The sequence below is a fragment of the Diospyros lotus genome, chromosome 6, assembly GCF_014633365.1.
Source record: "Diospyros lotus cultivar Yz01 chromosome 6, ASM1463336v1, whole genome shotgun sequence".
Taxonomy (NCBI): domain Eukaryota; kingdom Viridiplantae; phylum Streptophyta; class Magnoliopsida; order Ericales; family Ebenaceae; genus Diospyros; species Diospyros lotus.
In genome coordinates this window covers 5,853,916-5,965,659 of record NC_068343.1, presented here as the reverse complement: position 1 = coordinate 5,965,659, position 111,744 = coordinate 5,853,916, and the positions used below count along the sequence as shown (strand labels likewise).

At 37.2% G+C, this 111,744-nt stretch overlaps 5 protein-coding genes across 9 annotated transcripts; 1 reads left to right on the top strand and 4 right to left on the bottom strand.

Annotated features, from left to right (window-relative positions):
- Window positions 1–1,374: 1,374 nt before the first annotated feature.
- Window positions 1,375–58,286, bottom strand: LOC127803719 (probable starch synthase 4, chloroplastic/amyloplastic). Its single transcript, XM_052340155.1, has 31 exons — window positions 58,014–58,286; window positions 56,966–57,031; window positions 56,636–56,853; window positions 56,310–56,427; window positions 55,278–55,355; window positions 55,063–55,186; window positions 54,506–54,960; window positions 54,160–54,302; window positions 50,899–50,988; window positions 50,071–50,170; window positions 49,593–49,718; window positions 48,650–48,858; window positions 47,474–47,521; window positions 47,363–47,396; window positions 47,216–47,285; window positions 46,975–47,103; window positions 45,010–45,214; window positions 44,350–44,484; window positions 36,782–36,886; window positions 36,522–36,620; window positions 16,392–16,521; window positions 15,024–15,074; window positions 14,800–14,910; window positions 12,234–12,343; window positions 11,852–12,020; window positions 10,176–10,262; window positions 9,854–9,925; window positions 2,818–2,931; window positions 2,041–2,102; window positions 1,844–1,940; window positions 1,375–1,708 (listed from the first exon to the last, which is right to left on the bottom strand). The coding sequence occupies exons 2-31, from the start codon at window positions 56,984–56,986 to the stop codon at window positions 1,571–1,573; spliced, it is 3,648 nt and encodes a 1,215-aa protein (XP_052196115.1). The 5' UTR covers window positions 56,987–57,031; window positions 58,014–58,286; the 3' UTR covers window positions 1,375–1,570.
- Window positions 58,287–60,921: 2,635 nt separating this feature from the next.
- LOC127804317 (phosphoenolpyruvate carboxykinase (ATP) 1) lies at window positions 60,922–66,567 on the bottom strand. Its single transcript, XM_052341173.1, has 13 exons — window positions 66,413–66,567; window positions 65,992–66,273; window positions 64,828–65,006; window positions 64,361–64,514; window positions 64,176–64,260; window positions 63,598–63,698; window positions 63,051–63,349; window positions 62,654–62,827; window positions 62,480–62,545; window positions 61,968–62,146; window positions 61,669–61,838; window positions 61,413–61,581; window positions 60,922–61,329 (listed from the first exon to the last, which is right to left on the bottom strand). The coding sequence occupies exons 2-13, from the start codon at window positions 66,264–66,266 to the stop codon at window positions 61,186–61,188; spliced, it is 1,995 nt and encodes a 664-aa protein (XP_052197133.1). The 5' UTR covers window positions 66,267–66,273; window positions 66,413–66,567; the 3' UTR covers window positions 60,922–61,185.
- A 7,104-nt stretch (window positions 66,568–73,671) lies between these two features.
- LOC127804949 (uncharacterized) lies at window positions 73,672–86,544 on the top strand. Its single transcript, XM_052342067.1, has 9 exons — window positions 73,672–73,837; window positions 74,040–74,145; window positions 76,475–76,613; window positions 80,298–80,406; window positions 80,503–80,639; window positions 82,899–83,035; window positions 84,892–84,998; window positions 85,206–85,333; window positions 86,024–86,544. The coding sequence occupies exons 1-9, from the start codon at window positions 73,781–73,783 to the stop codon at window positions 86,091–86,093; spliced, it is 990 nt and encodes a 329-aa protein (XP_052198027.1). The 5' UTR covers window positions 73,672–73,780; the 3' UTR covers window positions 86,094–86,544.
- A 2,836-nt stretch (window positions 86,545–89,380) lies between these two features.
- Window positions 89,381–92,160, bottom strand: LOC127804745 (E3 ubiquitin-protein ligase WAV3-like). The gene is made up of 2 exons (XM_052341720.1): window positions 91,375–92,160; window positions 89,381–91,232 (listed from the first exon to the last, which is right to left on the bottom strand). The coding sequence occupies exons 1-2, from the start codon at window positions 91,732–91,734 to the stop codon at window positions 89,415–89,417; spliced, it is 2,178 nt and encodes a 725-aa protein (XP_052197680.1). The 5' UTR covers window positions 91,735–92,160; the 3' UTR covers window positions 89,381–89,414.
- Window positions 92,161–103,093: 10,933 nt separating this feature from the next.
- On the bottom strand, window positions 103,094–109,463 carry LOC127803958 (auxin-responsive protein IAA9). Of its 5 annotated transcripts, none has more exons than XM_052340638.1 (8): window positions 109,163–109,463; window positions 108,755–108,818; window positions 108,514–108,667; window positions 106,968–107,674; window positions 106,623–106,849; window positions 106,328–106,469; window positions 104,160–104,221; window positions 103,094–103,468 (listed from the first exon to the last, which is right to left on the bottom strand). In XM_052340638.1, exons 4-8 carry the CDS (start codon window positions 107,639–107,641, stop codon window positions 103,431–103,433), a joined length of 1,143 nt encoding a protein of 380 aa, XP_052196598.1. In that variant the 5' UTR covers window positions 107,642–107,674; window positions 108,514–108,667; window positions 108,755–108,818; window positions 109,163–109,463; the 3' UTR covers window positions 103,094–103,430. The 5 variants fall into 5 exon arrangements, with proteins under 5 accessions (XP_052196598.1, XP_052196596.1, XP_052196600.1 ...); XM_052340636.1 differs by having other exon boundaries at window positions 108,519–108,667; window positions 109,163–109,462; XM_052340640.1 differs by lacking the exon at window positions 108,514–108,667.
- Between the last annotated feature and the right edge of the window lie 2,281 nt (window positions 109,464–111,744).

The window sequence follows — 111,744 nt, the reverse complement described above, 5'->3', positions numbered from 1 at the left end:
AGACCATCGGAACGATCGAGCGGTGGAATTTACAGGTGGGAGGGCCCAATCTGCATTTGGTATTTACGCTCACCCATCAGTCACCCATGACTCAACTGACAGGCAAATTGAAGGGTAGTTCCATCCATGGGATTGGGGCCACTTCCCTAGGCACAGAGTCTATAAATGAGCATTTTTATGATTTGTATTGGAGGGCATCAACGTTGACCCCCCTGAAGGGCATGTATTTGATTCGTCTCTCGTGGGGTCATCACATAAGCTATCAGGACCTTGATAGACCACTCCAGCGTTAAACCTTTGTGTCTGCTCATTGATATTAATTATACAATCTTAGGCCTGGTTGGAGGTCACGGGTAAGAGCTCTTGACAATAAATATAAATATAAATTTCTCTTTTATTATTAAAAAGATATGAATTTAAATTATAACGATAATTCTTATAAAAATATAAAAAATTAGAACGGAGATTATAATTTATAAAATTATAAATATAATTTTTATAATTTAGAACTGAGATTATTTATTTTAAAAAATAAATAAATAAAATTTATGATTTCTTATAAACACATATAAAAACACAATTAAGGGTCCCCTTAAATAGATTAATTTGACCTTTTTTATTTGTTATTTTGAATTTAAATTATATAGTTTTTATTTGAACATATTGTTATTGAAAACATTGAATTTGTACTCTAAAAATAAAAACAAAAAAATTAGATTTCAAACGATTTCCTTTGTAATTGGGCATCAAAATAATTACCAACACTTATAAAGTAGTTACTATTTTATTATTTTGAAAGTTTAAAAAAATCTGTAAAAATATCATTTTCCTTTTGGAGGAAAATAAGTTTTAAGAGTTGCTATTTATCTCATTCAGAAAAGAAAAAAAAAAAAAAAGTAACAATCCATTTGCAAAGGAGAATTAGGCATTTATCTCTCCTGCATCTCTTCCCCTCATGCACTTCTTTACGGGTTTGAAAATTTGCACTTTCCTGCAGTAAACACAGCGCAAGTCTCCGCCGACGGCCAACAGTCCATTACGGCCCAACGAATTCGGACCTATAACTATACAAGCAGCAGTTTTAATAATCAGATCAACTATTATTTATAATACTTGCATGTTGTTGCCTCAATAAAACCAAGTTGAACATCCATAATTTATAATAGTTTCAGCTAAAAATGATGTCCGTACACACCTTATTCAAATAACCAACACGGAATAATATTATCAGTAATATTTTGTAATTGCAACTAATAGGGTAGCCAAAGTGTCAAACCTTGTCATATTTGCAGCCCGGGTACATCACCTGAGCCATGTCATGGATGCTTTCTAAAGTTCATGTTCATTTATCTTTTCATTTCAATTTCCCAGTGATTTTACGAATATGGTCGAGTCCTTCAAGTGGTAACACGATAGTTAAGTACAGATTTGTTGGACTCATTAACAATAACTTTAAAGAGAATAATCTTAGGCACTATCATTTCATCATAGACAGATGCATGTGCACAGTGCACACATTAGTCATACAAGTATACAACAGTACATGAGAAATTGAAAACTCAAACCTGCTTCACAAATTCTTTATCGACGTGTAAGCACTAACATGTATGTCACAACACTCTGCATCCCACGAGAAGTCTTTTGTCATAGCATCCATTATCTTCCTATTCCACTTGGCCGGATTGTTCTTCTGCAATTGGACAAGGCACTGAAGACCTCAAAAATGTAGATTGTTTCTTGAAAATTGTCCTATCAGGTAAGACACACACACTCCCAAGTACATGCAAACATCTTGAAAAGGACAAACAAATGCAACTTCACAGATGCATAGAGGAATGCTCACAATTTCGTCAATTGCTTGGCTTAAAGATACATGACCAAAGGTGTTGGCAATGTACCGTGAGAACTGGCTGCTATCATGGTCATGATCTATGACCTGCCTGTAGAGACGGAATGCACTCGTATTTATCCTTTCAATATGCCAAACAAAGGAAAGTACAGATACTTATTTTAATTACTTTGAATTCTTTTTCAACTAACCTGAAGTGCTTATCAATCAGAGTTGCTGCAACTGGAGCAGCTCCATATCTTACAGCCTTCAGCTACAATTTATGAGTTTGGCAAAAGATTATATACATAAATAAGTAGACAACAAATGTGAAAAAATATTTAGGTGTAACTGAGAAAACTAAATATTATATGATATTTCAAGTAAACAGAACATTCATTTGTGTGTGTGAGAATGGATCAAACGGAGGGCAGTTATACGGGGCTGTTACCAAAGATGGCTTAAAAATATACAACAAATGCTGCCTGGCATGCTATTGGAAGAAGCAATTCAGTTTAAGCTAAAATTCATGAAAAAGATCTAAAATATACAGTAGTAAACATAACAAGAAAGTAGAAAAGGGAAAAGAATAAAATGTCCGGAACCAAATTCTATCCCTTCCAAATTGTTCCTGGCTGGACTGCATGGTATTATTACAAAATTACAGTAGCACGTTAATATCTTTATGGAATGTATTATACCAAGTGTTTTGCCAGTGTAGGAGGAACACAGAAAGTAACATTAATCGAGATAGAAAGGAACAATGAACAGGCTTTGCAGCTCAACTGATTATGAAAAAGGCCTTTTTGGCACTTGCAGAGCCATGCATGCTATAATATGTGTACACATACAAATATGCATCTATCCTAAGGTAAGTACATGCATGTTAATATATATGTACAGAGTTTACTTTTTAGAACAGCCAAACACATTGGTTCTAAAAGAAATTTATTAGAATTGTTATAGGATTTATTTTAGCCAATGCATACCGGCACTTGGAGCAATGGGTCATGAAAAGATTGGCATAATACAATATCAGATCCGGCGAAGATTAGATGAGATAAGGCTTCATCATATTCATTTAAAAATCTTACACAGTCATCCTGCAAAAGGAGGAAAGTAACAAAGATATTGAGTATCAGTTGAGGACAAGGTAAAACAAGCACCATAAACACATTTGTTTCTCCAATTGAATAGTAAATAAGTAGCCTATATGTTGTGGGTTGCAAGTTCAATCTGAGGGCACGAGTACCGGAGGCCGCGCAAGAGCGGTCATCCCAAGTAGCTTATATGTTTCAAGTCTGAATATGAAACAAGGGTAATTGTTCTGAAACAACTAACTTGTATATTTCTGGCAGTGTTGAAGAAAAAGCAACATAAAATAAAACAAAGCTACGTTTATGCAAAAGGGGCATAACATCCACTTTTTATAGTTTTGCACCTAGAGCGGTCTCTATCTTAAAGAAATATACAGCAGCAACTTCTATCATGAAAAGAGAAAGACACAAATGAAAAAATATCATATGTATTTCACATGGTGAAAAAAGGTATGGTATGGTTTTCATAATGAAGTGCACTTTCACCTTACATTTCACTCTAGCCCCATTATGCCCCCTAATTTAATCAATGTTTCACTCATGCATTTAATATTAAATGCATGTGAGCTGCAAGTTAATATTTTCCCCATTAGATTATTCAACTAAGTTTCATATCTTGGCTGATGTGGTCCAAGAAATGTAATTGTCAGGACTTAACTGTGCAGTTGACTAAATTAGGAAGTAATGTAGGATTCAAGTGAAAAGTGTAAAGGGTGTAGAACAAGCAGGGTTAGGTGAGGAGATAAAAACAAAATTCGGGGAGGACCTAGAGGGACTCATACAAATGATATCAAGAGCAGAGAAAGTGATTATAGGAGGTGACTTAAATGGTCACGTGGGTAGAGATGGAAACGGCCATAGAGAGGTACATGGAGGGTATAGATTTGAGAAAATTAATAATGAGGATACGTCTATTCTAGATTTTGCTATGGCATATGGGCTTATCATAAAACTTCGCCTGGGTATGTTATCCACTGCCGGTCCCAAGCCTGGATAAAGGAGGATGGTTGTGTTAGGTAGCCGACAGCCAACGTAAAACTTAGTCGGATCCAAAACATGAACTCTAGACAAATTATGAAAAATCGTTTGGGCGTGGGCGTAACCCTTCATAGCGACACGCTACACTGCCCCCGTGTAGTGACAAGTGAGCTAGGACCGCTGCATCGGCGCCCGGATGTAGTGATAAATGAGCAAGGGTTCCTGCATTTGCTTGGACGGATATGGGTAAAGAAACTAGTCCAAAATCAAAATCAAAATCAAAACCAAAATCAAAATCAAAAACAAAATCAAATTCAAAGTCAAGGCCAAAAACAAAATCAAATCCAAAGTTAAGGCTAAAAACAAAATCATAGATTAAGGATTGGGTCATGGAACATAGGAACATTAACAGGCAAAGCTATGGAAGTGGTGGATGTGATGATTAGGAGAAAAATTAATATTATGTGCCTTCAAGAGACGAGATGGGTAGGGAAAAAAGCAAAAACTTTATCAGAAGCTGGATATAAAATATGGTACACAGGAACTGATCGAGCGAAAAATGGAGTGGGGATTATTATGGATAAAAGCTTAATAGATGAGGTAGTGGATGTAAAGAGAATAGGGGATAGGATTATTATGGTGAAGATTAGTCTAGGAAGAATGACTATGAATATTTTTAGTACATATGCACCACAAGCGAGGTTAGGTGATGAGATAAAAGCAAAATTCTGGGAGGACCTAGAGGGACTCATACAAATGATACCAAGAGGAGAGAAAGTGATTATAGGAGGTGACTTAAATGGGCACGTGGGTAGAGACGGAAACGGATATAGAGAGGTACACGGAGGGTATGGATTCGGGAAAATTAATAATGAGGGTAAATCTATCCTAGATTTTGCTATGGCATATGGGCTCATTATAACCAATACTAGGTTCAAAAAACGGGACAAACACTTAATCACATATAAAAATATCACCTCAAGCACCCAAATAGATTACTTCCTCATGAGACAAGAGGATCGGTTATGTTGTAGGAATTGTAAGGTGATACTGGAAGAGTGTTTGACTACTCAACATAGACTTCTAGTACTTGACGTCCAAGTAAGAAATTGGAAGAGAAAAAATCACATAAAACAAAATCCAAGAATCAGGTGGTGGAATTTAAAAGGGGAGAAACAACTAATCTTCAAAGAAAAATTAAGGGGTAGAAGGGAATGGAATGGAGAAAGACAGACAAACCAAATGTAGAAAAAAATGGCTAATGCTCTGAGAAGCACGGCAAAGGTAGTCCTTGGAGAGACAAATGGTAGAGCCCCTAACCTCAAGGAGTCTTGGTGGTGGAATGAAGAGGTATAATTGAAAATTAAAAATAAGAAAACTTGCTATAAGGCAGTATATCAATGCAACAACGAAGAAAATCAAAAAAATTATAAAGAAGCAAAAATAGCTGTTAGTGAAGCAAGGTCAAAAGCATATGAGAATCTATATAAACGACTTGATGCAAAAGATGGAGAAAGAGATATATATAAATTAGCTAAAGCAAGAGAAAGAAAAACACGGGATTTAAATCAAGTGAAATGCATAAAAGATGACAATCAAAATGTTTTAGTAAATGAGGGAGCGATTAAGGAGAGATGGAAGGAGTATTTCACAAAATTATTCAATGATGGTGGTGACACAAGAGTTAGGTTGGGACATCTTAGTAACCCTGAAGGGAATGTGAGCTACACATTCTATCGACGTATAAGTTCAAATGAAATAAGACAAGTATTAAAAAAGATGAAAAATCACAAGGCAGTGGGACCAGATAATATACCAATAGAAGCATGGAAATGCATGGGAGAAGATGGCATCTCCTGGCTAACGCAACTATTTAACGCCATCCTTAAATCAAAAAAGATGCCAGATGAGTGGAGGAAGAGTACTTTGGTTCCTATATACAAGAACAAAGGAGATGTTCAAAACTGTGAAAATTATAGAGGAATTAAGTTAATGAGTCATACCATGAAACTCTGGGAGAGAGTAACAGAGCAGAGGCTCAGAAAGGAAACAAAGGTGTCAGAAAATCAGTTTGGTTTCATGCCTGGTAGGTCAACAATGGAAGCTATACATTTACTGAGGCGTTTAATGGAAAGGTATCGAGATCATCAGAAGGACCTACATATGGTGTTTATAGATCTAGAAAAGGCCTATGATAGGATCCCTAGAGAAGTATTATGGAGGGTTTTAGAGAAGAAAAGAGTCAAAACAGCCTATATACAAGCCCTTAAGGACATGTATCATGGTGTAGAGACAAGGGTCAGAACATGCGGAGGGAATACTGAACCATTTACAACTACAATAGGACTGCATCAAGGTTCTGCACTAAGTCCATACTTATTTGCCCTAGTAATGGATGAACTCACTAAAGATATTCAGACAGATGTGCCATGGTGTATGCTATTTGCAGACGACATAGTGTTGGTGGATGAAACAAAAGAAGGAGTGAACACTAAGCTTGAGTTGTAGAGAAACAATTTAGAATCGAAGGGATTTAAATTAAGTAGAAAGAAAACATAATATATGGAATGCAAATTTAGTAAAAATGCAAGAGTGGATGATGTTATAATAAAATTAGAAGACCAAATCTTACAAAGAAAAGACCATTTTCGATATTTGGGATCAGTGATTCAAAAAAATGGAGAAATCCACGAGGATGTCGCACATAGAATTAAGGCAGGTTGGCTAAAATGGAGAAATGCATCGGGGGTGTTATGTGATGGTAAAATCCCATTAAAATTGAAAGGAAAATTTTATAGGACAGCTATAAGACCAGTCTTGTTGTATGGCTCAGAATGTTGGGCAGTCAAATACCAGCATGAGCAAAAGACAAGTGTAGCGGAGATGAGGATGTTAAGATGGATGTGCGGACATACAAGAAAGGATAAAATTAGAAATGAAGTTATTCGTAATAAGGTAGGAGTAGTGCCAATCGAGGAGAAGATGAGAGAGACTAGACTAAGATGGTTTGGTCATGTGAGAAGGAGACTAAGAGACGCTCCTGTGAGAGAGTTGATGAAATGGAACAATTAGTCACAAAAAGAGGTAGAGGTAGACCCAAGAAGACTTTGGGAGAGACATTAAAATTTGATATGAAATATATGGATCTAAATGAGGATATGACAAAAGACAGAAATACATGGAAGTCTAGAATTCATGTAGCTGACCCCACATAGTGGGATAAAGGCTGGATATGTTGTTGTTGTTGTATATGGGCTTATCATAACCAATATTACGTTCAAAAAACGGGACGAACACTTAATCACGTATAAAAATGTCACATTAAACACCCAAATAGATTACTTCCTCATGAGACAAGAGGATCGGTTATGTTATAGGGATTGTAAGGTGATACCGGGGGAGTGTTTGACTATTCAACATAGACTTTTGATACTTGACGTCCAAGTAAGAAATTGGAAGAGAAAAAATCACATAAAACAAAATTCAAGAATTAGGTGGTAGGATTTAAAAGGGGAGAAACAACTAATCTTCAAAGAAAAATTAAGGGGGAGAAGGGAATGGAATGGAGAAGGACAGGCAAACCAAATGTGGAGGGAAATAGCTACTACCCTGAAAAGCACAGCAAAGGTAGTCCTTGAAGGGAGAAATGGTAGAGCCCCAAACCTTAAGGAGTCTTTCGTGGTGGAATAAAGAGGTACAATTGAAAATTAGAAATAAGAAAACTTGCTATAAGGCTATATATCAGTGTAACAATGAAAAAAATCTAAAAAATTATAAAGAAGCAAAAAGGCAGTAAAAAGAGCTGTTAGTGAAGCAAGATCAAAAGCATATGAGAATCTATATAAACGACTTGATACAAAAAACGGAGAAATGAATATATATAAATTAGCTAAAGCAAGGGAAAGAAAAATAAGGGATCTAAACTAAATGAAATGCATAAAAGATGAAAACCAAAATGTATTAGTGAATGAGGGAGTGATTAAGGAGAGATGGAAAGAGTAAAAAACAACAACAACATATCCAGCCTTGAGAGATGGAAAGAGTATTTCACAAAATTATTCAATGATGGTGAGGCACAAGAGTTAGGTTGGAACATCTTAGTAACTCCGAAGGGAACGTGAGCTATACATTTTATAGATGCATAAGTTCAAATGAAATAATTCAAGCATTAAAAAAAATGAAAAATTATAAGGCGGTGGGACCGAATAATATACCAATAGAAGCATGGAAATGCATGGGAGAAGATGGCATCTCTTGGCTAACAAAATTATTTAACGCGATCCTTAAATCAAAAAATATGCTAGATGAGTGGAGGAATAGTACTTTGGTTTCTATATACAAGAACAAGGGAGATGTTCAAAACTGTGAAAATTATAGAAGAATTAAGTTAATGAGCCATACCCTGAAACTTTGGGAGAAAGTAATAGAGCAAAGGCTCAGAAAAGAAACAGATGTCTCGGAAAATCAATTTGGTTTCATGTCTGGTAGGTCAATAATAAAGCTATATACCTACTGAGACGCCTAATGGAAATGTATCGGGATCAGCAGAAGGACATGCATATGGTGTTTATAGATCTAGAAAAGGTCTATGATAGAGTCCCTAGAGAAATATTATGGAGGGTTTTAGAGAAGAAAGGAGTCTGAATAGTCTATATACAAGCCCTTAAGGACATGTATCACGATGCAGAGACACGAGTCAGAACATGCGAAGGGGATACTGAACCATTTAAAATTACAATGAGACTGCACCAAGGTTCTGCATTAAATCCATACTTATTTGCTTTAGTAATGAATGAACTCACTAAACACATTCAGACAGAGGTGTCATGGTGTATGCTATTTGCAGATGACATAGTGTTGGTGGATGAAACAAAAGAGAGAGTGAACACTAAGCTTGAGTTGTGGAGAAACAATTTAGAATCTAAGGGATTTAAATTAAGTAGAAGGAAAACAAAGTATATGGAATGTAAATTTAGTAAGAATGCAAGAGTGGAGGATGTTATAATAAAATTGGAAGACCAAATCTTACAAAGAAAAGACTATTTTCGATATTTAGGATCAGTGATTCAAAAAGATGGAGAAATTCACGAGGATTTCACGCATAGAATTAAGGCAGGTTGGCTAAAATGGAGAAATGCATCGGGGGTGTTATGTGATGGTAAAATCCCATTAAAATTGAAAAGAAAATTCTATAGGACAAGCTATAAGACCAATCTTGTTATATGGCTCCAAATGTTGGGCAGTCAAATACCAGCATGAACAAAAGACGAATGTAACGGAGATGAGGATGCTAAGATGGATGTGCGACCATACAAGAAAAGATAAAATTAGAAATGACATTATTTGTAATAAGGTAGAAGTAGTGCCAATTAAGGAGAAGATGAGAGAGACTAGACTAAGATGGTTTGGTTATGTGAGAAGGAGACCAAAAGCTGCTCATGTGAGAAGAGTTGATGAAATGGAACAATTAGTCAAAAAAAGAGATAGAGCCAGACTCAAGAAGACTTTGGGAGAGACATTAAAGTTTGATATGCAGTGTATGAGCCTAAATGAAGATATGACAAAAGACAGAAATACATGGAAGTTTAGAATTCATGTAGCCGACCCCACATAGTGGGATAAAGTCTGGATATGTATATATGATGTATTTAATTCAAAATATTGACAGCCTATAAGGCTATAGTTCTTCTAAAAAAATCAGTCGTATCAGACAAGTCACAATTCAGTCCTAGACCATCCACACGAACATTTGTAAGCAGCACAGTTACAGAAAAAGATAAATTTCCATTAGTAGCATATACAGATACAGGCTAATATTTTAGCTACATAACAGCTCTTCTTTCTCATGTTACTATAGTATACTCTTTTTACACTTCCATGTCCGACCCTGAGTGCACAGAAGACAAATGTAGCCATAAAGCACAATAAACTTAAGGAAGCAATATGGTACCTGGAGTTCTTCCTGAAAGGTTTCCAGTGCCCAGTTTATCCCTGGAACTTTGCCCGTCCCCATAAAGACGAACTGCAGAAAAAGACCAGACAAATCAACTTAATGGAAAAATGATATGATAATAATAGAAGAATTATTGTACAAATATGAAGCTTCAAAAGAAAATTTCCGAGATGAAAGCTAATCCTTTTTGTTCAGAATTGTTTATCATTATCCCATTGCTTTGAGGCATACCCTTACCATAACAATGGTTGGGTTATAAGGGATGTTGGTCAGTCAAGCCATCCTTTCCTTGAAAAGGGAAACCTAAGCAGTGACAAACCTGGACACCTTTTCTGGAAGCTGCCAATACAAGTGCCTTGAAATTCTCTAGGTCAATGTCCAATACTCCTGAAAAAATGCAGCCAACCTGCAACATATTAATTCTTTAAAATCTGGTAAAAACATGTAGGTAAAATTAGAGAAAACAGAATATATGCATAACACAAACCATGCAACTTGAAGAATTTTGAAAAAAAAAATTGAAGAATAAAAATAAAATGAAGTATTGAACAACATAACACACTCATCAGGCTGCGCACTGCATTTTACATGTCAAAAGAAATAACCACTCATTCTAGCCTCTATGTCTACATAAAGAAGATATTATCTCTCATATATTTTACAAATGAAATTCCAGCCAATTAGATTTTGAGTCATTGTTCAGCTCAAAAGTGGGGTACCACTCAGAATAAGTACAATATCCATATGTCAGCAGATCTTAAAGAGCCAGAAACAATGCCGTGGCCTTGTAAATTTCACGTGTTAATTGTCATAGGTCAAGTGTGAAGCTTTATGTATGTCGGTATTTTAAGATCTCATAAATGAATCTAATGTCCAACACATCCATAGCACCTCATAATACAGGTCACAGGAACTAATGTCTTGAAACCCAAGGTTATTGATCCAAAATCTACTAGGACTTTTTTCCTTCAAATTAAATTCACTGTTTTTATTATGTGCAGTAAAAAGAGTTTAGTGATCGCTAGTAACAGGTCTGATGTCCTCATCTCAAAGAGAAGTGTATTCTCCATTTCTAGCTGTTAAACATTGCTCACATCTTTTCTCTTGCCATAGTACCAGTGCTGTATTTTATTATGGCCACCTAAAGTTTCGATCAGAATAGATACTGGATACCATTACCATAGCAGTTCATTCATAAATTTTTCTGTATATATTTTTCAATGTAATAGAAATTTTTCAGCCCATGCATGTTTGAGATTTTTTGTCTATCTTATATTCTGGAGTTATTCTGAATCCAGAATCACATGCTTACAATTGAGATGAGCTTCTTCAATCGTTTTCTGAATCCGAAGTTACATACTAACATGCAAACACGACATCCTGTGATGCATGCTAGCACACAGAGTCAGGATAGCAATGATGAAATCTCTTCCAATCTGCTCATGGTCACCACCCAATAACAAGTTTCCAAAGATATGGTGACAAACATGAAATGATACCCATATTCCAATTCATGAGGACAGAGGAGCAGCAAGAGGAGCTCTTTTAGACTACAAAATGATGATAAACCAACAGTTTATTTGTCCAAACAGAAAAGTCAGAAACTTGTTTATTAATTTGAAATGAGGACAGTGAAATTCACCTCTTAGAGCAAGATACTAACAGCCAATTCACATAACTGGCCATGTCTTGAAACTTACATCAATATCGGAGTGGAACCAGAACTTAATTAGCAATTGACCTATCAAATCCTTTCCAGTATATGCAACTCGTTTCTTTATTTCAAATACACATACTGGTGTTCCCCCCCCCCAGCACCTATACGCCATGAAATGAGTATCCTTAGAATTATTTTGCAATATATCAGCTTTCCTGGAAAAGGAATGTAATTTATCATGCAATATTACCAAACTATTTCCAAGCTGATCAAATAGACCAAAAGACAAAAAAGTGGGATAAAGAAAAGAAGTGGAAAATCATCCATTCACCACTCACAAGAACAGTAGAAGCATTCTCAGATAATCGCAATTGCTGCTGTAGTTCAACTTTGCAAACAGCTTTCCCCTTCACGTCATCTGCACTATAGGTCTGTGGAAGATATTTATCCACAGAAGGATTCCAGGTGGCATTGTCAAATCCATAGGGAGCAAGAAGCAACTTATCCCTGTGTCAAACAAGAAAAACTTTAAGGATTAATAGTTAAATTTCCTATATATGATACACCATAGTGCATGACAGAAAGAAAAGGTCAATAAACTTAATTTTTTATTCAAGAATATTTTCTCTCACTTAAATTTGCAGCAAGGTAAATGCATGAGAAAAGACATAATACAACAGTTACACATAAATTCAGGAATGACTTGAAAACACAACTTACTTGTGAATGGCTAATGTGGATTCCAACCCCTGGCTCAAGCAAGAAATAATCGTATCTTTTGAATGCACAGAGGACATTATTATAACCTTATTGGAGTAAACAATTCCGCCCTGCAAATTTGTTAAAGTAACCCAAACAGAAAGTCAAAGTGATTGTAGTCACAAAAAATGAAGCAGCTCCTTTATAGTGAAGACATTCACTGTAGAGATAAAAATAGCAAGAATATGGCTTTATAGCAATCCCTTCCACAGAAACTGGGCAGTTGGTGCAAGGATGCATTATGTAAATGAACAGAGCAACTGGGAACCACATCTTCTATTAAGATTAGTAATTCTACCACTGAGACCACCGAGTCAGTACCAGCTCAAGGCATAGGCCACTAAGGCCTATGCCTAGGGCCCCCAAAAGGGTGGGGCCTCCTAAAAATGAGAAGAGCAGGCAAGCAAGGAAAAATTAGTTTAATTTGGTAGAAGCTGTATCAAATAATGTATTTCTCACATCGGTAAAAACTGTATCAAATAGTATATTTCTCACATTAATTTGATTTAATGCAAAAGACGCCCTATCTAATCTCGAACAATATAAAAATTGAAAATGGGAGTGGATAGCCGTGATCATTGGTGGTGTGAACAATCTAAATTAATAAATAAATCTGGAGTTATAATTAGAAAAAAAAACCATTATGTTACATTTATAAGTTAATTTATTATAATCTATTTTCTCTCCCCAAAGACTAGATGAGATAAGATATCCATTTTTTAACAAATTCCAATTTATATATTACATCCATCAGATGACAAGTCTAATTTGACTTATGGTGCAAATAAATCTAATCTATTTATAGACCTGAATTTATTGTCCATGTAACACCCAATCTAGTTAAGTGTTTCCATAATTTGAAGAAAAATTGTTTAAATCTTGAAAATTTTCTAAAATATGACATGGTCTCTGATATTGATGGTTTAGATTTATTTTCAAAATTAAAAGTTTTAAAAGAAATTATAACCATATAAATAAAAACACAACTTGCGAAACTGAATTTTATAACAAAGGTAAATTTTTTTCCAAATGCATGGATAGCTTATAAAATACTATTAATTATTCGTGTTACTGTAGATTCAGCAGAAAAAAGTTTTCAAAATTAAAATTAATAAAATCTTATTTACGTTCAACTACATCACAAAAAAAATTTAAGTAATTTGGCTATATTGTCAATTGAAAAAGATTTGCTTCCTAAACTTGAATACAAAAATTTAATTAATGATTTTGCATCTCAATAAACAAGAAAAATAACTTTTCAATAATTTTTATTATTTATTTATATTAGTAAAGGCCACTAAAATAATTGTCGCCTATGGCCCGTCCTAGTCTTAAGCTGATCCTGCACCGAGTAGCAACTTAATGCTAAAATATGATTCAAGCTATGTTACATGGACCCAAATACGGGTGTCGGATACAGAGATATATATTCGAATGTAGGACACAAATAATGGGATACAACATAGAAAATAATAAATCTTACTACCTTACCCCTACACATGCAAATCTTTTTTATCTTTTAGTTCTATAACTAAAAATTAAGGGTATGTTACCATAGATATTAGATAAAATGGTCACTAGTAGGCAAGCAATTTGGGTGATCTCATACACATATATTTTAAAAGGCTAAAAGCAGATTAACAGAAATAATAAATCAAAATATGTTGTTAATTTTTATTATTTTAAATTAAAAATAAATTAAATACAGAAAAAACAAAAATTAACACGAACTTGAAAAATGAAGAGTCAAGAAATGAAGGGGTTGTTCTCTTCGTGTTTCAGTTTTCAATTTTGAGTTTTGAATTTATTTTCAGTTGTGTTTTGAATGTCTATTTTGATATTGCTGAAAACACGTTCTTTTTGTTTGTACCGTTTTTGACGTTTTGAAAATTTTGAGCGTATTTGTGATGAAAACAACCAAAATGAATTTTTGTTGTTTTAAGTTTTCTTTATAAAAAATTTTCTTGTTTTCTAAAATATATTTTTGAAAATATGAAAGTAAACACGTTTTCATTGTTTTTGAAAACTAAAAACTAAAAACAATAAAGAAAACAGGCTTGAAGAGTTGACACATACCCCATATACCAGTGACATGTCATGTCGACACCAGTACAATGCTTGAAAATGCATAATTCATGTAACATAGGATACAAGTTGAGTCATAAACTAATACTAATACAGTATTGATCTTAGTTCTATATAAATATAAATATATGTGATGAAAGTTATTTTGACTACAGAAGAAGGATTATGGATATGTAAAGAACATTTTCTCAGGGCCCTTCTTATTGGAAATTTTCTATTGAACGTCTCATTTAAGATGGGCAATATATGTCATCCAATGCAGTCCATTCACTTGGTCATTTAATGCAACAATTTTTTCCTTTTCATAAGTTTCTAAATAGCAAAATACCTCCACAAAGTCACCAAGACACGTCCTAATGTTAAGAAAGACAATAACACACCTGGAAAACTTAAGCTGAATACGCATTTAAACTAAATAAGCATAAGTTGGAAGAAAAGTTACCTTTAAAATGTTGGCAAGATGTGTCTTAGAGTTATCTTGCAAGCGATCAGGACGGTGTAGTCTAGACGGATCAAGTCCACACAATGCTAGCTTGTTAGGTTGCTCAAGACACTAATGTAACACATGTAAAGAGTAACAATAATTGATAATGTCAAAATTTGCAAGGATCCATCCAAAATCTGTCAAGAAGTCCAGAAAAATGAAAAATAGCTCAAGAAATGCACCTGAGAATCAAAACCATGACATGTCAGCAATATCCTTGTACCTCCAAGACCCTATATATTCAAATTAGAACAATGTCATGAGAATATATTTCACAAGTAGCATTTATTTACTCTACTATTAGCATAGAAATGAATAGAGAAGCAACAATGGGGAGCACAATACATTTGACAAAAAAAAAAAAAAAATTATGTGCTCAAGGGCAACTCCAATTTAATGAAAATACTAGAGGAAGACCAAGAAAACTTGGCGGGAGAAATTAACATATGTCAAGACCCTAGGATGTATAAGAGCTTACGGTGGGGTTGAGTATAGCAGAATGTCCCTCAGGAGGAGTAGCTAATTCTGTTGAAGTTCTTAGGATAATTATTTTACTTCTTGTATTTTTTGTCAAGCTGTTGAAGTAGGTATATAAAGCTACTAGGACTGTTGTAAAGGGATATCCAGAAATATCAATTGAACATTTGTTTTCTCTCTCCAAACTCTCTCTCCCTCTCAGACCTGTCCATTTCTTTCCCTCAGCTTCTCTTCCTTTTTTTCTCCCTTCTGATTCTCTCTAATTCTCCCTCTATTCTCTCTCTCGATCTCCCTGTTTCTTCCGCCTCTTTCTGTTTTCCCCTCTCTTTCACAAATTCTTCCCTAATTCTTCCTGAAATTGGCCCTAATTCTCTACTGAAACCCTAGGGTCATGACAACATATAAAATAGGTTCCTCTTTCTTATTCTTAAGCAAGTCCCTGAGAGGGCTTAGTTGATCCATGATTTATCTTTCATCTTTCGTTTCCTTTTCGTTTTTTTCGAGAAATATATCGATCAATTTCGATTCTTTCTTTTTCTCTTGATTCTGTGGATCTATGTATCTATTCCATGGATCTATGTGTCTATATATAGATCTTGTTTATGGATTAATGAAAATGTGCAAAAGCTCTATTTGCATCTACCATTGAGTCTCTTCCTTTTTGCATATGGCCTCCCCACTCCCTTTAGCAGCATCCACTAATTTAGAACTTAATTTGAAAGCCATATTTCGACCCAGGTGAAAAAAAACTCAAAAGGCAAAATAGTGAGTGATATTGAAGACAAGAAAAAGGGGGGGAAAAATTAAGTAGAGAAGCTGGTTTGAAACCAGAACACATGGACACTTTTTGCATGGTAAAGATTGACATGTATAGTAAATGTACATGTCCCCAAGGTTAGTCATAATACATGATAAGTTGCAAACACCCCGATGCAAAAATTAAATAAATAAGAAGTGCCAAAATATATTATACTCATCAGTAAAACAGAATTTTGATATTAAAAGGTAATCAGCAGGCATATCATATCATTCAATATGATGGAAAAGAGAAGAACAATAGTTACAAGTTGCACCTGTTTAACAAAAACATCCCAGAAAAGTGGCCCAATGACAGCAGTTTGCCAGTTATGTATGTGTAAAACATCAGGTTGCTTTCCTGATTTTACTATATAATCCAATGAAGCTCGGGAGAAATAAGAGAATCTGACATAATCAAGTAACTAATCAGTTCAAAGGGGAAAAAGGGATAGTTATTGTAAAAATAGCAGCAACTAGGCTTTGAAAGTGTACGCAAAAGACTCCTTGCCTCTTCGGATTATCATCTATTTATAATCTCAGAATTTACAGTTTAGGAATTTAAAAAAGGAAAGAATATGTAAAAAAACTGAATACTTCCTTGATTAATCTACATATGTACAAGGCAGTCCCCTTATTGAGGAGAAATAATACAACAAAGGAAACAAATAATGCCAAGGAAAGGAAAGATACATATGTACAACATTTAAGAAACTTTCCTAAATCTGGATTAGGAAAGTATCCTATTCCAATTATAGAAACTACTAAAATAAGAAACATGAACAACAAATCTTCAAATCTTCCTTTGATAATCCTTACGCGATCCAACACTCCCCCTCAAGTTGGAGAATAAATGTTTTTCATTCCCAGCTTGCATATTAGGTCTTCAAACTGTTTTACTGTCAGCCCCTTAGTGAACAAATCAGCCACTTGTTCCTCAAATGGAACATGAGGAATATGAATTAGACCTGCATCCAACTTTTCTCTTTTGAAGTGCCGATCTATTTCTATATGTTTTGTCTTGTCATGATGGACAGGATTGTGTGCAATACTTATGGCTGATTGGTTGTCACAGAATAGTCCAATTGAACCTTGAATCTTGATCCTCAAGTCTTCTAGGATGATTCTTAGCCGCACAAGTACCATTGCTCTAAACTCTGCCTCCGCACTTGATCTAGCCACAACACTCTGTTTCTTGCTCCTCTAAGATACAAGATTTCTACCTAGGAACACACAATACCCTGTGATTGATCTCCTATCAGTGAGAGATCCTGCATAGTCAACATTGGTGAAACCTTTAACATCCAACTCAGCCCCTGTTTTGAACAATATCCCCCGTCCTGGAGTAGCTTTTAGATAGCTTAGAATCTTCCTTACAGCCTGCTTATGTTCCTTAGTTGGGTTGTGCATGAATTGGCTTACAAGGCTAATAGCATAAGCAATATCTAGCCTAGAATGGGAGAGATATATCAATGCTAACCAACTATTGATATCTTCCCTTATCAACTGGGTGATTGCCAGGATTTTGCCCAAGGTCTTTAATTTCAAACTCTTGGGCTAAATTTTCCTTGAGCACCTTCTATTCTTCTTCATCATTCCTGATGACAATTATGTCATCCACATATACTAGTAGAGCTGTGACTTTCTCTTCCCTTGAGTGCTTTATGAAAAGGGTGTGATCACCCCTGCTTTGATTGTAACCCATAGCTTTCACGGCCTTAGAGAATCGACCAAACTAGGCCCTTGGGGACTGCTTGAGTCCATAGAGGGCCGGCCTTCTTGAGCTCGCACACTTTCCTGGTATCTCCTTCTTGGAATCCCGGAGGCAAATCCATGCATACTTCCTCTTCCAAATCTCCATGTAGGAAGACATTCTTTATATCCAACTACTGTAATTTCCATCCAAAATAGGCTGCTAATGAAATGAGAATTTTTACTGTTGTCATCTTTGTCGTGGGGGCAAATGTTTCAAAATAATCTATGCCATAGGACTGAGTAGAGCCCTTGGCCACCAACCTGGCTTTATATCTCTCCAAGGTTCCATCAACCTTGTATTTCACATTGAAAACCCACTTGCAACCTACTGGTATGACTCCCTTTGGCTGAGAGACCACTTCCCATGTCTAATTCTTCTTTAGTGCTCTCATTTCCTCCAGCATAGCTTGTTTCCAGTTCTGATCATTTAGGATCACATCTACTAATTTAGGAATGACAATAGAATCCAAAGATGCTAGGAAGCTTTTGTGGTTTTGAGAAAGATGATGGTAGGACAGAAAATTAGTCAAGGTGCGTTGTGTACAGCTTCTGACCCCCTTTCTAATAGCAATAGGTAGATCCAAATCATCAGAAATAGGCTTAGGTTGAACTGAAATTGAAGGCTGTATGAATTCTTTACATGGACTGGGGTCGAATGTTGGTACATGCTGAGACTATAGAACAGGCTGCCTTTTGTTGAATACATAAGGTAATCCTTTAAACCTAACTGGAGACCTCAGTTGTTGAGAAGCAGCTTGCCCAGTAGCTTGTTCACTGCTGTTTGAGGAGTGAATAGGAGGCTGGGATTGAGGGGATGAAACAGATGGAATAGATGTGGATTGTTGATCAGTATTGGAGCATGCAAGTGCTAATTCTAGAGTAGGAAAAACATCCCCACAGCCAATGGTCACCATAAACCAAATTCTCCCCTTGGTGACCATCTTGAGGGGAACCAAAGAAAGGAGTGGATTCAACAAATGTTACATCTTTGGAGATAAAAATTTCCGTGTAGAGAGATGATAGCATTTATATCTCTTTTGGGTGTGAGAGTAACCTAGGAAGACACACCTAATAGCTCTAGGATCAAGCTTGTCTCGATGATGTTTGGGAATGTGAACAAAGGAGACACAGCCAAATACTTTTAAAGGAAGAGGAGAATGTAAACTAAGGTAAGGGAAATAAGTAGATAAACATTGAAAAGGGCTCTGATGGTTTAGGATTTTAGAAGGCACTCGATTAATCAAGTAAGCTACTGTAAGCACAGCTTTTCCCCAGAAATTCTTAGGAACATGGTGATGGTGGAGAAGGGTTCTAGCAACATTTAGAAGATGTCTCATCTACCGTTCAGCCACTCAATTTTGTTGTGGAGTGTCTACACAAGAAGACTCAAGGACAATCCCCTATTTTGGGAAAAAAACTGCTGCAAGTGACTATTAAAGTAGTCTTTTGCATTATCAGTACGAATGTTCTGTATAGAGGAGTCAAATTGAGTTGAAATCATTTTACAAAAATAGGGTAGAATAGTGCCAACAACAGCTTTATCTTTTAATAAGAAAATCCATGTCATTCGAGTACAATCATTAATAAAAGAAATAAACCACTGAGCCCTAGACCAGTTAGGAGAGCCCTGTAGGTCCAACACTCCTATATAGGGCTAGGTTTCAACACTATATTTTACCAAACAGCTAAGTGAACCAAAGCAAAAGGTTTAGAAGACATTTTATTACTAATTGGATAAGACACAGGGTGATATTTAGATATTACACACACATCACATTGAAAAGTACTTGGATCTAGATTCCTAAATAATGAAGGAAACATGCTTTTTAGGAGAGTGAAAGGAGGGTGACCAAGTCTGTAGTGATGTAACTGTTGGAGAGTCCTAAGACTCTAAGGAGTCTTTCTGTGAAAAAGAGTATGAAACAAAAGAGGAGTCTAATGAAGATATGGGACTTGGTTATGAAGATATGGGTTGTTGCATCAAGATAGAGAAGAAGAACAAAAGGGATAAACTGCCTAAAAATCAGGAGAAATTGTAGGAATAGGATTTTGTACATTATCTCTTTATCTTGTAAATAACTTTAAATAATTGTGTATTCTATCTGCTAGATGATAGGAAGAGATAACATTATCCGCTAGAATTTAGGAGAAGATAGATAGTAATGCTGTATATATTTTTCCTTTCTCGGAAATTCAAGTAAGGAGTTTGATTTTCCACAAACTCAATTGTTGGTTTTAGGTTCCATTCCATAGGAATCGATTCTGTTCATGGTATCAGAGACAGGTTCTGTCTAACCTAAAGATCCAAGGCAGATGGATCCTCAAGGCCATGGGAATGCAGCTCCAACAGAAGCGGAAACTTCCATCAGTTCGGCTTCTCAACAACCGGCAGTTCCAACGGCTGTAGCATCTAACAACATCCTTTCATTAGATAGCCATACTTTGCAGATCACTCAACATAGGTTGAACGGTAGAAACTTTAGAGAATGGTTTCAATCTGTAACCTTGGTGATCAAAGGCAAAGGGAAATATGGCTACCTAACTGGTGCAATTCCAACTCCACCAGAAAGTTCAGGAGATTATCAAAGATGGGAGGTAGAGAACTCAATCCTAATGGCTTGGATTATCAATTCAATGGAACCTAAGATAGGCCGACCCTATCTATTTTACAAGACAGCAAATGAAGTTTGGGATGCTGTCCAGGAGATTTATTCCGACCTAGAAAATACAGCTCAGTGTTTTGAAATTAGAGCTGCAATTCAAACTACCAAGCAAGGCAGTTTTGGAGTAACAGAATACTACAACAACTTAATGGAGCTATGGCAAGAGAAGGATCTATTTTATGATCCTAATTGGAAGTGTGCAGAGGACAGCCAAAAATATAGCAAGATGCTGGAAAAGGAGAGGATTTTTGACTTCCTCCAAGGACTCAATCCAGATTTAGATGAGGTGAGAGGAAGACTTTTAGGTACCAAGCCCTTACCATCTCTCCGAGAGGTATTTGCAAAGGTAAGGAGGGAGGAAAGTCGAAAGAGAGTCATGCTGTCAACACCAACTGAACCTAATTCAGGATCGGCTCTCACTGCTGCAAAAAGGGAAGACAACCCAAGGGAGAAGCAATGGTGTGAACATTGCAACCGACCCTACCACACAAAGAGTACCTGCTGGAAATTACATGGGAAACCTCCAAACTGGAAGCCTAGACCTAAGAAGGAGAAAGAAAGATCTGCATATGCAGCAACAAGCGTTCCCACGAGTGAAACTGCTGCAAAAGGACAAGGTATGGGTTTAACTAATGATCAAATTGAGTTCCTACAGAAACTACTGCAAAGCTCTCATATTGCAAAAGAATTAGAGGATGCAGCACCGAGTTATTCAGCTTCTATGGCACAAAAAGGTAATCAGTGTTTTTCCTTAACTGCTAGGAGAATGAATAAAAATTATTGGGTGATAGATACCGGGGCATCCAATCATATGACCGGATCTACTACAACACTTGATAATTTTCAGATGGGAGATAAGGATCTAAATGTACTGATGGCTGATGGAACTCAATCACTGGTAAAAGGAAATGGGAGTGTTTGTGTGGCTGGTTTATTACTCAAATCAGTGTAATATGTGCCAAACCTAAGTTATAGTTTGTTATCAATAAGCAAACTAACAAAGGACTTGGATTGTATTGTGACTTTCTTTTCTTCCCATTGTGTTTTTCAGGACCGATCCTCGGGGAAGACGATTGGCAGTGCTAAGGAGAAGGATGGACTCTATTGGCTTTCCGATAACAAGAAATCCCTTAGTCAAGTACCACATAGGTTTTCTCTTACTGTTAGTTTGAATTCTGAAATTTTATTATGGCATAGACGTCTTGGTCATCCTAGTTTTTCATACTTGAAACACTTGTACCCAAACTTATTTATGAATAAAGAAAAGTTGGTACTTAAGTGTGATCATTGTATTCTTGCCAAGCAAACCCATAGTAATCATCAACCTAGACCATATATCCCTTCTAAACCTTTTCATTTGATTCATAGTGATATATGGGGACCGGCTAGAGTACCTAACTTAAATGGTGCAAGATGGTTTATAACCTTCATTGACGACCACACAAGAGTGTGTTGGGTATATCTAATGAAAGAAAAATCTGAGGCATGTACAATTTTTCAGAATTTCCATAAACTCATTTTAAATGTCTTTCAGTCCTCTATTTATATCCTTAGGACTGACAATGGCCAGGAATACTTTTCTCACTCATTCACCCAGTATCTTACAACCAATGGGATCTTCCATCAAAGTACTTGTCCCTATACTCCTCAACAAAATGGGATAGCTGAAAGAAAAAATCGCCACTTGCTTGAGGTGGCTAGATCTCTTATGTTCACTAGTTCTATTCCTAACAGATATTGGGGGGAGGCAGTCCTAACAGCCTCTTATCTAATCAATAGGCTGCCTTCCAAAGTTCTAAAATACCGAACCCCTTTGTACAACCTTACATCCATCTTTCCCAATGTTCGGATTTTAAACACTCTTCCTCCCAAAGTATTTGGATGTGTGGTATATGTTTATCAAACCAGTCCAAATCGAAATAAACTTGAACCAAGGGCATCAAAGTGTATATTCATTGGGTATTCTCCTACCCAAAAAAGGTATAAATGCTTTTGCCCTACATCACAAAAATTCTTAATCTCTTGTGATGTAACATTTGTGGAGAATGAGTCCTATTACTCAAATATTCCATCTCAAATGGAAGACAATCATTGGGATCCTACCGTGTCTATGCCCATTCCATTACCGATCCCTCATTCTATTTCTAATGATAATTCTATTCAAAAAACTGCAGCTGATTATTCTCAACCAGCAATTGTTGAGCCTAATTATCCAAATTTATCATCCTTTCAAGAACCCCAAATTCCAGCAGAACCTATGGAAACTGACTTAGGGGAGGACTTGGGCTCGGAAAAGCAAATGAAAGTTTACTCAAGGAGAGGTAAACATCCAGCTCCTCAACTCGGCCAATTGTTAGAACTTAGGGAAAGTCCAGCAAATGAAGAAGGAAACAATGCAGTTGACAGTGATTTGAATCTTCCTATTGCTATTAGGACCGATCATGTGTGAAGCATCCAATATCAAATTACTTGACATATTCCAAGTTATCTCCTCAATTCAGGGCTTTCACCACTGCTTTAGATGAAACAGCTATACCTCGAAATATTCAAGAAGCATTGATCGATTCCAAGTGGAAGGAGGCAGTAATGGAGGAAATGAGGGCACTAAAAGAAAATCACACATGGGAAGTGGTTGATATTCTGGAAAACAAGAAGATTATAGGATGTAAATGGGTATTCACAATCAAATACAAATCAGATGGGAGTGTGGATAGTTATAAGGCAAGGTTGGTTGCCCAAGGTTTCACTCAAACCTATGGGATAGATTATGAGGAGACTTTTGCACCAGTTGCAAAACTAAATTCAATAAGAGTACTGCTATCTATTGCTGTAAATATGGACTGGGAATTGTTCTAATTTGATATAAAAAATGCATTCCTAAATGGGGAATTAGAAGAAGAGGTATATATGAGGGTTCCACCCGGATTTGAGAAAGAAGAGGGAAATGGAAAAGTGTGCAAACTACATAGATCTCTCTATGGATTAAAACAGTCTCCAAGGGCATGGTTCAAGAAATTCAGCTCTACTCTCACTAAGTTTGGTTATAAATAAGGTGAGGCTAATCATACCCTCTTTATTAAACATGCTACTAATGGGAAGAAGTGTGTTTTGATTGTGTATGTAGACGATATAATTATTACAGGAGATGATACTCTTGAGATTGCATCCCTAAAACAGAAGTTGAAGGATGAATTTGAAGTCAAAGAATTGGGAACAATGAAGTACTTCCTTGGAATGGAAGTGGCAAGGAGCAAACTAGGTATTATGATCTCCCAACGAAAATATACTCTTGATCTTTTAAAGGAAACAGGAATGTTGGGTTGTAAACCGAGATATACACCTCTAGAAAGAAATTGGAAATATGTGAAAAAGGATGATGATTTATTGGTAGATAAAGAGAGGTATCAAAGGCTAGTTGGGAAGTTGATTTATCTCTCTCTAACCCGGCCAGATATAGCCTATTCAGTTAGCATTTTGAGCCAATTTATGCATGCTCCTACTCAACAACATATGGCAGCAGTATACCATGTTTTGAGATATTTAAAAGGAACTCCTGATAAGGGACTATTATTTCAAAAGAGTGATGAAAGAGGGGCTGAAGGATTCTCCGATGCAGACTGAGCTAGATCAGTTATGGATAGTCAGTCAACATCTAGGTTTTGTACTAAATTATGGGGAAACCTAGTCGCATGGAGAAGCAAAAAACAATCAGTGATGGCAAGAAGCAGTGCAGAAGCAGAATTCAGGGCAATAGCCCAAGGTATATACAAGCTTATTTGGTTGGTAAGGTTAATAGAGGACCTACAAATGCCTCTAACTCAACCAACAAGGCTGTACAGTGAGAGTAAATCAGCCATATGCATTGTTAATAACCCGGTACAGCATGATAGAATGAAGCATGTCAGGATTGATCGAAATTTCATCCAAAGGGAAATTGGGGAAGGAGGTATAAAGCTGATTTATATTCCTACAACAGAGCAGATGGCAGATGTACTAACAAAAGCCATGTCAAGACCTGGTTTTGAGACTTTGATTAGCAAGCTAGGAATGAGAGATATCGATTCCTTAGCTTGAGAGGGGGTGTTGGAGAGTCCTAAGACTCTAAGGAGTCTTTCTGTGAAAAAGAGTATGAAACAAAAGAGGAGTCTAATGAAGATATGGGACTCGGTTATGAAGATATGGGTTGTTGCATCAAGATAGAGAAGAAGAACAAAAGGGATAAACTGCCTAAAAATCAGGAGAAATTGTAGGAATAGGATTTTGTACATTATCTCTTTATCTTGTAAATAACTTTAAATAATTGTGTATTCTATTTGCTAGATGATAGGAAGAGATAACATTATCAGCTAGAATTTAGGAGAAGATAGATAGTAATGCTGTATATATTTTTCCTTTCTCAGAAATTCAAGTAAGGAGTTTGATTTTCCACAAACTCAATTGTTGGTTTTAGGTTCCATTCCATAGGAACCGATTCTATTCAGTAACCAAATGTGAGCAACAGGATTTGAGGTAGACTGAGATGAGCAAGCAACCCTTAGTTGGTTTCCACTAGGACAATCACCCTTTCGCACCAAAACATACAGTCCATTCTGTTCTCTAGCAACACCAATCATCTTCTTTGTCTTCATGGCTTGAAATTCACACATGTGAGGAGAGAAAATAACATGGTAGTTCAAATCTTTAGTTAATTGATGAATAGACACAAGATTGGTGGACTAATTCGGTACATAAAGTACCTGTTTGATGGGAAGGTTTAGGTTAAGGGTGACCTTGCCATGTCCTTTAATGGGAACTGAGGTTCCATTGGTTATTGTGATCTGTTTAGAGGTTACAATAGGCTCATAAGTGTCAAAAACATTAGGATCAGGGGTCATATGGTCAGTGGCTCCTAAATCTAAGATCCAAATGTCATTCTTATCAGTTTTTTAAGCAAAAAAAGAAGTAGAATGTAGACAATTACCTTGTTGAGCAAACAAGCAGGCCCTATCCTGAATAGATTTGAGGAAGACCTTGAGTTTATTGATTTCTTTAGTATTCAACTAAGTAAGATCAAAACCAGGGATAGGTTATGTCTTATCAGTTTTTCCTCCCTCCTCTTGCTCCTTGCTAGATAGATAAGCCTGATTCTTTGATGCCACACTTTTAAAGCCTCCAATTCTACTTAGGACAACCTCTTTTCCATGAAGCTTGAAGCACGTTTCTCAAGTGTGCCTAGGCTTCTTACAGTAGGTGCATATTAGCCCTTCACGATTGGTGGTTTTAGCTTTTAACTTTCCTGTTCTAGGTCTTGTTCCTTCCCCCTTATTTGTCACCATGGCCGAACCCTCTGTCCTTGGTTCATTAAGCATGGCTCCTCTCCAGTTCTCTTCACTTCTAACAATGGAAAAAACTTCATTAAGAGAAGGTAATCTCTCTCTACCAAGAATTTGTATCCTCACCTAATCAAACTCTGTGTTAAGACCAACTAAGAATTCCACAATCCTATCCCTTTCAAATATCCGGTTAAGGGTGGCAGCATCCGCACTGCACATCATTTTTATATCTTGGTAATGATCTAGTTCTAACCACAAACCACTCATCTTATTATAATACTCTGTTACAGTCAAAGTAGTTTGCCTAGTACCACTAATCTTTGTCTTAATTTCAAAGATTGCCAAGGCATCTTAGACTTTAGAGTAAGTTTGTTTTACTATGTCCCAGATCTCCTTTGCAAAATCCAAAAACATGTAATTTTTACTCATCTCGAGTTGCATGGCATTCCATAACCATGACATGATGAGAGTCTTCAATGTCCCATGTCGGAAAAGCAGGATCAGTGGCCTTTGGAGAAGGAGCAGTTAGGTGGTTGATCTTCCTTGACCCTTGAGAAAGGTTTTGACTAGCTGGGCCCATTGCAGGTAGTTCCTATCGTCAAGGCGGTAGGAATGATGCATTCCATGCAATTTTCCGACACCAACACCGGTTATCTGGTCAATCGGTGTTGATTCTCCAATTATTACATATGGAGTAACTTTTGAGATTTCTAACACGCTCACCTTGGCAATCAGGTGAACCGAAGGATAGCAATGAAGGCTTAGTAAAACGAAGGCAGGGAGAACCAAGACGTGTAATGAAGGCACACTAGGGTTTAGGAGCAATAGAAAGGCTCTAATACCATGTAAAAAACTAAATACTTCCTTGATTAATCAACATATGTACACGACAATCCTCTTATAGAGGAGAAATAATACAACAAAGGAAAAAATCATGCCTAGGAAAGGACAAATACATACGTACAACATTTAGGAAACTTTCCTAAATCTAGATTAGGAAAGTATCCTATTTCAATTATAAAAACTTCTAAAATAAGAAACAACAACAACAAATCTTCAAATCTTCTTTTGATAATCCTTACGCGATCCAACATAATACATAAGGAAAGTATATATAAGAAACATCCTAATTACAACTTAAAAACATTCATGATTATTTTAGATTAATTGCCTTGTTGTCTTCCTTGATTACTGCCATTTATAGCCTTGCACCATTATGGTCAACATTTCCATAATAACTATATATTTTCAGTTGTAATAGCTGTCTTGCCTACCTTCTTTACCCGAGATTCCAACACTCCCCTCAAGATGATGCATGAATATCCTCCATACCTATCTTGGATACCATAGTCATGAAGTCCTTGTTGTGTAAAGCCTTGGCGAAGCATCTGCCAGTTGATGCCTTGACTGAACAAATGGAATGCACAGTTGTCCATTGACTAGTTTATCCTTTATAAAGTGTCTATTGATCTCAATGTGTTTAGTCTTGTCATGTTGAACAGGATTATCAGTAATGTTGATTGCAACTTTGTTGTCCCTATATGGTAAGAGTGGCTCCTTTTTAGGCAATCCTAGCTTTGTCATAACCTTATTCACCCATAACAGTTTATATACTACTAGGACCCTTACCCTATACTTAGCTTCAGTACTAGACCTGGCCACAACTGATTGTTTCTTACTCCTCCATATAACTAGGTTACCTCAACAAGAGTGCAATATCCTGAGGTTGATCTTCTATCATCTAGGGATCTAGCCCAATCTGCATCTGTGTATCCCTCTACATTCAGATGGTTATGGTTAGAAAATAGTAAACCTTTCCCCGGAGTTGTTTTTAGATACCTTAAAATCCTATAGATAGCCTCCATATGAATTGACTTAGGATTTTACATGAATTGGCTTACAACCCTTACTGCATAGGCAATATCCGGTCTTGCATGGGACAAGTATATTAGCTTCCTGACCAACCTTTGATACTTGCCTTTATCATCCCTTTCACCTTCATCAACTCTAAGTATGTGATTTACTTCAATGGGTGAATCTACAAGCTTATATCCCAACACACTTGTCTCAATCAATAAAACTAGAACATATTTTCTTTGGGAAATAAAAATGCCCTCATCAAATTTGGCTACTTCAATTCCCAAGTACCAGCTGCCCAAGATCCTTGATCTCAAATTCTTTCCCCAAGTATTCCTTTAACTGACATATTCCTTCATGGTCATTTCCTATCATCAACATAAACAATACAAATAGTTAGCTTGTGTTCCTTTCTTTTAAAGAACACGGTGTGATCAGCATTACTTCGTTGATAACCAAGCCTTATTACAACCCTACTAAACCTGAAAAACCAAGCTTTGGGGAATTGTTTTAGACCATATAGGGCCTTCTTTAACCTACAAACTTTCCCTTGCTCCTCTGAATTGTTGAAACCTAGTGGGATCTCCATGTATACTTCTTCTTCCAGCTCTCCATGTAGAAATGCATTCTTTACATCCAATTGATGTAAGCCCCAGTTTAGAATAGTTGCACATGATATAAGAATATTAGTGCTATGTTCATTTTTGCTACCGAGGCAAAAGTCTCTTCAAAGTTCACTCTATAGGTTTAAGTATACCTCTTAGCCACCAGCCTTGTCTTATATCTTTCAACTATTCCACTTACCTTGTATTTAATAGTGAAAACTCATTTATAGCCAACTGGTTTCATATCAAGTGATAGTTAAATGAGTTTCCATGTATTATTCTTCATTAGGGCTTTCATCTCCTCCACCATAGCATGTTTCCAGCGTGGCCTACTGATAGCATGCTTCCAATCTATGGGTACCGTTACTAATTCTAAAGAGGATAGAAAATTTTTGTAGGAGGCTGATAGTGAATTATAAGTAATAGATTTGGAGATAGGATGTTGTGTACACTAACTCATTTTCTGATGGCTATAGGAATATACAAATCAGAGAGTTTAAATGAAGAATCAAAAGCAGGTTTAGCTTCAAGAATTGTAGCATCAAGATCAGGGTTAGTTGTTGGAAATTGACTAGAAGCTGGAAGTTGTTCAGATTTAGTAAAGTTTACCTGGATCAGTGAGGTTCTAGGAATTTTCTTAGCTAGGTAGACTTTGTTGATGGGCTTGTTTCTTTCAAAAATAAGTCAAAAACTCCCCATTACCAAGTTTGTTTGGTCTTTGATGTTGATTAGTATTTCCTTAATTCTTCCTCCTACCTGGGTTTGTCAATATTAGCTGAATTATAAAAATCAATAGCAGTCTCTCCACCTTTTACCCTCAAATCAACAACAGTCTATCCACCTTCTACTCTCAAATCAACAGTAGTCTCTCCACCTTCTTCCCTCAAATCCAACACAGTACCCAATAGTATCAATAGTATCAGTCCACTGCACTGACATCTCTTCCTATACCTTGGTACTGATATTCTCCCCTTTAAGAGGTGAGTGGTTGGACTGAAAATAACTATCATCCTCTCTAAATGTGAAATGTGTACTTACAAAAAACTTCAGGGTAGGTGGATAGTAGCACTTATACCCTTTGTATGTAGCAGGATACCCATTGAATATACATTTGAGAGCTCAAGGGTCTAATTCATTGATTGTAGGAGAGTGGTTTTGAACATAGCAAGTGCAGCCAAACACCTTGGGAGGGATAGTATAGGAAGAGACTCCTATTAGGAGCTCCAAAAGTGTTCTGAAATTGAGAGTTGTGAGTGGCATTCTATTGATTAAATAGGCAGCAGTAAGAAACACATCACACCCATAAACTTTGGGAACATGCATAGAAAAGAGCATTAACCTAGTGAGCTCCAAGAGATGTCTGTTTTCCTTTCTGCTACACCATTTTGAGCAGGGATATTAACACAGCTGGTTTGATAAATGGTCCCTTGCTCCTGGAGATAGTCTTGGAAAGTAGCATCCTTATATTCTAAGCCTTTATAACTTCTAAGGACTAGAATTTTTGTATTAAATTGAGTAGTTACCATCTTGTGAAAGGACTTGAAACAATGACCAGCTTCACTTTTTCTTTTTTTCCTGTAAATAAATAATTCATTGAACAAGAAAAGCACATAGGCATCTACAATAACAAGCAAGGGCATACCCCGCTCAAAAACAAAGAGTAAGACAACCTTACACAACTAAGAGAGAACAAATCCAAAGGAGAATTACTACAAGACCATCCTCAACAGGCTAGGTAGAAACCACTGACGATGGAATGCACCATTGAAGTAAGCAGCAGCAAACATCCCATAGACTAGCTTCATGTGCAATAAGATAAACCCAAGTTGTTCAACTAAAGCAATCTATAAAGGTAATAAGCCACCTATATCCAGTGAGTGTTTTAACCCTACTAGGTCCCCGAACATCTGAATGGACAATCATGAAAGGCTTAGTACTCCTTTTATTAATTACAAAGTAAGTACTTCTTGTGTGTTTACCAAACTCGCAAGCTTCACAAAATACATTGGTATTACTGAATTGTTTACTCAAACTAGGAATAATCTTTCCTATCACTGAAAAAGAAGGATGACCTAATCTTTAATGCCACTGCATTAGCTCCTTCTCAGCTGGTTAACCTTTAGGGCTTGGTCTTCAGGCTAAGAGAAGGATTTATTATCCAGCAAGTACAAGCCATCAACCAATCAACCAGAGCCAATCATTTTCCTTGTGTTCACCTCCTAGAAAACACAATGGGTGGGGAAAAAAGTAATTTTACAATTTAAGGAATTTGTTATAGAACTTACAGATAGCAAGTTATTTGCAAAATTAGGAACATGAAGAACATATGGCAGCTTGAGGTTTTTGTTGCAGTTAATAGTCCCTTTTTCTAGAAAAAGGAGAAAGGGTACCATCTGCAATTCTAACATTTTCCCTGCCAAAACATGGGGTATAGGACAAGTAGGAATTAGATAATCCATTCATATGGGCTGAAGCCCTAGAATCTATGATCCAGGTTGGTTGTTCTACAAATTTGGAGGAATAGAATGTTGTAACAGTACCTTGAGTAGGAGCGCTACCAGCTATACCTGCTTGGGCATGGTGTGATGTAGAAGTGATGCTTGAGTCCATCTTCATCTTGGTTATCAGCTGCTGTATGAAAACTATTTCTTCCCTTAAGAGACTAGTTTTTTCAGGTTCTGATTGTGGCTCCCATTCAGTTTGGACAGTTTCTAATAGATGAACTTGATGACATCCCTCCTACTTTTTTTCCTTTCCCTTAGTAAGTCCACCATGTAAAGACTAGCAAGTCTCCTTTATATGCCTAGGTTTTCCACAATATTCACACCTTAGCAGATTCTTACTGATACTCCTGTGGTTGGTAGAGGTTATGTCAAGTGACGGTTTCACCATCATAGCTTATATGTTTGTTGCATCAAGCTGGAGCATAGCACTCCTCCTACTTTCTTCTTGGTGAACATAGAAATAAGCCTGCTTCAAGGTGGGAAAAGGCTCTCTACCTAAGATCTGAACCCTTATTTGGTCAAATTCTACATTCAACCCAGCCAAAAAATCAAATACTCTTTCGTTATTAATCATTTTTTGGATCTTAGAAGCGTCATTAGGACATTCCGCCTGAAAATCTTGATAATAATCTAACTCTAGCCATAGACTATTTAATTCAGCATAGTATTGAAAAATTGACCACTCACCTTATTTAGTTTCATGTACCTTTTTTCGAATCTCGTAAATTTGTGCATCATGTCCTACTTGAGAGTAGGTCTAGGATGCAGCATTCTGGATCTTCCCTGCTATATCCAATAGTAGATATCCCTTGGCAATGTTTGGCTACATTGAGTTAATCAGCCGAGACATCACAAGGGAGTTCTCTATCTCCCATTATCGAGCTTGTACATCTCTAGCAACAGGTTTTTAACTTTTCATGCCAGTGATGTAGTCTTCCAATCCTCGAGCTTTAATGAACAATTTGCAGGAACAAGACCAAGCTAGATAGTTACTTCTATCTAGTTTCACTGGACTAATCAGGAAGGATGGATTTTCAGAAGGTACTACTGCAGTTTTAGGACCCTCACTAGGCACTACAATCCTTATATCACTGGATGATCTTACCTTCTCATGGGACATTTTCGCTCAAACTATTGCCTTTTCTGCACCCATCCTAATTGTGGCTCTGATACCATGAAAAAATAGCAACAACTAGGCTTTGAAAGTGTAGGCAAAAGACTCCTTACCTCTTCGGATTATCCTTTATTTATAATCTCGGAATTTACAGTTTAGGAATCTAAAAAAGGAAAGTATATACAAGAAACATCCCAATTATAGATTACATACATTCATGATTATTTTAGATTGATACCTGTGTTCTCGTCCTTGATTACTACCATAGAATCAGCCATTTATAGCCTTGCACCACTATGGTCAACCTTTCCATAATAACCATATATTTACAGTTGTAACAGCTGTCTTGCCTGCCTTCTTTATCCAAGCTTCCAATAGTTATCAACTAATAGCAACAGAAATCAAAAAATCATTCTCATTTCTTGGTTAAAGTTAACTGTGGCTGGATAGCAAACCCAAACCTTGCCCACGATACACCATGCCTAGCTCTACAAAGGCCAAACTTGATCTAAAGTACTAGGATAGTACCTGAAGAAAATGAACAATAAAAAAATCTAAACTAGCAGCATATCTGACCTGAAGAAAAATGAACAATGAAAAGAATCTAAACTAGCAGCATATCTGACTAACTATTCCATTTTCTGAATTAAGAATTAAGATCTAGACTTGCTAAGAAATCCAGTCTCATAAAGTTAGAATTTGATCTGTATCTGACTAACTACTCTATTTTCTGAATAAAGAATTAAGATGTAGTACTTGCTAAGAAATCCAGTCTCATAAATTTAGAATTTCATCTACAAAGAAATTCCCCCTATAATACCAACTCTATATGTTTACTAAAGGTTTGTAGTAATAGGTCTTCTGAACCATAGAAATAGGACAAAGCATTGATCCTAAAACCTCTTCAGACTTGAGCGCCTCCAGTATCATTTCTCTCCTCCTTTCATCCCTTGAAAAACAAGACAAAATGAGGGGGTTCTACAAGAAAAGGCAATAAATTTTCTTGAACACCAGTAATATGTTTTGGAAATATTTGTAATTAACTGCAAGCAAATTTAGCTAAAACAAGGTTTCATATGTGCCCCACAAAATTCCCTGCAAAGCAAAAAGTCCCCTTATGCCAGTAGGTGCACACTCAGTTTAAGTGACTTCCATTTAATGTACCAAATGGAAAAAATAAATCATGTAAAAGTAAAGCAAACAAATAAAAAGGCAGGAAAAGCAGAACATCAGTTTCCAAAAACCTTAAAACTCTCCAGTAAATAACTAAAAATTCATACAAAGTAAATCAATCTATAAATATAACTCCAATCATACTTTACACTCTCATATTCTACAACTAGCCTGACTTTAGGATGTCTATTTTTAATTGTAACCATCATGCCTTTGCACCTTCTGTTTGTATAACAACAGAATACCATAAGCAACATGTTGCAAATTTTTAAGAGTAAAACAGAAATTCACCAACACATCTCTCCCCAACTTCTTCTCACCCACATATGATGGATGAACACAACCCTCTTTTCTCAATACACATGTGTCAGGAACAAGAGCTTGATTTGTGGTTTTCTTGAAAACAGAATTGAGAGAATAGGAGAAATAGAGAGATTTGGGGAAAGATCAGACAGAATGAGGGAGGAAAACAGAGAAAGATGAAGGAGAAATAGGCAGGAAGTAGGGAGAAATAGAGAGAAACCGAGAAGGGGGGGGGGGGGAAGAAATAGAGAGATTCGAGAGAGAGGGGAGAATTGCAAAGAGAAGGTATACTTTTTAATTCAACCAAAAAACATAAAATTGGCCAAGAGGTGTACAGCTTTATATATAAGCTATCCACACCTTTTACAGGGAAGGTTTCACTCCTCCACTAGAGGTAACTGCTCCTAAACACTACACAACTGTCAATAATCTATAAATAACTAACTCCTCTGCATGCTAATATAATTTGCAAAAATAAAAAATGACTAGCCTAAATCATGACAATGTGTACATATAGATGCTCAAATCAGACCCATTCAGTGCTGCGATTTGGTAATAAGTGTTGTGCCAAGTGGCTGCAGTGGCAAAGGGATGAGGTGGAGGAGGGCTACAAATGTCTCTCAAGGGGAAGGATGGCTGTATAAGGTGAGGTGTTGGAGAATTTTAAATTAATTCATGTTTCAAAATATTCTTTATCTTGAAAAGAACTATGGTAATAATAATTTCAGTAAGAGACATGTCTTTTCACAAAAAGGCATATCTTTTGATCTTTTAAGCCTATACATATAATGAAAAATCCTCTATCCTCTTTATACAAAACCCTCCTCTTCCCTCACGTTGTGCATCCATATTTTCACTTGTGCATTTAGAATGATTACAGAAGTCCATCCTACCTTTGGTGAGCATGACCATGGAGGGATCTGTTCTGAGCAATTGGATTGTATCTTTAGGTATTGCTTCCTGCATAACCTTATGGTTGAAAAACACTCCTCTCAGTCTCCTAGGCTTGTTTTTGAAACTCTAGATTTTGTAGATATTTGTTACACACAGCTATTTGAATATTCTATCAATTATGATTAATGAAATGAGACAAGTGAGGTTTAACTAAAAGAGACCATCTGAATTTGTTGTACCATTTTGCTAACAAGTCCTGTAGTAGCAAGGTGGAGATGGAGCACGAGGAGGAGCCAGGTTGTCATGCAAAAGGAGAGAGAATTAAGTAATGTGCTGATAAGGGACTCTTGATTGTGCATGGTCTGAAGGTGGTTGGCAGGGTGGGGAATGACAAGTCAGACTGATGGAGGGATAGATGTAGGGCCGGCTCAAGGGTCAGTGGGGCCCTAATCAATAATTAGTTTAGTGGCCTTCTAAAACATAATAAAAATTATTGAAATTTTTTTTTTCTTTTGCTTTTTGAGATGCAAAATCACTAATTAAATTTTTGTATTCTAGTTTAGAAAGTAAATCTTTTTCAATTGACAATATAGCCAAATTACTTAATCTTTCTTGTGACATAGTTGAACATAAATAAGATTTTATTAATTTTAATTTTGAAAAACTTCTTTCGGCCAAAGCTATAGTAACATAAATAGTTAATATTATTCTATAAGCTATCAATGCATTTGGAAAAGAATTCATCTTTTTTTATAAAATTTAGTATCACAAGTGGTGTTTTAATTTCTTTTAAAACTTTTAATTCTGAAAATAAATCTAAACCATCAATATCAGATAACATATCATATTTTAGAAAATTTTCAAGATTTAAACAATTTTTCTTTAAATTATCATCATCAAGCAATTTTAACTTTTCTACATTATAAAGGAAACCAAAATTATCTTCATAAATTTTAAATTGTTCAAATCTATTTTGAAGAGAGGAAATAGCATGATCAACTAAATATGTAAAATAATTAATTCTAAAAGATTCTTCAATAGATAATTTCATCTCCTCATTTTCATTCTCATCAAATTGTTTCTTTCTCTTTATTGTACGTTTTTCACGAAACTTTGATTCTATATTCATTTGCTCTGCAATCTCTTTTGCAGAAATCAAAGAAGATTTAAAGCTATTTTCTCTATAGTTTTTAAAAAAAGAAATAAGATATTTCAAGTGATCTATTGCAATAGCAATGTCCATATCTTTACATTGTAAATATTTACAAACCATGTGCATCTAATATCTTTTAAGTTCACGTAACCCATTATACTAGGACACAAGGTAATATGAAAGCCAAACAGTCCTAAGCATGGACACTGTTGCTGAAAACCGGCCCAACCTTCCAAGAATCAAAGCAAATCTGTACCTTTCTTCTTCCCTTGGCTGTCCATTTCTTTACTTTCTGGCCAGGGCATTTGCTCTTTCATATGTATAATATAGATATACATTCCCCCCCCCCCCCCCCCCCCAAATTTTTGGGGGCTCTAGGCATAGGCCTTAGTGGCCTATGCCTTAAGCCGGCCCTGGATAGATGACGGGGGAGCATGTGAGCCTTTGCACAGGGATGGTTGAGGTTCATGGGAGAGGGTGGGGCGGCATGTGGGGAGGAGGTGTTGGTGATAAGAGGATGAGATGAGCAAGTGTGGGTAGCAGTAGCATGGAGGGACAAGTTATGGATTGATGGATCTAAAGTAGAGACAAGTTGAGGTTGATTCATAGGAGATAAGTATTCAAATTTATTCTATGAATGTAAATGTAGAGTATGATTGGAAGTTCTTATATTTACATGTAAAAGTGGAGAAAATCTAAATTCAATTATTTTGATTACCTTTCACCCCCAAAAAGCTGGCTGTGTGACAATCAGCTCCTGTTTTTGTCTATTTATGACAATAATTAACAAGGTTCATGTTGCAAAAATTAAAAATTACAAGAGATTTAAAGTGTAACTAACACAAAATATCAAAGCTAATCAAGAAAACAAGGGTTTCAATGGAAATATGAAACTTTTGAAGGACTGGGAGATAATAAACAGCAAGAGAATACAAAATAAAAATTGACAAAAATTATCAAGAAAAAATAACTAAAAAATGTTAAAAAAGAATTTGACAATAACCTTTACAATAATAGAGGGAAAAGGTCCAATCAGGTTAAAAGAAAAAAACGAAAGAAAGAAAATGGAACTTACCGTTCAAAGTCATTTGAGTAGCCATATACCCTCTCACCATTGAAGAATGATGAATAGTAAATAGGTTGTATGAATGTAATTCCAATGCCATATAAAACACTGTATAATAAGAGCAAAAAGGCAATATAGAGAAGTGAATAGTTTGATCATTATGCAAATTGGAGTTTCTATGACTTCACTAATTTTATTTTCTACTTCCAAGACCAACAAAATAAACAGTTAATTTAGACAAAGTACCCCCATAACTTTACATAACTCACCCTGTCCAAATTCTGTTTACATGCAATTGACCATTGAAATATGAATAGAACTCTGCCTCAATTTCTCTCAACCCTTGTACCTCATCCAGGTTTAAGCTCGAGTACCTATTCAAAAGGTGGATTCCTTTCAAAGTCGAGCAATTTAGAAATTTCAGGTCCGAATCAAACAAGATAATAGTTAAGAAAAAAATAACGAGAACAGCAAACAAAATCAAAAAGACTAGTCCATTCATTGCAAAAATTCATGAACCAATAGATACATCACGGAAGGGTCATCAAATTCAAGTTACACAACACTACAGGAATTAAATCATCTTTAACCCCTCATCCAACAAAGGAAAGCTCAGAGCAAAGTATATAGAAATATAGAACAAGCAAAAACAAAACAAAAAAGAAGAAGAAGAAGAAGAAACAAAGGTCACAGGTCCAACTTGGCTATAGCCTAACACTCAGAACCTCCCTACCGAGAGTAATCATAGGGCTTTGTTACTTTTTATTCTATCACGAGACATTGTCAGGACCCTGGCCCTAACTTCTGATTTTCTAGACAATAGAATTGCAAGAATAGGAGAAATAGAGAGGGATGGGGGAGGATCAAACAGAATAGGGGGAAAACTAAGTGTGTTGTGCCATGAAAAATTGGTATGAGGAAAAATAAGGGATTTTCTCAAAAATAAAAAATGAAGGTGCGGCTGGAAGATAGCCGCGAGAACCAACCTCGTGGCAAGGTGCTGGCCGCGAGGCCCAACTCGCGGCGACTTCGTGGCTATTCCCCCATTTTTGTTAAATTTGACCCCATTCAGTAATTGACACGTGTCAGCGCTAGCCATCCTTGAGAATCGTACCTTATAAATACCCAGCTACAGGACATTGAAGGGGACGGCCAATTTCGGTAAAATTTAGACTTGACTGCATCTTTACTGTTTTCATGAATAGTCATTGGGATCCGAGACTGACTTTGGCATCGGAGAGTCATTGCGAGCGAAGATTCCCGCGAGCCTTCTAACCTATTTTTTAAGTGTCAACAGGACAAAATCATGCAACGGGACCTTGTGGCGAAGGCAAATTGGCAAAGGAAAATCCTTGCGGCGAGACCTAGTGACAAAGGCAAAATCTTGCGGCAAGACCTTATGGCGAAGTCCAAACCTTGTGACGAAGCCTTGTGGCGAGAGAGCTTGTGGCGAAGACCTTGTGGCGAGAGAGCTTGTGGCGAAGACCTTGTGGCGAGAGAGCTTGTGGCGAGAGACCTTGTGGCGAAGCCTTGTGGCGAAAGAGCTTGTAGTGAAAGCTCGAGGCGAAGCCTTGTGGTGAAGGAAGATCTTTGTGGCAAAGGAGCTTGTGGAGAAATCCTTGCGGTGAACTCCCTTGAGACAGCTTCTCTAACAGCAACCTAACTTCACCCGACACCAAGCTCGAGTGGACCCCACATCATAAATTTTAATTGTTGTATTTTTTGCAACAACAATTTGGCACCGTCTGTGGGAAACACAACAAAAAACCAATCTTAACACAAGATGCTGAGAAGGACAAGATCATCCGGTTTGGCGAACCCGCCTAACCCCAACCAAAGGAGTGCTCGTACCAGGACGGGAGCCACAAAAAGCCCCAATCAAATGCACCCTACAGTACCAGAATTTTTAGAAGATCACCCTGACAACAAAGTGTGTTCAGGGAACTTTCCTATGCTCGAAGGCAACCAGACCGCCGGACTGGGGGGCATGGAGCGTTCAAAACAGGGAGAAGTACACGTAATTGGATTAAGGAGACATGCGCCAAGACGAGGGAAACAAGTCCCACATGCAGCGCCCGCTAGTCAGGAACAACACTCCTCTGGACAGTCTTCAATTCCAAATGGAAACCTCGTGGTGACTTCAGGGATAGCTCCACCCACAGTCTTATTCTTAGATTATGAACTATTACAGAAGAATTTTGAGGAGCTGAAACAATAGAATAATGAACTCAGGATAAACAATGAGGAGAATATGAGAAGACTACAGGGAGTCACTACTTTGTTACGTGAACTAATGCCAAACATTAACATTCCCCACATTGGATAGACCGATACAGGGGGAGAACACCGAAAATCCCAAGACAACCCTCCAAGGGACCACACGGCAGGGGATGAGAATCGAAACTCTAGGGCTGAATAACCAAGTCCTAGAAATAACAGACTCGAAAAAGAAACATGACAAGAGGGCAAGGAAAGCTCCCATGAATAAAGAGACAACAGAAAGCACCTACTCAAGAGTTCCTTATAACCCATCTCTTTGCAAAAATAAAGCAGAACAGGAAACACTCAAGGGATCTAACATCAAACACCTCATAGAATAGGTGTTAGAACAGAAGCAGGTAATGATGGTATCAAAGGAAACTTCCCCGAAGGGGTTTCCTCTATCTGAGGAACTCCAAAGGCAACCAGTGCAACCAGGGTTCAAACTGCCGCAACTTTCGATATACTCGGGAAGGGAGAACCCAGAGAAGCACCTACAACACTTTGTCGCAGTGGTCGTGTTACATGGATAGAATGGGGTCACTAGGCGCAGGGCTTTCCCGCTATCCCTGGCAAGACAGGCTCAGCAGTGGTTCACTGAATTACCAGCATGACATATACGGTCATTCGAACAGTTGAAGAAAGAATTTCTAAATGCATTCTCCGTCTATCTCCCGAAGAGGAAGAGTGCTATATATCTAATGAGCTTGCAGCAGAAGCCGAACGAATCCCTAAAGCAATATATAGAGCGATTCAGAGCCGCGACACAGGAAGTAAGGGATCTCCCAGTCGGATTGGCGGCATCAGCCCTGCTTAACGGAACTGCATACGCCCCGCTTAGAAGATCCCTAGCCTTCTCCAAGCCGAATTCTATGACTGAATTATTCAACAAAGTAGAACAGTTTATCGTCCAAATGGAAATTTTGGATGCAGGGAAAGGTAATAAAAGAGGAAAGGAAACCCAGCCCGAATTGCGAAGGACCCTACAAAATTTAGAAGATGTTAGGCCCCAACATGTGCATATTACAGACGCTACAAGGCGAGGCAATAGGAAAGCTTGCAACACCGTGCACCTCAAGAGGTACTTCCCATCTTCACCAATCATTATCCCCATGGAATGGGACAAAGAATGAGACGCAGAGCCGAGCCTATCATCAGAAGCGTTACTCGATCCCGCTGGGAGCCGGGATTGTCTTTAATTTTCCATTGTAATAAAATCCCCCAATGAATAAAAGAATATACCCCCTGTATTCCTGTGGAGTAAGAAAAACTATAAGACAAACCACGTAAAATCTCCATGGGCCCAGATTATTTGTATGTGTCATAGAATGTGATGCAGGTTCGGTGGCTCAAGCACAGCCCGCTCCCAAAGGTCAAGTCGCCTAGTGGCAATCTGATGTCGATGACCACAAGCTGGCCCGGGATCACCAAAACATCCGATGCCTATGCCCGCAAACTCACCTAGATCCCTCGTTTGAGTTTGGTGTTATGCCTTTTTGGCTAGACCCAACTCCTTAGTTGATCTAGCACCTAGGTCTCCGGTAAACTCAGATATCTGGTAAGAATCCTGCGCTAGACCATTGGTCAAACCCAGATTTCCTAAAGTAAACTGGCCTTAAGAAGGCGGAAAAGAGGTTAAGCAATCACATGACAGCTCTAACATGAGCCCGCTCTCGAAGGTCAAGTCGCCTAGTGGCAATCTGGTGCCGATAACCACGAGCCGGCCCGGGATCACTAGAACATCCGATGCCTATGCCCGCAGACTCACCCAGATCCCTCGTTTGAATTCGGTGCTATGCCTTTTTGGCTAGACCCAACTCTTTGGTTGATCTGGCGCCTGAGTCTCTCGACAAACTCGGATGTATGGTAGGAATCCTGCGCCGAACCACTAGCCAAACCCAGATCCCCTGAGGTAGACTGACCCAAGGAAGGCATAAAGAGAGATGGAACAACCATGTGATAGTTCTACCATGATCCCGCTTATTGAAGTTGAGTCACCCAGTTGCAATCTGGTGCCGATAACCACAAGTTGGCCTGGGATCACCAGAACATCTGATGTCTATGCTGGCAGACTCACTCAGATCTCTCATTTGAGTTAGGTGTTATGCCTTTTTGGCTAGACCCAACTCCTTGGTTGATTTGGCGCCTAGGTCTTCCGGCAAACTCAGATGTCTGGTAGGAATCCAGCGCCAAACCATTGGCCAACCCAAATTCCTGAGGAAGACTAACCCCGAAAGACGGACATGGAGGACACAATAGCCAGTGCGCTATGATCCGTCCTAGGATTACTGGATGCACCGAAGCCTGTGCCCGTAGGATCACCGGGATCCCTTGATTGAGTCCAGCGCTATGCTCCCAAGCTAGACCCGACTCCTTGGCTGATCCGGCGCCTAAGCCTCCCGGCAAGCTCGCGCACCCGACAAGAATCCCACAACGGAACCTATCTCTCGAGGGCCTGGTTGCCTAGAGATAATCTGGTACCTAAGCCCCCAGCAGACGTAAGATCTTCGGGTATCCTAGAACCTTTGATTGAGTTCAGGTGCTAGACCCGGCTCCTTGGCTGACATTTTACTCTTCAATTTTGTCTAAAGACAAAACAGAAGAGTGGGGGGCAATTGTTGTGCCATGAAAAATTGGTATGAGGAAAAATAAGGGATTTTCTCAAAAATAAAAAATGAAGGCGCGGCTAGAAGATAGTTGCGAGAACCAACCTCACGACAAGGTGCTGGCCGCAAGGGCCGACCTTGCAGCAGCGTCTGGATTGGTCGCGAGGCCCAACTCACGGCAGTCTTGCCGCGAGCTGCCTCATGGCGGCTTCGTGGCTATTCCCCCTTTTTTGTTAAATTTGACCCCATTCAGTAATCGACACGTGCCAGCACTAGCCATCCTTGAGAATCGTGCCCTATAAATACCCAGCTACAAGACATTGAAGGGGACGGCCAATTTCGGTAAAATTTAGACATTTTGACTGCATCTTTACTGTTTTCATGAATAGTCATTGGGATTCGAGACTGACTTTGGCATCGGAGGGTCATTCGCGACCGAAGATTCTCGCGAGCCTTCTAACCCATTTTCAAGTGTCAACAGGACAAAATCTTGCATCGAGACCTTGTGGTGAAGGCAAATCCTTGCGGGGAGACCTAGCGACAAAGGCAAATCTTTGCGGCAAGACCTAGCGACAAAGGCGAAACCTTGTGGCGAGACCTAGCGGCGAAGGCAAAATCTTACGGCGTGACGTTGTGGCAAAGACCAAACCTTGGGGCAAAAACCTTGTGGCAAGAGAGCTTGTGGTGAAGCCTTGTGGCGAAGGTCTTGTGGCGAGAGAGCTTGTGGTGAAGACCTTGTGGCGAAAGAGCTTGTAGTGAAATCTCGAGGCGAAGCCTTGTGGTGAAGGAAGATCTTTGTGGCGAAGGAGCTTGCGGCGAACTCCCTTGAGGCAACTTCTCTTACAGCAACCTAACTTCACCCGACACCAAGCTCGAGTGGACCCCACATCATAAATTCGAATTGTTATATTTTTGGCAACAACAAAGAGATATGAAGGAGAAATAAACAGCAAATAGAGAGAAGCTGAGAGAAAGCAAGGGAGAATTGCAGAGAAAAGGAAGATCTTTAATTCACAACAATCATAATGATCAGCCATGTGATTATGGCTTTATATATAAGCTATCCACAATTTCTACAAGACAGATACCACTCCTCCACTACAAGTAGTTGCTCCCTTAAATCACTCCATAACCGAGAATAATCAGATAATAAAAGCAATAACTAACTCTCCTGCAAAATAACATAATCTGCAAGAAATAAAAATAAAAATAACTAGCTAAGTCATGACATTCCCTCCCCCTTAAAAGGATTTCTTGTCCCCAAGAAATCTCAGCATCTGGCCTCACTTGTCATCCAATCCTTGCTCTCATTATCTGATTCATCCTTCTTAGATTGTAGGGTGTCGAATCCTTGACCTTCATGTAGTAATCACACCAGTTAGTTTTGGCAGTAAGTATTTCGGCAGCCACATGATCTTCCATCATCTTCCAAAACACATCAAGGTTCTCTTGTTCAATCCGCTTCAATTGTTCCTTCTGCATCCTCCTTGGCTCCTAGGTTCAGTTGGATTCAACCTTTATAGACTCCAACCATGCTTTAAAAGCATCCTTTACGTCCTGTTTGCTGGCATACACCAAAGGTTCATCTTCCACAGATTTCTACTCCAACGGTATCGCAATGATTTTTCCTACAACACCCATTCCTTTTTTGGCATCTTGAATTGCTTGATCCATTGTAGGTAATTCATCAACTTCTTGTAGATCGGAGGTCTTAGGTAAGATTCCAGCTCCTGCTAGAATTGGTTCTATAGTGGATCTTGAATTAAGCTCCACTGGTATACTATTCCGAAACTTTTTTGAATAAAGCTCCACTAGTATACTGACCTGAAACTTCTTTGAAATCTGAATCAGAATTTTTTCCAGCTTTAGGTGTATGTTAGCAAAACCTTCCTCGAATGTTTTCTCCAATGACTGTACACTTACACAAGTCCCTTCTGCCATTTCCTTAGTCAAATTCTTCTAAATTCACTCTGAACAGCAACTGTAACTGCTTCCAATAATCAATAACTGTCTCTGAGACTGCTTCCAGAAACCATCTTGTATTGCTCGCCTTCAGTTTCAGTCAGAAACACCTAGATCCAGCTAAGAACCGGTCTGCTCTGATACCAATTTTTCAAGACCCTAGCCCTAACTTCTGATTTTCTTAAAGATAGAACTGCAAAAATAGAAGAAATATAGAGAAATGGGGGAGGATCTGATAGAATAAGGGGAAAACCTAAAAGACATGAAGGAAAAACAGATAAAAAATAGGGAGAAACAGAGAGAGAGAATCGAGAGAAAGTAGGAGAGAATATCAGAGAAAAGGAAGATCGTTAATTCACAACAATCATAATGATCTGCCATGTGGTTATACCTTTTCATATAAGCTATCCACAGTTTCTACAAGACAGTTACCACTCCTCCACTACAAGTAATTGCTCCTTTAATCACTCTATAACCTCCTAAATCACTCCATAACCGAGAATAATAAGATAATAAAAGCAATAACTAACTCTCCTGCAAAATAACATAATCTACAAGAAATAAAAATAAAAATAACTAGCTAAGTCATGACAGACATGTTGTGTCAAATGCCACATTTTAAAGCTTCCAAACTTCTATAATCAACACAATGCTAAGAACTAGTAATCCAGGCAAATATAGCAAAACAGCTCATGCAGATGACTATTTAATTACAGAGTGGAAAATCAATAACACGCCCAATGTAGAGATGTGAAGTGGTTGCTAGGCTGTACCCAGAACACACCAGAAGTCAGCTACTCATACCAGAACATGCTATACAGTGTTTATACTTTCATGATAAAATGGTTTTCTGTATGCATTGACTGAGGACAATTTACCAAAGCGGGCCAATAGAAGGGAGTAGTGACAATATCTGATGTTACGGATTATAAAAAGGCACAAGATTGGATAAATTTGTTACAGAGCATATTGGAAAGGAATGAAAGTGAAATATTAGGTCGCTGGATTACTTTGGTAAAATAACCTCCACCAAATGACCCTTTCTCAGTAGTGCACAGGATAGCCCTGTTACATATGATGCCAAGGATCCAATGGAGATAATAGGTGCCATTTCAGTACAAATATGGACAATGTGAAAACCTTTCCTGAAAAGATGATAAAGATATGTTAGAACAGAAAATTAATAAACAAATAAAGAACAAAACAACATTGAGCAAGAAAATAATATAACATTGTATATAAGCATGAAATCTCAATAGAGAATCAAAGTCTAGCAATCCAAAAGAAAAATAAATACCTATCCAGAAAAAGTTCATGCATATAAAACATTGCTTCTGAGCAATACTACATTTAGATATATGTCAAGGACATTATAAGCATTCCTATTACTTTTAATACTTGCACCATCAATCGTACACAAAAACTTATATGTTCACCTTATTCTAATCAATAGAACTATTATTATCTGACAATCTGTATTTTACACAGCATGCATCCATAGAGACAGAGAAATGATTCCTGGATCATAGAGTTATAGAATTCAATTCTTACCAAAAAAATTATACAATAGTATAAAAATATATGTGATATTCTTTAAAGACTAGATATGTATACTAGAACATGATATTTGAATATTTTTAATTAGTTATATTACATAGCAGAAATATTACATTCTGCTTTTGTCTGAGAAGTGGCGGAGTGCTGCTAGAAGTTCAACATCTCTTCTATGCAGGATTTCAAACAACTCATTGGCTATACTAAATTTTGAGTCCACGATCATCCTTCTCAAATCAGATGCCTCCCCAGCACCAATCATGCCTGTAAGGACCATCGAGTCTACTCTAAGCAGCAGTTCCGAGCTGATTGACAATTTATCTGTTGAGGGTGAGAACCCAATAAAAGTAGATTTGTTAGAAAATGTTTCTCATCTTGGAATATATATGGAATTGGAAAATTCAAAAATTATCCAACATGAATTGCCCAAGCAAAGATTTCAGTCAAATCTAGTAATTAAGTAGAACGAATGTTCACGAAGTCCTAGATTTGGTAATAGATCAATCAAACTATAGTTGGAGCTAAAACACGAGACAAGATTAAGTGGAAAGCGTTCAAAGAATGAGGGAAGGCCACAAGTCTGCACAGCAGACTAGAGAATCAAACACTATCACAATTGATGGTTATGTTAAATTAAATTTCACAATTGAAATCCCTTCAGAATGGACTCTTGAGTATGCTTTTTTGCCACCACCCATATTATAACACCTCTTGTGCTCAATATACCATTTCAATGATCCAGAGCAAAATCAACCATCTCCATTGCCTTAGATATGAAAACCCATGAACATCCAGAGATGAACCATCAAACAAGATCAAGAACACACTTTGAGAGCTTGTGAAAGCCTCTGCACATGAGAAGTCAGGAAAAATATCTTCTCCAAGCTGAACAGTCCTGGATGCTTGGCTATGGTATTTGATGCCTACTCTTGTTCATCATTTTAAGAAAAAGGGGTGCATGACTTTGCAGCTCAAGCCAACAAGATACTGTCTGGACTTACTACCAGTAGAAACAAGAAAAATACCAGAAAGGTCTCCATCTAGGGCCATCTGATCAGAAGAAGCCAACAGAAACATGACAGCTCCAATATTAAACTGTGTTACCTCCAAAAAAGATTATCATAGCTCCCCCATTAGACTATGTTCCCCCCTAGATTCAACAATTTTAAGCAATCCCTTGCTTATTACTACCTGGAAGCGAGATTTTTCCTAGCCACAGAGAATTGTTGGAGATAAAAGACAATTTTGTGCTTATCATGGGAGGAATTAATGATAAGGGCACAAGAAGTCCAAAAATATTAGAAATTTTTATAATTTGTAAAGATTTCTAGAATTTTAATTTCATTAGGAATTCAGTTGTCTTTGAACTCCTATTTCTTTTATTGTAATTGGATTATATCATCTCTTATGTGTAAAGAAGAGCAACCCAGTAATTAAACTTATGTTGTTGTTAAATCTATATAAAGAGAGAACATTGCTGCTCGGCACCCTCTCTCTTCTTCTTCTCGTAATCTTCCTATCCTTTTTTTGCCTTTCCCTTCTAGTAATCCACCTCTCTCCTTTGTGTTTCCCTTCTTCCTTCTTTTCTTCTTATCTTCTCAATCCTTCTGCTTTGCGCTTCATCAAGTGGGGAGAACAAGAAAGAAAGAGAACAAGTAGCATGAGAGATGACATGTTTTATAATGGCCTTTTATGATGACGTGGGAAACTTATACATCTTTCAATATCTTCATACTATGATGTGGGAATGAAAGTTCTTAAAAAGTTATCTGCAGTGAGTCCAGTCAACAGGTGAAGCACTGCTACTTTGACTAAAAGATGAAAGTCTCTTTTACATATAGAAATTTGAGCAGTCATGAATGATGAAAGACCGGATTTCAATATATTTCACAATAATGTTAATTGCTTGTTATCTGCAACTATAATCTCCTCAGTCTTGTTTCACAAATTGATTTCATGCTTTAGGAAGCAACAAAGCTAAATTACCAAGTATAGTCTAATCAACATGCTGCTTATGCGATATCTTGAAACAGAAAGACATTAGCTGTCTAACTCAGCCTACAATTTAATCATAAGTTCACCTTTTCCGAAGTAGGACTTGTTTTTCCTCTCCAGTTGTTCTATTCGACCAAGCAAAAATGTTTTCTCTCTGTAGGTTTTGTCCAACTCCACCATAGCCATCATGCGTTGTTTGTTCAGGTACAGAATGTCTGAATGGTGAGTCTTGGTATCAAATACATATCAATTCTTCCAAATGCCTAAGAAGTCTGATTAAGACAACCTTTGTATATAGTGGAAAATGGTAGTTGCCTAAGGACTTACTTCGCTGTGCTTCCTTGAAGAGTCGCCCAATCTCCTCATGTTTCTTCTCTGGTACACTATTCATCACTTCCTGTAGAAGAACAACAAAATACTATTAGACTGCTACTGGAAGGAATGGCAGACCGCTAAGGAGCAAACAGAACACACCTGAGAAATCTCTGAATTATCATGGCCTGTTAACCTATGAATTAAAACAATGAAAGCTTTATACTGCAGACTGATATACATAAAACTAACTTAGAGAAGAATGATACTAACTCCATTCGAAAAGATCCTCCAGAAAAGTCATTGACCATCCTGTTCTTCCTGCAAAGGATGCCAATATGTTAGTTTACATCTATTTCTCTATTAAGAAACAATAAAGTGGAATTGTTGTTATTAAGGAAATAGGGAACTACTCTGGATGGTTGACTATGAAATCTCTGTTCATTTAAAATTGAATTTTGAGGGATGGAAATGTTAGGGAACGAATCAAGTGATCAAAAAAAAAATCACACACCCACAAGACAAAATTTTACATGGTTCGGCAATTAATTCCTACATCCACGGCCAAGTGTTTTTCATTATTTTGAAGGTTTTTTTATTCGATTAGAAGAATTATGCCCACATATTTATAGACAAAAACTAAGACAAATAGAACTCCTAATTCGAACAAAGATTCCTAATCTATTTAGATTTCAGGGGCTCCGCCACCGAGCCCCCACAAGAGGAGTTGCCACTTGACCCCCGCCCTCTAACCGGGCAGTGGGACTCCCTTGTCAGCTTTCCATAGGTGTCATAAATAGAAATAGGCTCCACATCTCCAACAGGAAAATCATGTTACTGATAATACATCTTAAATGGATAGTCAGTACACAAACTCTACTTCCAATTTCTAGTTCTGCTACAGAAATAAACTAAATAAATAAATTCAGCTTCATGTTTGTTTCAACCATTATTCCCCTTTTCTTTCTTTTCCTTTTTTCCTCCATAAATTTTCCGTACAATGCGAAATTGAACCACTAATTTTACCCGTCGGGTCTATACTGGTTGGCACAAATTTGTCCGTCTACATAGCTCTATTTGAGACTTGGCACTGAGGTGGACCGGTTCAAGAACGTAAAATTTCCTGATCACATCTAAGTATGGCGAAAGCTAATTTATCCAGCCATCAGTAATTAAGATGGTGGCGCACGCATATGCGCAAAGTGTCACGCGATTCCAATCTTTGAGGACACAGGACAAAACACACTACTGCGAGCAATTTACGCTGTATCGCTAAAACGAGATTAGGTATCCAATCCAGGACGAATTCTGTTGTAAGGAAACAACTCATCGAAGACGAGTTTTGAATATCAGGGAAACAGTTCTCGAACAATTGAGTAACCTAATGTGCTGATAACCAATTCATGCACACATACATACAAGTCTGTGCAAGTTTGTGGCGGAATTTACCCCAAGGAACGTAACCGAGCACGAGATTTGAGAGATTTGGAGTTTCCTCCTCCAGTGGTCTTGGGGAAAGCCGGAAGACAGTGAACCGACGCGTGTAGAACGGTCGACATGTCCGTCTGGACGGCTGGAGGGAGCGAGAAAGCTACGGGAAGATCTTCATCACTATCCTCTAGCCAGCCAGTGAGGGGCAAGCAGGGAGGGAACTTTATAAATTATTATATTATATTCCTTTATGGAGTCCGTTAAGAATAGCAATCAGTCATCAGCCATTGTTGTTATTTTCCTTTTCGGAAATTGTTATAGAAACGATGTTGAAATGCGAAATGTTTTTTAAGTAAATATACGAAATTATGAATACTAATAAATTATATCTAAAAAAATATAGATAATACTAATAAATTTTTAATCACGGGACTGCGAGAGTTGAAAAGAGTTGTTGAATTATTGCCCTTACGACCTCACGGGATCCCCCTGCCCCGCCCTGCCCTGCCCCGCCTATTTGAAGTTGAATTTGTTGGGTACAAAAGGACAACAGCACACAGACCATAAAGCCTTTTCTACAGCTTCCTGTGTAAAATTTTAAGTTTTGGAATCCTGGAAATTTACTTTTTATTCTTTAAATTAAATAAAATGTTTTAAGTGACCAAAATCCAGAATGGGAACAAATCACATTATCAGATTAGCTATTTCATTTACTTAAAAAGTTTACTTACAAAACGACGCCAACTAAGTCACGATACTTCGTTATAGAAATCAAATTAATCTTTGTATTTAAAAATTAAATAGATAAATAATCGACATTCAATGACTTATTTGATATTTTTCAATATAAATAGCCAAAATATATAAAAATATAATTACTTGTTTAACACTTTCCCCTAAATTCTATCATTTCTCTAGAAATTTTCTATTCTTTTACATAGTTTTACAAAATACATCTTACCATGCAGCCTACTTTCTCTTCACAACAGGCTCGTAACACCTTAATTGTCTCAAGATAATATGTTTTTGGTATCATGTACGAATCAAAAACAGCTGCGATTCTGCTTGCCATGCACAAGCCAGGAACCTGCCACATGCACCTATCTCTTCACCAATTAGTAGCTTTATCTTTTAACATTTTCTTAAGACCCGAATGCATTGACCAGCACCTAAAACCAGCAAGATGCAATGGACAAAATCTCAGGCAAGTCAGCAGTTTAAGTTTAGACCAGCCCCTAGCTAAAACAAACTCAAACTGTAAACTACAACTCAAGTTAATAATATTCCCTACGCTAAACAAATGATGAAGTCCAATAATTCAGCAGCAGCATCTAGCAGTAAAAGGAACTCGAAATTACAATAAAAGTGAAGACTACTGCTGGACTTCGGCTGGCCGAGCAAGAACGAGCAACAAAAAAAAATTATCTGCATATGGGTCATCGCTGGCTCAGCTTACGCTTCTTTCTCAACCGCTCCCTCCTTTCTTCTTCCTCTATTTTGCGTAATTCTTCTTCGTCTTCTTTTCTTGCAATTCTTGCACTGGAAAACCAGAGAGCCATGATACCAAACATTAAGAAATGATAATACTAAACAGTATGAAACAATTCTGAACCAAAAACATACTGCAGGCACTTGTCAAAGTATAATGGTTTCAATCAGCAATTCTTGAATTTTTTATTTTTTTTTAATGTGTGCAGTTTGTGCTTTACACAAGAAAAAAGTTTGTCGTCATTATTCATCAACAATTATCCATAACCTGCACCTTATCCATAGCCTGGTGGTTTACAAAAGAAAAAAGTTAACCAGATAAAAATTGGTCAATTCCTTCCTTTGTTTACAAGCCATATGGTCAAACATAAAAACAAATAGAGAACACAGTTTACTTGGTGGGAGATATCCTCTTAAATACCCGTCCCTTTGGCATTTTTCCTTTTAGATGTACAGCACAAGAAGTACAATATTCTCTCAAAGAACATACACAACTAGGGATGAAAAAAAATGAGACCAAAAAGAATTAAGTAAAACAAGAAGCGATGTCTATGAGTAACATATAACACAGAATGATTAAACACAACAGCAAAGGGAAAAAATTACCAACATACTAGATTGTAGGAAGATGTATGGGACCAACCATCAAGAATGGGTAATACAGAGGACCCAATTCAACAATGGATACGATCCCAGATAGCACATTGACATATGCAAAGACGACAAACTCAGAGCCAAAATGGATAGAATCACGTGCCCATTTCACAAAAACAACCTACCTTCTGTCCTCCTCCCTCATAATATCATCGAAGTTTGCCTCCATATCCATATCATCCTCGTCATCATCAGCATACTTGTTAGGATTATACCTGCATGAAATCACAATTTTGCTTAAATTGGTCAAGCATATAAAGTACCCAAAGCTGAAATTTCAAAAAAGAAGACCATTTATTGGAATATATCTCCAAGGGGCTGAAATCGGTAAAAACATAAAATTACAGTCATCAAACTCTTAGATGACATTGTTGAGTTTGCCTCGAGTTTGAGCGATAGGAGATCAGTGAAGTCTTGGTGATCTCTCAGTTGGAAGATTTAGAACGTTAGGTTTCAATTTCAAAATGTAATTTTTCTTAGTTTTTGGGGTCTAATTGCAATATTTCCAATGTTGGTTAGTTTCATTGGGGTGTCCACCCTTTTCTATAAATAAAAGGGAAGGGGGCAGTCAATAGTATCAAGGTTAATTGGTAAGTTCTCAGTTTTCATTTGTGATCAAGTGTTATGTCGTTCTTGAGAAAAGAGAGGCTAAGTGATAAGAATTTAGTCCTTGTGTATTCTTGAGAGAACGAGGGTATTGTACTCGGGGATATAGATGAAGGAGAGGGGCTTGATGTACTGATCAATTTCCTACTGAATTAAAGACTGCTTTGTGGGTCTTGGACATGTAGGTTTGCTTAAGGGCATTCCAAACCAGGATAATCTCTATCTCTTCATGTGGTTTGATCTTTTTCATTTACTGTTCTTGCATATTCTTCTGTTATAACCGATTGCTCTTATTGTCTTTCTGAGAAGAATCCTCCTGCTCAAAAAATCCTCCTAAGGTACAACGTTGCTAGGGATAGGGTTTCCAAACCTCCGGTCAGATATAGTTACTTTGATTTAGTGTCTTATGCCCTGACAAGTGCAGCTGAAAAAATGGGTGAGGAACCCCTTTCATATGAAGCGGCAATCCAGTCAAGAGATTCTCAAAAGTGGCAGGAAGCCATGCAATCTGAGATGGACTCTCTTAAACGAAGTAACACTTGGGTTCTTGTAGAAAAACCCTTAGGGAATAGGGTTGTTAGCTGTAAGTGGTTATATAAAATTAAGGAGGGTCTGTAAAAGAGGATAAGCCTAGGTATAAAGCTAGGCTAGTGGCTAGGGGCTTTACCCAAGTGGCCAATGTAAATTTCAATGAGGTATCCTCACCTGTAGTGAAACACACCTCAATAAGGATCCTTCTTGCAATAACAGTCCATCAAGACTTAATTTTAGAGCAAATGGATGTCACCACAGCTTTTCTACATGGAGACTTACAAGAAAATATTCTTATGGAACAACCAAAGGGGTTTGAGGTGAGAGGAAAGAAAGAACAGGTGTGTCTTCTTAAGAAATCTCTCTATGGTTTAAAGCAATCCCCTATGCAATGGTATAAGAAATTTGACTCATTTATGTTGTCCCAAGGGTTTAAGAGGAGTTCATACGATAGTTGTGTCTACTTTAAGCATATGCCAAGTGGTGTATCTATATATCTTCTCCTATATGTAGATGATATGTTGATTGCTAGTCAATCAGCTATGGAAATCAGAAATTTAAAGCTGAGTTTGAAATTAGTGTTTGAGATGAAAGAACTAGGAGAAGCTGGGAAGATATTGGGCATTGAGATTAAAAGGGACAGGCAGCATAGGCAGCTAACTTTGTCTCAAAAATCCTATCTTAGCAAGTTGATTAAGAGATTCAACATGAGTGATGCAAAGGATGTATTGGTTCCCTTTGCCCAACACTTTAATTTATCACATGAGCCATCTCCTAAGGATGAAGAAGGCATTAAAGAAATGAGTAAGATTCCTTGCTCTAGTGCGGTTGGGAGTCTAATGTACAGCATGGTCTGTACAAGACCGAATTTGGCCCATTCTATGAGTGTATCTAGTAGGTTTATGGCAAATCTGGGTAAGGCCCATTGGAATGCTATAAAATGGACCTTTAGGCATGTTAAAGGGACTTTAGATATGGCTTTGGTCTATGGTGGAGGCAAGCTAGAAGAAAAACGTTGCATCTTAGGGTTCACAGATGCAGATTTTGTTGCAGACATTGATAAGAGGAGGTCCTCAACAGGTTATGTATTTCAGCTTTGGGGATCTTCTATTAGCTGGAAAACAAACCTGCAATCGGTGGTGGCATTGTCCACAACCAAGACAGAATATATTGCTGTTACTGAAGCAATAAAGGAAGTCCTTTTGGCTTAAGGGAATCATTAGTGAGCTACTAGGAATAGATGTCAAGGTTAGGCTAATGTGTGATAGCCAAAGTGCTATCCATTTGGCTAAAAATCTGTCACACCATGAAAGAACCAAACACATAGATGTTAGGTATCATTTCATTAGAGAAATCCTTGAGAAAGAGGAGATAAGCCTAATAAAAGTTGCAGGAGCAGAAAATGCAGCTGACATGTTTACCAAAGCTGTCCCTATGTCTAAATTATAGCATTGTTTATCTATTCTTAATGTGTTTAGTGTTTGATATGATCAGTTTTTTTTTTGTCTTACATTCCAAATGAGAGTAGATTCAATCTATCAAGTGAAGAACTCAAGGCAAATGGTGGAGAATTGTTGAGTTTGCCTCGAATTTGAGTGATAGGAGATCAATGAAGTCTTGGTGATCTATCGGCTGGAAGATTTAGAACAGTTAGGTTTCAATTTCAAAGTGTAATTTTTCTTAGTTTTTGGGGTCTAATTGTAATATCTCTAATGTTGGTTAGTTTCATTGGGGTGTCCCCTTTTCTATAAATAAGAGGGAAGGAGGCTAAGTGAAAAGAATTTAGTCCTTGTATATTCTTAAGAGAACAAGGGTTTTGTACTCAGGGATATAGATGAAGGAGAAGACTTGACGTACTGATCAATTTCCTACTGAATTAAGGATTGCTCTGTGGGTGTTGGAGTGCTGGATGTAGGTTTGCCTAAGGGCATTTCGTGTGGTTTGATCTTATCCATTTACTGTTCTTGCATATTCTTCTGTTATAACCGATTATTCTTATTGTCTTTCTAATTCCGTGAGTGTATAGGAATATTCTTCTCATGCGTTCCTGATTTGCAAGTCCTAATGACAACGCATATAAATGTTCATTACATCTTTGATTCAGCTTCACTTAAATGGAAAAGACGGTGCATACATCACCAACCAGACAATTTCAGAAATGAGTGTTGACCCCTCAATAAGTTGTTAAGCTATTATAGCAACAGTGGGAATTATGCAAAGATTAAAGAAGCCAGTCAAAGAAGAATTACCCAAACATGCTTCTAATCATGCTAATAGCTCTTCCACCATCATCGTCATCCTCATCATCAGAGTACCGTCTTGCAGGCCTTTTCTTTGGGCGATCCTCTCGGATTGTAGGACGAGATGAAATTTTCACAGGTGGCTTGTTTATCTGTCAATTAATAAAGAGAACAAATATTTTTAGGCAACTCTCACTATATATAAAGGTATGCCACAATCAAAAATGGATGCAAGCAAAAATCGAAGGACAGCGAAAAAAAAAAAAAAAAAGAGCTAATTTGTGGAATATAAAGGAGAGCCAACCAACATGGTTCCAAATGTAAAAGAATACAAGCACGGCAGATATCTTAAGACCTGCGGTTTAGAGGATGGCACTGGCTGTTTTGGAAGCTGTTTTGCTCGGCTAGATTCTTGAAATTCTTTCTTCATGTCCAAAGGATGTTTTAGAACTTGCTTTGAAGCCGAAGAATGCAATTTGGAAGCAGGTGGCCTATGCACACTAGGAACAGAACTCTTTGCACCTGCTGCGGAGACCCTCCTCTCTGTAGTTGCTGCTGGCGTCTTAGAAGGCAAACTCTTTGGCCCCACGGGCCGACCTGGCCCACTCCCATTACTATTTCCAATCTGCTTTCTAGGATCAAATGCTTTCTGAATAGGTTTACTAGCAGGAGTTCTTGGTGGCCCTGACTTAGGAAGCATTTGGCTACTTGTGGACAATGGTTTCCGCTCTTCACGACCATTGGGAACTTGTCTTCCAGTATTAGTTAATGACTGCTTGCTCCTTGCTGGCACTTGAGTTGATCGAGCCTCTTCAACATCACCAAAAAACCTATATAAGTTCTCTCAATGAAAATAGTATTGTTTTGGGGTTTCAATCAACAAGAAGAAAGCCGAACACAGCAGCAACGGACCAGAATTTCGAGCTGGGAAATTTCGAGATGGATGATCTTTTGTAGGAGCTGGAATTTGTGCATCATCAGACAATAGAAAAGAGTAATCCCTAGTATCTTTCAGTTTCTGGACTTTTGTTTTCAACTGCTCAAGGAAGAAAAGAAAAAATGAAAAAAATGAAATTTAGAAAAATATTACGTTAAAGAAAAAACCTAAGCATGCAGCTTTTACTAACCTCATTTACAGCTTTAGGACGGTGATCACGGACTTGAGACTTGGAACCAGTAGTGGTTGATGAAGAGCTCTTACTTTTCTGCATGAGCGAAGTTCAAGTTCAGCATGAGCTACATTTCAAATGAAGTTAAAAATAAGCACATGCAATATCTCTGTCTCAGCCATATTTTAGATGACTTCCATGGTTAACTATGCTCAGTTCAGAAATATACTTTTGGATTGTGGGGAAACACAAATTAGGACCACTAATAACAGTTCAAAGAGAAACCAACCCAATTTCAGAATACCAGATGAACAGTATCCCATAGGAGTGCAATGTGCCAAGTACAATTTAACAAGATTTGAGTAACTTCTATTATGAAGGGTTATCTGCATCCAAGATAAAATTCCTTCATAAAGTACATAAGGTGGCTGGTGAATGGGAAAAGAGAGCAATATTTGAAGTGCAAGGCAGAAGGAAAAGGAAGGTTCTTGCTAGAAGAAAATAAGTCCACAGAAGCTAAGAATAGCATCATGCACACAATTAATTGGTATAAAAGTACCTATGCCAGAATATCTTTGATGAAAGTTCATGATCACCATCCACATTGAAATATATGTGATGAACATCTATGCCAAAAGCCAACGAGTGAATAATAAAATGGCAGCGAAGAAACCAACAAATAAAACAAGGTGTGCCTCTATCAAATGTAATGTATAAGGCATCCCTAACAAGGATCACATACTTTGGACCTCAAAGTTTCTCAAAAGGATTTCCTCAAACCAGTCCTTAAAGTTCTCAAGTAATAATCTAATCATGATTTAATTGGCAATATTTCGTGTTATTAAGGGCAATATCATCATATAAAGCATTTAGTTCTAAGTGATCATGTTGACCACTATGCATGGACATCTCAGAATAAACAAAAATGATATGCAACAAAAAGAAGTTCATCACTAACATAAAATGCACTCAAAAGGTACAATCTCTGATTTTTAGGTATAGGATGAAGGATGTACTCCTACAACCAGACCAAAGACCTCTGATACCTACCTCATGATAGGGTTTTGCAACCTTGGCTGCCATATGGTGGTTCTCCAATAATGACTTGCTCTCCTGAATTACTCTTTGAGCAATTACGGGCTTTGAGGGCCCAAAGAACGATCCAAAACTGCAAAAGATGGAAATTAACTGTAAACAATGGCATTGCATGTCATGCATGTTAAATTCAAAATTCAACCAGGATGCCGAGCTTTAAATTCAAAATTCAATCAGAATTTCAAAGTAATTTGAACACATGGATATCAATATATCATGACATCCCATTAAATTATCAAACACTTAAGTCACAAGTTTGCCAGAATGAGGATTCTTCTTACTTCTCATAGGGCAATTTCTTCTTTTTCTCCTGGGAATTTACATGAGAAGAACCAGATTCCTTCTTTATCTGCTTTCTGAAGGAATCTTTTAATTGCTGCCTCAATTCAAGGTATTCCAATTCCTCTTGCGTGGGTTGTGGAGCTTCTTCTTCTTCTTCATATTCCTCTTCACCTTCCTCTTCAACATCTTCTTCATACTCACTGAAATCTTCATAGCCCTATAAGCCAATAACATATGATTTAAGCAACATAGAAACATTTCTGCCATGAGTAATAGTAATTTTCCCTTTTGTGCAAGGAGATTTCCAAATAACCTCAAAAATTGCTTACATCTCTATCATATCCCTGCATGTCCGTTACGAATCTCCAGATAGAATTATTTTTTATGACAGCAACCTACATAAACCCCCAAAAAAAGTAAAGTATTAAACGGGGTGGCTTGAACCAGAAAACCAAGATTAAGCCATTCTCTGCTAGGTAGACAGAAAGAGAAATTCTCCGCTAGGTAGACAGAGAGAGAAAACCAAGATTAAGCCAATTCATATAGCAATTGAAACGGGAGAAATTTTGGGTTTCTTACAAAAAAAAATAAAAAATAGGTCAAATAAAAAATGTACAGCTTCCATGAAATATGATCGGACCATAAACATTTGTACAAGACAGAAAAGAACATAGATATTTGGATCTATAACATTTCAGCTATAGTTCTTCAGTTCTTGAAAATTAATAATAAATCAGTAATTTATATGAATACCCCAGAACTGCCCCAGCATCTAAACCAATTTCTGCATCAAAAATAGCTAAAAGAATGTATCAATGTAGGGTCAGTAAAACAAGAACGGGGCTGAAGTACAAATATTTAAAAGAAAGAGAAAACAACAAAACAAAAACGAAAAGACTCGGATCAATAATTTTATCGAATCAAGGTTTACAAAGAAAGGGAGGACGATGAATAAGACCATCGAGTCGAAGCTTCGAATGGTAGATCAAGTGAAAAATATCCAGAAAGCCAAAAAACTAGTAATCACGTTGCTGTCTTTAGACGGATCGCATAACTATGAAACCCGAATTTTCCGGAATCGGAGCATAACAAATCTTTTCCTGTTGAATAACGCGAAACCTTAACCGAAAACGAAAAAACAACTGCTAAACAGATCGGATAAAGTTTTTGATTTGATCCAATCGGTAGTCCGGATAACCGATCTAAAATTCGACAGAAACGCACGTTAAAAACCCTAATTTTATCAGAACAGGGACCAAAAACAAAATCCCAGTTCAACGATAACTTTCGAGTGCAAAAACAACTAGAAATTTTTGCTATACCATGGACAGATCACATAAAAAATCACAGAAAGTAAATGAAATCATCATCGGTTACCTGATTCGAGTTCGATTTTCCCAAAACCAAATCGAATGGAGCGATTCTTGAAGCGCAAAGGCGAGAGACAACGCTGAGCGAATCCTGATTGGGCGAGGCGACAGAAAGCGGTGGAGCCTAGGGCTTGAAGGTGGATTAGGGGATCGAATAGAGACGAGGAGAGATAAAAGAGAGAAGGAAGGGAAGGACCCAGAAACAACGGGAAGGGGTGCTAAAGTGCGCGATGGTGCGTAGAGGGCATCCAGTCGGCCCATCTTTGGATAAATGCGAAAAACTGAAACTCAATTAAGCCAATCTCATCATTCTCATTAAAACGCTTAAAAAACTAAAAAGTAAGTAAATATTTTCCTCTCCGGTCCTCCCGCGAGGATGAACCGCGATGACTTTGACAAAGTCAAATCAAATTTCTCAAATTACATATATATATATATTATGCTAAATTTTACTTTATTAAGCAGGGTTAAATATCTAAATTAAATTAGGTTTAATTGGTTCGGATTTGGTATATTGGCATATTTTGGGTAGCCTATAAATATTAAATACACATAATATAGTTAGTTATTTTATTAGATACGAGTATTTATTTAATTATCTTATTAGATAAATTCTATAAAAATACAAGTCATGTGTCAAATAAGCCACTAAATTTTGATTTACTGTTTAACGATGTTTTAATATATATAGTGACAAGTTACAATAATTAATTTATGGGGTCAAGTGTCAAATAAGCCACTAAATTTTGATTTACTGTTTAACAATGTTTTAATTTTATTACAGAGCTAACTTTATTTTTTATTAAAATAATCCCATATAGTCCCAAATTTAAACTTAAAGAAACGGTTCATTTGTAGTTTGTATTGTTTTAAAGTATAATGATCAATTTGATTTCAACTCTTAATGCATAATAACCCATTTGTTCTATTTCAAAATATGGTGTCTAATTTATCCTAAACTCTTAAAGTAAAATGATTTTTTTAATTTATTTTTATATATGAAACAATTTCTCGTTGAATACAACTACATTTTTTAAAGATTGTATTTAGATAGGTGTGTTTCAAATAATTTCACTACAAATTTATTTATTTGAAATACTTACATTTTATTTTATTTTTTCATTTAAAATTCTTATATATAAAACTCAATTATTGCCCAATAACCCTAGTTATCTCCAAAACAATATGCCTAAATCTGGTCCAACAGATTTCCCCAATACAAATAAGATGGGCCAAAAATCCATAAACATTCCATTAGCAACTACCAACATTTTTTAGTGGGTGACAATTCATAAGCATTAAGAGCATAATTCGAAGAAGTAGTTGGTTTTTAGAAACCTATAATTAACGAGTTGTCATTTTTCTCATGTTATTAGCAGTAATTATCCAAATAAGAGGTGTCAAAAGGGCCGGGCGGCCCAGCCCGTGACGGGTCGAGCTTTGGCCCGGCCCGTTACTGTTCATACGGGCCCGGCCCGACCCCCATTGGGGGGTCAGGCTAGGCCAAAGAAATTGGGCTCACGGCCCGTTGGGCCCTTAAGAGTTGTTAGTGGCAAATTGTCCCTTGATTAGTCAACTATCTCATTTTTTGTTAATCAATACAACAGTTCGCCATTAACAACTATCAACATTTTTCAATGGGTGACAATTCATTAGTACCAAGAGCAGAATTTGAAGAACTAGTTAGTTTATAGAAACCTACCATTAACAAGTTATCATTTTTCTCATGTCACTAGTAGTAAGTAATCTATATTTCCTGTAATTTTTCAGAGCACCAGACATTTAAAATTATCTAAGGTTCCAAGGTATTTGTTGTATTTCCCAAAAATAATTAATGTAAGTCACGATTTTTTTCTCATATATAAGGGAATACATGATCAATGATTAGAATTATTGAATTTTGGTGGTATACCGACTTTAATTTTTTCTTATCACTTGTTGTTTAAGTGTAGCGAAATTCCTAACTCTTATCTAAGTGAGGTTGTCTTACATTATCACTTAGTGACGAGTTGTCATGTTATTGTCCTTCCTTAATTAGTTAATTATTTTTTTTTTGTTAATTATTTTTTTCTTTTAACTTGAATACTCTGCTCTTTTACTTGATTGCTCTAGTTTCAAACTACTCGAGACACCTATAAACTTGCTTCGTCCCTGTCCGCCAACCCTCACAACAAGTTCGCCTAATTCTTGATTAAATTTCTACCATAAATGAAATGATTTAAATCCAATTATTATAATTGTAGTAGTTTTTATTTATAGCCCATTATAAGAATACAATCTGAAAACAATAACAAAAAATAAAACAAATCAACACAACAGTTCGTCCTTTGTAATTAATGAATGAAATTAAATAGTAGTATAAAAAAATATTTAAACTATCAAAAGGTAATAGATACAGCCATATAGGCACAAAATAAATGAGATGGAATGGAAGGATGGCGAGAATACATTGAATAATTTGTGTGTAGAAAAATAGGGTCTTTTTACATGCCACCACTGGCACTGGGCCATGCTTCATCTCTTTTTAGAAGCGTTGGGGGATTGGATTTAAGTTCATGCCTCATGGTTAAAATTTTCCTTTCGTTTGTAGCATTGTTCCCGTTTTAAAAAAATTGAATATGTTTGTGATAAAAATAGTCAAAATAATTATTTATTATTTTATTTTTTTATAAAATGTTTCTTTTATTTTCAAAAAATTATTCTTTAAAAAATAAATACATTTTTACTGTTATAAAAAACTGAGAACAAATTGAAAAGAGTAGAGAGAACAAGTCTTAATTTTTTATCTTTCAGATAAAAGTACCATTACTTGGGCCTGATATTTTGGGAAGATCCAATTACTTGTATTTAGCCTCCTAGTCCCATATCGCCGAAAGTATACACAATATTTTTCGATGAGTTTTGAGCCCAAAAAATCCGAAAAGTATCGGTCCAATTCCCAGATGATAATAAGATTAAAGGCGAACGGGCATTAGAGGTTTACAAAGAGAGAGTTGATTATCAGCAAGCTCATTAATTCTCTACTGCAGTGAAGAAAGCCTAAGGTACGCTAATTTTGTAAATTAACTGAACAAGACACGGATTACAGCTGCGTGCATATATGCAGTAGCATGCACTCTTATTTTTATTTCTCCTCCTCCTTCACCTCCCTTCCATAGCTGCTTTGTTTTCTTTTTCCCTCAATACATTGGGCCAGCTGCAAGGATTTCCCGAGTCAGCTTGTCATCCTTGCCAATCTTGTGGTTCACAAATACCTCGAAGTTGTTCTTGAACAGGCTGGCCAGCTTCAGCAGTGTTTCCTGGTAGGCTGCCTTATCCGACCACTGCGATTAAACATCAAATGTTAATTACACGGAGATATTCATGAACTATACCATGGAAATAGATCGGGGGAGAGATTACTGACAGTGTTCACTGGATCAAGGATCTCTGACGGCACCCCATCGATCTCGGTTGGGATCTCAAGTCCAAACACCTTCGTCTTTCCATAATTCGCCTTAAGAAGGCTGCCCGAGTGAATGGCATCAATGATTTTTCGGGTATAGGCTAACTTGATACGGCTACCACAGCCATAGCTGCGCATGGTAATTCAATCCATCCGGTTATTTTCTCGTTGAACTGAAAGAATTATTCTTCTATATATGTGCATAACAGATACACACCTTCCACCTGACCAACCAGTGTTGACAAGCCACCCAGTTGCACCATGCTTCTGCATCTTTGCAGCCAGCATGGCAGCATACTTGGTTGGATGCAGCATGATAAATGCTGCACCAAAGCAGGCTGAGAACGTTGCCTGCGGCTCCTTTATACCGTCTTCAGTTCCGGCAACCTATATTCGCCCTTGATTTAGTCACCCAATTTTAATTACTTGCACCTATATAAACTCAATACAACACGACAGTAGCATTTTTCTGGATGTGGGAAGCGGGAAGACCATGTTTGAAGGTGAGTTACATACCAGAGCAGTGTAGCCACTGATGAAATGGTACATAGTCTGTGCCAGGCTTAGCTTGCTTACAGGTGGAAGCACACCAAATGCATCACAGGCCAGAAGTATGACATTTTTCGGGTGTGGACCAATGCATGGTATCTTTGCATTGGGAATGTATTCGATGGGGTAAGCCGCTCGAGTGTTCTCTGTGACAAAAGACAAGCAGAAAAGTTCAGTATCTATTGTGATCATCTTGACCCTACCAGGGCAACCAGTGCCTATTTTTTTCTAGTCAGAGAGCAGCAATCATGATCTTCCTTTATAAATGTAGATTGGTTTTACTCTTAACAATCCACTTTGTCAAGCTGATGAACAGAGTCAACACCTTTTTTACGTTAATCACGTATAAATTGAATAAATATTAAAACATTGCCACCAGCGTTTGGAAAAATTTTACGAACTCAACTGTACTTGAATTTGCATCCTAAAGTCAAAGATAAATGATTGAACAGGAAAATCCAAGACGAGACATCAATTACCTGTCACAGATTTGTCGGCATAATCAACTTCTCGGGTATGCTCATCGAATACCACGTTTTCCAGAACTGCCATGGGAAAGTATCTAATTGAGCAAAACTCCATGTATTGCAAGGAAAAGATACATGACAAGAAAATATATGTCATTTTGAAAGACCCCCATTGTTAAACATTACCGGTTCCAAACTTGATAGCATTCCAGATATCAGGCTCCTTTTCCTTTGAGAGATCTATGCACTTGGCATAGCAACCACCTTCTATGTTTGACACGCCATTATCACCCCAACAATGTTCATCATCTCCAATTAGGTACCTATTATGATCCGTCGACAGTGTCGTCTTCCCAGTACCTAAAAGAGAAAAGAAAACAGAGAATTCATCAATAACATTGGGAAATAAAGAACTAACACATGGAAACCTCAATCAAGTTAGTAAATCACATAATATTGAAAAGATGATGATCGGGCATACAGAACAGAAACAGAGATAAGAGTAAGAAGGGACATATCAGAGGGGAAAAAGGCAGAGGAGATGGCTGCGGATGGCGATGACGATCCGAGTGGGATGCCTTACCTGAGAGTCCAAAGAAGAGAGCAACGTCTCCATCTTTTCCCATATTGCAGCCAGAGTGTAAGGAGAGGATTTGACGATTAGGCATGAGATAGTGCATTACACTGAAAAGGCCTTTCTTCATTTCCCCGGCATACTGGGTGCCAAGGATAACCATTTCCCTCCTAGCGAGGTTTATATCAATGCTAGTAGAGGATGTCATGTAGTGGGTGTACCGATTACACGGAAACTGTCCAGCATTGTATATAGTGAAGTCCGGAGTACCAAATTCCTCCAGCTCTTCAGGTGTAGGTCGTATACACCTGCCACCCGACCAGTTATATTCTTCTTTTTGTACATTTAACGTATTACATTGATTGCACCATTACCTATCACTAGCATTTCTTCATCAACCGGTTTGTTAACATTATAACAATCAATATCATTATATGTTAAGATGCTAACGTAAACGAGACTTATCTGGGAGGGCGATTATCATTACACCTGGCTCGACACAAAAACACGCAAATATTGCATCTGTTTATTGTATTCGACATTTTATGTTACTTACATGTTATGCATGAACAAGGAATGGTAAGCTCTAGCCGAGACAATGCGGACTTTGATTCGGTTCTCAGGGTCCCAGTTCAGGAATTGATCATTGACGAATACCTAGCAAATCATAGAGATACAAATTATTACCAGTGGAGAAGCAACAATCCCAATTCTTTTTCTCATCTTTTAAGTTCAAGCGTATGCTTTTTAGTGGATTAGCCTATTTATATTTACGAAAACTATAGAACGAACAATAATATCGTAGACACTGGGTGCTAGTAATAAACCAGTAGATTTTCTTTAGAAAATACTTCAAAAAATAAATTGATTATAAAAGCAGCCTCTTGTATCTACTAATATTGAAGCGGGATGTGTAGCCAAGAGAACTACTCTTTTTTCTTTTTTCTTTTTTTTTCTTTTTTCTTTTTTACAGTGAAACAGGCCAAGTAACACAAGAAAGATAGGGATAAAATTGCACATTGATAGCAGTTTTGGTCAATTGGGTGGAGGACAATAAGCATAGATAAATAAATAAATAAAAAGCATATCGTTAATTTGGTTCCCGATTCAGTTTGAGAGAACAAAGCAATCTACCTTGTCCAAAGAGTTCAAGTAATCAACAGCCCTTTCTCTGTTGACCATGAAAGTGTGCTCGTCCATCTCGATGTTTGGCGAGCCCCTGGAAACAAGCATTTTCAACTCCGTCAAATCCAGAAAATAATTACAGAGAAAGTAATGGCTGAGGGAAAATAGTTACAGAGAAAGAGATGAAAACATACTTTCCCCACCAAAGCTCATCCTCGGTGGTCTCGTCTTTGACGACGCGTTTGTCCTTGGGGGTCCGCCCGGTCTTCGCTCCAGAAAGCGTCGCCAGGGCGCCGCCAGACGTTATGAACGATCCTTTCTCGTACTTTATGGCCTGCTCGTACAGCTCTGCATCCACCAACCCAGCAAAATACCAATTGTTAATAACAGAGCGCAAATAACTTGACCGTGAGCTTGGCACTGTATATGTTTGTGTATGTTGATCGTGGCGGGCTAGCGGGATTGGGTATGTGGGTCCCACTTTCATGGGCCACAACCTCTCTCAATTTGTTTCGTCAAACAAATTTTATATTACTCAACCCAAATAATATAAAAATTTCGTTAGTACAGATTATTTTCGTGTCATTTCCACTAAATTTTTGCTCAAGAGATTTAGACATATTTCTCCTAAAGGACATGAGAAGGAATAGAAAAGAGTTACCTGCCGGTGAGAGATTGTAGAGGACGTGAGTAAACTTCAAAGAGCTATCGCTAACGCTAATTGTAGGTGCATGGTGGACATGCGACACGTGCGAGAGCTGTATGCCCTCAGACTTCCGGGCTGGGTCTCCTTTCACCACCTTAGGTCCCGTCTCTCTTGTCAGAGAAGCCAACGAGGCGCTAGGAAAAATGAGGAAAGGATTAGAAAATAGATGCCAATACCAAAAATAAAATATTGGACTGCAATTTTCTAAAATTATTATAACAAATAATGGAGAGGAGGACGTAATTGATAACTGAACAAACCTCATCAACCTTTATCCAAATCTTTTATGTGAAAGAAAAGATACAAGTTACATTTTAAGGCAAAATAATAATGTTTTTAGCCAAACAATTCCAATAAATGAAATTATTATAAATTTTATGTGTCACATGAGTACTTATTGATTTTATTTGTGAGTATCATATTTTCCTAAAAAAAATAATTCCAAAACGTTTGTGTGATCGATAGAGATGGAATACAATTGGGAATTTTTTTTAATAAAAAATACACTGGGATAATAATATAATAAGAGGGGACTGCATATTATAATAATTTTTCTCCACGGTTGACAAAAATAACATACATATTATGTTACGAGTTTGTTTACACCTATATTAATTCCCGTGAGACTTGTTTAGTTGCTTAATTGTTTGCTAAGGTTACGAAATGGAGTTACTTGTTCTATTTGATCGGCAACCAAGGAAATTCTACTTAATTTGTTTCCTTGAATCCCTAAAAATTTCAACGTATAAATTATACCATCAAAACCAAATTCATTGAACAATGAACAATTATCCTCTTATATTCACAATACAATTTCTACCAAATATGACGTCGGCGACCCGATCGTGGTAGTTACTGCATCGCACAGCAACAGAGTCACGCGTCTGCTGTTCTCATCACCGCGTCCTGAATTTCTGTGAACAGAATAGTCCCAATTCTCCCCAATTGGAAGGTGGGGCCCAACCCCACTCCACCTCTTCCCTTGTCGAGATTGTCCAATTTTTATTTTTCTTGACCTATTTACTTCTATCATATATATATATATATATCGGTGCTTGTGTTCGGTTACATGTGTGACGAAACGAGAGACTCTATTTATATATATATATGATGATGTACCTGATTGATTGAAGCTGTTGCTTCTGGCGCTCTTCTTCGGACATGGTGGTGAAAGCACCTTGAATCCCCTTGATGGGAGTGGTCGGAGCAGACTTCTTCCTCTGCAGCGAGTGAAGCTCGTCGATTGTCTGAGCCTTCACCGGCGGCGAACTGTCATCATGGCATACGCTGTTCGATTTCTTATGCGTCTGGATCTTCGCCAGTCCGTTCCGTCCAGGCCCCGCGGATCCTCCTTTGGCGCCAAGCTTCGTGTCTCCGTTCATGTTCGTAGCCATTTCTTCTCTGCTGCGCAATAATATATATTAGATATACACACATCATCAAAACAAAAAAATTATAGTCGGAGCGAAGAACGAGATAGAGAGAAAAATGAAAATGGTAATGTTCCAGAGAGAAAAATCAATAGTGATAGAGATCGCACCGGGAAGAAGCTCGAGACGAAAATGAAGAACGAAAGCTAATGGACAGTGAGGAGGAATTAACAGTAGGATTCGATCATCAAGTGACAACAAGGGGGGTGCGATGAAGCGGCGATGGAAGGTGGTGAGGAAAATGTGGACTTGGAAGGTGGGTATTTAAAGGCTCCAAGCGGGCCCCGCTTAACCGAGGGTTACGGCTAACCATGGTTAGGTCCTATCCGTCCTCATGGGTCCGGGTCCTGGTTCTGGTTCTGGTTCTCGTTCATTCACGCATTAACGCTGTCATCTGGATTGTAAACACTAATTTTGAATTCTAATGTATCCACTGTACCCACCATCTTCCAGCTGACGTCACTGTTCCCGTGAACTACTGTAACTTTATCCGCCCTACTTTGACTTTATAGATTATTGTTTTCGTTTTTACTTTTTCTCCAGAGTAACATTCTTTTTTCAGCAAATTAAAATGATTATTCTTAAAATTTGTCTTAATTATAAAAGTGTTCATTAAAAAATTATTTTTGTACCAAAAACCCAAGCAATTTCTGTGAGCCTTGAAAGTTAAAACAAATGTCTTTATTACAATAAATTTAATTAACACAAAATATTTAAATATAAAAATAATATATAATAAATAAATATTATTTAAAATAATCTATATTTATTGTGCTTTGACTATCAAGATAAATATTATATTCATAAATAAATTTGACAGATAATTCTCATAAATTGACGTAACATAGAAATATATATCATTTATCAATTATTAAATTTAAGATAATAATTATTAAAAATTAGAGGAATATGTCATTTTATTTAGAAAAGGAAAAAAATGTCATTTTTTTGCCAATAGTTATTTTATTTAAATTTTAATGGCATCTGTAAAAATATATTCATTTTTCAAAAATATATATTTATTATAATCTGATGTTAACTTGAACATTTTTTATTGATTAACTTTATTGTAGTAATAAATGTATTTGCTTTAACACCAACAAATAAAAAATGTTTAAGCATAAAAATGAAATATAGTAAATGTGTATCCTCTAAAAGTATATTAAATGTTCTTTAACAAGTGATAATAGATTGAGTAATGTCTTAGTTGGGGTGTAATAAATACATATTTTTTAAATGAGATACATTTTATCAGTTTTTATGCCTTGAAAGTAGACATGGTCACCACATGACAAGTATGGTATTATTAAACAAAATCGACCTTGAACTAGACGCCTATTTAATCAATTATGAACAAATTCTTAATTTTTAGTACAATAAAATACCTTAATGAAAAGTAAGAGACTTTTTCTCGATTTTCATATGTCACGTGGCCCTCCTAAACATCTCAAGATATATATTTGTCGTGTCATGAAAAATAGAAAGGACAATAAGACACTTGGTAAGATGGATAACGTAAACTAATAATAATGACATAAGTACCATTGTCAACTCTTAACAAAAGACAAAACTTTGTATTAAACTGAAGACAAAGCTAATAAATTGCATATTTGTCGCAAGCTAATTGATTGACTCCCCTACTTGCAATCATGGATATGACATGATCACACCAATCATGGACCTAAAAAATAGCATAAGAAAATCCTCTTAATAGGTATGCCATTTGATAATCTTGAAACATATATTTTGTGAAAACTCAATTATTTTGATTAATAAAAATATTAAATTAAGCATGGGAGAGAATTCTTGACAAGTCTTGAGTCGTCTCGTTCTTATTTATTTACTTTTTTTTTTACAAGAGCAATCTGAATTTTCTCATGGAGCCCATGTTTATTGACCATGTTAATTAGGTAATTTATAAATATATTAGTGACTATTTTTTAAGTGTTAATAAATTAGTTTTAGTTATAATAATTTTATTAATTAGTGATGAATATAAAATTTTAAAAATTATTTTATCAGTCAATAAATTATTTTTAATTTAAAAATAAATATATATTTACTATATTTTAAGCAATGTATTTAGAATACTGAGAATTACAAAAAAAAATCAAGAAAAAAAAAGAATCATTTTTTATTTAAAGCCTTGGTATATAGAGCGTGGAGATGCGCTGGGCCAGGGAGGAACAGAGAAATTGCTTGGGAAATTGGGAAAGAATCTGTGCCGCGCCAAGTCGTCGCAAAAGGGCGTAGTAGACTGACTGACTCTGATTGGGCTGTCAAAAAGTTGATTTTGATGTTATACCTTTTCCGGTAATGTTAATTTTGATGTTTATAATCTTATTTAAGAAATTAATAATATCTTTAAAAATTGTTAATTGTAAATATTTTTATTATATGTATAAAGTGTTTATAGTCTTTTTTTTAAATTAGAGAATTTTTTAAAAATATTTAAAATAATTTTATAATTAACATTCAGGTGCACAAAATTATAAAAAAATTATGTAGCAGAAGTAATTCGATATTTTTTATTATAGAATTGAAGATCATTAAGTGGGAAAAGAAATAAAAATATGATAAATATAAATACCACCGAGTTATGAGGTGTAGAAAGAGAAGTATTTAGATTTCTAATTAATTATTATGAAACCGTAAAACTAATTAAAATGCCACCATCAATTTTTATTCTGAGAATGAAATGTTATGGATAAAATATGTATATCTTATTCTCATATTTACATGTAAAAACAAGTGTGTATATATATATATATGTGAACTTGAAGTAGTTATATATATATTAAAATAAAATTATGAATTTTTTTAATTTATTCATCCATAAAGAAACCTTAGAACTAATTTTTTTATCCCTTTTTCCTGTATTTATTTTTTAAATTATTGATCTAGATTTCTAGATCTCACTAAGTGATTTTTTAAACTTTTTTGTTCGTTTCATAATTTTTGTTAGAGAAATATGTACATCTTATATGTACCCTAGTACTCTATTTTTAATTTTAATTACAAATTCTATCATATAGAATTTAAATAAAATAAATTTAATATTTTAAATAATTATTAATATTTTATTATCTAAAATTTTATTGTTTGACAAATAACAGATATTTCTATCGTGATTAGCCTATGAAGTAATGAAATTAATTGAATTCATTGTCTTTGTTATCATTATTTAATCTTACAAAGAGCCAAACATGCTCATGAAGACATATTAAACGTGCCAAATTAGATAAAGAGAAAAACACTAATTGTTTTTTATTATGTGTGTAGAACCAATTACTTATTATTATGAGGTAGAATATAATAGTTGAATTATGACAAAAAAAAAATGAGCTATGAAATTTTAACTTATTTTATTAATTTTATTTTTATTGCTACTAACATATGGTAACAAAAATAGTAGACCAAAAGCCCTCATAGCATAGCCCAGTGGTCAGGAGTGATCCTATACAAATGTATTTTGCCCTCACGTCAGTAGGTGTGCTAGGGATCGAAATTAGATGTTTGATTCCTGATTTATTTCTCATGCTGATATCGTGAGGTCGAACAGCGATAAACACTAATGATAGCGCGTAATTAAAAAAAAAAAAAAGACAAAACAACTGTCATCAAATAAATACTTAGAATAATTATAAGTAACGGGTTGATAACTTAAAAAAAAAAAAATTAAAGGTCAACCTCAAATAAATTCTAGTTGAGTGATTAAAAATCAACTTGAAGTATGGAACAATTTAATTTTATTACTTTATATATATTACGTGTTTTATCAAAAGTATAACAATGAATTATGAGTTTAATTTGACTGATTTATAAATCTAATTAAATTTAAATAAAAGTTGTACCACAAGTTAAACATTAGCAGTTGAATTGTATCTTGTTACGTATTTCTATTCTTTTCCCAGCACTATGACTTGTACTTATAGTACAAGAAATAGAAACAATTATATATTTTCTGTTTAAATTATTGGATTTAGGTACATCGCTAAGATAAGAACAAGATACAAACGTCAACCACATGCCACATGCTTATACTTTTGAAAGAGTCGAACAACTAATAACAATTAAATTAAAAAAAAAAAAACAAGTTTTAAAACCATAATTAACAAAGGCGCAATATCTTCGGTTGTCTGGATAAGCCGCCTCGCCTCTGGATTGCATCGTGACGTCCACGTCATCAGCTAATCGATCTAGTCGTCGAAGGTGGTGACACGTCATTGTGCTTAGGCAGGAAACCGTCCGAGGTTTAAGCGTGGTTTGTCAGCGCAGATCTTTGATTTTTTCTTGGATGCATGGATTATATTATCTTTGGATTTGGAATTTTGGACCGCCACCGCCAGTGGTCCGGCAAAGCCAGGAGGAGGTTTGTGTCCGTACCTCTAATTCAGCTTTTGAAGGATTTTAATGCTAAGGCGGACAAAAGTCCATGGAAGAAAACTGAGTCTAAAATAATAAAATAGATAAATTAAACATTTCAAGCAGAGCAGGGAACTAATTAAATCCAATTGAATTATTTTTGGGTTGTGGCCCTTTTAGCATTATTATATTATTTTTTTGTTGTTGTCGTAAGCATTATTTTAATAATAAAATTATCAAATACTTTCTATAGGAAAAAATACTTTTTTTTTTTTTTTAAGTTTACACAGCAACATAATAAAAATAAAATAAAAATTAACAAATTTATTATACTAGATTCAAATTGACACCAAATCATAGGTTCTGATTATATAATCCCACTCCCACATACAAAGTAAATATTTTCCCCCAAAATAGATACTAGATAGAAGGCCAGCCAGAAGAAATTCATTTGGCTGTGGCAGATCACGAGAGGACCGTGGCGCCAGTGGAATCGCAATCGCATTAAGATGCGGTGGGTTAGTAATATCTAGAAATATCACCCAACGCAGCTTTATTGACTAATTACTACTACTCAGGTAAAAACCACCGTAATGATCATATTCCCAACCACCCTCTGCCAAAAGAATCCAATCCAATTGCCACCTTTTTCTTTTCTTAAAAGGTTGATGCATCATTAGATGTAGATGATAAGTTTTTTATGGGTATTAACTAATTTTATTTTTAAAATAAAAATAAAATATAAACATAAGACTTATTTAAAAATTTATTTAAATAAATATACAAATTAAGATTAATTCATATCTCTGCTGAAATACTAAGAATAACAGCAGTGAAACAAGCAACCAAGCTGAAAGCTGAAAGCTCTGTGTAGTAGTCTGAATGCAAGAGCCAGCCAGACCCATTTCCCGTGACAAGCCTGGATGGTAAAGACGGCGACGTTTTAGCTTAGAAATTGCAGTAAGTAAATAAATGGGTATAACGTGAGGAGATAAAGGACCGGGGAAGGGCGTATGTGGTGGCGAAGGAGCAGAGGATCGACCTTTTGTGATTTTGCGGGTTATGTTGGTGACGTTGATGGGTCAATTTGGATGAGAAAGATCAACCATAAATTTGTCTGGGCCTGGGGGAGGTGGCTCTACCGTTGTATATAATTTGTTGTAGGAATTGATGAAAAGGGCGGTCGGGTCGTCAGTTCCAAGCTTTGAGGGAAGATTCACAATATCCAGAGCTTCCAGACAACAAGCCATGGATAGCTCCACCTTATCAAAGGATCACTAACTAGAATAATATGTTTGTTCGGCCGGAAATTAATGTGAGTGGGCGCCAACTGATTTGGACTCTAGAATATGGCAAGATGCGTGTGTGTGCAGTGAAAACAACACGTCCTTAGAAATTGTGAATTGACTCCCATCCCAGTCCCAGAGAGGGGAAGCAAAATAATAATGGTGGATATGTATATGTATACACTTCCATTAACTCCTCTCCGAATAAATTCCGCGAATTGCAAGTGACGCGGCTAAAGCCTAATAAAGCTAGCTGCAAGGAAGGCTGGCTCTCAAGTCTCGCGTTCTCTAAAATTCTTTTTCTTTTAATTGCTTCTTCCATACGCCGGCCCTCCCTCCCTCCCTCCTATCTTTTCAATGCACAAGGAGTCATGGGCATCACCCATCAGCGCAAAAGCCACCAAGTTTTTCAATAACAATATCTTCTAAAAACGCGTCTGGACTTTTAAATAACATCAACGTTGTCTAGAAGGATGACACCACACCAAAACCCCCAACTTTGATTCCTTGTCGTGAAATAGACTGCCAAAGCCCAAAGCGCTTTAACTTTTAATGCTTTACAGGTAAGATGAGGAGGAGGGGCAGTAGACTAGTGGTAGTCTTCAGGGTAATACCTGCACCGGTTAAAAACTAAACTTCCTTTGAAAAATGCTCCCAGCGAATTTCAAAGCTACCTGCACGCAGAACTAATTGCTGCCCAATCTCTGGTTTTGTAATTCTGTATATGATAGTGGCTAATTAATACCATTTATCCATTTATTTTTAATAAAATTTTAAATAAATTTTGTCTTTGTATTTCAATTTTTATACTCCTTATAATTTTAAGCGAGGAATTGAGATTTTTCTATATCTTAATTTTAGATAATTACATTAACACCTCTTACCAGTTACCATTCCATTCCTATAAGTGCCTAGAATTGGGGCAACCAAGAATTTCTCTGGCTCTACTCTGCTGCTGTTGCCGGGGGAAGAATCGGTCATTGTATCCTAAGGCTAAGCTATTATTAGTTAATGAGAACACAAACATGAAAACCTCATATTCTATTCTTGTCAATCTATCATGCTCCGTGATATTCTATTCCTGCATATATATATAGCTTTCTTTAGTGATGTTCCAGAGGCAGTGGTCCATGAAATCCTGCGAATTGTTTATATCTTTCATGTTTTTTTTTTTTTTTTAAATTGCCCATATGGGTTGATGAAGAATTAAAAAAAAAAAAAATTGTAATGACAGAAATAGAGAGAAAAAAAAAAAGAGAGTTCAAAATCTGTTAAATATGGCATAAAATGATAACAAATAGGTCCACGACCCATGGGTTGATGGAGACAAAAGTTTGAAAAATTTATTGAGTTTTAATATTTAATTAATTAGATATAATATTTAATATTAACATTCAATAAATCAAATAAAAAGTTAACACATCACATAAATTTATGAACCCAATTGAATTTTCCCACTATGTCTATTTGGTTTGCTTTTAAAATATAAGTCAAGCGATTAAATTATGATAAGTTAGAATTCATATTAGTAAATTATAGGTTTGATTTCTTATTCTGTAGAATAAAATAAAATTTTTATTTATAATTTATTTTATCTATCAAAATAAAAAATACAAACAACAAGAGACTCTACAGGAACCATAATTTCAAGATTTTGGACCTTGAATTTATTGAATGGTAACACAATTTTATTTTCTAAACCCCCGCTTTGGACCCTTGCTTGAAAAATAGGGATGCGGATGCGGTCGCGGCCGTTATTATACTAGGAAAAGCGGCTGCATCCGCAACCACGAAGATAGATCTTCCAAGGGCCGCTCGACCGTACCCATGGCGTTGGGCATGGATTACAATAACAAGCTCGTTCTCGCTCCCATGGTTCGAGTTGTGAGTTTTACTTCTTTTGCTCTCTCTCTCTCTCCCTCTCTCTCTCAAACATCCTTGAATGTTATTCCACCTTCTAGGGTTTTCGAACTCATTTTTTCTTTTTTCTTGCAGACCTCGAAATAGTTTGATTGATTCTATGCAATTTCAGAATCATATTTGTCGAAGCTTAAGCTAAATTTTCTTTTCGTGCTTGGACTTATAGGGCACATTGCCGTTCAGGCTACTGACCGCTGAATACGGTGCTGATATAACATACGGGGAGGAGATTATTGATCATAAAATTATCAAATGTGAGCGTCGAACTAATGGTAATTCTGCTTCTGATTTGTGATTTATCAGTGATGGACCCTTTGCTTTGTTGTTATACTTTTGATTGAAACATTAGATTGTTCAGTTAATTTCGAATCATGGATACAACCGGAGTTGAATGAAAGTGGTGCTTGGTCTATAATTAAATGAAATGCATGAATAGCCGACTTCTGCTTAATTGATCAACGGGTTTACCTCTCATGTTTTAGGCTACATAATTGTTGCGGTCATTGATGAAAGAGTTTTAGCATTATGAGTGATATTGATAGTGTATATATGTTGCCGATGAATCTAGCATTTTATTGTTTTTTGGATGATATCAAGTCAGTTACCCAATTAGATTTGTGTGAATGATGATTAAGGGGAGCTGAGGTTAGTCTATGGCCTCGTGGGAAGTATGGTGGATAATGAATTAGTGTGTGATCTGCCAGTGTTGGGAAGGGAGGGAGAGAAGTAAGTTAGTCGAGAGAGAGAAAGAGAGCAATAGCAGAGAGGATCCTATAGATGTTAAGATGAGCTCTCAGCAAAGGTCTGAACTACATATTTATTTTGGAGGGATTAGCCCAGAAAGTTGACATCGGTCCATTGGAATTGGTCATGGCCTAAAATTCCATTAGTGAGAAGTGATGCCATATTGTTAGTGGAGAATTGACACTTCCAATGGGGGAGTGGTACCTGTAGGTCATGGAGAATATTGACAAGTGACCCATGGTAGACATAGCGTACATGGGTTGCTCATATTCATTCTTGTATTCTCTTTATCTCTCTCTACTAGTCAATGTAAGGATATGATAGGGTGAAGAATCCATTATTGACAATTTCTTAAGTCTCCATTCCAATAAGCATGATAGTCCTGTGTGAAGATGGGCGCCGGAGTGGTTTAGAGTAATATAGGATTAATTTTAGAGATGAATTTGTAAAGCAACATAATTTTACTACACTGTTATGGTTACTTCTGCTCTATTTTTTCAATATCTAGATAATATATTATCCTACCACTCTAAAGCCAAAAGGTGGCCAATGTTTCATTATCTTCTGCTGGGCACTTGGTGGTTACTGGTGGACATTCTGCGTTTTTCTTGGACCATTAAGGTTAAAGTGCTGCACTTTGGCCTGTGTACCTAGGAGGAAGCTGCAATGGACCTTTAGGCAAGGTGGTTTTTGTGAGAGGAAGTTTTGAGTGGAAAGAAAGGGGCATCATCAAGAAAGAATTTGATCACGTTTCAAGATACATTCACATCAGTTTCTGAACAGATCTACTCAGTAGGTTCTAACAGCTGGTTCATTTGACATGAAATAGCTTGGCACCCTTCCATGCTGCTAAGGTATAGGAGTTGCAAGTAAATGATCAGGTGCTAGCAAATTTTAATGGTGATGTTATATGAAATGTCATCACTAAACACAGCCTTTTACTACCAAATATGCACAAGGAATGGGCTTAGTTGAAAGGTTGATAAAACATGTTGAGATTGCCTAGATTTTTTTTTTCCCGGACTAGTATTTAGTTTTCCCAGACATTACCGCTGGCAAGTATTATCTAGACCAAGAATTCTGCTATGTTGATAAATCTATAGCTTATATTGAATCCATATAATTGGTGGTTTATGGTTGTATAATGCCATTACTGTGTTGCCTGTCATGACCTAGGGATTGCCCAAGGATAGATTAGTAAATATAATAGTAGAAGTTTACATTTCCTTTTTGTATTTTCTGTTATAGGGCTTTGTCTTTAGCTAATAGGCAATTGGATTGTTTGTTACATTGCACATGGGTGCAAGTGATAGGCTGTTAGGCTATATATAAGCCACAACTGAGGATGGAAGATTATGCTTGAATTGGTATTGAATCTCTCATTTTTTCTCTCTAGAATTCTCTCTGATTCTCCCTCTCATTCCCTTCTGCAATTCTCCCTCATTTCTCTTTACATCCTTCCCCCATTTCTATCCATTTTTCCTCTCCAATGTTCTGTTTTTGACTCTATTCCATCAGATCCTTTTGATTGTCAATCCAATCCTAAGCTAAACCCTAGGTACATGACACTGCCTAACCACAGGTGAGGCCAGGTACATGAATTCTAGCTCATGCTCACCGATCTTTTCTATCCATGGCTATATATTCTGTAAGGTACTATTTTTCATCACCAATCTAATGAAATTTAAATTATGTCAATGATTTAAAACTTATCTTTTGTTCTGGAATTATTTTTCTTGGTGTCTTGGTCATCTGATGCTTGATTCCGTGTATATGTTTGTATAGTTTGGGGAATAAAAGAGTGTGATATTGCTTTCTATTGAAATTGGATAGCTGATCTCTCCTTTTACTTTTCAGAGGTAATTGGAACCACTGATATTGTGGAGAAGGGGACAGATAATGTTGTTTTCAGAACCTGCCATGAAGAAAGAAATCAGGTGGTATTTCAAATGGGCACTTCTGATGCTGTGAGGGCTCTTACTGCTGCTCAGATAGTGTATGTTTTATCAGTTTCCATTTCCTTCACTCATTCTGATTGTATGACAGCTTGCTATTTTATGAGACCTAATGATTTTGATCTTGGTACTTGAATGTTCTCTTTGTCTCCTTACTAGGACTTGTTGTCTAGCTCTTTGTTACTTCGGACCCTGATGGGTTGACCAGATCATAATTGTCTAGTTCTTACCATCTAATTCCACATATTAAGATTTCTTGAGGTGATACAATGATATGCAATGCTATAATTTGGAAGTTTCTTGTATTTCAAGATGAAATTGTTGACTTATTCATCAGCACAACCAGGTATTTGTCCTTTCGAAAGGGGGGGGGGGGGGGGTTGTGAAACTAGAGGAGATGGTAATACCGACTTTTCAGAACTAGACTTTAGGAGTTCTATGTGTAATACCCCAAGAGCCCAGATAAGGATAGTATATATTTAGGATAAGTAAGGAAGGAAACAACATCAGCTAGATACCTTTTGGCCTGAATGTAGGTAAAGAACTCCCGGGTTAAGCGCGCTTAAGCTGTGGAAGCTTAAGGATGGGTTACCCTTGGAAAGTTTGCGTAGACTCATCAGAGTAAGTTGTTTTGGTCATTCTTATCGCTCGATGCGGGATGTTATATAGGTGGTATCAGAGTTGACCCTTGGAGAAGATGGTCTGATGAGGGTGGGGAGTGGCGTCGGGGTGCGAGGGCTTGAACAAGGAGCAGCTCCTGGTAGGCTTCTAGGATGACAGCCCCAAAGGGGTGAAGATCTAGGACTAGTTGTTAGGTCGCATGACGAGTACGTCATGTGCTCAAAGGGGGGGGGGGGGGAGAATATAATATCCCAAGAGCCCAGAGACGGGTAGTATATATTGAGTGTTGATATTTAGGACTGTTAAACCGAAGCCAACCAAAGAGAACTCTCTTGCGAATTCAAAGAAACTCGCAGAAACAGAAATTGAACACAAGAACTAACACAAACCAGTAACGAAACAGAAATAAGGAAAGATAAAAACAAACCGGAAGAGACAAGATATACCCTGGTTCGGAATGCCTTTAGGCGAACCTACATCCAGCAATCAACACCCACTCCAAACAACCTTTATTAGGATGACAAAGATCAGTACACCAAGCTTCTAAACACTCATCTATCTCCCCGAGTACAAGCACACATTCTCCCAAGAAATACACAAGACTAAACTGCCTTTCTCTTTCTCAAGAACGGAAACTCCTCACTTGAACATAAACAAAACAGAAGCTCTCTCCTATCAGTCAATCAACTGCCTACGTCGCCCTCTATATATAGAAAATGGCGAAATTCCCAAAGTAACTAACTACTCTGAAAAATTACAATTAGGCCCTCAAATTTACAAAGTAATTACACTTATATTTAAAAGCCCTAATTGATCTAAAACTTCCAGCCGATAGACTTCAACATTTCTAATCTTCTACCACATCAAAACTCTAGGCAAACTTCAACATTGATGATAAGTAAGGAAGGAAACAACACTAGTTGGATACCTTTGGGGCTGAATGTAGGCAAAGAACTCCTGGATTAAACGTGTTTAAGCTGGGGAAGCTTAAGGATGGGTGACCCCTGGAAAGTTTGCGTAGGCCCATCAATGTAAGTTGTTCCGGTCCTTCCTATCGCTCAATGCGGGATGTTACACTATGGGTGCTGCTTCTGATGGCAGACTTCTTTGTTTGGTCACATAAACCTAGTAACTACAAGGGCTGTGATATCAAAGAAGTAAAGTAAGAAGATTAGGTGAGAGAATATGTATTTCAACGTTTTCCCCCAACCTATACCCTGTGGCATGTTGTCTCATTCCACATCGATTGGCCACAGAATCCCGCTGGGGTATATAAGATCTTGGGCCAAACCATACCTAATTGCAATCACTTTCAGGATGTGAGCTGGTGGCAAAGTAGTATTAGAGCAAGACTTGAGTCCATCAATAATCTTTATCAATGTTGTATGGCTAGAAAATTTTAGAGTGTGTTGTACATTCTATTTGGAGTTGAATGTCCCCATCAATTGAGGAGTTGATACTTGCTGGTCACTTATTCAGACTTATTACTTGGAGAGTTACTTCTTTTTTGGGTTTTGTGAGCATTTGGCACAATAGGAATATCAGAACTTTTGAAGAGTTGAATGTTTGACTGTTAGTTTAGGGAGAACCTTTCTCATTTTTTTATACATATAATATATGTTTGTGGGAGTCTATTCCATTTTCTTTGTCTTCTTGTGTTTTTCTTCTTTTTTAAATTTATTGGGTTACTTGTTTGTGGGTCATAGATTTTTGGGCTATTGAGTTGTTCTTGTGTTTTGTAAGTGTTTATCCCCTTTGGCATTCTGTTAATACAATTGACTTATCCAAAAAAAAAGAAAAAGAAAATGCAATTACCTCACTCACACTGAAATATATTTCTAGGTATTTTTTTTAACAAGGAGTTCTTCTGGAGCTGAGTTTCTAGAAATTTTTGAATGATTTGATCTTGCAATTACTAGGACATCTCACTTTTGGTTGGGTTACTATAACAAATACTACTACTACTACTACTACTACTACTAGTACTATCCTTAGGTGGACAGCACCAATTTATAGTACTTTTTTGCCATGCTTTTTCTATATTTTGTGCTCTGGTTCTCGTTTTCCAACAGAATTGATGCTATTCAACCTCCGAAAGTACTACAAGAGCCTTGAATTTTTCTCAAAAGTTTGAATCAAAGTCTTCAATAAAATCCATGGCTCCAGTTGCCTCTTTATTACCAAAAATGAAAAGGATAATTTTCACCACATGGGATTGTTTTTCGCGTCAAAATAGCACCAAAATTCCTAGTAGCAATTGAAGTAATGATAAGTTGCTCTAAACTGCAGGCTGAAAAACCGAAAAAATTGGTGTGATCTGCCACTGGATAAGATATATAATATTTTGTTTATCTTTCGTCATCAGAGCAATTGATTCATATTGCCACTCGTGCCAATTCAACTTATATGTGACCTCCTCACAATGTGGAATAACTTATTTGAAGCAAAATTTGGGTGAATACTATAAGATGTTTCTTTTTGTTCCCCCCCCCCCTTTTTTCGGTTGAGGGGAATGGGAGGAAGCTAGGTTCATGTTTCACAAAACCAAAACTCTGACTTTAGAAACTTGCAGTCTTGTTTGTAGGCTGTTGATTATCATCTAAAAAACCTAGTTTTAATTCTTTGGTGATTTTCAATTTGATTTTTTTATCCAAATCTTCGTCCCCCCATTCCAAAAAAAATCTTAGTATCATATTATTATGTTCAAGTGTCTATCAGATATGAGTCTGCATCCAGAAACGAGAAAATTCCTCTGTAAATATCTTTCTCATGAAAAATAATGATAATTTAATAATGGCGAATCATATAATGTTACACATTTTTGCGATTTGCAGTAAATAACACATGTTAACATTTCAGGTTCAGATAGATTGTATGTCTTTGAATTTCATTTTTAGGTGTCTAGACTTAAATGCTGTGCAAATACCACTTCTGTCTGTTCTAAAATCTTGCTACTTCTCAGTGATCTGTTGATCTAAGTGGTGCACTGTAAAATTTTGATTAGAGAGGATTTTACTGAGATGGATGACTAGTGATGCAGAATAGTATCTGGCTTTTCTTGCCACATCTGATCTAGGGTTTTGGCATTGTATCTGCTCTTTCAGGTGCAAAGATGTAGCAGCAGTAGATATCAATATGGGTTGCCCAAAATCATTCTCTGTTAGTGGAGGAATGGGTGCTGCATTATTGACTAAGCCAGAGCTCATTCATGATGTATGTGACAAATGGTATCCATGGAGTTCTTTTTCGTCTTTCCTTTCAGTTTGAACTAAATGCTTGTAACTTTATGTTGTTTCTCTGCCAATCCAGATTTTGACGACATTGAAGAGAAATTTAGACACACCCGTAACATGTAAAATTCGACTTCTAAAATCATCCCTTGATACAGTAGAATTGGCACGGAGAATTGAGAAAACTGGTGTTTCTGCTCTTGCTGTTCATGGTAGGTAAGTGTATTTTGGATGATGTATTATTTTGGACAATAGGCTTTAGCATAGCACTGGGTATGCATTTATATTGTTTTAGAGTTACTGAAGCTGGTTGGTCTACTTTGTTGAAACTTCTTGTTAGACCTAGCTTGGTTTGCAGTATAAAAATTGCAAAAAATGTGCTGTTCAACTGGTATTGTTCAGATTAAAATTGTTTTCCAAATATTCACATTCTGTGCCTAATTGGTAGATGGACAATCAAAGCATTATGTAGTGTTTCTTGATTGCTTATATGAAAATCAAGTTTGTATTCATCTGATATTCTGACTAGGTTGGGGTTGAAACTTCATTTAGCAACAGGAGCTATTGTCCATAGAATAAGTTACTGGTCTCCTACCTCCTCTAACCTCTGAATGGAAGGATTTATTTTCACTTTTGACCTCTCTCTCTCTATCTTCACTGCACATGTAACAACAAATTAGAAAAAGGGGCTATTCCACTCCTAGATGCACTGCTACACCATAAATTTTCTAGTATTCTAGGAGAGAGTAATAGAGCAGAGGCTCAGAAAAGAAATAGAGGTATCGGAAAATCAGTTTGGTCCTGGTAGGTTAACAATGAAAGTTATATACCTACTGAGGCGCTTAATGGAAAGATATCGAGAACACCAGAAGGACCTACATATGGTGTTTATAGATCTAGAAAAGGCCTATGATATGGTCCCTAGAGAAGTATTATGGAGGATTTTAGAGAAGAAAGGAGTTCGAATAGCCTATATACAAGCCCTTAAGGACATGTATCACGGTGTAGAGACAAGGGTCAGAACGTGCAGAGGGAACACTGAACCGTTTAAAATTACAATAGTACTGCATCAAGGTTCTGCACTAAGTCCATATTTATTTGCCCTAGTAATGGATTAATTCACTAAAGATATTCAGATAGAGGTGCCATGGTGTATGCTATTTGTAGACGACATAGTGTTGGTGGATGAAACAAAAGGAGTGAACACTAAGTTTGAATTGTGGAGAAACAATTTAGAATCAAAGGGATTTAAATTAAGTAGAAATAAAACAGAATATATAGAATGTAAATTTAGTAAGAATGCCAGAGTGGAGGATGTTATAATAAAATTAGAAGATCAAATCTTACAAAGAAAAGATCATTTTTGATATTTGGGATTAGTGATTCAAAAAGATGGAGAAATTCACGAGGATGTCACAAATAGAATTAAGGCAGGTTGGCTAAAATGGAGAAATGCATCGAGGGTATTATGTGATGATAAAATCCCATTAAAACTAAAAGAAAAATTTTATAGGACAGCTATAAGACCAGTCTTGTTGTATGGCTCAGAATGTTGGGCAGTCAAATACTAGCATGAGCAAAAGACGAGCGTAGCGGAGATGAGGATGTTAAGATGGATGTGTGACCATATAAGAAAAGATAAAATTAGAAATGAAGTTATTCGTAATAAGGTAGTAGTAGTGCCAATCGAGGAGAAGATGAGAGAGATTAGACTAAGATGGTTTGGTCATGTGAGAAGGAGACCAATAGACGCTCCTGTGAGGAGATTTGATGAAATAGAACAATTAGTCAAAAAAAGAGGTAGAGGCAAACCCAAGAAGACTTTGGGAGAAACATTAAAGTTTGATATGAAGTGTATGGATCTAAATGAAGATATGATAAAAGACAGAAATACATGGAAGTCTAGAATTCATGTAACCGACCATACATAGTGGGATAAAGGCTGGATATGTTGTTGTTGTTGTTCTGCTTTTGAAATGAACTGAAAACAATGTAGTGTAATTTTTACTCATGAAATTGTGAATTTATTTTGTTGTTATTTTAAATACATTTGTGCTTTCATAAGCTTTTGTCTCATATTTTAAAATCAGTTATCAACTTGAGAGAAAATTGACTTGGCTGTAAAATTAAATGTATCAGTTTTGGTTGCATAGACAACTATTTGTTAAAGAATTATTCTTTCCAACTCTTGGCAAAAATTTCTCATGGTTTAAAGATTTATATTCGTGTCTAGTTGATATGCTGATTTGAGGGGTATTTTGGGACTATATGGTTGATGATTATTTACATTTAGATTTAGCAATGCTTTCTGTAGATTTCTTATGTTCAGAAATGATTTTCTTTTATATGATAATTTTTTTCTTGTTTTGTTGCTTGAAGAGGAACATCCATCATTGGGACATGTTAACTTTAGTGTGAAACTGTGATAATAATTAATTAAGTAATGGCTGTATGTTTCCTGTTGAATTATTGCAGAAAAGTTTCAGATAGGCCAAGAGATCCTGCTAAATGGGGTGAGATTGCTGATATTGTAGCTGCACTTTCTATTCCAGTCATTGCAAATGGTGATGTTTTTGAATATGAAGATATTCAACGCATAAAAGTCGCAACTGGTAGGTAAAGACCTCCAATCCATTTACTTTTAAAAGGGAGGAAAGAAGAAAGATCTTTGATCAATTCTTTGACTGATTTTTTGTTTCTTGTATATTATTCACATGATTTATGTGACATGTGACAAGTTCAATTGCTAACTTATATAGTTTTGTTTTTCAAAAAAAAAAAAAAAAAAAAGAAGAAATATTCTAGTGTGTCAAAACAGATGATGTTATTTATTATATTGTGATGTGTTGAAAGAGAAGGAAGAAGAAAAATGAAACATTGCATTCATTGAACTATTATTTGAAATGATTTGTGTTCTAGTTTTGTTGCTACACTATATAATATCAGAAAATTATGCATCTATATTGTTGATATTTTGTAGAAAGCTTTAGATATTTAGTTAGCCCTTTACAGATATTTGGCTGTGTCAGGTTTACTGCACTTAGGATGTTATGATAGATGTGTTACCATACAAGAGAGCTAGCAAAGAAATAAAGTTATATTAAGAAAGCCTGAGTGACTTCTGTGAATAAGATGTGTGAGACATAATTATGATGCTCCTAAGGGGAGTGGATGGAAATTGAAGAAGTTTATAGCAAAAGAGTTAGAGAAAGAGAAGAAATAAAATAAAATAAAAACTTTGTGGGAAACTCTTAGACATGATATGCATTATACTGGCATTACAGAAGATATAATTATATATAAAGATGATTGGCAAGTTTAGTGGGATTAAGGCTTAGTGTGGTGTTGTAGGGTAGAGTTATTTCTGTCTTTTGAATTCTGATCATGATATAGTATTTTATGCATGACATATTTTGTTCCAAGGCTCATCATCTCTTCACCTACTGGGCAGTTTTATGTCCTGCCATTTACTTCTTCTAGTGTGATGGTTGTGTAGCTGACCCAAATGAAAAGAAAAGCCTTCAGCTACCTTTACCGCCTTCTCAATTCACATGGTTTAATATCTTTGTGAAGGGCCTTTCACATACAGTGTCCTGATTTTCTTATTTACTGAGCAGTATGTACAAGCAAACAATCAGTGATCTGTTTTGATACAAGCCAATTGTTAGGCTTGCAGCACATTTTTGTTTAATTTTTCTGTCAAAGATGGTTTGAATCTAGAAAATAAAGTTTGAGGTGAGCCTTTTGTTACCAGGAGCATGCTACTATTCTTCAGCATTCTAGCATTCTGTTTCCGTCTGACCTGCTGGTTCAACCATTTGTATTTTTGTTTACCTCGTCTGCTAAGATGATTTGACCCGAAAATAGAGCTAGATGTTGGTACCTTTTTCATTCTTTACAGTCTTTGGAGCTGACCTCCTTAGATAGGAAGCTCTTTGACCAAATTAAGGCAAACAAGTAATTGGAGTGAAACTTGAAGTTTCACACTGGTAAACTGCCAATGTCTTCTGAAGTTGGTAATTTGATAAGAATATTTGGAGTACAAAGCCTTTATTTTTCTGTAGCCGTCAAGCATCTATATATGGGATTGGCCTTTGCTGTCTAATTCTAGTTTCTGGTGATCCCCTTTTGTTGGTTCACTACTTTGTCACAACTTTTATTCTGTCTTATGGTTGTTGCTTGATTATATTCTTTTAATTCCTGATGCCCTTGAATTGGTTAAATAGCCAATTACGCCTGTATATCTTATTGGCTACAATTTTCGCTTGTCCTCTTGTACTTGCAGCTAGCATATGATTTGGTTATTAATCCTGATCTTGATAAATCTTTTTGGCACTAATTTGATGTTTAGCTTGAAAAACAAAAAACACCTTATTCATGTTCGCTGTTTGCAACTTCTGCAGTTGATATTTTTCATGTTTGCAACTTCATGTTCACTATTTGACTGTTGGTTGTCTTGTTTTATAAGGTGCCTCATCTGTGATGGTTGCTAGAGGAGCTCTTTGGAATGCATCAATTTTCTCTCCAAAGGGCAAATTGCCATGGGAAGATGTGAAAAGAGAATACGTTAGAAAGGTACTTGACCTTTTGACTGGCAGTTATCCTCTTCTTTAATGTTTCTCATGCAAAACTCCACTATGACGGGAAATGTTAATTGCTTGTTGAACTGATTTAAACCTCTAGTAAATTTGAGTTTCTGCCTGACCTTTTACAATTTGCTAATGTTTGAGTTATTTTAAAGGAGAATATCTGTAAATAATGGTTTCTGTACTTTGATCCCAGAGCATCTTGTGGGATAATGATGTTAAAAGCACAAAGCACACCTTGAAGGAAATGATAATGCATTTTTCTTCCCTTGAACTCCCTGAGGGAAAGGCTGTGATTAAATCAGAAACATTGGCAGATCTAGCGTAAGTACATTTATCCTGCATCTGTGAACAAAAACAAAACTATTAGCATGTTATCTGGTTTCATTAAAGTTTGTTTTGATGAAATTTCATTTCTGTATAAGTTTCCAGTTTGTCGTGGAATATGATGCTTGCTGAGATTCCACTCTCATTCATTTCTCCATGACCCATCCTCTCAAGTGTTTAGATTCTGAATGAGTATTGTTATACCTTGACTAGACTGAAGGAGATGTACAATTTCTCAGAAGGGCTGTAGCCAATGATAAATTTAACCTCCTAATGGCATTCAATTCCTCTTACCTAGCACATGTACTAAACTATTTCAGATACTAATGTGGGCTGGGCAATTGTTGTGCACCACATGTCCTTAACCCTACTTGGAATGCTCCGTTTGTCTTTTCAAGAAGCCACGAAGAAAGAAGATATCGTGATATCTTAGTACACCTTAACTCTTGGCAACTTGTCATAAGAGGTTTTTTGGTTTATGGTAGGTATGTCTACAATCGAAGGGACCAAGAGAGTTTAGGACCCAGTATTGAGTTGTCATAATTCACCAGAACTGGTGGTTAACTAATATAGTTGGATTTGCTTAATTTTGTGCTTTTATCTCAATTTTGTTGCTTTACAAAATAGTAGTGCACGTGCTCGTGTGCCCCTAATCTGAAGCTTCCATTTATTTATTTGATCGAACAGGCAACTTTATGGAGAAGAAAAGTACTATGAGTTCGTCAACAGCAGCCGGTTAACCATTGGAAGAAGATGACTAATTTTCCTGTGTACAGAGCCTTGCCCTTGATCGAAAGTGAAATGGTGAAGTGTGCATTATTATGGACTGTTTACCATCTGTTGTGTCAAAGATGCCGAGGCAAAAACCATTCTTCACGTCTCGGGACTTTGAAATTGTTTATTGGGACTCAAATCGTTGGTGAGAAATTGGGATCCAACCTAAAGGTTGGTGCATCTACAGCCGTGCTTCAAATCAAATCATTAAAATTGCACCAGTTGGTCAGCATATTTATTCAGAATTTTGAGGCTTTTGGAGGCATGAATTTTTTTTTAAACTTATATTTACATTTTCTGAAATGATGCTTGAGGCGGTGTTCACCCCAAGGCAGGCATGCAATTGCAAGCCCACTAGCGCTGTACCGTGTAATTGTTTTATACAGATCTTCGGCCGACATTTTGGAAAAGTGCTCCAGTTACATTTTGCTTCATTTTTACTTCTAAGTATGCATTGATTTTAAAGTAGAGGTAAAAGGCATCGAATCAATACAATGACCTACCTAGGTTTTGAAATAGAACATGAAAGAAACAAACAATGACCCCTAAACAGTTTAGCTTGTTTGGTGTGGTTCTAATACTTCTAGTATGTTCTTTTGACTCTTCTCTAGTATATGTAAATGAATAGGAGACATCTCAACTTATATAAGATGATATAAATATTGTATGTTATGTGATTACCATAAGAAATTTCTATTTCATCAAGTAATGAACTGAACACTAAAACTTTGAGTCGTTCTGGGATTCTAACTGCTAAAGTATGACTGTCTTATGTACAAACAAATGGATTTTGTGAATGCCTTGATTATGTGTTAATCATGACCATGCCTTTGTTCTACCTATTTGGCATAACCTGTGCTAGAGAATATGATTGGTTGCCTTCATGCATACTTTAGATGTGGTGAGAAAATCGACATCCCAAAAATAGAGAAAAAAAAATAAACACTAGATTGAGAAATTCATAGAATATAAATAGACGGTTATGAAAATTAAATAAATAAATAATTAAGACTTAAAATTTTTAATTATTCGTTGACGAAAATAATAATTCCAAAAAATTTAAAGGTAAAATAAAGTTCTAATATTTACTATTTTAGTTCTCTTTCAAGCAAAAATCTTTTTTTTTTTTCTTTTTATAACAAGTATGATAGGAGAATCAGCCAGCCACCACCTATATCCTACATATAAACTAAACAAAATATTGCAACATAAATGGCCCAAGAAAACAAAAACAGGGTAATCTCTTTTCACGACCCAACTTACATTGTCGCCATCCAGTCGCTTTGCCATCATCAACAATGGACCATTCCTCATATGCCATTACCAATTATCATCTACAATTTCATTTGCTTCATAGCCTAAGAAACACCCCACCTCGTTATAGTAAGCTGCAAAGACTGGCCTAGAAACTGAAAGACAAGTGATAACAACGCAGGGTGAGAAGACGGTCTGTTGCCGATGAAGACCCGAGACTAAATGGCTAACAATGAAGAAAAGGAGACGAGAAGACCCAAACAAAGGAACCATCGATCGCGCCCTTCACAAAACCCATGGAAATGTCGTGCCTGAAGGATCAATCAACTGCCAACAACAAGGGAGGGCTGGACAATGATGCCGATCGATTGACAGCAGCGATAAGCTAGAAATCGATCGAAAACCAAAAAATAGAACAAATCATGTTCATGTGTCCCAGAGAGAGAAAGGAACTAACTCCCTAGTTTGTATAGGTTTTTATGGTAGCCCTGAGACTTGAGTTTAAAAAATATACAAAAATTTTTGTGGACAATAATGACAATTATTATGCTAAAACTTTGGGATGAATTGTGATTCCAAGCATAGCTTTTCTCTACTTTACTCTTACGGTGTGCTTGATAATATGAAAAATACATAGAAAAGAATTTTAAAAAATATATATTATTTTGAGTGTTTGTGAGTAAATGAAGAAAACAACTTGGAAGTATGAATCAGTTGTAATTCCATGTGTGACGTGGCAGCCTATGTTCTCCCTGACCCTGAGGAATGAGGATGAATGAAAATGGCAGCTAGGGGTGGTATGGTACAGAGTCAATTTGCATAATCTCTGGACTGGACCATGAAAGGTAGTTACGGGTGGGGTGGCTCACTATTAAAGATAAGTGGGCCTCAAAATGGACTAATCTTCCCCAAATACACCATTTGAAAGTTACATCTAACCATCTCCCTTCTATTTGATATGGATACATTCCATACCATTCTTATATTCGAATCATTTTCTCCTTTCCTTTTTCACCCAAAATAATAAATGGATGAACCAAATTGTTAATTCTCTGACTAGTTATTTGAGATGAATCCATAAATATATATATATATATTCTCTTTTTGGGTATGAATAATGAATAATAATACAACCAAGGCAATATCTTGGAGTTTGTGGGGGGTGGTAGTCAAACCAGGCTTATGCCATCTAAACCAAACCAACAGTTATCATTTAGTCTTATAATAATTAATAACATACCCACCGAGCCGCACAGTCCTCACTTTGGCATTTAGTAACCAAACCCCAATAAGAGAGAAGGGAGGGAGGGAGAGAGTAATGATGGAAAGAAACTACTAACACCACCCACACAATTAACATTATTTGTTATGATTATAGAAAGAAAAAGAAATCTATTTACTTTAGGCAAAAGGAAAACTAAAGAAATGAAAAGGAGCTGCTCATTTGCTACCCGATGCATTTACAATCTCATTTGCTAACAAAATCATTGGACTCCCCGCAAACGAAAAGAAAGACAACTTCGAAAAGAGGAGTGTTCTAATAATAATAATAATAATAGTAGAAATCTAATAAAAGCAATACAAGGAAACAACAAACTTCACCATCCCCATTCCCCTCCTCAAGCGCCCCAATCCCAATCCCACTGGATTCTTCTTTATTTCTCAAAATATTATATATATATAAACTATGAATAATATCGAATTAATAGGCAATAAGAAAAAGAAAAGAAATAAAAAAAAAAGAGGGGGGTGGGGGGTTGAATAAATACAGACAAAGCTCAGAACCGAACAACAGTGGCCAATCAATCAATCACCCTCTGCTTTGGGTATCCGTTTGTCTTCCTCTGCGGAAAGGGCCAAGCCGGAGGGTACTGCTTTGTTTCTATTCTATTATTATTATTATATACTACTACGCCTTTGATTGGGACTTGGGACCCTTCCTATCTTCTCTTCTCCTCTCCATTTCTTTCTTGTTATTTATTTTATTTATTTCATACAATTTCTTCTTTTTTGGGGGGGATTTATCCAAAAAGAACTATTTTCTTTTTTCTCAGAATCTGGCATTTTCGAAGCCGTGCAAGTCGCTAACTCTGTTCAACGACTTCCTCATGATAGCGACTTTAGCCAGTCTCTCCGCGGCTCTCCAAGCCGACGTCGGCGTAAGCGGCTCTCCCTTCTCATCCACCAGAACAGCAGCAGCCGCCACCTCCCGCTCCGTCGTATCCGTCCTCCGCCGTTGGATCTCATCCATCTGCTTCTGCCGCCGCCGCCGAAGCTCCCACAACTCGGCTTCCAAGCTGCGGATATACTCGTCAGCCGAGGCCGACTTCGACTGAATGAGCAGCGCTCTAGCCGAGGAGAGCATCCGGTGCGCCCCCGCGAGGTCGTTGCGCTCCATCATCCGCCGGGACTCGGTCACGGCGCGGATCGAGACGAAGAGGCTCCTGAGCCGTTGGATGCTGGGGTTGGATGATCGGATGGCGTGGGGCTGCGGCACCAACAGAGCTTGCTCTTTCCCGTGGATGAGCTCTTGAGTTGACGGGTCCTTGTGGAAGCATCTCACGGACAGTACTTTCTGGGTCCCACCACAAGACGACGGAACTTTCAATTCGATTAGAAGTTCCCTCTCTTCTTCCGCGTATAGATCTCCGAGCCGGATCGAACCGGATCCAAGAGCTGCTGGCCGACCGGAGCACGAGTAGACGGCCACAACCTCCGCCGGAGCTGAACCGGAAGCAAACCCTAGCTCCAGCCGGAGATCCTGAAGGACGACGCTTAATAAACCGCCGACTGATTTCGCGAAGCCGTCGTCCGAACGAGAGTCGCCGTACGCGCGTTCGTAGCCGACTCCAATCGAATGTACAGGGATCTCAAGATGAGAGAAGCGCGTGGTGGAGACTTCTGATGATTGGCGTCTCAACTTGGCGGTGGCAGCGGTGGTGGAGGCCTTTCCATCCTTTCCATCGGATAAGAGCATAATGCTGGCCACCGGATTTTTCTCCCGGCGATCTTCAAGCACCTTTGCAGCCTTCTTAACCGCGTCGCCGGCGCTCGATGTGCCATGACTGGAGACAACCGCGTCAATGATGCGACGCGCCGATAGCCGGCCGCTGGCGGTCATCCTCTTGAGCGGCAACAACCGCTTGGATGTAGCAGCAAATGCGACAATGGAGAGACGATCGGCGGAGGAGAGAGACGACACTACCAATCGCATCGCGCGCTTCATCATCTGTACTTTCTCAGGCGTCATATTCGCGCTTACATCAAGCACCGTGACCAAATCAATCGGAACGCGGTGCGCATTCTTCGCCGGCGCCGGTGGAGCTCTGACTTTTAGAACTACCGCGTACGTGTCGTACCTCTGCCCAACCGATATCACCGCCGCCTCCGGCAACAGCATCACGTCCACATTCCTTCTGCAACTCAAACTCGGCTGTCTAATTAAACTTGCATTCGCATTTATGAAAAATCCTTGAAATTCTTCACTTTCCTTGTCGCCGTCCTCATTTTCGTCAGATTCAGGTATTGGATTAAACCTAACCACCGATTTAGGCGACATCAATGGCTCATCGTCATTGTAAACCTTGAGAACATTCCTTCCATATTGCTTTGCGTTGTCCTTCGTCTTAACATCTGGTAGCAGCGATGGCTCTTGCTTCTTCTCTTTGGCTTCTGGATTGCGCAGGTCGTGAGTGGTCAACACAGGCAACTCTTTCCAGTTGGAGTCGCAAACAGGGCACACGAGGCTGCCTTGCTTCTTCACGTGCGAGGCGATGCACGGGAAGTGAAAACCATGGGAGCACTCCGCCGTGAAAATGGCCATGCCTTGTCCTGTCTTGACGCTCTGCAAGCATATTCCGCATCGAGTCTGCTAACAAAAAAGTCGCAGAGAGCTTTAAAGTCAGAATTACTCATCACTTTTCCCATCTTCCATGACCAATACGCTAATTCCACTGCTGAATGGATAGAAGTTAACGCAATGAGAACTGTACGGAGATCGGGATACTTACTCTGGAGGGACGGAAGCTCGATCTGAAGAGAGAGAAAGTCGAAGGCGATCGAGGAGACGACGGATTGGAGCGTTGCGACAACTTGGAGCTGATCTTGGTCTTGCATTGGAGCTTTGGGCTCTCTGGCACTGATGGCGTCGGAACTGTTGCCGTGCCGGTAGTCCGGCAGCGGAGGCTGGGGCTGGAGACGGGTTGCGACTGCAGTCGAGGAGTGGAGGGATTGGAGAAGAATCCAAATTTGGAGCCGAGCCTGGGGCTGGGATTGACGCTATTCGTTTCTACCCCCCTCTCGTTGGGAGGCTTGGAATCTCGATCTCGGGAAATGGATGTGCAAAACGCTCGTCGCCACCCAACCACCATTTTCGGTCAGTCCAACCAACCCCCAAATCGGCAAGTGCTCCTCCTCCTTTCTCTGCTTCGCTCTCTATGATCTATTGTCTAATATACTCGGCTGCCTTCTCCTCTTTCTACGGAATTTCTTCACCTGGTATGTTTGGACTCCATAAAGATAATAAGTAGATATACAATTGATGGCAACAAAAAGAAAGCCGTATGAATTGCCTTTACAGTCCACTTTCTTCTCCTCCTAGTATTGCTTGCTGTATTCTCCGAGGATGAGGATCACTGTAAAAGTACTGTCCGGCTAGCTCTGCTGCTGCAGCCAAAAGGCCCCAAAACTCTGTAATTGGTTTGACATCTTCTCTGATGCGAGGGACGAAGGGCTAATATAAATAATAATAGAAGAGAGAGGGGTTTTTACGAGGCGGAAAATATTTTAGATTTTACCGGGGGGTGACCGGCAAATGGAGGTTTTCATTCACACACACACACACACAGAGGAATAGGAATAGGAATAGGAATAGGAACAGCAACCGAAATGGAGATATACAAAAAAAAATGCAAATTACTTAAATAATTAGTCAACGGGTGCTCTTTTGCCCTTATCTGCCGTGACTCACTCCCATTCCCACGTTTAGGTCACCGACCCATCCCCCTCCGGCGAGATTTCCAAGTGCCCTTTCCCTTTCTAAGGGCGCCCTGTCCCTTTGCCAGCCCAGATGCGCCCGCCTCTCTCTCTCTCTCCTTCCTCACTTTCACGCACGCACGCACGTGACCTTCCCCTCATTTTCTTTGGCTATACACGTACGTGACTTTCCCCCAGTCGGCAGCGCAGCGGGCGAGGTGGCTTGTTTTTTTTACTAGTGCCACTCTTGTTATTATTGCTGTTATTACGTGTTTAAGATGCATAAACAGGATAAATAATTACCCATCATCCACCAATCGTAGATTATTTAAAAATAAAAATATATTTATTATGTCTTAACTTTAAATTATAATAGATTTTATTAATAAGTGTCCTCGTAACAAATATTTAAATATTAAATATAAAATACATTAAATATGTATATCCTAACAAAACTAATTATAATATCACATTAATACAATAACACAATAATATTACTATTACATTAAATATTTTCTCTCGCTAATCTCTAATGCATGTTGTTGTCTTCTCATTTGGGGGATGGGGGGGGTGACAACTTTCGAGAAGGGGTTGGAAACGAATTGGGTATTTCTCTCTCTTTTTTTTTTTTTTTGGCTAGTTAATTAAAATTTCAATTTTCAAATTTAATTAAAAAAAAAACGATTAATATAATTAAATTGCTTGCCTTCTTAATGTGTGCATCAACATCATCATAAGAATATGAATTACTACGTACGTATATATTGTTACTAGTATTATTATTATTATTATTATTATTGTTGATAAATAAAATTGGTTATTTAAAGCATGACTGGGCACTTCCGCGCTATGAGTGGCTGGGGGCAACTATAACGGTTGTCCATCCATGCCATAGTCAATGATATCAACTGATACTGGACCCTGATCGATCATCTTTAAATGCACTGCATTGAAATTGAGGGGGAAAATAATATTAATAAATATATTAATTAATTAAGGCTAGTGGAGTCTGAAAGAATCCGATGGGTAAAGAAGGATTCAGTCTACTACGGTTAATTAAATTGACCCCTTCTTCTGTTCATGGATAAGGAAGAAATACATTTGGCATTGCTTTATTTAATTTAATGATTTTTTTTTCTTAACATATATATAATATTACCCTCCAGAACCAGAACCAAAAGAATTATGTCATTACGAAATGACAAGTAATTAGAACACTAATTAAGTACTACAAGTTTAACCAACTATATATATATATATAAATTGAAGTTATGCATACATATATATATATATATATATATGATTACAGTTGAAGATGCATGCATGCATGCATGGATGTAGTAGTAGTAGTAGTAGTAGTAGTGTGACTTGTACAAACATTAATTAGTTGTAAGTTTAATTATTTTGATATTTTCTGCGTCTCTTGAGAACATTAAGGTTTTTTTGTGAACATAAAGGGTGCATGCATGCTTGCTTGCTTGGTATACCAAATAAATAGAGAGAGTAGTTATATTAAAAATTTAGATGTAAAAAAGTATATATGAATATTGTGTAACGTTGGGTGTTTCCACAATTCATTATGGAATAATAATGGGTTAAGCAGCGGGGTGGGACCATGGCCAAATTAAAGTGTGGTAGACATCAAAACCACCCACCCAGCAGCCGAACTGGCATGGGCCATGTATATATATTTATATATATATATATCTGCGAAAATGAATAACCTGATGAGTACATAGGGTAATTTTATCTCCCAAGCTGCCGCCCCCCGCCCCCCCGGGACAATAATGGAAATTAAATAAATAAGTAATAATAATAATAATAATCGGTAATAATAATAACAAAAGTTGGCAACTTTCTTGCACCCTAGTGGCGTGACATTGAAATTGATTAAGGACGCAGTAAATATGGTCCCCACCCCCACCCCAGCGGCTAATTTTTTTATGATGATGATGATGATGATGATGATGTATTATTATTATTATTCATATCAATGATCTCATTGGCGACCAAAAAAAAAAAAAGAAAAAAAAAGGGCCACTTTTCCCCCAGTTAATTTTAAAATGACGGCTGGGCCGGTGAGATCATTATTGTCTTTAAGGTATACCGGCGGGTCGGCTATTTTTACGTTTTTACACGGCGAGAGCGAGCATCATTATAATTAATCGTCTAGCGATATATAGCCACTTCCAATAATTTTTCACAAGCGCGCCACAACACACAATTATTCTGGGGAATATTAATGTGTGTATTTGTGTGTTTATATATATATATATATATAAATAAGGAAAACAATCGATTATAACCGAATCAAATCGGTCAAAAATTATGAACCAAATCGAATCGAACCATATGCAATAATCGAACCAAACCGACCGACTAACCTCAACAAAACCGAACTAACCGAAACCGAACTAATCGAAACCTAAACCGTGCTACCCAAATCAAACCAAACTGAACCGAATAATTGGACTGAAACACAAAATAACCAAGAAAACAACTTTGCTATTGCTACCGGCCACCTAGCCGGCCGGCGATTCCGATGATTAGAACCGATCATTGGATTTCCTCAACCACAGTGACCCACATACCCAAAAATTAAAAGCATCTAATGGTTGAATTTTATTAGATCTAAGTTTCAAAGTTTCAATCTAAAAGAGAAGTAGTTGGAAAACTTACCGAAAAATCATCGGCGTCGTCTTTGTCTTCGTCTCCGGCCTTTATCTTCTTCTTTGCCATCGACGACGGCGACGGATGGTGGAGGGAGAGAGAAGAGATGAAGACGAAGAGCCTTCGGCCAGTGCTGGTCTACGAAGCAATGAAGAGCCTTCGTCTTCGTCTTCACCATCGCAAGATCTGTGGGCGGCCAGTGCTGATCTACGAAGCATCAAAAAGGCAAGAGCCTTTGTCTTCGCTATCGCCATCGAAGAGCCTTCCTCGTCGTCTTCGCCATCGCCACCGCCAAAACTTGAAAACTCGAACTTGAAAAGAGTCTTCATTTTCGCCATCACCAGAACTTGAAGAGAAGAGAAGACACGAGAGAGAGACAAAGAGGGAGAGAAGAACGAAGAGAAGATGAAATGGGGTGTCGCGCCCGTGTGCTAGGGGGCGGTCAGTTCGGTTCGCGCAGGGGGGGTGGTGTGGCCGGATCGATTCGCCTATTTGCTACATATACGGTTCGGTTCGATTTTTGAGTATTTTTATCAAAATAACCAAATCGAATCGAATAACCGATTTTTAAAGGAAAATATAACCGAACATGTTATTGCCAAAATACAACAATTAAAATTTATGATGTGGGGTCCACTCGAGCTTGGTGTCGGGTGAAGTTACGTTACCGTAAGAGATGTTGCTTCAAGGGAGATTGCAGTCAGGATGCTCACCGTAAGGATTGGTCGCTAGTTCTCGCCACAAGGTCTCGTTACTAGCTTTCGTCGCTAGCTCTTGCCATAAGCTCTCGCCACAAGGTCTAGTCACTAGCTCTCGCCACGAGGTCTCGCCACTAGCTTTCGCCACTAGCTCTTGCCACAAGGTCTCGCCACTAGCTTTCGCCGCTAGCTCTTGCCACAAGGTCTCGCCACTTGCTTTGCCGCAAGCTTCGCCACAAGACCTTACCCTCGTCGCTAGGTTTGTCGTAAGACTTTTCCTTCGCCGCAAGGATTCGACCCTGTTAATGCTGAGAAAATGGGTTAGAAGGCTCGCGGGAATCTTCCCCGCAAAGACCCTCCGATGCCAAAGTCAGTCCCGAATCCCGATGAATATTCAAAAACTAGTAGAAGTGTATTCAAAGTATTTAGATTTTACTAAAGTTCTGTCCCCATTAATGTCCTATAGCTGGGTATTTATAGGGCTCGATTCTCGAGGGTGGCTGGTATCGACACGTGGTGGTTGCTGAGTGAGTCAGAACCAATCCAAAAAAGAATGGGGAGGTTGCTCGATGCTGCCGCGAGGCAACTGGGCCTCGCGGCAAAGACTGCTGCGAGGCAATCGCGTCTCGCAGCTTCTTGCGACTACAAGATAGCCGCAACCTCCTAGGCTGCCAGCTGGCAGCAATTTTTGTCGCCAGCCTCCTCTCTTCTTTTATCACTTTTTCTTCTTTTTGATTTTTTTTATCCTTTTTTTTTCTATGGCACCACAAAATCGAATCGATCGAACTTTTTGGTTCAGTTCAGTTAGTTCGGTTTAACTAAACTTTTGCTCACCCCTATATATATATATATAAAAGGAAATTACTTACTTACTACTTGAGAGCTACATTTCGTGTATATATGTTACTAAATAATTAGGATTTTATTACATTAATCTGATAATGAAATGCTTTTGAGGGGTCCCCTCACAATTTAATATTACTCCATTCACTTGTGGATTGTCATGGCAGTGGATAATTTTTTTTTAAAAAAAAAATTACAAAGAAAGATTGAATTTGTTCACCCTTATTGTTGTATAATTGAGATTTACTTAGATATCTAGCTGGTAGCTAATACATTGAATACCCTTATCTTATCTTAGGAGAACAGTACCCGTATATATTATCAAAAAAAAAAAAAAAAAAGCCACTACAACAAATTTTGAATTAAGAAGCATTTAAAAATACTTTAATAGATAGTTTATTGGGGCATTTTAACTATTAGAGCACTAATAAAAATGCCACGTGTAATTGTGCCCCAAAAACGTATTGAGGCACTTACAAATATCTCAAAAATAACTATAAATTTAAGTTTGTTGCAACACTTAAAAATGTCTAAAAAATCACTATAAATTTATTTTTCATATCTCCCACAAGACTTTTTCTTAATTCTAACTTACTTCTCTCTCAACTCGAACCCTGAACCTTTCTTTTTTCTTACACACGCGTGAACATCTAATCTACACACCATCTTATTAATATATGTGCTTATACTTATTTTATAGTATATCTAAGTTTCATTAGAATTATTCTATTGGGACACTTAAGATTTGTCTATTAGGGCACTTCATCATAGTGTCTTGTTAGAATTATTTTAATGGGGCATTTCAAAAATTCTGCCCTATTAAATTTATCTATTAAGATATTTATATTTACCTATTAGGGTATTTCATTGTCGTGCCTCATTAGAATTGTTTTATTGGAACACTTCTTTAAATTGTGCTTTAAAATGGTATTTTATAGGGCACTTAATTGTTGTGCCTCGTTAAAGTTATTGTATTGGGACACTTTTTTAGATTGTGCCTTAAAATGATATTTTAGAGAACACTTTTTAAAAAATACCCTAAAAAAATGCCTCAACAAATTATTTTTGTTGTAGTGAGCGTTAGTTTATTTGTGGATGTGGAGTCCCAATTATATGTTTTAGGGCTTGTAAAATTGATACTTTAATTAAAAAGTATATTTTTAACTGGTGTAAGTAATTACTTTATTAATTAATTAGTAGGCATGGCATTATTATTGGGGGAGGAGTGTTACTGTTAGTCCATTAGGAGACATGAAATCACCCAAATGATTTGTTTTCTTCTCATCTCCCTGGAGCAGGCCTAATCATGCTCCAATTTCAGATCTCTCCACTACCACCACCTCCTCCTCAACAAATTTACAGTGATTGACTTTTACCCAAATAGTCAATTAGTAAAAAATGATAACATAAATAATTAATGCCCCCAACATATATGCATATCCTTAATTCCTTCGAGTAGTGGTGCTTACATTACATGCTCAAAAAGTTTTTTTTAAGTTACATTATAATTTTCACACGCACACACACTCACACTCACTCACATGTGTATATATATATATATACATGATGTATGTAAATTAAGGGTGGAATTAATTAATATTACTGGAGGGAGGGAGGGAGGAGGCATTAAGGAAGTATGAAAATTAATGATGTGATGTTATAATGCATTGAATATGGCGACTCCAAATGCAGCTGCTGCCTTTTTCAGCTACACACATATATATAGTCAGTCTCCGAATCTAATAAAATCTTTTAGTGGAGCGGCTTTGATGAATGATGATTAGTGGGATAGGTTTCAGTTGAATTATGGGATATGGATGGATGGATGGATCAATGGCGACGCTGCTTTTGACGTATTTGCTAATGCTGCTGCTGCTGCTGTTGTTGTTGGCTGGGGGCTCCATTCCAATATTCACAATTATATATTCTTTGAATAATTATACGAGAATTCTTCTTCTATCTATCTAGCTATCTATATATATATGGAAGGCGTGAAAAGGAGAGGAGAGGAGGAGAGGGGTTATCGAAAATTTGGTGATCCGAAATCAGATCGCGATCCATCATAATCGATCATGAATTAATTAGTTTCAAATTCCAGATCCGGTGGTCCAAATTAATTCTCTCCAATCCATCCCTTCTTCCTGTGCATATGCATGGCCGCCTCCCCTACACATGCCACGTTGGTTGGTTGGTTGGTTTCTACTAATTAACTTCACCCTCAATCTAGCTTTCTTTCTTTCTTATTTTTGTTTCTTTCTTTCTTATTTTTGTTTCTTTCTGTTCTGATACGATCAAACACAAAAATGGTAAGAATAAAGTTGTACGTAGCTGTTTGTGAACAGATGATTTTGCCGATTCCTGGTCTTCTCACCATCCACCACATTTACATTAATCATAACTATATAACTTTATATATATATATATATATCATGTTATAAACAACCACTAATTAATAGTTTATATATCATGTTATAAACAACCACCATCCATCACCACGTTCTTTCTTTTCCCTTTTCTAAATGTAAAATTAATTAATATATGATGATTAACTAATTAAAACACAACATCATTATATATATATATATATTCACCTAAAATATTTTCTTGTTTGTAGTACGCAATTGTAGATTACATGGGATATATGTAGTTGTCATTGTCAGTTGATATTGGCCACACTATATCCATTGATATTGACAGTCAAATGAGGACTTAAGAAAATAAAATGTGTCAAGATTATTATTATTAATTAATATAATAAGGAACTACTAAGTAAGGGGTACAGTACTGTGACACCAAAACCTAACCCATCTTCCTTTTTGACTTTGCCAGGCCATAGAAAATGGCAATTGTTTGTGTTAGGATCAATCGACTCGACTGGGTGATTTTTTTTAATTAATTAATTAATGCTAGTACTGGAATATCCCAATACGCTTGACCTGGACACATTGTTTGAAAAGCCATGTGATTTGCAGCTGATTTGATGAACTCCCCCAATAAAATCTTGCTTCCTGCTTCACCTTCATTTCTTCATTCACTCTCCACAAAACTTACAAGTATATATACATATATATACAATTAAATGTCAAGTCCAAATTAGAGATTGAATGAGTGAAACTCTCACTATATATGGCCGGGTGAAGTGGAAGCATTTCCCTAGCAGCTGGGTAAATTAACAAACAATTTTAACCTCTCTCAATTCTTACACACATGCATCTTGATTTTGTATATAAGTAATGCAGAGACAAAGTGATAGTTTCAATCACTTGATTCGTGTATTCTAACCATACATTTTTAACATTATCAAGGTCTTTATCTTTCATGCTGCAATTTAAATATATATGTGAACCAGTAATTATATTAATACATCATGTACAAAGACAACTTCATTAACTTAAAACTCATTACTTATATTTTTATATATGACCTTATCTTTTTTAAAAACTCTTATATATAATGAAGACATTATACCTAAGGGCAACCATCAAATTTTTTTTTTTAGTCTTCTTCTATCATTTTCGTTAAATATTTATTTTATTTCATTTAAGGAATCTCTGCTGGTCTTCTACTGCTCATTTGTGTGTGTATATAGCTGCATGTATTGATGGTCATGAACTAATTGCACAACCCATATGAATGATGAGTTTAAGACTATATAATGTTGAATCTGTCTTCAAAGCATCTACAATATTTCCAGTTGACCATGGGGGGCATGTGACGAAGAACATGCATATAAAAGCAGCTGGGCCTAGGATCCCTCAGAACGCCACCTTCAACTTGCGAAAATTTTAAGGTAAACAAACTAACCCAGAAATCTTCTTAATCTTTCTCGACATATGCTAATCATGTAATTATGGTTAAATTGATTTAATATATGTATGATACAGTACGTAATGTGAGTGATAAGGCAATTGGTTCTGATCCCCAGTTGGTGGTTGAGATCGATGTTGCAATTATTGGGGGCACATGTCATCGACTCATTAACTGCTGCAATCCCCCACCAACTGCCTCTCCACATATGTCATATTTCTTTTGCCATCCACAACAATATAAATTAGGCACAATAAATAAATATACACAAATTCTGTTATAAATTCGTCCTAATCTCAGATCAAGGTGACCACCCTTGGAGGCTTGGAATATCTTGCTACATATTTCTACGATATATCATAACCATTTATTTATTCATAGGATTTCAATTGGAACAATTGCCAAGTCAGAAGCACAAGAAAACAAACCAAAAATTAGTGATTCATGATGGGTTGTGGCTGCGAGGAGGCGGCTTCTGGCACTTCCCCCTGGGATTGCAATGCTAAGAATTGAAGCAGCCAATTATATATGATGGCTTGTTAATGTGAAGCGGCGGAGAGCAGTTTGAAGTGAGGTTGACGGAGAAACGCGTGGAGACTGGGGAATAACAGGGAAGGCTTGGGGAGTGCTCAGAGGGACCATACTATTATTGTATTTAAGTTTCTTGAGGTCTAACCATTGGTGCCAAATCTGGAAATGTGGCAGATTATGGAACATACTTGAAGAAGGAGATCAGCATTGATGATGGATGTGTTCAGGGCCATCAATGTGATATGAGGAGGAAGGGTCTGGTTTCTAATTTCCTCTACTAGGAGGATTTTAAGACACTTTAATGTTTGGATAGCACGAGTTTATAAAATTATCAAAAAAATATATATTTTTTTTTACAAAATAAAATTGTATTTGTATTCAGAATCCATCATCACAAAATAGGGAGGCTCGGTGCAGTAAAAATGTGTTTTTGTACAGAAGCAATTATTGCTGTCAAGAATAGAGGATTAATGGGGATTTTGGGTTTTAAACACAAAATGAATTTGTTGTTGATATGTCATGGCTTGTGACAAACATGGATTAAGTAGTCCAGCCTCTGCACTAAGTGGTAACTGGGTACAACTAATCTTCCACTGCTCACTCTTCTTTACGTTTTTCTATTTCCCGTTGTCATAAGCTTTCAACCGAGAACATGATTACAGAACCCACAATAGATTCATTAGTGTCCAATAAAATAATGATGCACAACCAAATCCCAGTGAACAAAAATCCTTTACACCATACATGATGCTTACCCTTTTCAAAAGATTTTGAGGATGGAAAGTAGGGTAATCAAGAATACATTGAAAAGAGCCTGAAATCCACGTTCAAGTGACAAAACACAAACTTCAACACCATCCAGATTTAAATGATTGAATTCAGGAAAATATAACAATTTCTGGAGTCTGCAATGAAGGGATAAGGACGAAAATTCCACCAAAATTTGGCTGCTTTTTGTGAGTGTTTTGACAAGCTGATCATGATTAGGGATGGCACTAACGGAGCAAAAGGTGGAAAGAACATCACAGATCTAACAGCATATATAGCCAAATACGGTGAATCCGACATAGCCAGAGAGGTACAAGCCAAAAGCGCATAATGATCCATTTTTTTTTTCTTTCCTTCAACCACTGTCGCATCAGGGTAATCAAACAGAGTGTAAGTGTTAAGGATTAATGAAGTTTCAGAGTCAAAGAGACTTTGTTGCGGATGAAGCAAGTGCAACGCACTATTTTTTATGTTCTAGGGCAACAACGTTAGACAAATGACAGATAGAGACAAAAGTAATTTCACCGCCCACAGAGATTCACTTCGAATACTTGCTTTTATGAGATCTAAGATGCACTTTCATTTCTTTACAGGGTTCTAGAGAAAAGAATTTAGTATTTCTTTTCTAGTTCAAAAGGTTATGAAATAACTGAAACCGTCCCAACCACAGCCCAAGCCTATATAGTTTCAGGCTCACAACTCCAGGTAGGTACTTAGTTTCCTCTTAACCATTAACCGACCACCTCAGTGGTCACTAGACAGCATTCGGCAAGAGAGCAACTAAAATTGGCTAAAAGACTAGGACACCCGTTCAGTGAAGTGCCAAAAACGACCGTGTCTTAAGCAATTAAAGGACTTATTTGTTAAACAAGCTTCCTCTTCTTTTCTTTTCTTCTTTTTTTTTTTGTTTTTTTTTTAAGAAAAAACATTGTTCTCAACACACCACAAAATCACTATCATATAAATTACAAAATAAAATTGGCGTTGTAGTAATAAGTTATAATTACTTCAATTTTGTGACCAAAGTCCAAACATTGGAACAGAGACGCCCCACTGCTGCTACGTGTTTCAGCCAAAACCTAAAAGCGCCCCACTGCTGCATCTGTTGCCATTTGAGTATATATGTCAACTAAGTTGTAATTCCATCAAAGTCAGTACGTATCAAACTCGGGAGTCAAGAGTCATCCATGCAATGTGACACCTGTCCCATCACGCAATTCAACATTTGGCTAACGCAATTGCTGGATGCTGGATTGCCCAAACACGCTTCTACACCCCCACAACTGCCTATTTCATCCAGCATTTACCAGAAACAGCCGATGGATGTGCATTCCCCATTCCCCAACTTGTTCACAAATTATGGGAATAATAATAGTGCATTTGGAACGAACTGTAATCAATATAATCCATAAAGGAGGCAGTCGAGAAAGCATGCATGGCACAAACTGCAAAGCAAGGTTCCCACCAGGTTCTTGATCACACGCATCAAATACACAGGCACAGCTGAAGTTCCCCATAATAAATATTGACTCCACAAACATTATCTTCTTGATATCATACGGAGGTCTTTTAACGAACGAATCATAGACTTCAGACACATAAATAAACATCAAACTCTTTCCATAGCAAAACACAGTAAGACGTAAAAATAACACCTAAACGATGAACTGCAGTCCAGCCTCTATCATCTCATCACCTTGCTTCTTCCCATAATATCCAGGAATGCTTTTCACCTCAGGATTACATAAGTCATCATATCCAACTCCATGCACCGGTTAGTCCCTGTTCTTTGATTTTTCCATTACCCTGGGAGCTGTAGACCAAAACCAAGACCATTTTATTTAACTTGAAAAATAAAATGAGAAAATTAAATCATTGAGGTGCGGGACCATCCAGCAAGGGAACTGATGGAACAACTCATTTTCTATTTCAAGTTGCAACTAAATAAGGAATCAAAACAATATTAAGGATTCAAGACAATATTTGAACTCTAATACAACTACGACAGGAATAACAGAACCAATTACCATACTGTAAACCTGAAATTCATATAGCTCTCGCCATAAATTATTGTAAGCATGGATAACTAAACTATGATGAATTACTTGAAAATACCCTCAGACAAAGTCAAATTTCAAAATAGCTAGTATGAAAAAGTTGCAATTAGATTGCCCAATTCTGGAATCATGTTCTGTATGCAGTCAAACAATGAGGTTGGATGCCCAACAGTACCCCACAAGCAGGCAAGTACGGAAGGAGTTGGGAGGTTTCTTGAGACAAAAGAAATGAGATTTCCACCCAGATAAAAACATAGAATAATCTGATCAGTTTTGCTTTGATTAAATTGCCTTAGCCAGTCCATAAATATCTTCCGCCAGGTTTATTATCACATAGGAAAAGCATTCCAATTTATCCTAATTCCAAGCAGACTTCACCAAAATATACTCTTAGAACCACCTACATATTTTTTCGGCCAATGAATCACTATTCTAAAATATACACACCTAATCCAATAGCATCTGAACTTTTCATTATCTTGAGCCTCTTGCATGATTCAATAAACATCCTGAAAAGAAGGCGAAATTGAAGTTAAGGTACCAGAATTGACAAGCAAAGCAATCAATACAGCACGTAGAACAACATAATAAACAAGTAACAGGAGATATAACACAACATTTATTATTAAAATCAGCAGCGCAGCTCTATCTAATAAAAAAAGTCTCGAATATAAGGACTGTAGTGAAGCTATTTACTATTGGACACAATAAGTTGCTTTAGTTAGGTTTACAGCTCCCGAATCCACAAATTATGGGATCAACAGCGTTGTTTGTCCAGCATTATTTGTCCAGCTAACAATCTGAGTGGTTTGCACCTTCAAACTCTTTTATACTGAAAGCAAAGAGGACCATAATGAAGACACGACACACTAATCTACTAAAAAAAGCATTAAATCCCTTTGTTAAACAAATCACTTTTTACCATTATCTAAGATAATTTTTATGCATCGATCATTATGAGTTAAAAGTTCAAAAATATGCAAGCAAAGCAACTGACAAAGATACTTGGCAAAGGGGAACTAAAAGAATGACATGAAAAATATACATTGGCTGCAAAAACCATAATAGACCAAAAAAATAAAAAAATCACCCACCTGGACATTTGACTAATTTATTTCAAGGTCAGAAATAAACCATTTTCGATTTAAAATCCTAGAAATCCCTAATTCTTTCATTTCAGAAGCAACCATACAGACTTAACCACATCAGCAGCTCTTTAAGAGCAGAGCCTAAATATGAAAAACTAAAAGCAGCATAAAGAACTTGCCAACAAGAACTGAGAAATAACATCATGGACTCTGATTTAACTAATAATATGACCCAAAGTTACTCAATCTTCCGTTATGTTGAATGCAACTTGGAAAAATTCTCCATGGGCAGAGAGAGGGTCATCTACCCATCTTGGTAATCTAGCCAACACCATCAAAATTGGAATGTTTTCCTCTTATAATAACAATTCACTGTCACTTGAATTATATCAAAAGAGAAAACGTTCAACTACAAGACAAATACAATTCATTGTGAATGTTGTACCGTAATTTGTTAGACACTTGGTCAGACAAACCAGATTATGCATTTGGCACACCAAATGATGTCCTAATTTTAGTGACTACTTCATATTTGAACTTGTGATGGACGAAGGTGCCCATTGGTTGGACACCCAGCAGACAAAACCTGAAGTTAGATTTAATAACATTTTTTGCATATCCTTGGCATATCTATATCCTTATTTCTTTCAAAATGTCCATATTCATTTATACATCCTTATGGTGCTTCTAACATATTTATGGTTCATATCGTTCAATAAAGTAACATCACAGATTGCAGTAGGCAATATGTGCACTTCAGCATTACATTTTAGCAAAATTCAATGAATCTTTAACTGTTAAAGATATGTGTTCCCGAGATGACAGAATCAAACCAATCCAGCGCCCAGAGACAGCTTTTGTTTCAATCTAATTGGCATAGCCACAAGACTGGTCACTAGATGTTTAACTTATTACTTGTTTTCAGACAACCTAACGATAAAAAATATAGAAACCAGCATGTAAGCATCCCTACAAATCTCTTAATGCCTATCCCTGCTCTCTTGAATTCAAAAACTGCAGATTGTTTCACCTTTCTTGAAACTGTATTACTTCCTTATTAATGTGGTCAAACTGAGTCAAAGAAATAGTAGCTAACATGGCAAGGTACAAGCACCGCCAGTGAACCAGGCTTCTTGCTTTGTGAGGATCAGGAAAAGATCATTTTTTCCACAACCTAATCTTTGACTTTCTAGTCATAAAGCAGTGACCTTACCATTGGTACCACAGCTTGCTCTCTTACAAGATAATCAAAATTTAACAGTCTACTCGAAGTACAAATAAGAAGTCAAAATTGCAAGACTCATGCAAGGGTACTAGGCCTTTAGCAAACGTTGCTAAAAGGAGTAACATCATCTTCTGAGAAGTCAAAAGGCCAAGTTTCCAGGTGCAAAATGTAAAGACACAGGAATCAGTCTTCAAGACTTACAGATTTTATTATATTACTAACATATTTATTTTTAAATTAAAGAAAAAGAATAGTAAATGGAAGCATATAAATCTAAACAGGCGGCATTGATGGAAACTTACTCCCAAGGGACATCTCCCACAAGCATCCAATCACCGTCCTTATCCTCATATGTTAGCACATATTCTGACCCATGCAGAAGATCCCTCAATTTGGTTTCATTTAGCAGTTCCTTCCCTGGAGCTCCATGTGACCCACATTGACCTGACATTACAATAGCATGGTAGTAACTGCATCCATAGTTACATGAGGTGCTTCTCTAAAATCATTTCTGAACAGGTTAGATTAACATACATCCATAAGATCAAACAAATAAAGAAGAATCATGAAACATTAGAAACTAACTAAATATCGCACCTATGGTGAAGCAGCTGAACATCTTCTCTAGAGCAGAAGAAAGTTCATTATATGTAGAGTACATCCTCAGGTCTACCTTCCTCAGATAAGGCGCACCATCCATGCTGACCTTGACAAAAAGGGTACCAGGACCAGGTTTCCCATCAACTTCATCGTTGTTTTTTGAAGTGGTGGCCAGTGTATTCTTCCTAAATGATCTGATAGGAGGCCAACCAACTACCTGTGCCCTGCAATAGAAGGAAGATTTAAATAAATAGCAGAGACTGAACAATACCACTCTGTGTAAGTACGTGCACATGCAGGCCCATGCAACAGTGTCATCTTCGTAGTGGATGTTGTACTTACTTTGCAACAGGTGTACTGCTATTGTTGGTAGAAGCCTTTATTTCATTATGACTAGCCCCATTTGGAGCACGGTTTCGATCCTGCGGCACCTTTGATGGTACTTCCTTCATTATGTTTGTTTGAGTCCCAGATGGTCTAGATGGAAGCGCTGTATTGATTCCTCCATTTCCAGGAAATTTCCCTTGTCCTGAAGACTCTGGATTTTCAGAATCAGATCCAGCCACATGAAACATCCACTTTCCTTCAGTATACACAGAATTTTTCATCTCTGAGAACCCACTCATGGTGTCAGAAAAACCTCTTTTGTGGCCTGAAACAACAGTTTTTACTGATGATGCAGAGATTCCATCTTTTGAGGGGAGCAAAGGAAACAAGGTCCTCTCCTCAAATTTCCCTGAACTCAACTGGCTAAGTTCAGGATCTCGTTCAGGAGACTGGGATCCAGGAAGACCAAGCCTTAACTCAGTAGCCTTCAGATTTAGATTGCTCTTATTATCCTCTGACAAACATGAGACTGCAGAGCTGTCCACTGAAGAACAATCTGACAATCCCAGATAATTGCGCTCTTTTAATCCTGAGCCATTCTGAGAAATACAGTCTATGGAGGCTGAAGGAGCCACTATGGAGACACTGCCCTGACATTCCCCCTCAACACCTAACAATGGTGGAGACATCAGGCTTCAAAACTTCCAGAATTCCCCCTTGAACTGCAAGAAAAAAAGAATAATTTAGTTCCACAACTAACTAGAGTAGTTTCTGCTGATCAAACATGTCTACATGCATATGTTTGGTAGAGCATGCCCTGATATTTGCATATAGTGTTGGCAAGTTTAAATAGTTCAGGTTTAGGGAACAGAATTAAAAGATCAAACAGTAGTTAGGGACCAGAAGGCATAAATACTCATAGGAACGGCACAAGGAGACCTCCTGGCAGGTGCTTCTAAATTGACAGACAACAACAATGGTGCTAGTAAGTTTTTAATTTCTGATGTATTACTAGTAGGTTCTCAGATGTATCCCAACCAAACAGGACAAAGCACAGAAAGAAAGGAATGCATCACACATTTGATTCATTTGATTGATGCCAAACAGATTATAACAGGGAGCCCATCTTTTATAGAGAGCAATGACTACCCCAGCAGAGTAAACCCCAAAATCTGCAACCATCTAGAAGACAGAGACATTGGTAAGTCCTAATAATTTCACCAGGTGAACCCCCCAATTTTCACCCAAGCTCACAATTAATCCAAGAGTTTATATTTCTATTTACACCGCTGAGCTACCAATGAGGTTTTAATTAAGACGCTTGTACTTGGAAGTATTACTCGCTAATTGTACAAGACAATACAAAGGACTAGTCTACCGTGGTTCTCTCCAAGAGGAATGGTAAGAGTTATTTGAAAAGCAGCAGTTAAGAAAGATTCTTTTGCCGACCCTCCAGAAATTCAATTGGTCAACATAAGAAAATAAATAATAAAGAAAATGAAAATTACAGGAGGAAGATCCTAATATGTCTATTATACAGGGATCAGAAATAGTGGGCAACCTTACTTGAAGAAATAAGCAGATCAGCGACAGTTGAAATTAAGCCGGCCCAACCTAAGCCCTAATTTAGTCGGAAACGAAAACCTTCAAATGAACAAAACTAGACTTCCATGAGCAGTGACCACAGACCAGTCGTACAAGCCATATTCTAATATCTGAAGACCCCAAGGAACAGGAGCATCAGTCGTTGCTTGTTTTCGGTCAGGAAAAAAAAATGCAGAGATAAAAGGAGGAAACTGTACGTTCGTTTTCCTTGACCTTTCGTCAGCAGTCTCCGGAACGAACGCGTACATTCGAATGAATAAGCTGTAGGTATTCAGCAAAACATGAGACTAGATCTATAAACACAAGAAAAGAGGCCGGAATTTTATCGTCAAACATGCCAAATGCCACCAAAAAAGGAACAGAGACACACAGAAACCTAGATGCATAAACCTTTTTTTTTAGGGAAAAAAAAAAAACACAAGAAGCAGAAGAAGAGGAGTTCAAGAGAAGCTGAACGCAGGAACTGCAAACAAGCTATTGAAATCAAGAAAACAATCAAACGAGATAAACACATCGTGAAGATGTGACAGTAAGGGCCTGTCTGCAGCAAAACAAAGATCATTACACAACCAAAGCATATAAACGCATATAGATACAAAACATACCAGAAGAAGCTTGAGCTATTCAGTCGCGGAGAACAATTTAGGCTGTGAGATGCGCCGAAGGGCAAGAAATTCGAAGCAGGAAAAGCAGAGAGAGAGAGAGAAGAGAGAGAGGGGTTATGGTCCTTCCATTAAGCAGAAAGCAAACAAAAGGTTGAGGGTGTTGGCCGGAGAACCTCCAAGCCGAGTAAAGATAAAAGGCCAAAGTGGGGGCAAAAAGGAGAATTAGAGAAAAAGTCGTCAGTTTTTCATTTTTGTTTAGTTCCGACTGTGATATGGGGGAGATGGATTTTCCCACCAAGGGCTGGGATTCGTTGCAGCAGGTGGATCTGGTCCGTCGATCAGGCAAATTAAATATATGTCGGTCTTGCCGGGGCTGGGGGCGGGGGGGCACCTACGAATGATTCTGCCAGAGAGGAAAAAAGGTTTTTCGTAAAGACGTCTCAGGTTCACTGATGCCCGGGGTCAAAGGTGGATGGACTCATTTGCCCCTTCGCTGGTTCATTGACCAATCTGCCCTTGGTTCCAGTGGCGGAACTGTGAGGCAAATTTGGATTCCGACGGGACAGAGAATTACGGGAGTAGAGTGAAAAGACGAGAATGGCCTCGAGGAGTCGGTCGCTTTCCCCACGTGGAGGGGGCAACCCGGGAAGGGGAAAGGCGGGGACAGAGGAGGGAATTGGGAGGCGGGGATGGAAGGGCAAAAGGGGGAAAAGAACGGGGTGTGGAAGTGGGTGTAAGTCACGTATAGGAGCATTTATTTTGTTGTGTGTGGGGGTGGGGGTGGACAGAGGAAAACAGGGGGTGGAGGCGTGATAAGGAGACAAGAAAGCGGCATTTGAAGTTGGTTTGCCGGATGTTGAACGGGACATCTAACCTCCGGATATTTACTTTATTATTATGGCACTTGTTCGTTTTTTTTTTTTTTTATTCTTTACTGGCTGGTTTCGTAGTATTTGAATTAGTCCTCCCCCTTATTATTTGGCATAATTATATCATCATATTTAAGAAATTATATTAGATGCTGTAACTTAAAACTTACCAAAACGATTTCTTTTCTTTTATTGAAGTTGAATAAAATTGTCCTCCCTCCCTCAATTCAACCCCACTTTTGTGGGTTTAATTTTTCATAAACGTTGATAATTCTAGTTCTTAAATATCAAAATCTCCCGCTTAGACGCATTTTTCTTTCATTTTTTCATTGCAATCAAGCTAAATTACATCATAATTGAAATAGACCTTATTGTTGTTATTTCAATGCTCAAATGTTTTGCTTAGAGATCAATAAAGTTAAATCAACTAATAATGCTCTAATATTAGGTTACCGTCGTCACTTTTTCAAAGTGATTCTTTTGCTTGTGATGTCCTTTTGTTTTGCTTATCGTCGATACTTTGATTGACATTGATTTATCATTTGTTAATTTTATCATTTTATTGTTAGTTACGAGTAAAAATTTATTTTTATTTTTTTATCCATTCATATATCACTTATCTTTCCTCTTTCTATCTCTCACAATTGATAAAACAAAAATGTGAGAGTTTCTTCTATGGCCCCAATGTCAACATTTTTTTGTTATTTTTATATAATTTATATGTATTTTTTTTTACTTTAAAATTATATTGATATATGTAAATGAGGCAAAATGATTATTTAAGAATTGACATCTAATTATATTTCTTTTAAAATTACTGTACCAAACATGAAACATTCTAAGTTTAAGATGATTAAATTATTTTTAAACATAGAATTATCAACACATAAAATTATTTTACCTGATTTATAATTTAATGATATCGCTTTTTAATTCAATACCAATTAATTGGAAAATAAGGTATATTTATTATATTTTATTTTTAAATGTAAATATTTTTTATTAATTATTAATATATTTACCATTTTTAACTGAAATTCCTTAGTACCCCCACTTAATCGGCTGCCTTTGTGAAAACAAGTATTAAAGTTTTGGTCTCTCAGCCTCATCATTAACTGCCACTACGCCTTGCACGCTCGCCCTCAACCGAATCAATCCACGCCCCATCACCCGCACGTCACGACCGCATCACCACCGCTCCATCGTTTTCCGCCGTCCGATCGAAGACCGACGGCCTGATGCGCCTCCCCTGCATGTATGATGGTAACGTGATGTTGATCAAGGATTCCGTAGGTGGTGGGGCCTCCTGCTTTATAGCCACAGATTTTGCGGGGCTGTGCCACGACAATGGGACCCAGTGCCGGAGAGACCTCCGCTTTTGCCGGTGACTTTAACTTAACCCTGGTTAAGTGCGGGCCAAGAGAGGCCCAATAAGAAATGAAATAGCCCGAAACTGTGAAGGTTCCGAGGCTGGGGCGAGTTTCCAATGAGGGGCCGACACATCATCTCCTTGGATGCTTGTTGACAGGCCCTTGTTGAAGGTCAATGCGTCGGCTTTGGGGAGTACAGTTACAGTCCATGTCTATACTCCTATCTGAGAGCTCACGTGCGAGAGGTGCGGCCGTTTCTGTCTCTCTGAACACTCTTTCCTGCTTGTTGACCACTCCAAAACATCCATATAAATTTTCTCGGTATTGTTAATAAAAGGAATCC

Coding starts and splice junctions, on each gene's coding strand:
- LOC127803719 (XM_052340155.1), bottom strand. CDS start 56,986: ATGCAGGGATATGATAGAGAT. Junction 56,854..56,965: donor TGCAGGGATATGATAGAGAT/GTAAGCAATTTT, acceptor ATTGGCTTATAG/GGCTATGAAGATTTCAGTGA. Junction 15,075..16,391: donor GGGATGTTTTTGTTAAACAG/GTGCAACTTGTA, acceptor TTGAATATATAG/GGTCTTGGAGGTACAAGGAT.
- LOC127804317 (XM_052341173.1), bottom strand. CDS start 66,266: ATGGCTACGAACATGAACGGAGACACGAAGCTTGGCGCCAAAGGAGGA. Junction 63,350..63,597: donor TCCTTGTTCATGCATAACAT/GTAAGTAACATA, acceptor GTCGGGTGGCAG/GTGTATACGACCTACACCTG. Junction 61,330..61,412: donor TCCTTGATCCAGTGAACACT/GTCAGTAATCTC, acceptor GTTTAATCGCAG/TGGTCGGATAAGGCAGCCTA.
- LOC127804949 (XM_052342067.1), top strand. CDS start 73,781: ATGGCGTTGGGCATGGATTACAATAACAAGCTCGTTCTCGCTCCCATG. Junction 80,407..80,502: donor AGCCAGAGCTCATTCATGAT/GTATGTGACAAA, acceptor CTGCCAATCCAG/ATTTTGACGACATTGAAGAG. Junction 84,999..85,205: donor AAAGAGAATACGTTAGAAAG/GTACTTGACCTT, acceptor CTTTGATCCCAG/AGCATCTTGTGGGATAATGA.
- LOC127804745 (XM_052341720.1), bottom strand. CDS start 91,734: ATGGTGGTTGGGTGGCGACGAGCGTTTTGCACATCCATTTCCCGAGAT. Junction 91,233..91,374: donor CGAGCTTCCGTCCCTCCAGA/GTAAGTATCCCG, acceptor TTTTGTTAGCAG/ACTCGATGCGGAATATGCTT.
- LOC127803958 (XM_052340638.1), bottom strand. CDS start 107,641: ATGTCTCCACCATTGTTAGGTGTTGAGGGGGAATGTCAGGGCAGTGTC. Junction 106,850..106,967: donor AGCAGTACACCTGTTGCAAA/GTAAGTACAACA, acceptor CTTCTATTGCAG/GGCACAGGTAGTTGGTTGGC. Junction 106,470..106,622: donor GTTCAGCTGCTTCACCATAG/GTGCGATATTTA, acceptor TTGTAATGTCAG/GTCAATGTGGGTCACATGGA.